General features: G+C 43.7%; 1 protein-coding gene and 1 pseudogene across 6 annotated transcripts; both read left to right on the plus strand.

The window, feature by feature from the left end:
* Nucleotides 1-15,341: 15,341 nt before the first annotated feature.
* Nucleotides 15,342-86,701, plus strand: LOC147436073 (uncharacterized). Of its 5 annotated transcripts, none has more exons than XM_086488965.1 (10): nt 15,342-15,516; nt 15,774-15,865; nt 16,146-16,232; nt 16,335-16,379; nt 66,591-66,825; nt 66,934-67,027; nt 67,236-67,304; nt 67,378-69,365; nt 83,804-83,971; nt 84,126-86,701. In XM_086488965.1, exons 2-10 carry the CDS (start codon nt 15,846-15,848, stop codon nt 86,058-86,060), a joined length of 4,641 nt encoding a protein of 1,546 aa, XP_086345091.1. In that variant the 5' UTR covers nt 15,342-15,516; nt 15,774-15,845; the 3' UTR covers nt 86,061-86,701. The 5 variants fall into 5 exon arrangements, with proteins under 5 accessions (XP_086345091.1, XP_086345092.1, XP_086345093.1 ...); XM_086488966.1 differs by having other exon boundaries at nt 67,396-69,365; XM_086488967.1 differs by lacking the exon at nt 15,342-15,516 and having other exon boundaries at nt 16,070-16,232.
* Nucleotides 40,662-42,086, plus strand: LOC147436074 (uncharacterized; annotated as a pseudogene). The gene is made up of 4 exons (XR_015185153.1): nt 40,662-40,746; nt 40,846-41,215; nt 41,302-41,463; nt 41,577-42,086. The product of XR_015185153.1 is annotated as an uncharacterized LOC147436074 (transcript).
* Nucleotides 86,702-144,179: the final 57,478 nt, after the last annotated feature.

The following is a 144,179-nucleotide window of genomic DNA, read 5'->3' on the forward strand; positions in this document are numbered from 1 at the left end:
TAGAACATAAATCAAAGCATTGTGTAACAAAACCGATTGCCAATGCCAAAATCTAGGAAGATGTTGGAAAGATGGCCGGGTGAGTGTCGTCGATGCCTCACCCGATAGTTGTTGTAGTGTGTGTCAAAAAATATTGGGCTGAAATGCCTCTTCTCTCAATATCCGAATAAGCCCCAAGCTCTCGTGCTATGTATATCCAAGTATTGTGGGCTGATATGTGTGTGTGGTTGGTCGAAACCTTCGCGGCCGGGATCTCTCCAACGGCCTCTCAACCTGCACGATGATGGGCTAATTTGCTATGGGCTGAATTTCTCGTTGCTATCAAGGGCTGCCCTTTTGCTTCTCCTGGCTTGCACCACTTATTTCTTAATGTGGCTATTGCCACCTTGTATTGCCAAGTTGAGCACCATTAATTTCTGCCTCAGCCCGCACTTTCTTCAAATGGTCTAATGCCACCATCTAAACTTTAGCCTGCCACCACCACTTGGTGGTTTAGCACCACCTTGAGTGTTGTTTGTTGCCCTTCAATAGAATGAGGCTCTCCTCTATCCGCTCGCTACCCTTCGATGGGCTAGTGTGGCTGTGGGCTGCCCAATCAGCCCCTTCAAGGGTTGAGGCCCCACCAATGTGTATGCTCCCCTTTGCCTTGGTGTGATGTTGTAGGTTGTCAATCGTGGGCTGCCCAAACTCACTATTTGCAGCCCCTTGGGTCGGGCTCTTTCCGCACTATTGTGTTGGGCACCACTTCCTCCCTGACTGCAGTATGTGTGCACGGTCAAGCCCTTCTGGGTTGTTCAGCTACAGCCGCTTGGTTGCTCTTTGGTGCCGTTGAGCTATGGGCTATTATACTGACGATTGAGGGTTGCTCACTATGTGTTCTGCCCAAAATTATCCTCTATCTTGGGCTGAATTACCTCTCCCAGCTAAGTTACTTACTCTACTCAGCTCGCTCTTGGAGCCTCTTACCGAGCTCAAACTTCCAACAACCCCAAGCTTCACCCTCCTTGAGGCTTTCTCAACCACCAAGAGCTCCTCTTTTGCTTAGCCTTCTTCTCCCGCTTCGAGCTTCAAATTGTGTTAAAGCTATATATGGCTCCCTCTGCTCAACTTGGTCTCACCTATATATATGTATCTTGTCCTCGAAATAGAGTGATGTGAGACGCAAGATTAATGGCCACAATATGAATAGTTAAACGCTAAAAATGATCAAAAAACTTGATGCTAAAAATAGCAAAATGATCACGGACTTCACAAAGACAAAACTTGTGTCAAGCTCAATTACAGTAAGAAAACAACTACTGCAAACTCTATTTGTTGCAAACCCAGACTCAAATCGAAGAGCACGAGTAGACAAACAAATTTTGGACATCAACTTGTGCATCCTTCCCTTAAGCATTGGTCTGCAACAAAGCATGTATTGAAATACTTAAAAGGCACTATAGATTTTGGTTTGGTCTATTGACGACAATTGACATCGGACTGTGCGCAATCTCTCTCTCTCTCTCTTTTGGGCTACACAGATGCAAATTGGGCAAGCTCACATTTATCTATGTGATCTACTAGTGGCAATTGCTTCTTCATAAATGGTTGTCTTGTTTCTTGGATTAGTAAGAAACAATGCTGTGTTGCAATTTCTACGACTAAATCTGAATATGTTGTTGCATCACTTGTAGCTCATGAGCTTATTTGGCTTTGACAAATGCTGGTTGATATTGGTCATTCTCCTCTTTCTAGCACACCCTTGTGGTGTGATAACCATAGTGCTATTAGTCTTGAAAAAGACTATGTTCAACATAACAATTCAAAGCATATTGTTGTGCATTATCACTATGTCCAGTATGAAGTACGCAAAGGCACTGTCATGATTGAACACTGTCCAAGTGACTAGATGATTGAAAACATTCTTACCAAAGGCCTCGACAAGCCACGCTTCATCCTCTTGTGCTTACAGCTTGAAGTTTCTTTGGCCTCACTCTTTCTAGATTAGCCTCTCTGCTATTATGGTAGCCTTGTACATATGACATTGTAATCATATAAGTACCATGCATTGTGCACACTCCACACTTGTACATTGTAGCCTCTTGGTCACTTGTATATTTGTACATAAATACACAATGCACTTTCACATCATTATTGTTGGTTCATATTTTCACATTTTTATAGGGGCTTGGGTTTTTCCCTTGAACTCCCTAAGGGTTTTTTCATCCAAATCTAGAGACCTTTGTTTGAGTGGGGGTGTTGGAGCTATATGTGACTCACTCTACTCAACTTGATCTCACCTATATATATGTATCTTGTCCTCAATATGAATCAGTATTTAGGAGCGTATACGGTGTGTCTCTTGTCTTGTCTCTCTCCCTCTCGCTCTCTCTTTCTCTCTACATCTCAACAAATCGGCCCTCTCGAATCCACTTCAAGCTTCCCATGAGCTCTTTCTTTGTCCAAGAGCTCCACTTGAGCTTAAGCGCATGCAACTCCACACACTATGCAGACTTTCAATCGAACAATGAATTTAACCTTAGCCAATGCAAATCTAAGGTTGCCAAGAAGCTCGTGCACATGTGGAGAAGTTGGAAGCCACCATAGTTTGGGCTTTGATACAAATTGTGAGTGTGCAAATGTGTGTGCGTGCAGAGGGAAGGAGAAAAGTAGGCACAAGATGTGGGTGAAGCAAAGTGGAAGGAAGAAGCCCTCACTCCTTATTTTCCTATGTATATAAATAACAAGGGTTAATGCAGTCAATGGGGGCAACCGGATATTAGACGTCCGGACCAAGGCAAAGGCCCATCTGCCTTTAAGCTCAACACACACTAACTATTTTGTGGTGACTCCTACTTTTTTAGCACACACAAAAACATACACTAATTATCTACCTAACATACACAATCTCACATGGATTTGGTGAGATGTATGATACTGCCTCTCCCCTACAATGGACCCTCTAGGCTCTGAATGGTTTTATGAGATCTTGGCATCCTCTCTCTTGCCTGGTTCATGGTATGTACAGAGGGCCTTTTATGCCATTTCATCTCATGATAGCAGTATGGCCCTCTTATACTTATCAATGGGTTTTGTTGTCTTTGCCTACCTACAAGTACATATTGAAGCTAGCGGGATTACTCCTAGTATTGAAGCTAGTGGATGATGACATGGCATGCTCTCCCATTTGTATTTAAAGGTGAGGATCTCTATCCCTCACTTAGCCTCATGATTTTTGAATGTCTGTCTGCCAAGAAAGAGAGTGTGAGAGTGAGAGAAAGTGGTTTGATAGTAGAAAGAAAGTAGCTTGATAGTAGTAAGAAAGTTGAATTGATGGAGTAGAAATGAACCTTGGGTCTGTTGACTTGCTCTATGCTGAGAACTATTGTCTTTACCCTTCTTTTGACATCATGGAAATTGTGTAAGGAGCTTCCTCACGGGTTTTTACTTATTACACCTATTTCTGGCTTCACTTGGATTAAATGGTTTCTCTGGTAGTTTTCTTTACTTATGATGTAGGTTGTGTTAACAAAAATAAGTGGGGACTTTACTTTTGTTCTCTTAAGAGCTTGCACTTTTTTGATGATCTTGACTTGTCGGCTCTCTCCAGTCATAATGTCTCTTGATTGGTCCAATTACCATTTACTACACTCTTATATGGAAAAAAATGACCTACTTGTGGTTTTGGATCTTTGATTTCTATGGTATAGTGAATCCATGCTTTGGCAATAATTTACAATTATCAGGGCTATGGTAATCAAGGCTCAATTGACTGTTCATGACACTTGTTTTTAATGTGATTCCTTAGAAAAAAATGCACAAAAATGGTTCATATGATGGAAAACATAATTTCCTCTAGGATATTTGGGTCATAATAAATGTTTCTCTAATGTGTTTTCTAATGTTGTTTGAATACTGTAAACAATAAGCTTTTTCATGGCACCAAGGTAATTTTTTAAATTAAAAATTCTCATATAAAATCACTTTTGCAGGTTGCTAGGAATGTTTTGGACTCTGTGATGCTAGCTATATTGGAGCCCTATTGACCTATTTGTGATGAGATACATGCTTGGTGGTCTGGTTACTTTTTTACCTAGGATGTGAGCTCACTATTTCTTATTGGTTTGATTGTTGCTTGTTGATCTTGTCCCATAAATGGGGTTCCGTAGGGATGGATTTTTTAATCTCTAAATCCATTTGGATCCTATTAGTTTCTAAACACATGATAATGGTTACAAAAGCACCTGACTTCATGGTAGTTCATGTCTTAAATATCATGTGGTCATGCCATGATGAAAGGGGATTGAATTTTAAATGGATTAGAATTTTTTCTATTTAAAGAACAATCTGGGAATGATCATCCTACCTTCTTCTTCTTGCGTTTGTTTGGTTGTTTTGAAGATGCCCTTTGCCTCAATGCTAGGTGAGTCCCAACATGGGCAGTCCGTTGTTTGATTAGCAACATTGACTTACATTAGACATCGACATAGTTTGATAATATCATCATAGTTTGATGATATTATACTATCTTTGCAATATTGGTTTGCATCAATCACTTTTGATATGAATCCGAACACACGACTGTCCCCTAGTCATCGACATTTTACTCATTATGTTTCTCTAGTTGTGTTTCCTATATGGATCGAAGTGCTTGAATCGTTTTAACTAATGGTACTTGAAAATCAGAGTACTGACTTCTCTTGAAATTTTGAACTAAAATATTTGGTTAAGATGAGTTGCATTCTCAAAATGGTTCCCATAAAATCGTGGTCTTGTCGCTTGATCTCATGCAAAGATCTTAAAAACTAACCTCGGGATCCCAGAAGTAGTTTTTATCCTGTGATTAGCATTTTTGGATCTATAACCTTGCAGCACCACATCTAAAACAAGATGACATACGCAAGTGTAATGGTTTAGGACATTGGGCTCTCACCCTCTTTGAGGGTTCAAATCTTGGGTGTTAGGGGGTGGGGCATCTTGAGATTAGGATGGGCATCCCGAGATCAGCTTCTACCACACAACGATGGGTATTCTCCATACCCCCCAAATTCAACCTCCCTTGTTGATCCCCATCAATGTTACACACACAGTATTGGGCACTGACGTCAAAACTATCCACACAATATCAACAGCAAGCTATGCGCATCAACAAAACCAAATTGTCTATGCAATATCAACACCAAGATATGGGCATAAAAAAAATGAGCTATCAATTGCGCCAATAAGACATGAATACCATTGATTTATGTGTCAATCCATACTTCTTTAAAATCTTCATACAACAAAACACCAAGCAACTTTCTCCTCCATCTTCTATTGTTTGTGCCTGTGAGGGATTACCGACAAGATCCTTCAGTTACAAGGAAATTCTTCAAGCTTGGATCCGCCCATGGTTGAAAGAAGAGCTCAATCAGGAAGAATGGTCGGAATCTCATAATGTTGTAATTTGGACCAGAGAGTTTTGGGCTGGGAGAATTCATCGGCCTAACTCTCATATACTTGATTTGCTGAAGAACTAGTAGATCAAAGACTATATCCCTCTTTTGCGAGATCAAAAAGGCTTCTAAGCCAACACTCATAAAGAGAATCTTGCTCTAGTGCACAAGCATTTATCTAAGGTTTTCTCAAATCCTCCTCAAAGAAGTGAGGAAATCACCAAAGCAGCCAGAGCTCCAATTGCCAAGATCATGCACAAAACTCTAGCCCCAAATTTGGCCCATCTTCTCAATCAACCCATTTTCTAGGGTCAGGTTAGAGATACCATAGGGAAGCTAAAGCTAGGCAAAACCCTTGGCTTGGACAGTCTTCTTAATGAGCTCTTCATCTACCATCAAGACTTTTTGATTCCTCATCTCATGAAGGTATGGAAGGAGGCTCTTAGAGTGTGTGCCCATGTGTTATCAAACTCATACACAATTAAGGGACGAAGGAAGATCTTAGTAATTGGAGGCCCACCTCTATCTATAAATTTTTTCTCTATCCTTAGGCTAGAAGGTTGAGCCATGCAATGCATGAGCTAATCTTGAAAGAGCAAAAGGGTTTTATCAAGGGAAGACTTATATTGTATGCCATCATTTCTCTTTGGGAAGGAATGGAATATGCTCAAGAATTTGGGCAGGAGTTCATCTTTTTTTAAATAGATTTTGACAAGGCTTATGATAGGATGGTATGGAATTTTATTTTTTAGTCTATATAGGATGTGGGACTTGGCACATAGTTTATCAAATTTGTGTGCATTCTCTTGGTAATGCTTCAATGAGAGTTTTAGTCAATGGACAAATCATAGATCCTATCCTCTTGCAAAGATCCATTGGAAAAGGATATCTGCTAGCCCCCTTGTTGTATGTTATTGCCTCCCGGGGGATTCACCATGGAAAACTTACCGCACCACGTAAGTGTAGGAGAGGGTTTTTTTTTTACAAGTTACATAAGCGTATAAGTTAGGGGTAGGTCCCCAATATTTTATCTCCCAAGCTTAAAAATAAGGGAATGGGTATCATATTTATGGGATTGGGGGGGGGGAGGGAGTGAGAAAAGGGAAAGATGAGAGGAATATTTTGTGTTTCAAAATCATGGCTTCCCAAAAGACTCTGCCCTCAAACTTGTGAGTCAATAGCTACAAAGATACATGCAAGAACTAACATTGCTTTGTATCAATTGCTTGTTTTGTGATTATAGTTTATTTGTTGAGGGATGAAAGCTATAAAGAATTTGTATAAATGCAAATTTACACGGAGAACCTATCACAAATTTGTAACCATGTTTTTTGAGTAATTTAGATGGGTCAGATTTGGATCAACAAAAGTGGTTTCTTAGTACATTGCCAGTCACTATGCTATATGCTCTTTGAATAGTTTTTACTCAGTTAGATCATGTGAGACCTAAATCTTATATGTAAGATAGGGGTATGATAGTTTTCAGCATTGCTTGTCGTATAAGTGTAGAAAGGGGGGTCATATACCCTAATATGAGTCGTATATAGGGGTTTTATCAAAGTTGTCTGCTCGCAGGTGGCGTCCTGTTTTGTATAGAGAGTGAATCCCCCGGGTATTGCCTCAAATGCTCTCGGATGGCTTATGTGGATTGCCTTCAAAAAGGCACTATAAAGAGCATCATCATTCCTAATGCAATTTCTAAGTTATGCCATGCAATAGTTTGCTGATGATAGAAAAATTTTAATCAAGAACAATGTTCAATATGTTAATGAGTTTTGGAACTGATTAAACCAGTTTCGATTGGCTAGTGGCTCGATGATTAACCATAGTAAAACTGGCTACAAGTCTTCTTCAAGGACAGCGACTTTGATTATTTTGCAAGTAGATTGTTACAAATTTAAGAGGTATAGGTTTTCAGGCTTCTTGGAATTCCAATGGGGTTCAATGTCACTTTGAACCAAAGATGCGGGACTATGTGGTGGACAAGTGTAAGACCTAGGGTAACTGAACCTGGGATCCTCCTCCCTACCACCCCTTATATAGGCTAGCTCCTAGCACTTGTCCTAAGCAGATCCCCAGTCCGCACTGGTCCAGTCCAGGCCCTTGGCCTAGGTCTCTGACCCCCTAGGTTGGGCCTTGCCCCATAGGACCCTTGTCCTGACATTACTCACCCCTTAAGGAAGATTTTTCGTCCTCGAAAACACAAGTAGTAATATCTTCTTAAGAATACTGATGTTTTCTTTATTGACGTCCCATAAGTGAGCCAGTTGTCTGTATGACCGGTAATTGGTGCAGTGAGGAGGTTCAATGAAACCAAGAGCAACATCTTGATTTTCAACATTGTTGTCCGTTTGCAACCACTTGGGTCTAAATGGTAATTCCATTTATGACTCACTTGAGTGCTGTAAAGGAGTAACCACAACTAAGAGTCACTTGGGTCTAAATGGTAACTCCATTTATAACTCACTTGAGTACTGTAAAGGAGTAACCACAACTAAGAGTTGTCCAAAGGCATAACCAGTTTTCAGATCTTCTGAAGGTACTGGAATAATGTAAGGAAACCTTGGCGTAACTTTCCATGCAGTTGTGAGCCAGATTTACTACTCGCCTGAGTATCTTGAAAAGTCCGTAGATAGGGAGTGTCCTCGTGTTAGAATTCTGAATAGTTTGGAACACAAAGAACTACAAGTTCATCCCTAATGAAGGTTACTTGCCAACATACTTTGTCAGCACCCCTGGTAAGTCCTTGACGTATGAAAGTATTGACACAATCTCCAACCCCACCACAAGAGGTGTTCAAAGTCGAAAATCGTACTTAAGCAAATTCTAGAATAGGGAGAAAATCATCTATTCAGAAATGCGTTATGCTAACGTATGCTCTTAGCAGATTCTTTAGCACAAGATTACTCTTTGTAATCTGTCTATCCCCTTGGATAACTGACAGTACTTAGGTGTGTTTTCCTCACGGTTGATAGACAGTCATCCTAGATGACTGGTAAACAGAGAATCACAGTATTGTATAACATTGGTGAGGAATCAACAATGTCCGAAATAACCATCGTGGTTAAGTTGAAAAAATCCACAAACACCCAAACCGAGCCATGACCTCTATTGGTGATTAGTAGACCCAAAAGTAATCTCATACAAAAAGTGCACGTAGAGTGCAAAATGCTTCATAAACAATAACCTGAGGAATATGCATGCCGTTCCAAATCAGCCTTTGCTAAAGACTAGGGCCCATAACACCTAGTGTGCATGCATTTAGCAAAAACTAACCCGAATCTGTATATCCATAATGATCCTTGCCAATACTTATGACAAATGTGATGCGCCTAGCGCACATTTAAAAGGAATGTAAATAGTTCTGAAAAGAAACTAAATACTTTTAGTTGCAATCTTTTGCAAGCCTTGCTGAAACGTCTGAATCACCATAGAAGGTGAAACATTGTTCACTTCTAGGTACAGACAATGAAACTTTTTCATTAACAACTTATAGCCTTGCTATATGTATAAAAAACCATCTGTAATGTTGCGTAGCAGTAATTGTACCTTAACAAGTCATTCTAAGTATCCGACAATTTCTGGCCACGAAATCGCTCCTGATACGTCATGCTAAAAATGGTCTATAAAACAGATGTGACCAGTACCTAGGGACTTTGTCGTGACACATAATTGGAATAATGGCGCCAGTGTCAGTCCAGAGACTCATATTCTCCACATGTGGAATATGTCTCATGTAAGGATGTGTAAAAAAGAACATCCTTCAAGTACAAGATGTACTTGCGTGTGGAGGTAACTGCAAACACTCTACGACGGGAGTGAGAGGGACCCTCATTAGCCTTGCTCCACACCACACTGGCTAAACCGAACTCCTTGAGTTCCTAGACCATGTTGTATCCCATGTGACAACATGTGCCAAATTGAACCCTACAAGTAAGTTCGTAACAGCATAAGACAGAAAGATAGATTGGACACTTTGCCCAAAATACTTTGTGCCGACATGCCCTTGGCATGGCTCTGTAGCATTCAAGCGTACTTAGACGTCTTGAAAAACCAAGCAAAGCATACTAAAAATGGAATAACACCGAATCAATAGATGCGTACCTGGAGATTTGAACGTAATGTACACTTACTTGTATTCAAATGGAGAGGAGCACTTCCCCTACCTGAAAGAAACAAACAGCATTGCACGGGGGACCCTAGGTGTTGCCTTTGCAATCCAAGCCCTTGGATTAGAATCTACGTAGTCGAACCCGTTGGTAAGACTCTTTGTAGAAACTGCTCAACTAGTAGATAACGGTAACCAACATAGCCAACCGTGTACAGATTGATTGGAATCAACTTGAAAAGTGTGTCCGTCCTCTACCGCGTTTGGTAGATTGCGGAATTATTTCCTTGAAAGTATAGCTGGGAGAGATCAACTATGCAGATCAAACTGTGATCCATAATGCCTATGGGGTGATGTAGCAAGCATCCGCCGGGTCTTACCCCCAAAACAGTATGTCCATAGACACTCCGTAGTGCTGTAGGGAGAGTAGGAGACTCACACAAGTGAACTGCCGATCTCTTAAGGACAGCCATGCTGTCACAAATGATTGTTGCATCTATACTCCGTGGTGGAGCTGGTGTGAGTTTAAGATTATCAAAAACTCACTTGAGCATCGCACTAAAAACATGTAGTGCAAAAATGACACCCTAAACATCCGTAATGACAAGACACTTGCTTGTCAATTAATGTCAATGGGTACTCTACTAGGTAGAGTTGTTCAATCTTGAGAACAATCATCCAAGGAATACCAACAAGTGGATCTTACCCTAGATTTAACAATGGCTCTTAGCCAGCGTGTGTGGCTAATAGCCCTCATGGCAATTAGTGTTCAATCGTTGAACCGATGAAGACTAATGTGGATGGCATCTTGCCCAATTACTAGCTGAGAGTTAGAGCTTCTTGGCTCAGGAGAACTCACTAGTGAAACATGTAGCAAAAGCTTCTTAGAAAGTATGCAGTATTCTGCGAGAGAAATAAGAAAGAGAGATAAGAAGAGCATGTTGGGCGAAGGAACTTTCCTTAAGTGACGAGCTTGTATAAGTTGTGCCCAATCTGTGTCCTCTGATGCATCGTATGTCGGACTTGCAGCTTACCCTATAAGCATGCTCTGCCTGTATAACACTCTCATCGAGAGAGGAAACAGCAAACACAAGCCACAGCTTGACCCACTTACCATGTATGGGGTCGTGACTTGGCAAAAATGACATAATATGGCACTTTGCCTGTAAAATAAGTCGTAGATTTAGGTTCCATTTAGTGGTATTGTGTAGTGACTGCAACCATAAATTTAAACAATCGAGAACTTAGGTTGTCAGTGAACAGAGTGTCTGGTGTGATAGAGAAAGCATAATCTCGGAAGCGGTGGAATTCATGCCACCTGCTTAGCATGCCTTGCATACAGATTTTTATGCTCTTGGCGAGAGTGATACCTCAAATGTTAGAGGCAAAACCATTAGTGCCTTGCACAATCTAAACTGGTAGGTATTCTATGAGGTGAGATGCCCTATTTTGCTAGTTTTCCAAACTTGTGTGCCAATGCCCTTGATGCCAAGTCATTGGGCAGAACCTTGGCACAAGGGAGAAGCCTTGCTTCCTATAAAATTGTCAAAGCACTTTGCTTTGCACAAAAGCAGTACTTTCCAATCAAAAGTATAAACATGAAAAAATAAACAAAATTGAACATGGTCTAACCTGGTCATCCTGCTGTAGCAAGTTGTCTTGAGATGTCAAGGAAAAACTCGCTCAAATGCAACTCATAGCCTTGTCTATTGTGCGAGAGAGAATTATCGTGTGTGTCATATACAAGGTCGTATATCATATACGCCTGTCTGGTATGTAATGAAATAACCTGCAGTCATATTGCCAATTTCTCCGCCAAGTTTGTATGCTCATAGCATAGTCCAAATGCGAGAATCTTCAATGCAAGATGCCCAAATTCTGGCCAACAGATGTTAATACCCACGTACAAAGATCATGGAAAACGAGAATTGACCTTGTCAAGCAATTTCAATTCAAATTGGTTAGTGCCGTGTGTCGAGCATCTTTGCCGGCTTCTGGAAGCAGTGACAAGAAGTCAGCCATGCCGAGCTATGTGCACCCTTCATGAAGTCGAGTCAGAGGGTGTGCTGATCTCCTTGAGATTCCATGGGCATCAAAATTGAACTGCTATTGATCCATGCAATAGATCAGGGTTGCAGGTACTCATGCCATGCTTGAGTCACGTTGGCACGTTCAACATTGGTTCGATGCCGACAAAAGTGTAATGCTTAAAATGACTGTCACAAGCCGTGCTTGTGTTTGGAGTGCCTAAATTGCACGCACACCTGGTGCATGGCAAGATTAGCATGCGATTCTCATACATTATTTTATGCAGAGATACAACAATTAATTGTAGATCAAGTTATGTGGGTAACAATGGAATTGCAATGCTTCGACAAAGCGTACTTGAAATTGGTTGTCGAAGCATGGAAAAGTTATTTGCAAATCCGGATTGACTCAAAAAATCCGGCTTAGACGTAGCACGATAATTTTTCAAGACATGCCGTGCATGTTTGATCGTACTGATGATATACTATTCAACCAGGTATTGAATAGATTGATAAATACAATTGCCTGTATAAACTTGTCATGTTGATGCTCGAGCTTCCATGAACCTTAAACCGAGCATCAACATTGTCTTTGCCTAGTAGCCTTGTTTGGAACCTTTACCCGAGGTCGGCAAGCACAAGTTCCCTTTTTCAAACAAACACGATGGTATGTTTACCTAAACTTCTTTGCTCGACCATCGAATCCCAAACCATTTTTAGGAAGTCGAGCTTTCCAAGATTTGCAGCTGTTTCGGGTCTGTTGTTTGCTACATGGTCGATGTATTTTAGTTAGTGATACATGCAAGGTAGCCCACTCATGTCACCTTCCGCTGCAGAAGCCCGTGGGCACTGATCTTTAGAGGACACAAAAATATGTCCTTTGCCCTAAGGCCAAAGGCCTTTGGGCGCTTAAGTGGGAAAAAAAACTCCAGGCATGGCGATGGCACAACAGAGTGCCGCGCGAGAGAGAGAGAAAGAGAATTCCCGTGTGTTGCAGTGCTGCTCGGAGGTCGCCGTTGTGACGTGAACTGTCCCCCAGCCCGTCGCGCTCAAGATGAGCCCACCCTCGCTGTGTTTGGCCGTGGTCTCTGTTCCCTCCTCTCTCGCCACAAGCGGCCCTGCACACGAGCCAAGCTCGACTACGGTGCCTGCTAAGCGGCCATGCCCGCATAGCCAAGCTTCGTAATTTTCCTTGCTTGCATGAACATGCAAAAAAGGAGAAGTGAAGAGGACCACGCCCTGCCTTCCAAACTTAGCTCTGATACCAATGTAAGACCTAGGGTAACTGAACCTGGGATCCTCCTCCCTACCGCCCCTTATATAGGCTAGCTCCTAGCACTTGCCCTAAGCGGATCCCCAGTCCGCACTGGTCCAGTCCAGGCCCTTGGCCTAGGTCCCTGACCCCCTAGGTTGGGCCTTGCCCCGTAGGACCCTTGTCCTGACAACAAGTTTCAAAAAAAGGTATTTGCATGGCAATCTATGCAGCCATCTCATTCCTCAAGAGTTTTTGTTTTGAGTTGTTATTTGCTCTCTTCGCTCATGTACTTTTTGTCATGTTGGGGAAACCTTCGAATCAACATATCAATAAAGCTCTCTCCATGGCAAGAAGGTTCTTACGGGGTGGCAATGAATTCGATTTCAAGATTCCTAAAGTCTTGTAGCAAACTTGTTGTCTGCCCAAGGAAGAGGGAGGATTGGATCTCCTTAATTTGCATAAGATGGCAATCAAGTTATCAAACAAGTGGATTCTGAGAGCTACTTCTTCTCTAGATTATTAGGCTCTTCTAATTCAGAGAATCTGTTATCACTTTTCTCTTGAAGGATATACCACTTGGAAGGATCTCTCCTTATGGAAGTTGTGTTGCTCACCCATGTCTTTCAAACCAAAAACCTCTCAAATTGTGTCTAGACTTTGGTCGAGCTGGAACCACATCAAAACATCTTGTACTCTGATAATGAATACTGAGTTTAACCTTCAATTTTCTTTGTAGGATTCCATATGGTTTGGTAAGTTGTTAGCTCAAGGAAGATGCTTCAAAGTTGGCATTAGATGTTGGAAAGGATGGTCAATTTTTGTCTAGAGAAGATTTGTTATCTCAATTTCCTATTCACCTTGATGTGTAGACTTAGTAATAAACAATATATAGGTGGCTAGAGGCTTTCCACCCAAGGTCTTCAATACCAAGTCCAAGGCCTATTCTATTTTTGATGTCTCATAATATATATTTTAGTGGTATAATAAACATACCAAATTTTCTTTTGTCCTAAAGATCAAGTTGAGTCCCAAGTGGAAACTCTCTTGGAGTGCTGTTCAATGGTCATACAGATTCAAAACAGTACAAGTTTTCCTTCATAATATCAAGCACTCTTTTCTTCTATGGTTGATGCTGCACTAAGGTGCGTGGATTGGTGTTGAAGCCAAAAAGATTGGAGTGAGCAATGGATTGTGTCCAAGATGCAATAAATCTAAAGAAACTTTGGTTCATTTGTTTCTTCCGTACCCACATAATCAACCATTTCTATCTACTCTTCACTTTGTGTGCACATCCTTTCATCCTCAATCTTTTGATCGGCAAGGAATCCTCCTTGCGGAATGCAAACAAATGGATATTCTTTTGTGGAATGTGCTTACCTTTGGAATGTGTGATTACATAGGAATGCTGTATTATTTGGTTCTTGAAACTCGGGACTTCTATATGCATTTAAGTTTCAAATTGCAAGAAGCTCATGGCAGATCAAAGCTATGGTCAAGGATGCTTCATACCTTTCTCTTTTCTCAATTGAAAAAGAATGAAGATGGCACAGTGGTTCTCTAAGCTGGCCAATATGTATTCAATAAAGATATTTCACATGATTGAGCACCTCACCACCCATGTCTAGTACCAACTCGATCTCTTTATGGTCTTTGTCCCCTGATGTAATACTTGCCTCTTTTCCTTGCCTTACCCACCTTCTGTACCTTCCTTTGAGATATTGTTATAACTTTTTATTCTTTTTTAAATTTAACTTCCATTTTTCTAAAAAACAAAAAAGTTTGAGAAGCGTCCCCAAAGAATTGGTCAAACGGCAAGGCTTTGGCCTCTCAACCTACAGGTTGTGAGGGACACCTTGTGTGACCCCCGTTGGATAACACTCTAGAGGGACACCTTGTGTGACCCCCGTTGGTAACACTCTAGAGGGACACCTTGTGCTCAATTGGTGTTCACGTTGCTAGGGCTCTTGCCTTTGGACACTCGAGTGCATCCTCCACCTGGAGCGGGTCACCCAAGAAGGAGGTTCCTAGCTGGTTGCTACGAGTTCTCTCCATCTTTCCCAGGATGTGGTGCATCGATTAGGTGGCCACGATGATGCCTAAGTGTGGCTCTTGCCCGATGGTGTGCAGCCCTTGCCCGACCGTGCAACATGGCTAATATTTGGAAGGGATAAGCACCTCCCCCTGTGGGCCCTCTGATGGGACTCGGGGGGCCTCATCTATAAATGTCAAGGGACTTTCTCGAGGGATCTACGGTGGATATTCAATCCACCGTTGATCCCATCTCTGCATGGCAAAAAATTATGGTCTCCAACCTCCCGCTTTAGACTCGACCTCACCGCCTCCTGCTTGAGACTCGTGCTCCCTATCCAACCCGCCTGTCATGCTTGCTTGAAACGACTGTGACTGCTGCACTATTAAATTCTGCCCCCCCCTACTGCGTTGATCCGACAGCCCAAAGCCCCGAAAACTCGCCCCTGCCGTAGATCCCATGAGTGACACCGTCACTTATAAACGAAAATGAGAGAGACAGACATTCAAAAGAGTGCCGTTTAATCTCTACACTAGAACTAGAATTAAATGGTGTTGCCTCGATAACTTCAACCTCCACACGTGGAGCTAGACGATCTCTGTGTCTGCGCGCCCCCGCAACAGGGCGATCTTTCCGTCTAACACTCCTACACTGTGCAGATCACAACATTTTCATGTCTACGGGTGAGCTATTTATGCTTATGTGGTTGCTGATCGGTTGCTTGTTACTGTTTTCTAGGGTAAGCGCAAAGCTTTTAGGGTATTGTGTGTAATGATTCTTGCATCTCGGTATCTATAATTCTGCGCATAGAATTAGGGTTTTTAGAATCGATCTTGGTCTTCATATACCACACACAAATATTCCAATGGCATACTCCCCCCACTCAAACAATAAATAAGTTGGGTGCCATTTTAGTTGATCAGCCACGAAGTACATGCAGGTTCCCATGTAGAAGAAAGTGCCTGCGGGTCTATTTGCTGTGATACTTGTGGGAATTCGTTCATTTTCAGCCATGGCATCAGGGGAGAGAAGGTATATAATCTCTCCTCTCTCTCTCTCTGTGTGTGTGTGTGTGCGCGTGTCTCTAGAAGTCAGAGAAATGGGCGTGCGCACGAGAGAGCGTGCGCACACACACACACACACACACACACACACACACACACACACACACACACACACACACACACACACACATTCAGTCTAGAAATGCTTTGAAGCTCATATTCATTTTGATAGACAGGGCGCGCGCGCGCACACACACACACACACATTCAGTCTAGAAATGCTTTGAAGCTCATATTCATTTTGATAGACTGGGCACATCCCGACGAGGAATGACAGTGCTGGGAAAGATCCCTGTGCCAAGTGTCCCAAAACCCATCAATCTACCAAGCCAAAGGTGAGAGAATTAACATTGCTTCTTGTGCATGAAAGTTTTAAATTGTATTATTGTGGGAAAAATGTTAACTGCCCCTCCTTGATGTTTTATGGCCTTTCACAGGTCTGAAAATCGAGGACTTGACTCAATTGTGGAGATTGTGCCTCGGTATGTTATTGTTCTTTAGGTGAACATCTTGTTTCGACATAACCTTTGCAAGACTCAAAAGCACACGTTTCGTTGATGTTTGAAGTGATTTATACTGAGCCACGTTAAACCGTGCAAAGGCACTTGTCACCTCCTATTAGCCAGTATAGGTAAATTTGGTGTCTGTGGTAACACAAATGTTAGTTGTTATTGTCGAAGATTAGGAATCAAGGCATTGCTCTGGCTCTTGTGGTTTTTCGGTGCATCATTTTGTTTGTATCCATTTCAAGTTTTTTTAAAGGAGTAGAGATATAACTTTAATGATAAAAAAAAAACTCAATTCAATATCTTCTTTCTTTTATACATATATGTTTGCCTCCAACTGTATTTAACGCTCAGAGTCCATATCCTTTGATAAGCTATGCACTTCTCTGCTTCACTTCAGCATGACTTATAAAGGAGTATGTAGAAGATGTCATCACGGCTTGGCATCATTCGCAGATAACAAAGGATGATACCTTGGGGACTTATTACGAGAGGTTTTGAGATACTTTTCTACTCGTGTCTTCTTTCAAGAAAATCACCTTCTAGCAACTAGTTGAGCGGTTTTGTTGCGGTCTACCCAAAGAAATTAGGCGATATTGCCCCAATCAGAAGTTTGATTCTATTCAACGACTTATGGGGCATGCCAAGGAGGGATTTGGAATGCACGTAGGCATATCCTTTGGATAGGCCTGTGTCCCATCGCAACAGGACAAGACTCTTCTAACATGCCCAGAGTTATTAGTAGAGCAACGTGCAAAATACTATAAAGAGGGCAAATGTTACGGTTGTTGGGAGCAAGGGCACATTCTTGCGAAATGCCCTAACAAAGCACCTAGGAGCAGACAAAGGACAAACCAGAGACTTCCAAAGTGGCAAATGAGCATGCAAAGGCAAGACTGGTTTCAGATTTTGTGGGGGTGAGCCTAGAATAGATAGATGAGAGTATGGAGCTTTGCAGAGTGTGGGACAAAGTACGTGATCAAGAAGTCCTTATCTTCTTTGATGGCAAAGCTAAGGCCAACTTCATATCACCAGAATTGGCTGCTCGACTTGAAATAACACTTAAAGAAACGGGGCCACCAATGGAAGTGGTTTTAGTGGTAGGAGGGAGGCACATTGCCATTACACTTGTCATAGGGAAACTTCTGTTGCATTGTGAGGGGTATCTAGGGCTCGAGGACTTCTACATCATGCTTGGAGATCCCTTATGGAATGAGCTGGTTACTTGACAACTATTTCAGAGTTAGAAAATCAAAGTCAGATGCTTGATGTCTAGTCAGATTGGATGAATAGAATCAGACTTCAGAAGACCAGATTGAGAATCTAGACAGACAATTGAACTGAAATGAAAGACTTCAGATAACACTAACTGAGATAACTGGAAATCTAGATTCAAATTTATAAAGTGGCTCATAAGGACAAAGTTTGGAAGTACAAGTGGCACAACACTTGTTAGGAGCTCTATAAAACGTCTAGTGACTAAAGTTACAAAAGATACTATCACGTGCAGCGGAAGGGTTTAAGGATTTTAGCTCGGATCTAGTACTCTGCACAAACACAAGGTTACTTTACTTCACTTGAAAGAACTAAACTAAACTAAACTGAACTGAGAGAGAGAGAGAGAGAGAGAGAGAGAGAGAGAGAGAGAGAGAGAGAGAGAGAGAGAGAGAGAGAGAGAGAGAGAGAGACGACACGGCATGTCGGCTTCCAACCACCCTCAAGCGTCCTTGCTCTGTTGCCAGAGCAAGTACTTGCTTTATTACTTGCACAAAATGTTGATACAATGATGCTAAATGATTAGATGCTGAGATGCTAATGGTTACTTGATGCTAATGATACTGGTATTGATGAGGTGTTGATGGGTACTTGTTGGAAGTTGGATACTGTGAGGCTAAGGATTGGATACTGCTGGCACTTGGTGCTTGGTACTACGAATACTGCTGGGTATTGAAGGTACTTGGGTGCTAAGGACACGGAGGTCTTGATGATCCCTATGCTGAGCTAGGTAGGAGCCAAGCCAAAACGCAAGGGGTGCTAAATGCTGGGGTATTGTGTCGACGACGACCACCACCATGACGAGGGGTACTTGTACAGCGGTGTTGCTAAGGTACTAATGGGTACTGTTGGAGATACTTGGTATTGCGATGACGACGAGGCTGTGGACTGATCTGCCATCGTCGGGGACGGCGATGGCTGAAAACTGGAAACGCTGGTGATATTGTCACCAGCGTGTGACTACTATCTATCCTTTTTGTTGATTTCTTTCTTATTATCTATTTACTTTCACTTTTTGGAAACACCCCTCGGGAAATCTAACCGCCCTGCATTGCATAGCTCGTGTGGAACTGTCCAGAGGGAGTCCAGGCCTGAGGGCAAGAGAGCACTAAGGTTGGACAAGGACTATGGTTAGCCAAGTGGGGTCATTGACTAGCCAAAGTGGAATCCTTTGCTATAGAGGCTACATTTCAGTTCTGGATGTGGCCGCAGTGTACAAAGAGGGTCGGATGACCTAGAAAGATACAATGGCAGCATCTCCTAAAATTTAGGGAACTGCTATTTTGGGATCTGAAAATGTGTTGGCGTCATTACCTCCGGAATGACAAAGGGAACATTTTCTTACTCTGTCGTGAAGTCAACTGGGCAACTGGTTGGGATATTTTTAGGCGGCAACCCCGAAACGGGAAAATGCTTGTAAATGTGCCAAGTGGCACATTCTGGTGCACTTGCCTCATGCAACAAGAAGTGGCGCTGAATTTGAAGAAGGGAGAGCCTCATTTTCAGATTTTGTCACAGGTTAAGAGCTATGGAGTGCTTGCTTTCCCTCTTATGCACAGTGCGGTGCCATGAGTGATGCCTTGCACGCTACGCACTGCCCTCTCTCTCCCCTTTGGCAGTATGTTATGCCCCTCTAGTGGGCTTTTCATTTGACCAATGTACAGTTGTGTGGGTTCATGCGCGATTGCCGAGGCAAGAGCCTCTTGCACAGGTACTGGATTAGCTAGCGGCTAATCCCCCCGCAGGTACAGGTGAATTCGGAGAGGTTTCACGCCAGAAATCTCGTCCGATTCAAAGGGCAAGCAGCCCTACAGGTGCGGGAGCTCGAGGACTTGCTACGGATGCGACCGGCACGCGAAATGGAGCCAGAAACAGCAAATTACACCCTGCTGTGTATTTTTGCAGGTTTAGGGTTTTGGCCCTAAACGGACCCTAATACCCTCAGGAGGTTCGGGGATGCAAGGGGACCGCTGTACAGGTGATCTGGCGCATTTTCAGGGCTGAAAACAGAGAATTCAGCGTGCTGCAGATTCTCGCCAGGTTTTGCAAAGTGCCCGTATGTGTCGGGAAAGTCGGCCAATGCGTGGGAATAATGACTGTGAAGGGTTCTAGTACAGTTATGTTGCCGAAATCAAGCCAGAACAGTCAAAATTCAGCCAAGGTTGTGCGGGGCAGCTTGTAAAGAACCACAGCGTATATTCCCTCTTTTGAACAATAAAGAAATACCGAAAGGGGCGCCTAAGTTAGGGGCCAATCTGGTGTCCGTCTACTCATACAGGTGCAATCTAGCAACCTGTATCCCTCTCCCCTTTGTTGTGTCTTGAAAGTACAGGTAAAATAGACGACTAATAATGGGTGAAAGCTAAATCAAGGTTTGAAGTAAAGTCTACCGCCCTTTTTGGATTGAACAGGCCGGTTTCATGGTTCCATCGACGGGATTAAATCACTTTTTCCCATAGAAGTGAGCCTTGGTCAGTTTTGGGCTTGAAGACACAGGGAATTGCAATTATGGCTGACAGACCAGATGATGTGACTGAAGAGGTTTCCTCTTCACAGGGTCAACAGACACATGAAGTGGGTGAGTCCTCAAGATCACCACAAACAGATGACGATATATTCAGGACCCAGTTGGCTACTGCTGTGGCTATGTTCACACAAGTAATGCAGAATCCAAGGTTTTTAGCTTTTTTGCAACCTCCTGTTCCGTCTCAGCAAGTTGGGTCACTGGATCATATTCAAAAGCCTGTTAAGGCTCGAGCACAGCTGATTCATACCGCACAGTCAATGGAAACACCTGTACACTTGACGGAGAACATGCAGTCTCCACAACCTATGCCTAAGGTGCAAGAACAGGTGGCTGAGATGCCAGTCTTTCAAGCTGTACCAGTTCAGCCCGCCACCTTTCAGCAGCCTATAGCTGGTTCTAATGGGCAGGGAAGCAACCTACAGGCTATGCAACAGGTCTTCCCACCACCTTCAGTACACCCTGGCTATTTTGGAGGTGGATCGGTATTCCAGAGCATGGCTGGTCGTGCACCTGGAAATCAGTTTTACACGCCAAGAACAGTGTTCGGGGGTGCTCAAACGATGATGCCTAACCCCATGTATGGTGTCACGGGCATGCTACCAGGGTTTCAGAGCACTCACGGCCAATTTGGGATGCCACAAGCAAATTTTGGTATGGCTGGAATTACAAATCAGCAGCCAAATATGGCGTTTCCAGGTCAAGTTAATAGCGGCCAAGGAACACAGATGAACCCTAATAGTGTTCCCATGTTTCAGTCACTTCCATATGACAATTTAACGCCGTTGGAGAGGCCAACTCCGTACAAAGAAGGTGGCAAAGGTGTGACATTCACGACCTTTACAGGGTTTGATGACAGGAAGAAGGCTCTCTCATTCCTCCAGCAGTTTGACAAGGCCTATGCAGGGGGAAATTTTACAGAGGCTTCAAAGGTCCGCAAGGCAGCCACTTTCATTACAGGGAATGCGGGACAATGGTGGACAACTTTATTGCTTCAAGGGCAAGCTCCGTCCACATGGATTTACTTCAAGCAGATTTTTGCAGCAGCATGGTTATCTGATGACTTTGAAGCAGATGTCATGACAGAATGGCACCAGCTAAATGCTGCCACTTGCAGAAATCTGGATGATTACAATCGGAAGTTTTGGAAAGCTCTACTTCCAGTAACTTCCTATAGGTTTGTGCCATTGACAGAACAGATTGAAAAATACTGTTGTGGCCTACCTAAAGGATTGAGAAAGTACTGTACGAAGACAAAAGTCACTACTTTGACGCAGCTCATCGAGGTAGCAAACACTGGCAATGGTTTGCTCAAGGGAGAAGATTGTGAATTTAACACCGGCGAAAAGGCAGGATCAGGCAAGAAAAATTCAGCCAAGAAGCACGTTCCCAATGAGGCTCCTAAAGGGACTCAGGAGTCAGCCAACGCAGGGAAAGATAAAGCTACGGCTGAATCAGAAAAAGGACCAGCAAAGAAATGGAAAAGACGTTTTCCTCGCAAGTCAGAAGAGCAAAAGAAGGTCCTGAGGACAGAGAACAAATGCTTTATATGTGAGCAGCCTGGCCACATTGCTTACAATTGTCCTACAAAGAAAAGGCCAGCTGATTCTGATGACAAGGAAGACAAGAAAGGAAAGAAGCCCATGGCTGGTCTAGTGCCAGATATGGTGGGCGACAAGCCAAATTCAGATGCAAGTGAGCTTTGCAGAGCATGGGGAAAGGTCAGGGATCAAACAGTGCTTATCTTCCTTGATCCATGTGCCAAAGCCAACTTCATTTCCCCAGAATTGGCTTCAAAGTTGGGAATCAGACCTGAAGAGATGGGGTATACAGCAGAGGCAGGTTTGGCATGTCCTGGCCATACAAAGGTTGTGACACCCATCATTGGAAAGTTGCGTCTACATATCCAGTCCTATGTAGATGCTGAAGAATTTTACATCATGCCACTGGACGGATGTGATGTGTTGCTAGGTATTCCTTGGTTGTTTCGTGCACAGGGAATCATGGATGCCTACAACAAAAAGATCACTGTACAGAGCAGGGGAAAGACTCACATTCTGGATGTAAAGCTTAAAGGGGAGTCTATTCCTACTGTATCAGCTTCTGCTATTACTTTTGTAATGAAAAAGCATCTTTCTGCGTACTTGGTTTTTGCACGTGAAGTGTCAAATTGTGATGAATCAAATTTATCTGTGCTAGATAAAGAAATGTCAATGTTTTTACAACAGTATAGTGACTGTTTTTTCGATTCATTACGGTCTCAATTACCGCCAGAGAGACCCGAGGACCATGCGATAGATTTGGTGCCAGGCAGTAGCCCACCAAATAAGCCTCCGTACAGGGTTAGTGCGGCTCAGCAGAAAGAGATAATGGGCCAAGTACAGGAGTTGTTAGAAAAGGGGCTGATTCAGCCCAGTTCATCTCCATTCTGTTCTCCAGTGTTGTTGGTGCAGAAAAAGGATGGCTCATGGCGTATGTGCATCGACTACCGTGCACTGAACAAGAATACCATCAAGAATAGGTTCCCTATACCTAGAATTGATGATATTATGGACAAATTAGAAGGAGCAGCTATGTTTAGCAGGATAGATCTAAAGAGTGGGTACCATCAGATCCGCATTAGATCAGAGGATGTGCACAAGACTGCTTTTAGAACGAAGTTTGGCCTTTACGAATTTTTAGTGATGCCCTTTGGTCTCACAAATGCTCCTGCTACGTTCAATAGGATGATGGACAGAATTTTCCGTCCACACCAGCAGTTTGTTGGTACATTCTTTGATGACATGATAGTCAACTCAAAGAATGAAGAGGAGCATAGGCATCACTTGGCCATTGTGTTCAAAGAGCTACGTAGTCATAGGTTGCTCATCGATGCAAAGAAAAGTGAGTTTTTTCTGGAAGAGATTCACCTTCTGGGACACATTGTCTCAAAGGATGGTGTCAGAATGGATCCCGCAAAAGTTGAAGCGATCAAGTCATGGCCAAATTTGAAGACGGTGCATGATGTCCGAAGCTTTTTGGGACTATGCTCCTATTACAGAAGGTTTATCCGAAATTTCGCTGAGATTGCTTCACCTTTACATGCTCTTCAAAAGAAGGCAGTCACCTTCAGATGGACACAGAAAGAGATTTCAGCTTTTAATCTCTTAAAGGAAAAGATGACTTCAGATCCAGTCATTGTGTTGCCAGATCTTAGGAAGTCATTTGTGGTCCAGTGTGATGCCTGCGGTAGTAGCATTGGTGCTGTGCTAATGCAAGACGGCAGGGTAGTAGCCTATGAGAGCAGAATTTTGCAAGGGCCAGAGATGACCATGCAGGTCTATGAGAAAGAGTTACTGGCTGTGATGCCTGCGGTAGTAGCATTGGTGCTGTGCTAATGCAAGATGGCAGGGTAGTAGCCTATGAGAGCAGAATTTTGCAAGGGCCAGAGATGACCATGCAGGTCTATGAGAAAGAGTTACTGGCTGTGATTCATGCGCTCTTAAGTTGGAAACACTTACCTACTAGGTGCAGATTTCGGTGTCCAAACGGACCATCAGACCTTGCGATACTTCTTGACACAAACAAAGTTATCTGAGAAGCATATGCGATGGGCAAATATCTTGTCCATGTTCCATTTTCAGATTGTGCATGTGGAAGGCAAGAAGAACGTTGTGGCTGATGCCTTGTCAAGGAAGCCACAAATTTTAGCTGTGTCGATTCCTTATCATCATGAACTTGATGATATGAGAGAACAGTATGAAAATGATGAAGATTTTGCAAGGGTCTTCGAGCAACTAATGCAAGGACAACGTCATGAACACTATCTTCTTAAAGACGGGTTCATGATGATGCATGGCAGATTGTGTGTCACAAAGCCATTGCGACGCAAAGTTATGGAAGAGAGTCATGTCCCACCGTATGCAGGGCATCGTGGTATCGATGCTACAGTTAAAGCGGTTGAGACATTCTTCTACTGGCCTACATTGAGAAGGGATGTGGATGCCTTTGTGCGAGAATGCCTAATATGCCAAAAGGTCAAGTTTGACAGGCCAAAGGCACCACGGTTATTGCAACCACTACCTATTCCAGATAAACCATGGGAAAGTATTGCTATGGATTTTATCTTTGATCTTCCGAGAACGCAGACAGGAAACGATGGTATTTGGACCATTATTTGCAGATTCAGCAAACAGGCTCATTTTATTCCTGTCAGGAAGAAGATAAAGCCAGATCAGATGGCACGCTTGTTTATGAGCAATATTTTCAAGTATCATGGCATGCCACAGTCGATTGTTAGCGACCGTGATCCACGCATGACAAGTTTGTTCTGGAGAGGCTTGTTTGAGAATATGGGCACCACGCTCAAATTCTCTTCGTCATTTCATCCTCAAACAGATGGGCAGTCAGAAGAGGCAAATTCTACTGTCCTAGATCTGTTGAAGTGCTATGTGTCAGAGCATAAAGGAAAGTGGGAGCAGTATTTGCCATTGGTGGAGTATGCATACAATAATACAGTGCATTCATCAACTGGCAAGGCACCCTTTGAGATAGTTGAAGGTGGCAAGAAAGTTCCTCCCATACTGCATACAAAGGACAAGATATTTGAAGCAGATAAGTATGTTCAGGACATGGATGAAATGTACAAGAAGGTCAAAGTGGCCTTAGAAAGGCCTCAGGCAAAGCAAAAGAAAGCAACTGATCGTCACCGTCGTGAAGTGGTATATTCACTTGGTGATTGGGTGCTTTTACGCTTTGAAAAGGCAAGGTTAAAGAAGATGAAGGGCAAGGAAAGACTGTTTCCAAAGCTCAGCATGCGTTACTATGGGCCTTTTCAAGTATGCGACATAATCAGTGATGTTGCATATAGGCTGAAATTGCCTGACAGTTGGAAGATCCACAATGCGTTTCATGTGAGTCTTCTCAGACCCTATGTGGGTGATGTGCTAGAAGATATGCCAGCTAAAGATCAGCCGGAAGTCGAGAAACTTGACGAGATCTTGGTCCCGGAACAGATTTTGGCACATAAAGAAAGAAAAGTGAAAGGCAAGGTTGCTAGGCGTTACTTGGTAAAGTTCAGAAACTATCCACCAATGGATGCTAAGTGGATGGAAGAAGGTGAACTTGCAGAGTCACCAACTGTGTTATCACTTTACCTGGAAGCCTTCGATTTGCAACCTACTTTGACCCCTTGAGTTTCAAAGCTACATGGGTTGTCAGTGTGACAATGGCTTCTGAAACAAATGATGTACAAGGTATTTAAAGTGAGCTCAAATCAAATACCTGTTACATGAATGTTAGAGCTGTACAGATTGTCAGTTTGGCAATTGCTCTTAAGGAATGTCCAAAAGCTTGGTTAGTGCTATAGAAGTGAGTATTTCTTGTCAGTTTGTCAAGGATACAGTGATTGCTTCTATTGAAGAGTACATGCGTAACTGCATTCTTAAACTGTCGGTTTGGGTATGCTCGAAAGTGTTACGGGATCCAACGTGTACTATAAGACAGTGGCAAAATGTGCAGCTACCATTTTGTCATTGGAAACTTAGTGACTCAAAGCAATGGCAGAGTGCGAAGCTACCACTATGTCATTGGGACAGGGTTCACACGCAGGCAATACATGAGTCGACGAGGTGTTGAACACACCAGGGTTGACAATGAGCATGTATGTGTCGTATATGTGTCGACAGGTGTTGAATACATCAGCGTTGACAGTAAGCATGTACGACATAGATGCAAACGAGGACGTTTGAGATTTCAAGAGGGGGGTATGTCACCAGCGTGTGACTACTATCTATCCTTTTTGTTGATTTCTTTCTTATTATCTATTTACTTTCACTTTTTGGAAACACCCCTCGGGAAATCTAACTGCCCTGCATTGCATAGCTAGTGTGGAACTGTCCAGAGGGAGTCCAGGCCTGAGGGCAAGAGAGCACTAAGGTTGGACAAGGACTATGGTTAGCCAAGTGGGGTCATTGACTAGCCAAAGTGGAATCCTTCGCTACAGAGGCTACATTTCAGTTCTGGATGTGGCCGCAGTGTACAAAGAGGGTCGGATGACCTAGCAAGATACAATGGCAGCATCTCCTAAAATTTAGGGAACTGCTATTTTGGGACCTGAAAATGTGTTGGCGTCATTACCTCCGGAATGACAAAGGGAACATTTTCTTACTCTGCCGTCAAGTCAACTGGGCAACCGGTTGGGATATTTTTAGGCGGCAACCCCGAAACGGGAAAATGCTTGTAAATGTGCCAAGTGGCACATTCTGGTGCACTTGCCTCATGCAACAAGAAGTGGCCCTGAATTTGAAGAAGGGAGAGCCTCATTTTCAGATTTTGTCACAGGTTAAGAGCTATGGAGTGCTTGCTTTCCCTCTTATGCACAGTGCGGTGCCATGAGTGATGCCTTGCACGCTACGCACTGCCCTCTCTCTCCCCTTTGGCAGTATGTTATGCCCCTCTAGTGGGCTTTTCATTTGACCAATGTACAGTTGTGTGGGTTCATGCGCGATTGTCGAGGCAAGAGCCTCTTGCACAGGTACTGGATTAGCTAGCGGCTAATCCCCCCGCAGGTACAGGTGAATTCGGAGAGGTTTCACGCCAGAAATCTCGTCCGATTCAAAGGGCAAGCAGCCCTACAGGTGCGGGAGCTCGAGGACTTGCTACGGATGCGATCGGCACGTGAAACGGAGCCCGAAACAGCAAATTACAGCCTGCTGTGTATTTTTGCAGGTTTAGGGTTTTGGCCCTAAACGGATCCTAATACCCCCAGGAGGTTCGGGGACGCAAGGGGACTGCTGTACAGGTGATCTGGCGCATTTTCAGGGCTGAAAACAGAGAATTCAGCGTGCTGCAGATTCTCCCCAGGTTTTGCAAACTGCTCGTATGCGTCGGGAAAGTTGGCCAATGCGTGGGAATACTGACTGTGAAGGGGTCTAGTACAGTTATGTTGCCGAAATCAAGCCAGAACAGTCAAAATTCAGCCAAGGTTGTGCGGGGCAGCTTGTAAAGAACCACAGCGTATATTCCCTCTTTTGAACAATAAAGAAATACCGAAAGGGGCGCCTAAGTTAGGGGCCAATCTGGTGTCCGTCTACTCATACAGGTGCAATCTAGCAGCCTGTATCCCTCTCCCCTTTGTTGTGTCTTGAAAGTACAGGTAAAATAGACGACTAATAATGGGTGAAAGCTAAATCAAGGTTTGAAGTAAAGTCTACCGCCCTTTTTGGATTGAACAGGCCGGTTTCATGGTTCCATCGACGGGATTAAATCACTTTTTCCCATAGAAGTGAGCCTTGGTCAGTTTTGGGCTTGAAGACACAGGGAATTGCAATTATGGCTGACAGACCAGATGATGTGACTGAAGAGGTTTCCTCTTCACAGGGTCAACAGACACATGAAATGGGTGAGTCCTCAAGACCACCACAAACAAATGACGATATATTCAGGACCCAGTTGGCTACTGTTGTGGCTATGTTCACACAAGTAATGCAGAATCCAAGGTTTTTAGCTTTTCTGCAACCTCTTGTTCCGTCTCAGCAAGTTGGGTCACTGGATCATATTCAAAAGCCTGTTAAGGCTCGAGCACAGCTGATTCATACCGCACAGTCAATGGAAACACCTGTACACTTGACGGAGAACATGCAGTCTCCACAACCTATGCCTAAGGTGCAAGAACAGGTGGCTGAGATGCCAATCTTTCAAGCTGTACCAGTTCAGCCCGCCACCTTTCAGCAGCCTATAGCTGGTTCTAATGGGCAGGGAAGCAACCTACAGGCTATGCAACAGGTCTTCCCACCACCTTCAGTACACCCTGGCTATTTTGGAGGTGGATCGGTATTCCAGAGCATGGCTGGTCGTGCACCTGGAAATCAGTTTTACACGCCAAGAACAGTGTTCGGGGGTGCTCAAACGATGATGCCTAACCCCATGTATGGTGTCACGGGCATGCTACCAGGGTTTCAGAGCACTCACGGCCAATTTGGGATGCCACAAGCAAATTTTGGTATGGCTGGAATTACAAATCAGCAGCCAAATATGGCGTTTCCAGGTCAAGTTAATAGCGGCCAAGGAACACAGACGAACCCTAATAGTGTTCCCATGTTTCAGTCACTTCCATATGACAATTTAACGCCGTTGGAGAGGCCAACTCCGTACAAAGAAGGTGGCAAAGGTGTGACATTCACGACCTTTACAGGGTTTGATGACAGGAAGAAGGCTCTCTCATTCCTCCAGCAGTTTGACAAGGCCTATGCAGGGGGAAATTTTACAGAGGCTTCAAAGGTCCGCAAGGCAGCCACTCTCTTGACAGGGAATGCGGGACAATGGTGGACAACTTTATTGCTTCAAGGGCAAGCTCCGTCCACATGGATTTACTTCAAGCAGATTTTTGCAGCAGCATGGTTATCTGATGACTTTGAAGCAGATGTCATGACAGAATGGCACCAGCTAAATGCTGCCACTTGCAGAAATCTGGATGATTACAATCGGAAGTTTTGGAAAGCTCTACTTCCAGTAACTTCCTATAGGTTTGTGCCATTGACAGAACAGATTGAAAAATACTGTTGTGGCCTACCTAAAGGATTGAGAAAGTACTGTACGAAGACAAAAGTCACTACTTTGACGCAGCTCATCGAGGTAGCAAACACTGGCAATGGTTTGCTCAAGGGAGAAGATTGTGAATTTAACACCGGCGAAAAGGCAGGATCAGGCAAGAAAAATTCAGCCAAGAAGCACGTTCCCAATGAGGCTCCTAAAGGGACTCAGGAGTCAGCCAACGCAGGGAAAGATAAAGCTACGGCTGAATCAGAAAAAGGACCAGCAAAGAAATGGAAAAGACGTTTTCCTCGCAAGTCAGAAGAGCAAAAGAAGGTCCTGAGGACAGAGAACAAATGCTTTATATGTGAGCAGCCTGGCCACATTGCTTACAATTGTCCTACAAAGAAAAGGCCAGCTGATTCTGATGACAAGGAAGACAAGAAAGGAAAGAAGCCCATGGCTGGTCTAGTGCCAGATATGGTGGGCGACAAGCCAAATTCAGATGCAAGTGAGCTTTGCAGAGCATGGGGAAAGGTCAGGGATCAAACAGTGCTTATCTTCTTTGATCCAGGTGCCAAAGCCAACTTCATTTCCCCAGAATTGGCTTCAAAGTTGGGAATCAGACTTGAAGAGATGGGGTATACAGCAGAGGCAGGTTTGGCATGTCCTGGCCATACAGAGGCTGTGACACCCATCATTGGAAAGTTGCGTCTACATATCCAGTCCTATGTAGATGCTGAAGAATTTTACATTATGCCACTGGACGGATGTGATGTGTTGCTAGGTATTCCTTGGTTGTTTCGTGTACAGGGAATCATGGATGCCTACAACAAAAGATCACTGTACAGAGCAGGGGAAAGACTCACATTCTGGATGTAAAGCTTAAAGGGGAGTCTATTCCTACTGTATCAGCTTCTGCTATTACTTCTGTAATGAAAAAGCATCTTTCTGCGTACTTGGTTTTTGCACGTGAAGTGTCAAATTGTGATGAATCAAATTTATCTGTGCTAGATAAAGAAAGGTCAATGTTTTTACAACAGTATAGTGACTGTTTTTCCGATTCATTACGGTCTCAATTACCGCCAGAGAGACCCGAGGACCATGCGATAGATTTGGTGCCAGGCAGTAGCCCACCAAATAAGCCTCCGTACAGGGTTAGTGCGGCTCAGCAGAAAGAGATAATGGGCCAAGTGCAGGAGTTGTTAGAAAAGGGGCTGATTCAGCCCAATTCATCTCCATTCTGTTCTCCAGTGTTGTTGGTGCAGAAAAAGGATGGCTCATGGCGTATGTGCATCGACTACCGTGCACTGAACAAGAATACCATCAAGAATAGGTTCCCTATACCTAGAATTGATGATATTATGGACAAATTAGAAGGAGCAGCTATGTTTAGCAGGATAGATCTAAAGAGTGGGTACCATCAGATCCGCATTAGATCAGAGGATGTGCACAAGACTGCTTTTAGAACGACGTTTGTCCTTTACGAATTTTTAGTGATGCCCTTTGGTCTCACAAATGCTCCTGCTACGTTCAATAGGATGATGGACAGAATTTTCCGTCCACACCAGCAGTTTGTTGGTACATTCTTTGATGACATGATAGTCAACTCAAAGAATGAAGAGGAGCATAGGCATCACTTGGCCATTGTGTTCAAAGAGCTACGCAGTCATAGGTTGCTCAGCAATGCAAAGAAAAGTGAGTTTTTTTTGGAAGAGATTCACTTTCTGGGACACATTGTCTCAAAGGATGGTGTCAGAATGGATCCTGCAAAAGTTGAAGCGATCAAGTCATGGCCAAATTTGAAGACGGTGCATGATGTCCGAAGCTTTTTGGGACTATGCTCCTATTACAGAAGGTTTATCCGAAATTTCGCTGAGATTGCTTCACCTTTACATGCTCTTCAAAAGAAGGCAGTCACCTTCAGATGGACACAGAAAGAGATTTCAGCTTTTAATCTCTTAAAGGAAAAGATGACTTCAGATCCAGTCATTGTGTTGCCAGATCTTAGGAAGTCATTTGTGGTCCAGTGTGATGCCTGCGGTAGTAGCATTGGTGCTGTGCTAATGCAAGATGGCAGGGTAGTAGCCTATGAGAGCAGAATTTTGCAAGGGCCAGAGATGACCATTGAGGGTCTTCTTGCCTTTGGTTAACCTTGTTTTGGCCAGCTTATGATAGATGGGCGCCGTGTGTATCCATCCAACTAGATCCGGCTGATTTGCTTTAATTCTGGCTTCGAAGAGGATGTCACAAACGGGAGGCCACACGAGCAATTAATAAGCTGAAGATAAATAGAACTTGACAGAGAGATAGAAGGGAGAAGATCGACACAGTGTTGTGGACTAGAAGATGGGCTGGTCTTCTGCTTAAAGCCAATCTTTATTACGAGGAGAATCTTTTTTACAAGCACAAGAACTGGAGTAAACTCGTCCGTTCTAGATCTCAGATCGAGGTCGTTTCCTTCCCGCTTGGGAACCTTAGAGGCCAGTTCTCAATTCAGATACCTTTTGGTCTGTTCTCAAAGCACAAAAGCTGTGCAAATTGTCCCGGACTTGGTTTCCAGAATCCCCGAGCTTAGACCCAAGCCTCCTTGCTCCTCTCTTCGACCTCTTCGAGATGGAGTACCTGCAAACCACAAACACAGTAGCAAAAAATTGTAGATCTCATGCACCTGGTACAGAAAACAACCTCCATACGCAAACTTGTTGTGAACACTTGCAGATTTGTCACGGCAAAGTCTCCTCTTTCTTAGCGTTGGTAATTCTCCTGAGAGTGGGGGTGCCCTTGTTGCTTTTATAGGTTATGGAAGCTGGTAAGAATAGCAGGCGAGATGGTGCTTTTTGTCCCAACAATATGAAGTGGGGAAGGCTGCAAAAATAGGGAGGGGTGAGAGAAAAGGGTTGGCGATAGCTTCCTAGAGAGAGGAGAGAGATCCTTGTTTTGCTGCGGTTTTTAGCGAGACAAGGGGCACCTTCTCTTTTTGTGCTTTTTTTATAAGTGGATTGTGGGCAGTCGGACATCTTTTAAATGGAGTGAACTTGTTCAAAATTCAGTTTAAAACTTATTATTAGAAAATCAATGCTTACACAACACCCCCCAGGCAACCCCATGCACAGATGGAGTGCAAACATAGACTCCCTCGCGGGAAAGCATCTGCTTTTGCAGAAAGCACTTAAAAACTTCTTGCTTTTCTTCATATCTTCTCAAAGCCCATCTTTAGTCATATGCTTGCATCTTTATTCTTACCCAGTTTGGATTTCGTGCTTAGACCAACGAAATATTCCCTATCCGATGCTCCCGTCATTCATCTTGGGTCGCATCGAGAATACCTGTCATTTATCTTGGCCGCATTGAGAATACTTGTCATTCATCTTGGGTCGCATACTCGTTACTGAGTCCTTCTCACCGCAACTTACGGAACGACTCCTTTGTGATGCTTAATGTCCATCTTATGACACATCAGAGATGTCCATTCTTGATCAGTCCTTGAAGATCTACAATTCTCAACTTAACTGTGCAAGTGCACACATTTAAATATCCTAATTTCATTAAATAGAAATTACTCAAAAAATAAGAAAATATTCAATTTAGCAACATCTCTCTAGCTTCTAAACAATTGTCCTCACTTGTGGTGCTTGTACATATCCTTCCATATCTCGGAACAAGGTGCTAATTCTTGCTCGGTCATCCATTGAGCATCCAAAGTAGAATAGTTCTTGAACTTTACCAAGTACGTCCGTATAATCTTTCTGGACTTTAGTGGCTGCTCTTGATGATGAATGATATGCTCTGGTTGTATCTCTTCTGTTGCCTCAATAGGTTGACTTGGAGGCGGTCTCACATATGGTCGAAGTAAACTAACATGGAAAGCATTATGGATCCTCCAATTAGGCGGTAGCTCTAATCGGAATGTAACATCGTTCACCTGGTCAATTATCTTAAACGGTCCATAGTAATGGTTGGAAAGTTTTACCACCTTTCCCTTATGAGTCGCTCGTTTCTTCAGTCTCGCCTTCTCAAACTTGAGTAAGACCAATTGACCAAGTGCCAAATTCAATTTCTTTTGTGCTTGTCTGTAACAAATTGCTGATGTGTCAAAGCCTAAAGAATGGAGCCAACTTACAGATGCCGGCCGAGGGGCCTAAACCCTAAGAAGAACAAGTAACAGAAGAAGTCTACCCAACTTATGGGGACTCCGTCCGATGGGGCCCCAAGTGACATAAAGGATTAATATAAAGCAGGACCCGCACACACGCAAAAATTGATGATGTGGCAAATTTCCGAAAATTGCGTTGGCATGATCACGTGGCATGTTGTACGGATTTCCGCGTTTTGCGTTGGCCGATGATGTGGCAGGTTGTACGGATTTCCGTGATTTACGCTGGCAGCTTTTGAGCATTGCTTTTGGACCATAAGTTTTTGAGTTTTAAAGGCTTTTTACTGTAAACTGCTTTTGGGGCCTAAGGCCTTTAAATATGAGGTTAGGGCTCATTCTCTGGCATGCTTCCTGGAGAAGGTGCAGAGTCTGGAGTACCGGCTTGTACTGTGTTGATGCAATATAAAGAAATACCGAAAGGGGCGCCAAAGTTTGGGGCCAATACTCTTTGGGGTGGAATTTTGCCACTCCGTGTCGTGTGTCGTCTCTCTCTCTTTCAGTTCAGTTGTTATTGAAGTGCTAAAAGTCTGTTCAGTCTGTTCTTTTCTATTGGCACGTGGTGCCCGTCTTGTGACAGTGGTATCAGAGCATCAAGCGTGTGCTTTTCTGAAAGCATTCCGGTCCTACAAAAGAGCAGATAGAGCTATTGGAATTTTTCTTCGAGGTATCTTCGTCCTCCAACCCGGACTTATTAGCCACTCCCACCCTTACTTCATCGCGCATCGGGCACGCCCGTCTTCACCGCTCATGTCTTACAGGGCATAAGCCATTAAGATCACTTGCAAGAGAAGGATCCAAATTTGTTTCAAGTCACCATTTTTCTTAGAAGGAGTTTTATGCAAATGTCTATGTCTACAGCTATCAAACAGCATACTCCAAGTACTTGGCAAGCTTTCAAGAAATTTTTTTTTCCCCCCGAAGTTATATGGTTTCTGACATGTTCCTTCGGAGTGCAACTTCTGGCAGAGTGGGGTATCTTGAAATGCTTGCCATGGAAACCCTAGCAGATTATGACTTGAAATTTCTTGACATCTCTCAGTAGATGTCTCTTCAAGAGCAGATGACCTTGGAGGTCCAGTGCGATTGCTATCTTGGGACTACCATCGCAGCCAAAGAAACACTGTTTGTCCAAGAGCTGATGGACCATGCTGTACTCGGCTACGACCTCATGGAAGGAACCTAACCCTAACTTTTGGTGCAGGCTTCAGAATGGAAAGTCAGTCGACTTTTCAAGCTCGATTGATGTCGAGATTGCTTTCTAAGTTTGAATTTTGTTTGAGTTCTGTTTGAGAACTTGTTTGGTGATCCTGTTTGGAATTTGTTTGAAATGGGTGCTGTCTGTTTTCAACTTGTTTTGGTGCCGATTTGAATTGTTTGACTTTGGTTTGATACTGGTTTCAATGATTGGTGATTTTACTTCCTGGTGGAGAAGTGAGAAATACTGTTTTGGTATTGTTTGAACCTCGGAATGACGTAGGCCGATGCCTAGGGAGCGTTCCGTTGTATGCTAGAAAACCTCTGAACGACGCAAGCCGATGCCTGGGGAGCGTTTGGTTGTACGGTTGAACCTCCAAGCGACGCAGACTGCGGTTTGGGGAGCGTTTGGTTGTATAGTCCTCTGAGCTCATGGCCCGGACCTTTTTAGGTTATTTGTGGGGGGAGTGACGAGATAGTCGTTGAGTAGCTTCATATCGTAGACTGTTTGCCTCGGAGGAGTGCTCAACGACCCTGTTTGTTGTGTCTTGTAACATGCATATGTAAGCATTTGTGTTGCATTGTGATGTGCCAATTATTGAATATTCCTAATTTGATGAGATTGCCTTGGTATGTAATTTTACTGCATCAAGACACCTGTGGAAGATCAGTATGGTCTGGGTGTGATGGCTAATTTTACTTCGCCGGTATATCAAGAGTTCCGATCTGGATGAAAGGAGAAGCTAACTCCTTTATCAAAAGAGCAAAAAGGAGAAGCTAACTCCTTGATCAAAACAGCCGAAAGGAGAAGCTAACTCCTTGATCAAAAGAGGAGAAAGGAGAAGCTAACTCCTTGATCAAAACAGCCGAAAGGAGAAGCTAACTCCTTGATCAAAATAGTCGAAAGGAGAAGCTAACTCCTTGATCAAAAGAGCAGAAAGGAGAAGCTAACTCCTTAATAATAAGAGCAAATTGATTGTTCGTCGGAATGTCCCTCGGATATTTATTTTGAGCTAACCTGAGTTGTTTTGCACATATGCTGTAATCGCGGACGATTACTCTCTTTCAAGAAGGAGAGATGTAACAAATTGCTGACGTGTCAAAGCCTAAAGAATGGAGCCAACTTACAGATGCCGGCCGAGGGGCCTAAACCCTAAGAAGAACAAGTAACAGAAGAAGTCCACTCAACTTATCGGGACTCCGTCTTGGGGCCCCAAGTGACATAAAGGATTAAAATAAAGCAAGACCCGCACACACACAAAAACTGATGACGTGGCAGATTTTCGAAAATTGCGTTGGTATGATGACGTGGTATGCTGTACGGATTTCCGCGTTTTGTGTTGGCTGATGACGTGGCAGGCTGTACGGATTTCCGTGATTTACGTTGGCAGCTCTTGAGCATTGCTTTTGGACCAGAAGCTTTTGAGTTTTAAAGGCTTTTTACTGTAAACTGGTTTTGGGGCCCAGGGCCTTTAAATATGAGGTTAGGGCTCATTCTCTGGCATGCTTCCTGGAGAAGGTGCAGAGTCTGGAGTACCGGCTTGTACTGTGTTGATGCAATATAAAGAAATACCGAAAGGGGCGCCAAGGTTTGGGGCCAATACTCTCTGGGGTGGAATTCTGTCACTCCGTGTTGCGTGTCGTCTCTCTCTCTCTCTCTCTCTCTCTCTCTCTCTCTCTCTCTTCAGTTCAGTTGTTATTGAAGTGCTAAAAGTTTGTTCAGTCTGTTCTTTTATATTGGCACGTGGTGCCCGTCTTGTGACATTGTCCGCAGCTGTCTTATGTTTTTCTTGAGAGCGTAATATTACTCTGTTCACTTGCCCATAGGCAGTGTCCATATCTTGGACAAACTCATCTGTTGCAAATATCTTATCCTTAGTTAAAAGGGTTGGTGGAAGCAAAGGCTTAGCATAAAGAATCTCAAAAGAAGCTTTCCTCGTAGAGGATTGTATGGTATTGTTATACGTTGTGAGAGTGCGCGTGTGCGGGAGAGAGAGAGAGAGAGAGAGAGAGAGAGAGAGAGAGAGAGAGAGAGAGAGAGAGAGAGAGAGAGAGAGTAGATGTCACGTGACACATCCCAACCCTATGTGTCCGTGGACAAGCTACACCACAGCAGGGTTCAGTCAGTCCAGTCAGTTTAGATTAGCAGTGATCTGGCACTTTTGTGAGTCTATTCGTAGACCGTGCATGCCTAGTCACTTAGCATAGATGCATATCCTCCGGTTGCACACAACATGATCATCGGAATTCCCATCAGAATCCATTCGCATCAGTTAGGGGAATTTTCCAATGCATTTAGTCTATTTTCCTATTTATTGGGATTTTCACTTATTATTTTTAAGCGACTTTCCTACAGAAGTAGGTAGGGCAATTTTGCTAAGCTTCTATATAAGCAAACCCAAGTTAGCACTAAATGGCAGAAGAGAGGATCACCTTGCTCAACAGGCAACTTCTCAGCAAGACCAACCCTCGTGACTACTCTTGCGTTTTCTCCACAGAAGACCTAGCGTTTTTGCATCAGATCAGCCCTGGCGATTTGTGCACAGCAGATCAGCCCCGGCGTCATCACGACACAGCAGATCAGCCTAGCGTTTTTGCATTTGCAGAACCCCGGCGACAGAAGGACCAATTTCAGCCCCTGGCGTTTTTTGATTTCAGCAGCAAATTAAGACCGGCATTATTCACCTAAAGTGTAGCAGATTCAGCCCGTAAAGACCATCAGTTTTCAGCCCTAAGAAACCTCATTTTTTCAGCCAAGAAAAACGCAGCCAAAACAGTCATTTTCAGCCACCGAAACAGTCCCAGAATTCAGCGATTAGAAGATCTCAGATTTCAGCCATCAAGTCGTCGTCGTCATCACCGTCGTCGTCATCGGCATAGTCCCATTGCATCAGTCCATTGCATACGCATTGTACACCTTCGTGCAATCAAAGAATAGACCACTCTCGCTGACGAGAGTGGGGCCTTCGGGAGGAGGGTTTTACAACCCCTCGGTGTCGTATCTCTTCTCTCTCCTTCTCTCAGTCTCATTCACTTGCACGCACAATATCCACTCACTTTGTTCGTGACCACAGCACTCTACAAGATGGAAAGCTCTCTCTTTCCCCAAAGAACTAAAAGGAACCTTGAGCAATAAAGATCACTAATCTTGAGAAAATACAACATTCTTTCCGCTGCACCGAACAGTAGACCACAAACGCAAGATATGGTGAAGAGGAGGCGATCAGCCCCCCATGACTGCTACCATGAGCAGAAGACCCAATACAATCAGATGTGTGATCTCTGTGAGATAAGAGATGTGGAAGTGGGTACCCCATTCGCCCTATAAATAGTAGGGCAAGGCCTGATAAAAATCCCCACGACCCAACAAAAAAATGATATATGGAAATATATGTGGGTGCTCGGACAAAAGTGGGCGGCCGGCCCCAAACTCGAGCGGCCGGACCAGGAGCAGCCTAGACTATGGGTGGCCAGCCCAGAGACATACTAGCCGTACGAGTATGCCCTAGACCTGTGAAGCAGCAGAGTGGTGTAAGTCTTAACACCCCCTCTTAGCACCGAATGTTGAATAAACTGCGTGAAGCCGAAGATGTGAGGCAAATGATGAAGATGTCTGCTGCGATGCCCACTGAAGGACAATACTCTGATGAACTCCGCGAGTGTAGCAGCAGTTTGGGGTGTCTTGATCGCCAAGAAATCTCCATGGTAAAGTGCCGTCACAAGGAGTGTAGCAAACTGTGGTACCCCGCCGATACAGTGTGAAGATATTGCATGAAGGTCCCGAATTGAGTGTGAAAACAATTCCAAACTCGGCCGACCCCAAACTCGGGCGTCCGGACCAGGTACAACCTAGACTATGGGTGGCCAGCCCGGAGACATACTAGCCGTACAAGTATGCCCTAGACCTATGAAGGAGCAGAGTGGTGTAAGTCTAACACCGCCTCTCAGCACCGGATGCTGAACAAACCGCGTGAAGCCGAAGATGTGAGGCAAATGATGAAGATGCCTGCTGCCATGTCTACTGAAGGACAATACTCCATGAGTGTAGCAACAATCTGGGGTGTCCCAACCGCTAGGAAATCTCCGTAGTAAAGTGTCGTCACGAGCAATTTAGCTAACTGCTGTACTCCGCCGATACAGTGTGAAGATATTGCGTGAAGGTCCCAAACTGAGTGTGAAAAGTTAAAACAACTCCTTGTCATGAGAGAAGTGCCAATAGACTTGTAAGTGTTCTGTGTCACAAACTGATGACGTGTCAAAGCCCTGAAGAAGGGAGCCAACTTGCAGATGTTGGTCGAGGGGCCTAAACCCTAAGAAGAACAAGTAACAGAAGAAGAAGTCCTCCCAACTGATGGGGACCCGGTCCGATGGGGCCCCAAGTGACATAAAGGATTAAAATAAAGCAAGACCCACACACACATAGAGAAAGAATTACGTAGCAATTGATGATGTGGCAGCTGTACAGAAATTCTAGAAATTGCGTTGACATGATGATGTGGCAAGCTGTACGAATTTCCGCGTTTTGCGTTGACTGCTGTATGGAATTTTGTGATTTATGTTGGCAGCTTTTTGGCATTACTTATGGACCAGAAGCTATTGAGTTTTGAAGGCTTTTCATTGTAACTGGTTTTTAGGCCAAGGATGAGGCTAGGGCTCATTCTTTGGCATGCTTCTTGGAGAAAGTGCAAGAGTCTGGAGTACCGGCTTGTATTGTGTTGACGCAATCTAAAGAAATACTGAAAGAGGCGCCAAGGTTTGGGGCCAATACTCTTTGGGGTGGAATTCCGCCACTCCGTGTCGCGTGTCGTCTCTCTCTCTCTCTCTCTCTGTCTCTCTCTCTCTCTCTCTCTCTCTCTCTCTCTGTTCAGTTGTTATTTGAAGTGCTTAAAGTTGTTCAGTCTGTTCTTTTCTATTGGCACGTGGTGACCGTCTTGTGACAATGGTATCAAAGCATTAGGCGTGTACTTTTCTGAAAGCATACCGGTCCTACCGGTCCTACAAAAGAGCAGACAAAGCTATTGGAATTTTATTTGAGGTATCTTCGGCCTCCGACCCCGGACTTATTAGCCACTCCCACCCTTACTTCATCGCGCATCGGGCGCGCTCCCGTCTTCAACGCTCTATCTTACAGGGCATAAGCCATAAAGAACCCAAGACTTGGAATTCATGGATTCAACAAAATATTTGCAGTTTGTGCTCAACGAACTCCACGACATTCTTTCGCGGCATCCTCAACAAAATCTTCTGATGCTGCAAAGTTTTCAACAATTTTTGAACTACATGTAACCCCCTTTGATGCCCCAGGTGGTACCTCCTCCTTCGACATCAGAAGGTACGAGAGCTTCCAACTGGCAAACTTCTCATCCAGGGAGTTTTCAGGAATATGGTGCAGCCATCTGATCCTGATCCAGTGCAACCGCCTTTGCCACCGCCATTGCCTCCACCTCTACCACCACCAACGCCACCAGGCTACAATGGTTGGAGCCCATATGGATACCCTTATTATCCATTTCCGGGATATGCGCCTAACCAACCCAAAGATTTCAAAGATAGGGGCATGACATTCAAATTTTTCACTTTTTCTGGGGCGAAGGATCGCAAGAAAGCATTGCAGTTCCTACAGCAATTCGACAACATCTATGCTTTGGGGAACTATACAAAAGAATCCAAGATTTCTTGAGCAGCGGGATTTCTTAGAGATAATGCTATGCAATGGTAGAGTTCAGTCGTGACACAATCGCATGCTCCAAGGACCTGGCAAGCTTTCAAGACAGTTTTTGCACGTAGTTACATGACTTCTATGTTTGAAGTCCGGATTTTGGCAGAGGGGGGCAACTTAAAAATGCTTGCCATCGAAACCATGGACGAATATAACCAAAGGTTTCTCAACGTGTACCTTCCGGTGTCCTTTAGATCTGTTCCCTTGGAGGCCCAATGCGAGCAATACACCATTGGACTACCATCACCATTGTAGGAATATTGTCTATCCAGGCAGGTCTCCACCATGCAAGAACTTATGGACCAGGGTAGTTTTCGTACATCGAGCGGAACGTGTCGTTCCGTCCGGCCGGACCCGTCCCGTCCCATTCGTTCCGTTTGTTCCGTCCGGTCATTTTTTTCGGCAGTTTATGACCGTTGGCAGTTTTTTGACCGTTTGCAGCGTCCACTTTGTAGGCCTTTTGGAGCCGTTTACGGGTAGTTTTGAAGCCAATTGCAATGCCCGTGGCATATTGCCCAATGCCCATTGCTCACATGCTCTTCCTCTAGGCTCTTCCTATTTAAGCAACCCTTCCCCTTTGTTATCCAACACAACCTACAACTACAAGCTACATTGTACAAGCTCTAGCCCTAAGCCTCTCAATGCTCTAGCCTCTCATCATCCATGTGCTTCCATTGAAGCTCTCAAGTGGGCTCAAGCTCTTGAGTCTCCATTGGGTCTACCGTCTCTCTCCTTCAAGCTCCCTTGGGTGACGGGTCTCTCCTTCAAGCTTCCTTGGGCCTCTCTCTCTCTCTCTCTCTCTCCGCATTAAGGGTTTTGTCGTTGCGATCTTGCCCTTGTACAAGGCTCTCCGCATGATTGACACGGAAGGGGCAACTATTGGGCTTCTATGGCACTTCATGGAGGAAGCTTACAAGGAGATTGAGAAGTCTACAATCCTAGATGGGGCTCCCGATGGAACACGGTATAACTACATATTTATTATTACATAATACATTCTCTATATATCTAAATTCTACATGCTTGTTTCTCTACTTAGTACATTTCCTCTCTCTTCTTGTAGTGATTACCTCGAGGACTCTCCCAAGAGAGACGACATTCTCCTCCTAATCACAAAGCGGTGGGATTGGATGAAGAGACCTATCCATTACTTTGCGGCTCTCTTGCATCCGGCTTACAAGAAGCCCGAACTCTTTGCACATCAAGAGCTTATTGAGGAGCGCAACAATTACCTCTTTAAGGTGCTAAAAGAAGAGGACATTGGAGCATTTCTCCAAGAGGTAATCAACTATAGCGACCAACGAGGCACCGCATTTACTTCCAACTTATGTTGGAAGCGGCAATCCTTGGTGAAGCCTTTATTTTGGTGGGAGATCTTTGGCTATCAATTACCTACTCTCAAACGACTTGCTTTGAGGTTCTTGGCCAAGTAAGCGACAAGCCTCAAACTTTTACATTTTGTGCTTAATCTCTTCAACTATAGTCTCTTATAGCTTATGCCTCTCTTGATGTGTTTTAGGATTGCTCATCGGGAGCATGTGAGCGTAATTGGTCCGCATACTCCCTCGTCCACACCAAAATCCGAAACAAGCTCTCAACGAACCAATTAGAGCGACTTATCTATTGTCGCTCCAATTTACGCATGTTGCGCTCTATGCATGAGATGCCTATGGCTCGACAGGTATAAATTATAAATTATAATCACGACTCACTCCATTTTCTATACTCTAGTCTTTAATTACTGTGAATACACTAATTATGTTTCCATTGTCCAATGTTGTAAATGTCAAATAGGTCAACGTGGATGAGCTCACACTTACGATTGACACTCTAAAGAGTGTCAATAAAGAGCAAGACCCTGAGGAGCAAATGATTTTTCGTGAGCTCTACTTGGAGCTTGAGGAGATTGATCGCTGGGTTTCTCGCACACGATTACGCAAGAAGGTCGTCATCCATGGAGTTACATCGGCTACAAGAGGCAGAGGTGCCAGGGCTACAAGAGGTAGAGGCAAAGCATCAACAACACCCACGGAGGCTCCTAGGACCTATGTGCGGCGAGGCTCCGGAAGCGGCTCTTGTGCGGCGACCATCACTATGGAGGATAGAGAGGCTCGAGAGCCAGAGTATGATGATGAAGGCAACCTCATTAGTGATGGAGATTATGAGCCGTCATCCTTCGACTCTTGTGAGGAAGAGGATGATGTTGATGAGCAAGGCTCAGAAGAGGAAGATGATGAGAGCACTAGTGACTAGTGACTTTACTATTTAGTCTCTCTATTATGGTGTGCCACTTTTTGAGTACTTTGTAGCCCTTGCCACTTGGTCCCCTCACTTTTTTGTATCCCTTGACACTTTTTGAGTACTTTGTAGACCTTGCCACTTGGTCTCTACTTATTAAATTTCAATGATCATTTTGGTTTATGTAATGCTCATTCTCTTTAGTCTTTGAGTCTTGACTCTTTACATTGTAGTATTGTAACTACTAACTTGTAATCTATACAAATGTCAAGTTTCTATAAGTAAGTATTAAGGCCTAAGCCTTAGGCCCTTAGACTTGAAAATTATTTGTTTTTTAAAATTTGAACGTACATAACGTCATCGTACATCATAATTTTTTTTAGTTCGTTTAGTACCGCACATCATCGTACGCGTACAAAACGTACGGGACCGTACGAGACTACTATGTTATGGACCATGCCACAATCGGCTACAAACTGATGAAGGGAAAGCTAGAGTTTACCACAGAAGAATCTCCGGCCACTAACCACAACTCTCGACAACAAAGAACAAATTCTCGAGTCTCGTGAAAATCAACCGCAAAGGCCTCGTTTGACGCCTCAACAACGAGACACCTTACTACAAGAAGGTCGATGCTTTGGATGCTTTCAAATAGGGCATAATCATTCAAATTGTCCCAAACGCACTGGTAGACCAGAGGAGCCGACGCTCGCACAAAGGGTTGACAGAACCCCAACGCCACCTCCTACTAAGAGAGCTAGACCCGTTATTGGACTAGTTCCTGATATTTATGGTATATGCCTTGAGAGTACAAATGAATTGTGTCGAGCATATGGCAAAGTCAATGGCTTCAAAGCCCTTATTTTCTTTGACCCCGGAGCTACAGAGAACTTCATCCATCCAGAATTTTTAAAGCAGATGCACTTTGATTATGATGCAGAGGGTGGAGACATTGAAGCTGAGCTAGCCACGGGGCAAACTCAGAAAGTGGTACCGTTCATTGGTGCTCTTCCAGTGACTATTCAAGATTATCATGGAAAAGCTGATTTCCACATCATGAAGTTGGGCAATTGCGACGTTCTCTTGGGCATGCATTGGCATGACAAGAATGATGCGACTCTCCTTGTTCGGGACCGAACCATCTCCGTGATGCAGAAGGACAAGCCAGTCGTCCTCAAAGATCGGTTGTCCCGAACAAAACCTTGAATGGACTCTCTACTTGTTTTTTCTTTATAGCTAGAAAGTAATGCTTGAAAATTTGTTTGAAATGGATGGTATCTGTTTTGAACCTGTCTTGGTGCCGATTTGAAATGTTTGACTCTGGTTTTACTATTGGTTTCAATGGTTGGTGATTTTACTCCCGGGTGGAGTAGTGAGAAATGTTGTTTTGCTATTGTTTGAACCTCCGAATGACACAGACGGGATGTCTGGGGAGCGTTTGGTCGTATGCTTATAAAATAATTGTTGTTGTGACTCCCGGTCCGGACCTGGATGGTTATACAGGAGGAATATTAAGAAGTCTGAGCAGTGGTTACTCTCAGCACCTCCAAACGACGCAGGCTGCGGTCTGGGGGGCGTTTGGTTGTAAAAGGCCTCTATATCTCTCGGCCCGGACCTTTTTAAGTTATGCGGGAGGAGTGATGAGGGAGTCGTTGAATATCTCCCGGCTCGGACCTTGTTAGGTTATGCGGGAGGAGTGTTCATCGGCGACTTTGTGTTTGTATGCCTTGTAACATGCATATGTGAGCATTTGTGTTGCATTGTGATGTGCCAACCACTGAATATTTCTAATTGGATGAGATTGCCTGGGTATGTAAGTTTAGTGCATCAAGACTCCCGTGGAAGATCAATGCGGTCTAGGTGTGATGGCTAATTTTACTACGTCGGAATATCAAGAGTTCCAATCTAGACGAAAGGAGAAGCCAACTCCCTGATCAAAAGACCCGAAAGGAGAAGCTAACTCCTTAACAAAAAGAGCAAATTGATTGTGTCCCTCAGAATGACCCTCGGAAATTTTTGAGCTAACTTGAGTTGTTTTGCAGATATGCTGTAATCGCGGACGATTACTCTCTTTCAAGAAGGGGAGATGTCACAAACTGCTGACATGTCAAAGCCTCGAAGAAGGGAGCCAACTTGCAGACGTCGACCAAGGGGCCTAAACCCTAGGAAGAACAAGTAACAGAAGAAGAAGTCCTCCCAACTTATGGGGACCCTGTCCGATGGGGCCCCAAGTGACATAAAGGATTAAAATAAAGCAGGACCCACACACACACATACAGAGAGAATTACGTAGGAGTTGATGATGTGGCAGTTGTATGGAAATTCCGGAAATTGCGTTGACATGATAATGTGGCAGGCTGTACGGATTTCCGCGTTTTGCGTTGACTGCTGTACGGAATTTCGTGATTTACGCTGGCAGCTTTTTGGCATTGCTTTTGGACCAGAAGCTTTTGAGTTTTGAAGGCTTTTCACTGTAACTGCTTTTTAGTCCAAGGGCCTTCAAATATGAGGCTAGGGCTCATTCTTTGGCATGCTTCCTGGTGAAGGTGCAGAGTCTGGAGTACCGGCTTGTATTGTGGTGATGCGATATAAAGAAATACCGAAAGGGGCGCCAAGGTTTGGGGCCAATACTCTCTGGGGTGGAATTCCGCCACTCCGTGTTGCGTGTAGTCTCTCTCTCTCTCTCTCTCTCTCTCTCTCTTAGTTCAGTTGTTATTTGAAGTGCTTAAAGTTGTTCAGTTTGTTCTTTTCTATTGGCACGTGGTGCCCGTCTTGTGACATCCTGCCCAATAGGATCTGTGGTGTCTCTAGTCAAATCGTCTGGAGAAAATGGAGAAGCCCAGGAATTGTCATGAGAATGACCGGAAGCCTGTCAATGCATGAACCTGTAGTAATCTGCGCCATAAACTCCTCCGAATCAAGGAAAGCCAGACTAAACAGTCTGCACTGTAGAAGCTACCGTAAGCTGCAGCAGTCACTGAGAGACCGCACGGACCACCATCGGATGCTGTCTTGTTAGTAGGTAGGGTAATCCAAGATGAGGGGAAAGCCAGACTCAATAGTCTGCGCTGTGAAAGGCCTCTGAGAAGAGGTGTGGTCAGACCAAGCTGTCTGCACCGTCTTGCTTGTATCTCCTGCCTCCAATCCGCCGGTGTCAACCAAAACAGAATCCGCGTCAACAACGCTACCAAACCGCTTGTCGGTGTGGCTCTCAATGTGAATGACCTGGGAGTGGCCTATTGCCCAGGTCGGGGGATAAGTATGCTGTAAGGTTATTGAGAGTGAGTGTAAGCAACACTGAAGGTAGCAATCCAAATGAACGAGTGTAGAAGAGCAACTGCACTACCATCCAAGCCAAGCTTCGGGTGACTCCGGATGTAGTTGCGGGATGCCTGATCTCCTGCATCTCGTGGGTAAACTCTCCAAGAGAGTCCAAAGCACTCAAGTCCCACTTCAATCTGTAAATCCAAGCAATGAACCTGTCCAAGAAGAGATCCAAGATCCTCTCCCTAAGTCCATGTAGATGCTCCTGTGTAAGCAAGTGATCTGACGAGTCGAGATCAAGTGGTAAGTGTCTGTCCACCCAAGATGGTGGTGTCCTCTGTGGGAATGTCTGAATGAGCATGGCCATATCTCGTGTCAACTCCTTTGATGAGTGCATAGGTGTGTCCATAGAAAACCACAACCTGCTCGAGTGCATAACCGTAGAATGATGGTTGGAATGAATGGATCTCCCAAGGATCGTATGCCCGTAGATGATCAAGCCAATGTCGAAGATACCGTGTACTGCAGCAGTCACTGAGAGACCGCACAGACCACCACCTGATGGTGTCCTAGTAGGAGCTAACTTCATCCTTTGTAAAAAAACACAAGCCATGTGGCTGCTGTCCACCCAAAAACGCAACTGCGAGGTGATGAAAACGCTGTTGTCCAGCGATTTTCAACATGCTTGTTGTAACAAACTGTTGACGTGTCGACCTACTGAAGAACGGAGCTACCGGCCGAGGGGCCTAAACCCTAAGAAGAACAAGCAACAGAAGAAGTGTCACAAAGTGATGACGTGGTTGCTCGAGTGCAAAAAACCCTAACCCTAATTTCTGCCAGAAACCCTAATTACTGAAACCCTAATTCTGGAAACCCTAATTTCTGAAACCCTAATTGCAGAAAACCCTAATTGCAGAAAACCCTAATTGCTGAAACCCTAATTCTGGAAACCCTAATTATGGAAACCCTAATTGCTGGAACCCTAACCCTAAAACCTGCAAACCCTAATTCTGGAAACCCTAACCCTAAAACTGCAAACAGCGTGGCTGATTTCCAAAAATTGCGCTGGCATGATGACGTGGCAGGCTATACAGATTTCCGCGATTTAGGCTTCCAGCTTTTGGCATTGCTTTTTGGACAAGAAGCTTTTGAGTTTGAAAGCTTTTCATGTAAATTGCTTTTTGGACCAGAAGCTTTTGATTTTGAAAGCTTTTCATGTAAACTGCTTTTTAGGCCAAGGGCCTTTAAATATGAGGCTAGGGCTCATTCTCTGGCATGCTTCCTTGAGAAGGTGCAGAGTCTGGAGTACCGGCTTGTACTTCGATGATGCAATATAAAGAAATACCGAAAGGGGGGCCAAGGTTTGGGGCCAATACTCTCTGGGGTGGAAATCCGCCACTCCGTGTCGCGTTTCGTCTCTCTCTCTCTCTCTTACAGTTCAGTTGTTATTGAAGTGCTAAAAGTCTGTTCAGTCTGTTCTTTTATATTGGCACTTGGTGCCCGTCTTGTGACAGTGGTATCAGAGCATCAGGCGTGTGCTTTTCGAAAAGCATACCGGTCCTACAAAAGAGCAGAGCTATTGGAATTTGATTCGAGGTATCTTCGCCCTCCAAGCCGGACTTATTACCCACTCCCACCCTTACTTCATCGCGCATTGAGCGCGCTCCCGTCTTCACCGCAGTGTCTTACAGGGCATAAGCCAATTAAGATCACTTATAAGAGAAGGATCCAGATTTGTTTCAAGACACTGTTTTTTTCTCAGAAGCAGTGCCATGCAGACGTTGATGTCTATAGCTACCAAGCAGCATACTCCAAGGTTTTGGCAAGCTTTCAAGAAATTTGTTTCCCGAAGTTATATGGTTTCTAACATCTTCCTTCGGAGTGCAACTTCTGGCAGAGTGGGGTATCTTGAAATGCTTGCCATGGAAACCCTAGCACATTATATCTTGAAATTTCTCGACATCTCTCAGTAGATGTCTCTTCACGAGCAGATGACCTTGAGGTTTAGTGCGATTGCTATCTTGGGACTACCATCGTTGCCAAAGCAACACTGTTTGTCCAAGAGCCGACGGACCATGCTGTGCTCGGCTACGACCTCATGGAAGGAACCTAACCCTAATTTTTGGTGCAGGTTTCAAGATGGAAAGTCAGTCGACTTTTCGAGCTCGACTGATGTCGAGATTGCTTTTTTAAGTTTGAGTTTTGTTTGAACTTGTTTGGTGATCATGTTTGGAATTTGTTTGAAATGGATGGTATCTGTTTTGAACCTGTTTTGGTGCCGATTTGAAATGTTTGACTCTGGTTTTAATACTAGTTTCATTGATTGGTGATTTTACTCCCGGGTGGAGAAGTGAGAAATATTGTTTTGGTATTGTTTGAACCTCCGTACGACGCAGGCCGATGCCTTGGGAGCGTTTCGTTGTATGTTTGAAAACCTCTGAACGACGCAAGCCGATGCGTGGGGAGCGTTTGGTTGTATGCTTGAACCTCCAAGCGACGCAGACTGCGGTTTGGGGAGCGTTTGGTTGTACAATCCTCTGAGCTCATAGCCCGGACCTTTTGAGGTTATTTGCAGGGGGAGTGACGAGGTAGTCGTTGAGTAGCTTCATACCGCAGACCCGTTTGTCTCGTGGGAGTGCTCAACCCTCGCTGTTTGTTGTGTCTTGTAACATGCATATGTGAGCATTTGTGTTGCATTGTGATGTGTCAATTAGTGAATATTCCTAATTGGATGAGATTGTCTGTGTCACAAAGTGATGACGTGGCTACGGATAGCAGAAACCCTAATTTTTGCCAGAAACCCTAAAATTCTTGCAAACCCTAATTTTTGCCAAAAACCCTAATTTTCGAATTCGCAAAGGATATATATATATATATATATTTTGGGGAAAATGATGAGCGACGCGAATTTTGCTTTTGCTTTTTTTTATAAAAAAAAGAGAAAAGACTCTCTAAGAGAGAGAGAGAACTGATGCTTTTTGATTTGAAGCTTTTGGGGCTCTGCTTTTAGGCATCCCTTGTAACCTTTAAATTAGTGGTGAGGGCTTCACTTCTCAGAGCATCTTGACGGAGAGTCTGAGAGTGAAACCCTAACCGCTCTCTTGTACTTTGATGGTTGATTAATACAAAAAGAAATACCGAAAGGGGCGTCAGTCTTTGGGGCCAATATCTCTAGGCACGGAACTCCGCCGGGCCAGTGCAAATCTATTGTGATCTGTGAATTGTTTGAAGTGGTTATTTAGTGCTGTCGTGATTGATTCTTTACTTGGAGTGTCCAAGTCTGTTACAGTGGTATCAGAGCACGGCCGATTTCTCTTCTACGGGAAATCCGATCCCCGAAGTTTTTTTCCGCGGCACCTATGGCTTCAGGCAACGATCAGTCGACTCCGTCTGCATCTGGAGATGCGAGCTAGGATCACAACGAAGATTCAGACAGAGAGTATGGCCCGCCTAGGCCTACTCAGGCAGAGCAGCAAGAGATGGAGCGTCGTCAATTGATAGGCGATGGAACAAAGATGATGCTCAATTTTGCCAAGGACTCGAAGATGGCAAAATATATGAACCAGACCTCTTTGGAAGAGGTACAGATGGAGTGGCAGAGAACCACAACACCACTCCCGAAACCCGCTCTCAAGAAACCTTCTGCCTCGAAGAAAATATACGGAGAAGGAATTGGAGAACGTGGTTGATGCATGGATTGCTCAGCTTTTCGACGTGCAAAAGAAAGGCAAAAAGCACGGCAAAAAAAGTAGAAGAAAGGCACTGACTTCCCGGGATATTTGGGTCGTCGGTCGACTTTTGACAAGGCAAAGAAACAAAAGAAGCGTGTTCGATTTGAAGGAGTATCTAGTTCTTCTTTTTCTTCTTCTTCTTCTTCTGAAAGTTCTTCTAGCTCTTCAGACTCCAGCGAAGAAGACAGGAAAAGCAAAAAGCGAAGCAAGAAACAAAGCTTCGGAAAGGGCAAGGAAAAGGTAAAGAAGGCTAAATCTCGCCCAGAGACTGACAGTTCTACTATGGCCTCGTCTACAGACAGCTCAGATTCGGATGACGGAAAGTTTTATGCGAACAAGAAGAATTTTTACAAAGCCAACCAGTATGACTTTCTCGAAGATAAAAGCAAGAAAGTCCGAGAGTTTAAGGAAGGTGGCCACTCGATCAGGTTTGATACTTTTCAGGATACTCAGATGTTCGAAGGCTTTGTCTTTTATACAGCAGTTTGACGTCGCTTTCGCAGGAGGACGCTCTTCATAGCCTCCAAGATTCGGATGTGCAAGGATAGAAGAATGTGGTGGCAGATGCTTTGTCTGGGAAACCGTTGGTTCTGGCTATTTCCGCGATACATCATAGGAGCTTCAAGGATATGGTCGATCAGTATGCCACAGATACAGGTTTTGCAGATATTTTCACACGGATACGGGATGGGGAGACAGTAGCGGGATACTCTCTTCGGGAAGGCTACTTGATGAGAAAAACTATGTTGTGCGTTACACAGTCGTTGAGGGATAAGGTTATGACTGAATGCCACTGTCCACCTTTTACGGTTCACCGCGGCATTGCTACCACCATGAAAGGGGTAGAGAGATACTTCTTTTGGTCGTGACTCAAGAAGGATGTGGAAGAGTTTGTGCACAGTTGCTTGGTATGCTAGAAGGTCAAGTTTGACAGGCATAAGGCACAGGATTGTTACAGCCTTTACCCATACCCACCCACGCCTGGGAAAGTATTGCAATGGATTTCATTTTTGATCTCCCAAGAAAATAGAATGATCACGATGATTTTCCGATTACATGGCACGTCTGAGACGATTGTCTCCGACAGAGACCCCACATTTATGAGTTTGTTTTGGAAGGCAATTTGGGAGAACATTGGCACGCGGTTGCAGTTCTCGTCATCGTTCCACTTGCAGACTGACGGGCAATTTGAGATTGCCAATTCAGTGATTTTAGATTTATTGAAGTCTTGTATCTCGGATCAGAAGACTCAATGGGAAAAGAACTTACCTTTGGTGGAATTTGCCTACAATAACACGATACACTCTTCGACGGGGAAGACGCCATGTGAGATTGTTGAAAGTGTTGCGAAGGTTCCATCCTTCCTGAGCACGAAAGATTAGATATTGGAAGCGGATGAATATTCGCGAGATTTGGATACGGCTTTTGCCAAGGTTCGCGAGACTTTGCAGGAGTTTCAAGACTGACAGGAAAAGGCAGCGGATCGCCATCGTCGCGACTTGAAACTGAAGGAGGATGACTGGGTGCTCTTACTTTTGAGAAGGCACGCCTAAGAAAGAAAAAGGGAAAGGAGAGGCTTTTTCCAAAGCTTAGTATGTGATCCTACGGACCTTTCCAGATTACTGAAAAGATAAATGATGTCTCCTTCCGATTGAACCTGCCAGATACATGGAGGATTCACAATGCATTGCATGTGAGTCTCTTGAAACCTGTTAAGGATGATGTGCCTGATGATGGGGAGCCTGATGAGCAACCCGAAGTGGAAGAAAACGAGGAGATCCTTGTTCCTGAACAGATTTTGGCACATAACGATACGAAGAAAGGTAAAGTCCGAAGGCTGTTCTTAGTTAAATTCAAGAACTTTCCTGCATTTGATGCGAAGTGGATGGAGGAGGAGGACCTAGCAGATACTCCTTGGATTGTGAAACTTTACCTCGATATTTTGGTTTAGCATAGTCTACTCCAAACGGAACTAGAAACTCAGCTTGGCCGAAGATCTGGTGCAGTGGGATGCACAAGAGGGGAGTTACTTCGCTCCTTTGTCAACAGATGCCTTGATTTTGATACTAAAGTCACTAATGTCTCTTTGAGCTTCAGGGATACTGAGAGCTGACAGTGTTCTGCTGGATGACTTTATGAAATGGAATTCCTGATAATGATACTGATTTGTTCTTGACTTCTTGTGAGTGCAGGAACTGACAGACGAAATGACTGCAGCATTTTGGTCAGATTGATCTCGAATTGACATGGTTGCAATAGGGGTTAGTCAATCGGACATCGATGAGATCTCGATTGGACCTAGATGTGATTGCTAGCTACATTGCCGATAAATCATGGTCTAAGATCCGCGAATGAATGTTGAATGTCATGTGATGTCCTATGATGTCTGGTGATGTCTTGTGATGTCGTGTGATGTGACTGTCGATTTTGTACATGTGCTAGATGTGTGTTCCTAGTACGTAGGTACTAACAGTCAGTGTCTGCTAAGACGGTTTATGGCTTTAGTCGGTTTTGCAGGCGTGATCGCGGTCGATTACAATGCTTTCAAGAGGGGGGTATGTCACAAAGTGATGATGTCGCTACGGACAACAGAAACCCTAATTTTTGCCAGAAACCCTAAAATTCCTGCAAATCCTAATTTTTGGCAAAAACCCTAATTTGCGAAAATCGCGGAGGCTTTTTTTTTTTTTTTGGAAAATGATGAGCGACGCGAATTTTGCTTTTGCTTTAAAAAAAAAAAAGAAGAGAAAAGACTCTCTAAGAGAGAGAGAACTGATGCTTTTTGATTTGAAGCTTTTGGGGCTCTACTTTTGGGCATCCCTTGTAACCTTTAAATTAGTGGTGAGGGCTTCACTTCTCAGAGCATCTGGACGCAGAGTCTGAGAGTGAAACCCTAACCGCTCTCTTGTACTTTGATGATTGATTAATACAAAAAGAAATACCGAAAGGGGCGCCAGTCTTTGGGGCCAATATCTCTAGGCACGGAACTCCGCCGGGCCAGTGCAAATCTATTGTGATCTGTGAATTGTTTGAAGTGGTTATTTGGTGCTGTCGTGATTGATTCTTGACTTGGAGTATCCAAGTCTGTTATTACAGTCTGGGTATGTAATTTTAGTGCATCAAGACACCCGTGGAAGATCAGTACGATCTGGGTCTGATGGCTAATTTTACTACGTTGGAATATCAAGAGTTCCGATATGGACGAAAGGAGAAGCTAACTCCTTGATCAAAAGTGCAGAAAGGAGAAGCTAACTCCTTAATAAAAAGAGCAAACTGATTGTCCCTCGGAATGTCCCTCGGAATGACCCTCGGAAATTTTTGAACTAACTTGAGTTGTTTTGCAGATATGCTGTAATCGCGGACGATTACTCTCTTTCAAGAAGGGGAGATGTAACAAATTGCTGACGTGTCGACCTACTGAAGAACGGAGCTACCGGCCGAGGGGCCTAAACCCTAAGAAGAACAAGCAACAGAAGAAGTGTCACAAAGTGATGACGTGGTTGCTTGAGTGCAGAAAACCCTAACCCTAATTTTTGCAGAGAAACCCTAATTTGTTGAAACCCTTATTCTGGAAACCCAAATTGTAGACACCCTAATTGTTGAAACCCTAATTGTTGAAACCTTAATTCCGGAAACCCTAATTGCAGAAAACCCTAATTGCTGAAACCCTAATTTTGGAAACCCTAATTGCTGAAACCCTAATTCTGGAAACCCTAATTGCTTAAACCCTAACCCTAAAACCTGCAAACCCTAATTCTGGAAATCCGAACCCTAAAACTGCAACAGCGTGGTTGATTTCCGAAAATTGCGCTTCGCATGATGACGTGGCAGGCTGTACGGATTCCGTGGTTTACGCTTGCAGCTTTTGGCATTGCTTTTTGGAGAAGAAGCTTTTGAGTTTGAAAGCTTTTCATGTAAACTGCTTTTTGAACCAGAAGCTTTTGATTTTGAAAGCTTTTCATGTAAACTGCTTTTTAGGCCAAGGGCCTTTAAATATGAGGCTAGGGCTCATTCTCTGGCATGCTTCCTCAAGAAGGTGTAGAGTCTGGAGTACCGGCTTGTTCTTTGATGATGCAATATAAAGAAATACCGAAAGGGGCGCCAAGGTTTGGGGCCAATACTCTCTCGGGTTGAATTCCGCCACTGCGTGTCGCGTGTCGTCTCTCTCTCTCTCTCTCTTACAATTCAGTTGTTATTGAAGTGCTTAAAGTCTGTTCAGTCTGTTCTTTTCTATTGGCACGTGGTCCTCGTCTTGTGACACTTGTACCCTCCCGGGATGGTTCGGAGCGATGCAGAGGAGCATCGGGAGGGTGCGGAATCAATGTAACAATCCCAAGAGGACTGAAAAGAGAGAAAACAACGCGGGTAATGGTTGAAATCCGAAGTTTTGAAGAGGAACTTCGCCGGTAAGGTCTGGTAGGTGGTGGCAAGATCCGCGGTCGAGAAGCCGAGCGCTGCTCTCCTGCTGCAGGAAAGCAGGTCAATTTGCAGCCCACTTTTGCTGCACTTATTGGCACCAAAAACCTTCTGTTTGCTGAAAAAACAAAGGCTTGATGGGTCCCCTAGGTGCCGAGCAACTTGTGGAAGGTGTCAACGATAGAAAGTGACCAATAAAACCGCCGAAAATGGGCTGAAAACCCCAAAACGTAGATGAAGGTCAAAAACGCAAATAGACCTGGAGGGGTTTTCTGTGACAAAGATGTCTAGAAATGGTAGCGCTAACAGGGAAATCAATAGATCTGATGTTTCTTGCAAAAAATGCAGGTGGTAAAGCATTCCTTCACGATGGAAGCTGTTCAAATGTTTGCGCCACCCCTGTTGCAGGCAGATTTGCAGAAAACGCTGATGCTTTCCGAAAAACGCTTGCTGTTGTGATCCCTTGGGAGGAGAACCTCTGCAAGTGCTGAAGTGGTGGTCCCATGGAGAGCCTGAAGCTGTTGATACCATGTGAGTGCGCGTGTGCGGAAGCGTGAGAGAGAGAGAGAGAGAGAGAGAGAGAGAGAGAGAGAGAGAGAGAGAGAGAGAGAGAGAGAGAGAGAGAGAGAGAGAGAGAGAGAGAGTAGACCACAAACGCAAGATATTGTGAAGAGGGGACGATCAACCCTCCATGACTACCATGAGCAGAAGATCCAATACAATCAGATGTGTGATCTCTGTGAGATAAGAGATGTGGAAGTGGGTACCCCACTGGCCCTATAAATAGGTGCCCAAGGGGAGGTAGGGCAAGGCTTGATAAAAATCCCCACGACCCAACAAAAAAATGATATATGGAAATATATATGTGGGTGCCCGGACAAAAGTGGGCGACCGGCTCCAAACTCGGGCGGCCAGACCAGGAGCAACTTAGACTATGGTGGCCAGCCCGGAGACATACTAGCCGTACAAGTATGCCCTAGACCTATGAAACATCATAGTGGTGTAAGTCTAACATACGTGTACTCCACAACAGGCAAATACTTTTCCGAGTCAGACTGTTGGTCTGACACATAGGATTTCAACGTATCCAACACTGTGGAATCGACAATCTCACTTCGCGCATCCGTTTGGGGATGATATGCAGAAGAAAAATTCAACTTTGTACCGAGGTTATCAAACAAGGTACGCCAAAATTTTCTTGTCATGCGAGGATCTTGATCACTCACAACAGACTTGGGCATCCTATGATGCTTGAAAATTTGTGCTAGAAAAACCCTAGCCATATGATCTGCTTTGATCGTTTTCTTGACTGGAATAAAAGGAGCTTGCTTACTATATTTGTCCATAATGGTCAAGATTGCAACATTTCTAGTTTGAGTCTTAGGGAGATCCATAATAAAATCCATGGCAATACTCTCCCAAGGGTGATCAAGCACGGACCAAGGTTGGAGTAACCTAGGTGTCTTATGCCGATCGTACTTTACTTTTTGCAAACTAAGCATTCTTTGACATATTGATTGATGTTTGCTTTTAGGCTTGGCCAAAAGGAATAGTGTTCCAATGCTAAGGTCGTAGGGAGAATACCACGGTGTATTAGGGTTGGTTGGGACCCCATACACATTCTCTCGAGTCTCAACCCCTCTCTTTAGGGGAAGGTAAAAGGAACCATCATCTAAGCTAAAAGGAACCACTAATACAAGGAAAGAGTTGAAGGATTTGTGGAAGTGTAAAACTAGATCTTCACCATTTCAATTTCGCTGCATCTGACAGGAAATTAGGATGGGAACGGGGATTTGAAAATGGCCATTCCCTGTAAGTATGGAAATGAAGAAGGGTAAGGAGAGGCTTTTTCTACAGCTTATTATAAAATATTATGGGCCCTTCGAGATTTTCAAAAAGGTCAACGATGTGTCCTTTAGACTAATTTTGTGAGATACTCGGAAGATTCACAATGCTTTTCATGCGAGTCTTTTAAGACTTTGCGAAGGGGAAGGGCTAGAGAATAGGGAGTCAGAGGAGCAACTATAGGTGGAAGAAATCGAGGATTCTTATACTTGAATAGGTGTTATCACACAAGAAAGGAAAGTGATGGGTAAGCTAGTCCGCAGATGTTTGCTCAAGTTTAGGAATCATACAGCTCTTGATGCAAAGTGGATGGAGGACGTGGAGTTAGCATATACTCCTTAGATATTAAAGCTTTACCTTGAGGCTTGTAGACCTTCTTGCACGAGTTCCAAGAGGTGCCTCGCCATAGGAGTTGGTTGGAACCATTGAGTAGAGCAATTGGAGACTTGCATAGAGTGGTTAGCCGTGCGAAGTCGTCATTGGCTTGGATCTACATCGAAGGTATTGCCATCAGTGCATGAGCATCAAGGCACAGTTCTTGAACACATTTGTGTGCAATTTAGAAGCAAAATCACTATGATGATGGAGTGTGTGCCTTGAGAGGTTTCGATGGAACTTGGACCCCATCACGGTACAATCTTCTTTTCTCTCTTTCTTTCTAAGATAATCTCTCTCTCTCTCTCTCTCTCTCTCTGTCTTATATATATATATATATATATATATATAGCTATCTATCTATCTATCAAGGAACAATCCCTAAGCATAGATCCAAAGAACTAACTAGTAGCACAACTCAGCAAGGAACGGTGTTTAGGTTATTGTGAGATCTGATCCTTGTGTCACATTTATCACCCGCTTGACGTGACGCTAGGAGGTTTCCACATGGTGCATCCTCTAATCGCGATAAGGAGACTTCTACATTTCAAAAAATTTGTACCGGACAAGCGTTTTACCAAGGGCAATATGCACCTGTTTGGTTGTACGTCAATTCCAGACATTGGAGTCACGTTGAAGTTGTTAAGACTTACACCACTCTGTTGCTTCACAGGTCTAGGGTATACATGTACGGCTAGTGTGCCTCTGGGCTGGCCACCCTTTGCAAATGTATTTCTTTGCACTGTCTGGCCGTCCACTTCTGGCCAGCCGCCCACCTTTGTCCAGGCGCTCTCATATATTTCCATATATCATTTTCTTGTTGGGTCGTGGGGGATTTTTCCAAGCTTGGGCACCTATTTATGGGGGCAGGGGGGTACCCACTTCCATCATCTGGTCATTGTGTATTGTGTCTTCTGCTCATGGTAGTCATGGGCGGCTGATTGCCCCCTCTTCACCATATCTTGCGTTTGTGGTGTCTCTCTCTCTCTCTCTCTCTCTCTCTCTCCTCCGTACACGCACACTCACATGGTATCAGAGCCAGAGTTTGGGGCGCATCACCTTCAGCAATAGGTTCTCCTCCCAAGGGATCACAACAGCCAGCGTTTTTTGGAAAGCATCAGCGTTTCTGCAAATCTGCCTGTAAGAGGGGGTGGCGCCAACATGTGGACAACTTCCATCGCGAAGGAATGATTTCCAGCTTGGAAAACCGCTCCAATCCATCAGCATTTTTTACTGCCTCTTGCATTTTTGGGGAGCACTTGCGCTTTTGGCGATCTGCTGCGCTTTCAGCATGGAGGGGCAGCGCTCAGATTCCAACCGAGTGGATCTTGCTTTCCCACACGGCTTCGCATCCGGTGTGTCGTCGTCGAAAAACCTCTCCGTTTCCACCAGATTTCAGCCATACATTGCTGCTGTTTTTTCATTGTTTTCAGCCCATTTGGGGTTGTGACATTGATCCCCACCCTCTCTAGACCCTCTGCACTGCTCCGTACCCTGCCGGGACGTACGAGCACGCTGAAAATCGCTGGACAGCAGCCACATGGCTTGTGTTTTTCACAGATGATGAAGTTTTTTCCTGCCTGGACACCCTGCGGTGGTGGTCCGTGCGGTCTCTCAGTGACTGCTACAGTTGTCACAAATTGTTGATGTGTCAAGCCCTGAGGAATGGAGCCAACTTGCAAATCACAGCCGAGGGCCTAAACCCTAAGAAGAACAAGCAACAACAGAAGAAGAAGTCCTACCAACTTATGGGACCCCGTCCGATGGGGCCCCAGTGACATAAAGGAATTAAAATAAAGTTGGACCCACGTACACACACACACACACACCAAGACTTGCGCAAGAACTGATGACGTGGCAATTGTACGGACGCTTCGGATTTTCTGTTGACAGTGCTGACGTGGCAGTTGTACGGAATTCCGTGATTTACGTTGGCAGCTTTTTGGCAATGCTTTTGGACCAGAAGCTTTTGAGTTTGAAGGGTTTTCATGTAAACTGCTTTTGGGGCCTAGGGTCTTCAAATATGAGGCCATGGGCTCATTGACCGAAAGGGATGCCAAGGTTTGGGGCCAATACTCTAATTCCACCACTCCGTGTCGCGTGTCGTCTCTCTCTCTCTCTCTCAGTTCAATTGTTATTGAAGTGCTAGAAGTTTGTGCAGTCTGCTCTTTTCTATTGGCACGTGGTGCGTGTCTTGTAACAGTGGTATTAGAGCATCAGGCGTGTACTTTTTTGAAAGTATACCGGTCCTACAAAAGAGCAGACAGAGCTACTGGAATTTTACTTGAAGTATCTTTTGGTCCCGACCCCCGACTTACTTGCCACTCATATCTTTGGGTCTCGACTCCGGACTTATTAGTACTCCCACCTGTACTTCATCGTGCATCGGGCGTGCTCTCGTCTTCACCGCTCATGTCTTACAGGGCATAAGCCATTAAGATCACTTGCAATAGAAGGATCAAGATTTGTTTCGAGCTGTTGTTTTTTCTCAGATGGAGTGGTGGATGTCTATAGCTACCAAGCCGCTCACTCCAAGGACTTGGCAAGCTTTCAAGAAAATTTTTGCCCGAAGTTATATGGTTTCTGACATCTTCCTTCGGAGTGCAACTTCTGGTAGAGTGGGGTATCCTGAAATGCTTGCCGTAGATTATAACTTGAAATTTCTCGACATCTCTCTGTAGGTGTCTCTTTTCGAGTTGATAACCTTGGAGGTCAGGTGTGACTACTATGTCTTGGGACTACCATCAACGCCACAGAAACACCGTTTGTCCAAGAGCTATGGACCATGCTATGGTCGGTTACGACCTTATGAAAGGAATCTAACCCTAATTTTTGGTGCAGGTTTCAAGATGGAAAGTCAGTCGACTTAACTAATGTCGAGACTGCTTTTTAAGTTTGAATTTTGTTTGAGAATCTGTTTGAGAACTTATTTGGTGATCTTGTTTGAAATGGATGATATCCGTTTTAAACCTGTTTTGGTGCCGATTTTGAAAGGTTTGACTCTGGTCTTAGTAATAGTTTCAATGATTGGTGATTTTACTCCCGGGTGGAGAGGTGAGAATACTGTTTTGGTATTGTTTGAACCTCGGAACGACGCGTGCCGATGCCTCGGGAGCGTTTCATTGTATGTTTGAAAACCTTGGAACGACGCAGGCTGATGCCTGGGGAGCGTTCCGTTGTATGCTAGAAAACCTCCGAGTGACGCAGGCAGATGCCTGGGGAGCGTTTGGTTGTATGCTTGAACCTCCAAGGGACGCAGACTGCAGTCTGGGGAGCGTTTGGTTGTACAGTCGTCTAAGCTCATGGCCCGGACCTTTTGAGGTTATGGGGGGAGTGACGAGGTAGTCGTTGAGTAGCTTCATATCGCAGACCGTTTGTCTTAGGGGGGTGCTCAACGGCGCTGTTTGTTGTGTCTTGTAACATGCATATGTAAGCATTTGTGTTGCATTGTGATGTGCCAACTAGTGAATATTCCTAATTGGATGAGATTGCTTGGGTATCTAATTTTAGTGCATCAAGACACCCGTGGAAGATCAGTGTGGTCTGGGTGTGATGGCTATTCTACTATGCTAGAATATCAAGAGTTCCGACCTGCACGAAAGGAGAAGCCAACTCCTTGATCAAAAGAGGCGAAAGAAGAAGCCAACTCCTTAAAAAAAAAAAAAAAAGAGCAAATTCATTCTCTCTCGGAAATTTTTGAGCTAACTTGAGTTGTTTTGCAGATATGCTGTAATCGTGGACGATTACTTTCTTTCAAGAAGGGGGATGTCACAAATTGCTGACATATCAAGCCCTGAAGAATGGAGCCAACTTGCAAATCACGGTCGAAGGGTCAACAGAAGAATAAGTCCTACCAACTTATGGGACCCCGTGCAATGGGGTCCTAGTGATATAAAAATTTAAAATAAAGCTACACACACACACACACACCAAGACCTTCGTAAGAACTGCAATTGTACGGACGCTCCGGATTTTTCGTTGACAGTGCTGACGTGGCAATTGTACGGAATTCCGTGATTTACGCTAGCAGCTTTTTGGCATTGCTTTTGGACCAGAAGCTTTTGGGTTTGAAGGCTTTTCATGTAAACTGCTTTTGGGGCCTAGGGCCTTTAAATCTGAGGCTATGGGCTCATTCTCTGGCATGCTTCCTGGAGAAGGTGCAGAGTCTGGAGTACCGGCTTGTACTGTGTTGATGCAATATAAAGAAATACCGAAAGGGGCGTCAAGGTTTGGGGCCAATACTCTCTGGGGTGGAATTTTTCCACTCCGTGTCGCGTGTCGTCTCTCTCTCTCTCTCTCTCTCTCTCTCTCTCTCTCTCTCTCAGTTCAGTTGTTATTGAAGTGCTAAAAGTCTGTTCAGTGTGCTCTTTTCTATTGGCACGTGGTGCCTGTCACAACCAAGACTTGCGCAAGAACTGATAACGTGGCAGCTGTACGGACCCTCCGGATTTTCCGTTGAGAGTGCTGGCGTTGCAGATTTTCACAAAACGCGATGACAGTGCTGACATGGCAATTATATGGAATTCCGTGATTTACGCTCGCAGCTTTTTGGCATTGCTTTTGGACCAGAAGTTTTTGAGTTTGAAGGCTTTTCATGTAAACTGCTTTTGGGGCCTAGGGCCTTTAAATACGAGGCTATGGGCTCATTCTCTGGCATGCTTCTTGGAGAAGGTGCAGAGTCTGGAGTACTGGCTTGTACTGTGTTGATGTAATATAAAACCGAAAGGGGCGCCAAGGTTTGGGGCCAATACTCTCTGGGGTGGAATTCCGCCTCTTCGTGTCGCATGTTCTCTCTCTCTCTCTCTCTCTCTCTCTCTCTCTCTCTCTCTCTCTCAATTCAGTTGTTATTGGAGTGCTAAAAGTCTGTTCAGTGTGTTCTTTTCTATTGGCACGTGGTGCCTGTCACAACCAAGACTTGCGCAAGAACTGATGACGTGGCAGTTGTATGAACGCTCCGGACTTTCTGTTGAAAGCGCCGACGTGGTAGATTTCCGCAAAACGCGTTGAAAGTGCTGACGTGGTAGTTGTACAGAACTTCGTGATTTACGCTTGCAGCTTTTTGGCATTGCTTTTGGACCAGAAGCTTTTGAGTTTGAAGGCTTTTCATGTAAACTGCTTTTGGGGCCCAGGGCCTTTAAGCCTTTAAATATGAGGCCATGGGCTCAGTCTTTGGCATGCTTCCTAGTATAAGGGGTATGAGCCTCCCGTAGACCGGCCACGGGAGGGGACCCCCCACCTAGACACTGTAGCCTCACTCCACGCACTCGCGCACCGTGGGGACTCCACGCAAGGTTCCCCGGGGCACGCTATGACCCGCCGGCGGTGCGACGGAGCCTGAGGCTACGTGGGGCTAGGGACCCGGAACGCAAGACCCGCGAAACGCAAACGGCCGTCGACCCATGGAACGCAACCACGCCCGAGCCGGTCCCGTCCGAGCCGGGCCCCCGTGAAGGCAACTTGACCCGAGCCGGTCCCGTCCGAGCCGGGCCCTCCTGAGCCGGTGCCGTCCGCGCCAGGACCCCTTGAAGACGAAAGTCCCCTCCGCCGCGCGCGGGTATAAATCCCCGCCGGGCTCTTGAAGACAGAAGTCCCCTTCGCTGCGCGCGGGTATAAATCCCCGCCGGGCCCCAAAGGTCCCCTCCCCGACGCGCCCAGATTTTGGGGCGTCACACTTGGTATCAGAGCTCCAGAAACGAGCTCCTGGAAACGAGCCGAAGACCGACGTGCCCGACGCGCACGATCCTCACGACGACTCCAGCCGCAATGGCCCGGGTCGTCAAAATCTTGGTGAAGAGAGCTCCAGAAAGCAACCACACGCCCTCCGTCCCGTGACGCGTTCCCGGAACACCGGGCCGTCACCCGTGACCCGCGCCGGCCCCGATCCGAGCCGGGCACCTCCAAACACAAAAAGCAAAGATGTGAGCCAGACAGGGCTCCCCACATGAAGAAAAGGCAGATGCGAGCCAGACAGGGCTCTTTATAACAAAAACAGAGAATCACCAAAAACGCGACGAACCAAGCCAACGGTGTTCGTCGCGCCCCGGCCACTTTTGTGGCCCATGCTGAGCTAAAGACCCATTCAAGTCTACAAAGAGATCACAGGGCCCCGAGCTATGCCCTCCAAACGACGTCCAAACAGGGACCAACTCGCAAGTGCTGCATTGCGACGGAACGCTCTTTCAGATTCGGCTTTCAAGAAGCCTCCACGCGGGCCAACGCAGCAGGTGGCTCCGCGCACACTGGGTTACCTATTCGGGGAACGCTCAAGTACGGGGAATTCTACTTGGGTGTTCAAAGCATACATTTTCAGCCTTCTGCCAAAACCCCAAAAATACTCACTCACTCACTTTCAAAAGTACAAAAACAAAGCATGCCGATTTACTTGCATTTTGGGAACAGTTTTGTCACTTGCACTTATATGCACCCCTTTGTCCCCACGGCCTCATGCATAGCCAAGCACTCTTTTTCCACGTTCGACGCGGTCGTCGAACTCTCTTCAAACGGGGGTGTATATAAGGGGTATGAGCCTCCCGAAGACCGGCCACGGGAGGGGACCCCCCACCTAGACACTGTAGCCTCACTCCACGCACTCGCGCACCGTGGGGACTCCACGCAAGGTTCCCCGGGGCACGCTATGACCCGCCGGCGGTGCGGCGGAGCCTGAGGCTACGTGGGGCTAGGGACCCGGAACGCAAGACCCGCGAAGACCCGCGAAACGCAAACGGCCGTCGACCCATGGAACGCAACCACGCCCGAGCCGGTCCCGTCCGAGCCGGGCCCCCGTGAAGGCAACTTGACCCGAGCCAGTCCCGTCCGAGCCGGGCCCTCCTGAGCCGGTGCCGTCCGCGCCAGGACCCCTTGAAGACGAAAGTCCCCTCCGCCGCGCGCGGGTATAAATCCCCGTCGGGCCCTTGAAGACAGAAGTCCCCTCCGCCGCGCGCGGGTATAAATCCCCGCCGGGCCCCAAAGGTCCCCTCCCCGACGCGCCCAGATTCTGGGGCGTCACACTAGAGAAGCTGCAGAGTCTGGAGTACCGGCTTGTACTGTGTTGATGCAATATAAAGAATATACCGAAAGGGGCACCAAGGTTTGGGGCCAATACTCTCTGGGGTGGAATTTCGCCACTCCGTGTCACTTGTCGTCTCTCTCTCTCTCTCTCCCTCATTGTTCAGTTGTTATTGAAGTGCTAAAAATCTGTTTAGTCTATTCTTTTCTATTGGCACGTGGTGCCCGTCTTGTGACAGCAGTACATGGTATCTTCGACATCGGCTTGATCATCTAGGGGCATAGGATCCTTGGGAGATCCATTCATTCTAGCCATCATTCGGCGGCTACTCACTCCATAGGGGGTGGTGACTTGTGGTTTGCTTTGGACACACCTATGCACTCATCAGAGGAGTTCACACGAGATATGGCCATGCTCATGGCATATGGGATTCCGGACATTCCCAGAGAAGAGACCACCATCTTGGGTGGACAGACACTTACCACTTGACCTTGACACATCAGATCACTTGCTTACACAGGAGCATCTACATGGACTTAGGGAGAGGATCTTGGATGTCTTCTTGGATAGGTTCATTGCTTGGATCTACAGACTGGAGTGGGACTTCAGTGCTTTGAACTCTCTTGGAGAGTTTACCCACGAGATGTGGGAGATCGGGCATCCCGTGACTACATCCGAAGTCACTCCCAGCTTGGCTTGGATGGTAGTGCAGTTGCTCTTCTAACACTCCTGATAGATTTCTACCTTCAGAGTTGCTTACACTCGCCCTCGATAACCGTACAATAGACTTATCCCTGACCTGGGTAGGCTACTCCCAACTCATTCACATTGAGAGCCACACCGAGTTGCGGTTTGGTGGCGTTGGCACAGGTTCTGTTTTGGTTGACATCTGAGGATTGGATGCAGGAGATACAGGCAAGACGACGCAGACATATTGGTATGGCCTTTCCTCTTCTCAAAGATTATTCACAGCACAGACTGCGCAATCTGGCTTCCCTTCTTCATACAGGACGATCACGGTGCAGACCACTTGGTCAGACCACACCTCTTCTCAGAGGCCCTTCACAACGCAGACTGTTGAGTCTGGCTTTCCCCTCATCTTGGATTACCCTACCTATTGACAGGACACCATCCGGTGGTGGTGCGTGCGGTCTATCGGTGACTGCTGCAGCTTACGGTAGCTTCTACAATGCAGACTGTTTAGTATGGCTTTCCTTGTTTCGGAGGACATTTACGGCGTAGATTGCTACATCTGGCCTTCTTGGAGTTTTTGCATAGCTTAGCCACTTGGCACACTGGGTGAGAGGTTCATGTACCGACAGGCTTCCGATCATTCTCATGACGATTCCTGGGCTTTCCCATTTTCTCCAGACGGTTTGACTACAGACACCACAGATCCTATTGGGCAGGACACTTGCAGGTCTATTGGCACTTCTTTCACAACAAGGAGTTGTTTTTTTTTAACACTCAGTTCGGGACCTTCACACAATATCTTCACCTTGTATCAGCGGAGTACAACAGTTTGCTACACTGCCCGTGACGGCACTTTACCATGGAGATTTCTTGGCGGTTGTGACACCCCAAATTGCTGCTACACTCGCGGAGTTCGTCGGAGTATTGTCCTTCAGTGGTGGACGTCGCAGCAGACATCTTCATCATGTGTCTCACATCTTCGGCTTCATGCGGTTTGTTCAGCATCGGGTGCTGAGAGGGGGTGTTAGACTTACACCACTCTGCTGCTTCACAGGGGTAAGGCATACATGTACGGCTAGTGTGCCTCCGGGCTGGCTACCCCTTGCACATGCTTTTCCTCTGCATTGTCCGGCCGCCCACTTCTGGGCCGGCCGCTCACCTTTGTCCAGGCGTCCTCATATATTTCCATATATCATTTTCTTGTTGGGTCGTGGGGGATTTGCCCTACCTCCCCTTGGGCACCTATTTATGGGGCCAAGGGGGTACCCACTTCCATCATCTGGTCATTGTGTATTGGGTCTTCTGCTCATGGTAGCCATGTGGGGTTGATCGCCCCCTCTTCACCATATCTTGCGTTTGTGGTCTCTCTCTCTCTCTCTCTCTCTCTCTCTCTCTCTCTCTCTCTCTCTCTCTCTCTCTCTCAGACTTCTTCAGAGCAGACACGGGACAACCGCAAGAGCCACTCCCACAACAGAGCTCCCCCCGGTCTCACACCAGAGGCACACTGATTGACCGAGCGATTGAACTGGGGAAATCCAGGCGCCCGCGATTGCGAAGAACTACACAGCATCGACGAAGGCTACGACAGAAAATTTGGAGCACGCTGGCCAGGCATACACGACGCCCGGTCAGACTACTTACCATGGAGGAAATTGATGAGATTCGACAACGACCGATGCTAGATCTCTTGTGATTCAGCTATCCCAACAAGCCGCCCATTATTCTGCTTAGTTTTTTGCTTGACTCACATAGACCAACTTAGGACCCCATAGTATATATCTTTGTTTTGTACTGCTGTTAGGTTATTTTGTTACTCTGACTTTGTATCAGCTCCACCACTTTGTAACTTTCGGGTCTCATAGGTCATTGTGGCCTTTTGAAGACGTTAATATAACATTTCATTTCATCTCTCTCTCTCTCTCTCTCTCTCTCTCTCTCTCTCTCTCTCTCTCTCTCTCTTTTCGTCGGATAGATCTTTGAGGTCTCTTGGGATAGTTTCCCACGACATTAAAAATTCTCTTCTTCTTCTTCTTCTTGTCTCTCTCTCTCACGCTTCCGCACACGTGCACTCTCACAGAAGTTCCAAGGTTGCATAAGTTGTGTGAATTTTTCGATCAAGAAATTAAATTCGATACGTACCACATTGGTCAATACTACTAACATACTTCTTGTTTTATTTCAATTGCTTGATTTCTAAATATTGCAAGAAATTGTGACTTTTAAATTCAAAGTTTGCACACTGTAAAAGTGTAACAATTGTATTATGTTTCTAAGAATCTCTGATTAGCAAACGTGCATTGCACACACATACAAAGTCACAAATATAGACACATACATGTTAGACATAAATTGTGTTCATTACTTAACTTATTTTATGGTTCAGAGTTGTTCTGTACGTACAAGCTCCGTACTTTATGTATCATATTTAACATATCTATCTACCTTGCCTTGAACCTATACAATATCTTGGATCAATACACCTGCCTACACTTATGGGATATTTATAGGTTGATAGAAGTTGTGTCTACCCTTGGCTCACGACCTTCTACATGGAGACATGGTTTTTGACTTCCTTCACATTGGGCAGAGTAGCATGCCCATTTCCCAGTCTGTCCATTTTTGTCATTTTTTCCACCTTTGCGGAACCCATCATGGGATGGGGGGACGGACATGTTATGGGAACTGCCTAAAAATGCCACTCATTGTGCGATACTCCTCTTGGTTGCCACTTCATGCAGGACATGTTAGGGGGACTGCCTAAAAATGCCACTCATTGTGCGATACTCCTCTTGCTTGCCACTTCATGCATTGTGTGTGTGATACACCTCTTGCCTAAGGGAGGGCCTTTTTTTGGTAAATCTCTTGAGGGATTTCTTCACCATCCTCATGCAGTGAGTCTCCTCAGTGGTCGCCCCATTTGAGTGAGGCATATCTTCTATGCCAGTCTACTAAGGAGGGAGATCATCTGTGCAGGTGTGCACTATCTGCCATGCCTTGCATTTTTCCTTATTTTCAGAAATGGGAGGGAGCATTCAAGCTCAGAGGATTGTTGTCACGGGCCTGCAAGACTGATACTTGCATTGTAATAGCCGGCAGAAGTGTTTTTGTTTTGTTTCCGATTCTTACTGGGCATAGGTTGGTGTTATGTTATTGGCATTGCACATGATTGCCTATGGCAATGGTGGCGGTTAAAGAGTGAAATATTGTGGTGGTCCTTATCATTTTTGTGTGCCTTTACAGAGGAACATTTAGTTGGGGAAACACTGGTGTCAATAAAGCAGGAGCTGGTGGCATCATATCTTCGCCTCCAACAAGTTCAGGGGCCTGGAATGGTGGCATCAAGAATTTGACTTCAGGCGTCGATGTGGGAAGCCCGTTGGAAAGCAGTCAATGGTTATCCTCTGGTAACGCAACAAGGCCACCTTTATCTGCTCCTACAATTGCCACAGCCACTGCTTGGGGTAGCAGTGCAAAGGTATAGTGTGAGCCTTGAGATGCCTGCAAGTCTACTTCATGTATATGAAAAGTCAAAGGTAAGCTTTTGTTGAAAAGCTACTTTTTTTCATGTCTTTTATGCTTGTAGACACAAGCACATGTGCAAGTGGAGTCAAGCGATTTCACAGTGGTACCAATAGAGTCTGTTGCACCAGGTTCGAAGGAGAATTTACATCAACATAGTGAGTCTGGGCTACTTTGATGTCTCTCACTGCTGCTTTTACTGGGGCCATTAAACACTAAAAGCTTAGTTTCTGAGAACAATTTATAAATGATGAGCAGAGTTGCTCCTAATGTTCTCTTCCCTTGCTATCAAAATCTGAGATTTTCCGTGGTGCTTATAATTAGAAATTAATTTATATGGAAATCTTTCCATGCTCCTTTGTGTAGATGAAATTTTATCCAACCCTGTCGCTGATGGAACTGTTAGGGAGGATTTGGAGTGGCGTCCTCATTCAGGTTTTCTTCTGTTCTGATCGACTTTGTTGATTATGATATTTCTTTTCCTGCTGAGAAAGGCTTGTAATTTCAGGTGTCGTTGCTGATACAGGTGCTGGTTTTGGCCTTGTTCCGTGTCATGAGGGATCGCAGAATCCTGGAGATGATCTTAGTACTTCTGTTAGCCAACAATTGCCTCAAGCAGGTGTCAAGCTACCTGTTGGGGTGGCACCACACTCAGGTTCCTTATTTCATGAAGTATGGTACCCCTCTGTTGGAATCCCTCATTACAATAGCCCACATAACAAGGCTATGGTGTTAGCGGGGATGGCTAATAAACCCATTCTTTACGAAAGCTGTCAATCTCACCTCACACCTGTGGCGTGTTTTGGTCAATCTGCTGTGTATGGAAGCCATCGACCCCAAACTAGGAATGCGGAGCAGTTCGCTACATCAGGTAATCTTGCTGCAGCAAACAGCTCTGGCACCACTGACATGAGGACTGGACTTTTTACCATGGGCAACAAGCTTGAAAGAGGAGGCTTTTGTGATTCAGGGCAAGATCTTCACACGCATAGAGATGGGCAGCTTGGTGCAGATCAGGGCTATCTTGGTTTGTATAGAGATCTTGATACCTATTGTGACATGGTATCCATGTCTACTCAAAAGAATGAATGGGATTGCACGAGGAGCCACAATCACGTAAACAAATCTGTAGATTTTGTGAAGCAAGACGTAGTATCTTTTGCGAAGCATGTGCCAGAAAAGAAAGTAATATTACTCACCAAACACCCTCGAGGCGAAGCACAAAAAACGGGAAATTTAATGAACAACTCTACACTACTCCCCTTTTGTGATCAAGGCAGTTATGGACAGGAGTTGGTGCTCTCCGAGCAGCTTGACATTAAAAGTGAGAGCAGGGTTAATGATATTTTATTGAAGGTCAAGGGAGTCAAAAATGGTGATGAGATAACAGGGAGTAAGAAAGTTGATGGGTGTGAGGTGAGAGGAAGCACCAAGGGTTCAAGATTTGATAATCAGGATATTGATTGTGCTAAAGATGAGATCTTGGAAACTGAAACTGGCACACATAAGCTGTGGTCAGCTGGCGTTCCATCGTCCACATTTACGTTGACAATTCCCAATGAAAATATGAAGAATGCAGAATTACACTTCCCATCAAAACATGATGGTGAAGTTGATCCTGAAGGTTATCGAGGAAAATCTGCCAGACAGAGTCGCAAAATTGCCATTCAGGGTGGTTTGGAGCCTGGAATTGACGGTCAACCTGTTTGCGATGTACCTATCAAACACATAATAACAGAGGACCTGGTGCACAGAGACAGTCAAAAGCTTCATACCAAGGCTCGTAACCGCAAGACTGAGAAGTCATGGAGGCCTAAGTCCCCTGTTCGTGACTCTGTGCTGGTTGCAGATGCTTCTAGTTCGCAAACTGCTGGGGAAGAGAGGACTAGTGGGAAAAACTGTGGCAAAGTCACTGACAGAGGTGAATCATCACAAGGATGCAACACAGGAGATGTCTTCATGTTAGATGCGTCAACATTGTTGCAGAAAAAGAAAACGTGCAAATGGCGAAATGTACAGTGCTTGTCCAATTCATTGTCAGGTTTGAGTTCAAAAGTAGAGACTCATTCTCTTTCTGTTGCGTTCAATCATCAACAGCCTGAAATAGTTGGATGTGATATTGATCAGCTTACTGAGTCCAAGAATGGGAGAGATACTTTGAAAGGCACTTCTTCTTGTCATGCTTGCAGCATGACTTTGTCCATCAGTCAAGGTTCAACTGCAGAGGCTTTTAATTTTACGGAAACTGACACTTTGTCTCAGAGAAAGGCAAAAGGTAGGCCATCTTACCATAAGGCCGAGAAAGAATGGCGTCCAATATCACCTGCAGTTGAGGTTATTACTTCAACTAGCAATGAATTTCAGAGTCAAGCTAATCAGGCCAACATCATGTTGTTACCCATCTTTGACAATAATCCAATGATTACTAATCATGAGTTGAAGCTTGGTGAACAAGAGGGTCCTCAGGTTCTTGATACGTATGATTACGAACGACAGGTATTTTGTGGTGTCTGTGTGCCACTTCGGCTTGTTTGAAGTGTAAAGGATTTATTGCCTAGTTTTGCTTCATTCTATATTAACATTACTATAACCGGCTTGTACAACGTAAAGGGCGGTACTATTTCAATTACTTGTTAACTTTACACAGAGCATTGTGAAGAAAAGAGAACATAGTTGCGTCCAATGACTAGAATGTCACTGCGCACACGAGACTGACACCCTGTAGGCCCCAAAACTGGCGCCCCTTTCGGTATTTCTTTATTCAATTAACAATTGACGATCCGAACACTTAGACCAAACTCTCACAAAGCTGTCCAAACCAGGCGAGGGCTGAAAATGCAGGTTTCCGACCTGATTTCGGCAGCATAACGGTGCCAGAACCCTTGTAGGTCTAAAGCACCTGTCTAGGACGGATTTCCTCACAATTTAGAAGCTTTCTGGTGAGCTGTAACAGAATTCCAGCGTGCTGTAACTCTCTGTTTTTCTGCTGTTGGGTGCCCAAAACCCTGTTCACGCATTCCAAGGCTCTCACAAAGCTTCCCTGGTGTTCCCTTGTAGATTAGGTGCGCAACCCTAAACCTGCAGAAAAACACAGCAGGCTGTAATTGACTGTTTTGGATTGTTTTTACCAGAGCGAACACGCCTACGCGTGTCTCCCACACGCAATGGGACAGTTCCCCTATGAATTGGACGAGTTTTGACGCGAGAAAACTCTCCGAACTTGCAATCTTTTGCGATGGAACTGTGCGTACCTATGGGGGATTAACAGTTAGCTAATCCGGTTCCTGTTTAGAAGGCTCTTGCCTTGGCAACGTGCATAAACCCTCAGAATTGTACATGATCATTTGAGTAGCCCAACTAGTGGGACATTACCATATGTGCAAAGGGGAGAGGGAGATGCACGAGAGCAAATCATCGTTCTACATGAGACAAAGGAGAAGGCAAGCTTTCCATTAAAGCTGTGAACTTACACCCACTACTCACAGACACTGTGTCGGTCACTTATGAAGTTCAAATCAGCCTCAAGAGTGAACCCTTATTTGGGCACCCCCCCTTGTAGAGGTGTCCTACAGGTTTCCCTCCTTCTGCCAAGTGTCCAGTTTGCCCCTTTTCAGTTAGTAGACTCCCGATGTGAGAAACTTGTTCGGCGGCAGCCGTTTCACATTGGCCATGCAATGTCCTCTTGCACCTTTTCAAGGGTTCCGGCAAAAACAACTAAAAATAAAATAAAGAAAAATATGTAGTACATTTTTTAAGAAGGCAACAAAAAAAATACACCTCTTGGTGACACACCCCACCCTTGAAATACTGCAAGCGACCTTGCTTGCATGCTAGTAATACATGCGGATATCTCCTGATATCACATATATTCTATGATGGGAATCCAAGATATACATGATTTCGGAATGTAGCGTTGGACGATTAAACAATCCCACCAACTTGGCTACCACACATATATCAAGCATAGAAGTCTTCTAGTGTACTCTCAAGCACAAACTTCTCTAGCTAAATTCTGTATGGAAAGAGTAGATACAATTGCTTAACTACTCTTTTGAGCATCATGAACTATGCGCTTACCTTGCTCCAAAAAGGCTACATCAAGTCACTGTGGGTTCACTGTGGGTTCCATCTGAAAGGCTTCAAGATACAGTTGCAGTAGTTGAGGTGAATTAACCGCTTCAGACTCTTCCATCCATTTGGCATCCAAAGATGGATAGTTCTTGAACTTCACCAAGTAGTGTTTTGCAACCTTTCCTCTAACCTTCCTTTCCTTATGTGCCAATATCTGTTCAGGAACAAGGATCTCATCCAATTCTTCCACTTCGGGCTGTTCCTCATTAAGTATATTCTTTGGCACATCACCAACAAAGGGCCTTAGAAGGCTGACATAAAAAGCATTATGTATTTTCCAACCTTCTGGTAGCTTTAACCTGTAAGCTACATCGCTGATCTTTTCTGAAATCGGAAAAGGATCATAATATGGCATGTTGAGCTTAGGAAACAAACGTTCCTTGCCTTTCGTTTTCCTTAATCTTGCCTTTTCAAAGCGCAAAAGTACCCAATCACTAGGTGACAATACAAGTTCACAACGGTGATGATTAACAACTTTCTTTTGCTTAGCTTGAGTCTTCTCAAGAGCAATCTTTATCTTTCTGTATGTTTCGTCCATATCTTGCATATACTTGTCTGTCTCAAATATCTTGTTCTTATTCTGCAAAATGGGCGGGACTTTCTTCCCCATTCCACTATCTCAAATGGTGCCTTATCTGTTGTGTTATTGTAAGCATATTCAACCAATGGGAGATGGTGTTCCTAAGTTGCCTTGTGCTGTGACACATAACATTTGAGCAGATCCATGACAATAGAATTTGCCTCTACTGTTTGTCCATTAGTTTGTGGATGAAATGAAGAAGAGAACTTTAGCGTAGTGCCCATGTTCTCAAACAATGCCTTCCAGAAAAGACTCGACATACGTGGATCCCTGTCACTGACAATTGACTAAGGCATCCCGTGATACTTAAAGATATTGCTCATGAATATCTTGACGCATGTTTTCTGGTTTTATCTTCTTTTTAACATGAATGAAATGGGCCTGCTTACTGAACCTACAAATGATAGTCCAAATCCCATCATTGCTTGTTTGCGTCCTTGGAAGATCAAAGAGAAGTCCATCGGTATGCTTTCCATTGCCTATCAGGGATCGACAATGACTGCAACAATCTCGGTTGCTTTTGCCTGTCAAATTTGACTTTTTGGCAAACTAAGCATGATCTCACAAATGTGTCAACATCTTGACGCAAAGCTGACCAATAGAAGAATGCCTCAACCCCTTTCACTGTCGCATCAATTCCACGATGCCCAGCATAAGGTGGAGCATGACTTTCCATCAAAACCTTTGGCCGTAACTGTTTAGTAACGCATAACTTTCCATGCATCATGTGAAAGTCATTCTTAAGCATATAGTGCTCATGATGTTGCCCATCAACAAGCTGATCATAGATCCTTGCAAAATCTGAATCTTTAGCATATTGTGTCTTCATTTCGTCTAGTTGACAATGGTACGGAATTGACACTGTTGAAATTTGGGGCTTTCGTGACAACGCATCAGCCACCACGTTCTTTTTCCCTTACACATGCACAATGTGAAAATGGAACATTGACAAGATGTTTGCCCATCGCATGTGTTTCTTAGACAACTTCGTTTGTGTGAGAAAATATCGCAAGGTTTGATGATCTGTTTGGACAACAAAATCAGTCCCTAGCAGATAGTGTTTCCAACTAGTGAAAGCATGAATTACTGCCAGCAATTCTTTTCCATAAAGTTGCAAGTTCCTTTCGGTCTTCAAAAGTATTTTTCTCATATGCGACTACTCGGCCATTCTGCATTAGAACTGCACCAAGGTTGTGGCCGCATGTATCACACTGAACCACAAAAGGTTTTGTAAGATCCGGCAAAATGATTACCGGATCTGAAGTCAACTTTTCTTTCAAGTGTTTGAAGGCTAAAATTTCCTTGGCTGTCCACTTGAAAGTGATTGCTTTCCCTTGCAGTGGATGGAGTGGAGAAGCAATCTCAACAAAATTCTGGATGAATCTCCTATAGTAGGAACATAAGCATAGAAAGCTTCGAATGTCATGTACGGACTTCAAGTCAGGCCATGACCTAAATGCTTCCACTTTGGCGGGATCCATGCGTACCCCATCCTTTGAAACAATGTGCCCAAGGAAGTGAATCTCCTCCAAACAGAATTCACTCTTTTTCGCATGAGCAGCCTATTTTTGTGTGGCTCATTGAAAACTGCGGTCAAGTGATCCCTCTTCGGATTTTGAGTAGACAATCATATCATCAAAGAAGGTACCCACAAAATTTCTATGTGGTCTAATGTTAGGTGCAGCGGAATGATTGTTTGCGCTTTGCTCAAGATGAGTGCTCCGAACTGTGCTCAAGGTTCCTTTTAGTTCTTATGGAAGGGAGAGTCTTCCGTTCTTAATGGAAAGTGCTATGATCACAAACAAAGTGAATGGACACTCTGCGTGCAAGTGTATGAGACTGAGAGATAGAGAGAAGAGAGATACGACACCAGAGACGTTGTAAAACCCTCCTCCGAAGGCCCCACTCTCGTCGGTGAGAGTGGTCTACTTATGATTGCACAAAGTGGTACAATGACGATGTAATGGACTGATGCAACCTGGGACTATGCCGATGACGACGACGGTGGTGACGACGACGACTTTAGGGTTGAAATCTGTGGTCTTCTATCTGCTGAATTTGTCACAGACTTGGACACTCCAAGTCAAGAATCAACCGCGACAGCACCAAATAACCACTTCAAAACAATCCACAGATCACAATAGATTTGCATTGGCCCAGCGGAGTGCCGTGCCTAGAGATATTGGCCCCAAAGACTGGCGCCCCTTTCGGTATTTCTTTTTATATTAATCAATCATCAAAGTACAAGAGAGCGGTTAGGGTTTCACTCTCAGACTCTACGTCCAGATGCTCTGAGAAGTGAGGCCCTCACCACTAATTTGGAGGTTACAAGGGATGCCCAAAAGCAGAGCCCCAAAAGCTTGAAAGCAAAAGGAGATTCTCTCTCTCTCAATGAGAGCCAATAAAAAAGCAAGTTCTCTTTTTCTCTCTCTTTCTCCCAAATCATAGGAAAAAGCAGAGATTTGCGTCGTTTAAAAAAAAAAAAAAAAACACACCTATGATCATGCTGTGTGCAACCAGAGGATATGCATCTACGCTAAGTGAGTGGGCATGCACGGTCTACGAATAGACTCACAAAAGTGCCAGATCACTTCTAATCTAGACTGACTCGACTGACTAAACCCTGATCATGCTGTAGCTTGTCCACGGACACATAGGGTTGGATGTGTCACGTGACATCTAAATATTCTGTCGATCATTCTATCGAACGTGGCAGGAGCATTTGTGACACTGAATTGCATAACAAGAAACTCATACAGACCAAATGTTGTCCTGAACGCAGTCTTATGGACATCTTCTGGCCTAATGCGTGTCTGATGGTATCCACTCTTTAGGTCTATCCTTGTAAACAATGACGCTTCCTCAAGTCGATCAAGAATGTCATCTATCCTCGGTATGGGGAACGTGTTCTTGATGGTATTTTTATTTAAGGTGCGATAGTCAATGCACATGCGCCATGAATCATCCTTCTTCTGCACTAGGGGTATAGGTGAACAAAAAGGGGATGAAGTGGGCTGAATCAGCCCCTTCTCTAAACGCTTGTTGACCTGACTCATAATCTCTGGCAAAGAGTCCGAAAAACAATCACTAAAACCACTCAAAAAGATTGACATGTCTTTATCTAAGGTAGACAAATCAGATACAACTTCAGGTACTTCTTTTGCAAAGATTAAGTACGCAGAGAGATGATTCTTTATTACAAATGAAATAGCAGAAGCAAAAACAACTGGAAGAGACTCGCCTTTAAGCTTTACATCAAGGACATGAGTCTTTCCTGTATGTACAAGGGTAATTTGTTTGTTGTACGTATCCACCATAGCATGCAACCTGTAACATCATGGAATACCCAATAACACGTCACAGCCCTCAAGTGGCATAATATGAAATTCTTTCACATCACATAACTTTGAATGTGCAGGCGAAGCTTCCCCAAAATGGGAGTAACAGGCTCTGAATGGCCTGGGCATGCCAAACCTACTCCACCCATCGTACCCATCTCTTCTGCGCGAATGCCCAACTTTGATGCCAATTATGGTGATATAAAATTTGCACAGGCTCTTGGATCAAAGAAAACCAGCCCTGTTTGGTCTCTAACTTTGCCCCAAGCTCTGCACAGTTCTGTGGCATCTATGTTTGGTTGGTCATCAACAAAATCTGGGACAAGTTTTGCACTTGGCTTTGGCTTCTTCCCTTTAGGATCTGACTTGTCATCCTTATCCTGTGACTTCTTTTGTGGGCATTCATTTGCAAAATGTCCTTCCTCTTCACAAATGTAGCATTTTTTGGCCTCTCTAAGAGCTTTCCTTTCTTTAAAAGTTTTGCCAGAAAAATGCCTTTTTTGTTGTTGTCCTTGTCTCGAAGAAGATTTAGACTGCTTCTTGAACGTGTCAGCTTCTTCAGTGGAGGGCTTCTTTGTGGGACGCAGAAAAGGCTTTGCTGCAACATTGCCCTTGGCTGAAAACTGTTTGCCCTAAGACCCTTTCTTGTGGCTATTAAATCCATCGGAATCGCCCTGCGACAGATTGCTGGCCACTCTCGCATTCTCAATCAATTGGAACATATTCGTGACAGTAGTCTTTGTGCAGTAGTTCTTGATTTGCTTGGGCAATCCGCAACAATACTTCTCAATCTGTTCTGACAATGGCACAAACTTGTAAGAGGTGACCGGCAACAGTGCGGCCCAAAACTGCTTATTGTACTCTTCCAGATTCGCACACTGTTTAGCATTCAACTTGTGCCATTCTGTCATCACATCCACTTCAAAAGTATGTGTCAGCCATGCAGGCGCAAAAAGCTGTTTGAACTGGACCCACGTTGTAGGGGCTTGACCCTGATTGAATAGTGCGGTCTACCATTGAAGCGTCAAGAAAGTGGTAGCCTTGCGTATCTTCGAAGACTTTGTGAAGTCAAAGTCTTCAGTTGATCTTCAGTTCCTCGGAAAGTTTCAAACTTCACTCCCTACCCACCTTCCTTCTAATCCTTAGGCTGACTCAAAGGAGCCACATTATCATAAACAGGTGCCTGCAAAAGTGGTGCTCCACGATTGTCCATTCCAACACTCACATCACCTGTTTTAACTGTCATATCTGCATTTTGGACGTATGGCTGCGAAAAATAAGCCATACCAAATTGTGTTCTAGACACTCTAAATTGACCATAGGTACCCTCAAAACCTGGTTGGACACCCATGTTCGCGTACATAGGGTTACCCATGCTTGTTTGCATTGTCACAAACTGCTGACGTGTCAAAGCCCTGAAGAATGGAGCCAACTTAAAGATGTCGATCGAGGGGCCTAAACCCTAAGAAGAACAAGTAACAGAAGAAGAAGTCCTACCAACTTATGGGGACTCGTGTGATGGGGCCCCAAGGACTAAAATAAAGCAGGACTCGGAACTAATGACGTGGCAGATTTTTGAAAATTACGCTGACAGTGCTGACATGGCAGGCTGTACGGATTGCCGCGCTTTGCGTTGACTGCTGACATGGCAGCTGTACGGAATTCCGTGATTTACCCTGGCAGCTTTTTGGAATTGCTTTTGGACAAGAAGCTTTTGAGTTTGAAGGCTTTTCATGTAAATTGCTTTTCATAGGCCAAGGGCTTTTAAATATGTGCTAAGGCCTATTCTCTGGCATGCTTCCTGGAGAAGGTGCAGAGTTTGGAGTACCGGCTTGTACTGAGTTGATGCAATACAAAGAAATATCGAAAGGGGTGCCAAGGTTTGGGGCCAATACTCTCTGGGTTGGAATTCCGCCACTATGTCGCGTGTCGTCTCTCTCTCTCTCTCTCTCTCTCTCTCTCTCTCTCTCTCTCTCTTTGTTCAATCGTTATTGAAGTGCTAAAAGTCTGTTCAGTCTGTTCTTTTCTATTGGCACGCGATGCCCGTCTTGTCACGTGACACATCCAACCCTATGTGTCCGTGGACAAGCTACAACACGACAAGGGTTTAGTCAGTCCAGTCAGTCTAGATTAGCAAGTGTTCTGGCACTTTTGTGAGTCTGTTCGCAGACCCTGCATGCCTAGGCACTTAGTGTAGATGCATATCCTCTGGTTGCACACAGCATGATCATAAGCATTCCCATCAGAATCCATCAGAATCCTTTAGGGGAATTTTCCAGTGCATTTAACCTATTTTCCCTATTTTTGACATTTTTCACTTATTATTTTTAAGTGACTTTTGTTGGAAAGTAGGTAGGGCAATTTTGCTAAGTTAATATATAAGCAAACCAGAGTTAGCACTTTCTGGCAAAAGAGGCAGCAGGAGCACCATTGCTCAACAGGCAACTTCTCAGCAGAACCCAAGCCCTAGCGTTTTTGCTCCACAACAACTACCTAGCGTTTTTGGGCCATATCAGCCAGCAATTTGCACTTGTAGATTCCGGCGACAACAGAACATCAGATCAGCCTAGCGTTTTGCATTTGCAAGACAACCGGCGACAGATTGCAGATTTTCAGCCCTAGCGTTTTTGCATCTGCATCACACCCTAGCGTTTTGCAGATTCTCCGCGATGGAACTTCAAGAAGCATCAGCGTTTCCTTAGACATCGGAGATCAAGTCCCGAACCTCGCAGATCTCATCTTCCCGCAGCAGTTCCTCGCCGCACGGTCAGTTTTATAAGGTTTACAGTTTCAGCCCGAAAAACGCAGATTTCAGCATCTGCGTTTTCAGCGCGTCGTCGTCGCATCGTTGTCATCGACATCGTCACCGACATAGAGTCAGAATTCAGCAGATAAGGAGTTGCAGATATCAGCCCTTAGCGATTTCAGTTTTCAGTCTGTCGGCAAGTCCAAGCATTGTAGAGATTTGTGCAATCATAAGTAGACCGCTCTTGCCATAGAGAGTGGGGCCTTCGGAGGAGGGTTTTACAACGTCTCTGGTGTCGTATTTCTCTTCTCTCTCTATCTCTCAGTCTCATACACTTTCACGCACAATGTCCATTCACTTTGTTATGATCATTGCACTCTCTCATTAAGAACGGAGGGCTCTACCTTCCATAAGAACAAAAGGAACCTTGAGCACAGTTCGGAGCACTCATCTTGAGCAAAGTTCAAACATTCATTCTGCTGCACCTAACACGTCTTGTGACAGTGGTATCAGAGCATAATGCGTGTGCTTTTCCGAAAGCACACCGGTCCTACAAAAGAGCAGACAGAGCTGTTGGAATTTTTACTTGAAGTATCTTCGGGTCCCGACCCCGGACTTATTAGCCACTCTCACCCTCACTTCATCGTGCAGGGCGCGCTCCCGTCTTCATCACTCTGTCTTACAGGGCATAAGCCATAAAGAACCCAAGACATAGAATTCATGGATTCAATAGAATATTTGCAGTTTCTACTCAACGAGCTTCACGACATTCTTTCGCGGCATCCTTAGCAGAATCTTCCGATGTTGCAAAGTTTTCAACAATTTCTGAACTACATGTTACCCCCTCTGATGCTCCAGGTGGTACCTCCTTCTCCGGCATTAGAAACTACGAGAGCTTCCAACCGGCAACCTTCTTAGCCGTCTGTTCCGATCGGGGGAGTCTTCAGGAATATGGTGCAGCCATCTGACCTTGATCCAGTCCAACCGCCTTTGCCACCGCCATTGCCCCTACCTCTACCACCGCCGCCACCAAGCTACAATGGTTGGAGCCCTTGCGGATACCCTTATTATCCATTCTCGGGATATGCGCCTAACCAACCCAAAGATTTCAAAGATGCGGCACGACAATCAAAATTTTTCACTTTTTCCCGGGTGAAAGATTGCAAGAAAGCATTGCAGTTCCTACAACAATTCGACAACATCTATGCTTTGGGGAACTATACAGAAGAATCCAAGATTTCTCGAACAACGGGATTTCTTAAAGATAATGCTATGCAATGGTGGAGTTCAATTGCGACACAACCGCATGCTCCAAGGACTTGGCAAGCTTTCAAGACAGTTTTTGCACGTAGTTACATGACTTTGATCTTTGAAGTCCGGATTTTGGCAGAGGGGCAACTTGAAAATGCTTGCCATCGAAACCATGGACGACTATAACCAAAGGTTTCTCGACGTGTACCTTCCGGTGTCCTTTAAGTTCATTTCCTTGGAGGACCAATGCAAGCGCTACACCATTGGACTACCATCACCATTGCAGGAATATTGTCTCTCCAAGCAAGTCTCTACCATGCAAGAGCTTATGGACCATGCCGCGGTGGGCTACAAGCTCATGAAAGGAAAGTTGGAGAAGAACTACCAGCCACTAACTAGAACTCCCGGCAACAAGGAACAATTTCTCGGGAATCTTGTGAAAACCAACCTCAACAGCCTTGTCTGATACAACGTCAACGAGATGCCTTGCTACAAGAAGGCCGATGCTTCGGATGTTTCCAAACAGGGCATATGTTCAATACATGTTCTGAGTGAGCCTCGACGTCCTCAGTGCAACCTTCTGCTCCCACGACAGACAGATCCTTGGGGCTCCCTCCAGCCAAGAGGGCTAGACCTGCTATTGGACTAGTACTCGATATTTATGGTATACACCTCGAGAGTTTTAATGAGTTATGCAGAGCTTATGGAAAAGTCAACGGCTTGAAAGCCCTTATTTTCTTTGACCTTAGAGCTATGGAGAACTTCATCCATCCATAATTCTTGAAGCAGATGCACTCTGATTATGATGCAGAGGGTAGAGAAATTGAAGCTGAGCTAGCCACAGGGCAAACTCAGAAAGTGGTACCGCTCATTGGTGCTCTTCCAGTAACTATACAAGATTATCATGGAAGAGCCGATTTCCACATTATGAAGCTGGGCAATTGCGACGTTCTCTTGGGCATGCCCTGGCACGACAAGAATGCTACAACTATCCAGGTTCGGAACCAAACCATCACCGTGACGCAGAAGGGCAAGCCAGTTCTTCTCAAAGTTCGGCTGTCCGAACAAAGCCCTGAATGACCTCTCTAGTTGTTTTCTAGTTAGATACTTTTGAACATTGTTTGAGAAAGTATTGTTTGAAGTTTGTTTGAAATGGATGCTATCTATTTTTAACCTGTCTTGGTGCCGATTTGAATTGTTTGACTCTGGTTTTAAATACTGGTTTCAATGATTGGTGATTTTACTCCTGGGTGGAGAAGTGAGAAATATTGTTTTGGTATTGTTTGAACCTCGGAACGACGCAAGCCGATGCTAGGGGAGCGTGTCGTTGTATGTTTGAAAACCTTGGAACTACGCAAGCCGATGTCTGGGGAGCCTTCCGTTGTATGCTAGAAAACCTCCGAACAACGCAGGCCGATGCTTGGGGAGCGTTTGGTTGTATGCTTCAACCTCCAAGCCACGCAGACTATGGTCTAGGGAGTGTTTGGTTGTACAGTCCTCTGAGCTCATGGCCCGTACCTTTTTAGGTTATTTGCGGGAGGAGTGACGAGGTAGTCGTTGAGTAGCTTCATACCGCAGACCGTTTGTCTTGGGGGAGTGCTCAACGCCACTGATTGTTGTGTCTTGTAACATGCATATGTAAGCATTTGTGTTGCATTGTGATGTGCTAACTAGTGAATATTCCTAATTGGATGAGATTGCTTCAATGCTTGGGTATGTAATTTTAGTGCATCAAGACACCAGTGGAAGATCAGTGCAGTCTGGGTGTGATGGCTAATTTTACTACGCCAGAATATCGAGAGTTTCGATCAAAAGAGCCGAAAGGAGAAGCCAACTCCTTGATCAAAAGAGTCGAAAGGAGAAGCTTACTCCTTAACAAAAAGAGCATATTGATTGTCCCTTGGAATGACCCTCGGAATTTGTTTTGAGCTAACTTGAGTTGTTTTGCAGATATGCTATAATTGCGGACGATTACTTTCTTTCAAGAAGGGGGGATGTCACAAACTACTGACGTGGCAAAGCCCTAAAGAATGGAGCCAACTTAAAGATGCTGGCCGAGGGGCCTAAACCCTAAGAAGAACAAGTGACAGAAGAAGTCCTACCAACTTATGGGGATCACGTCCGATGGGGCCCAAGTGACATAAAGGATTAAAATAAAGTAAGACTCGGAACCGATGACATGGTAGATTTTCGGAAATTACGTTGACAATGCTGACGTGGCAAGCTGTACGGATTTCCGCATATTGCATTGATTGTTGACGTGGCACTTGTACGGAATTCCGTGATTTATGCTGACAGCTTTTTGGAATTGCGTTTGGACTAGAAGTTTTTGAGTTTGAAGGCTTTTCATGTAAACTGCTTTTCATAGGCGAAGGGCCTTTAAAGATGTGCTAAGGGCTCATTCTTTGGTATGCTTCTTGGAGAAGGTGCAGTGTCTGGAGTACCGGCTTGTACTGAGTCGATGCAATACAAAGAAATACCGAAAGGGGCGCCAAGGTTTGGGGCCAATACTCTTCGGGGTGGAATTCCGCCACTCCGAGTCGCGTGTCATCTCTCTCTCTCTCTCTCAGATCAGTTGTTATTGAAGTGCTAAAAGTCTGTTTAGTCTGTTCTTTTCTATTGGCACGTGGTGCCCGTCTTGTGACATGCATTGTCCCGAACACATTCCTTGGCATATAACCTGTGGAAGGTCCAACCATAGCTTGAAACACTGAACCACCAGCAAATTATCCAAGATAAGTACTTAAGGTAATGGAAGGGTCTGATGCATAGCTTGTTCATTACTCCCTTGACCATTCACAAACGGTTTCTGTCCAGCTAAAGCAAGTTGACTTGGATCATTGGACACTGCTGCTTGCTCAACCACATGGGCTTTCCCTCGAGCATCACGAGTCCTTTGCGCATTGGAAATCTCTTTTTCTTGCAACTGCTCAGTCATGCCCTGTATAGGTGGCTGAAAACCTTGTGTCGGAGTCTGAAATTTTTGTGGAGGAGCGTGTAAGAACTCCTGCATCCTTGGGTTGCTAGTCAACTGCTGAAACATGTCCATGTAGCAACGCAGTTGAGCTCTAAACAACGTGCCCTCTTCGTGAAGAGTTGAAGGAACTTTCTCTGTGGCATGTGAGGAAGATCCCTCTTCAGGTACTTGGTCTCTCTTCTCTATCATAACGACAAGTTGTGTGTTGCTTTCACCCACAACAATCCGCGCTGCACTTTTTGAAGAATAAGTGACTATCCCGTCGATGGAACCATATAACGGGCGTGTACAACGTAGAGGGCGGTACTATTTCAATTTCCTGTTAACTTTACACAGAACACTGTGAAGAAAAGAGAACACGGTTGTGTCCAGTGACTAGAATGTCACTGCGCACACGAGACCGACACCCTGTAGGCCCCAAAACTGGCGCCCCTTTTGGTATTTCTTTATTCAATTAACAATTGATAATGCGAATACTTAGACCAAACTCTCACAAAGCTGTCCAAACTTGGTGAGGGCTGAAAACATAGGTTTCCAACCTGATTTCGGCAGCATAACGGCGCCAGAACTCTTGTAGGTCAAGAGCACCTGTTTAGGACGGATTCCCTCGCAATTTAGAATCTTTTTGGTGAGCTGTAACAGAATTTCAGCGTGCTGTAATTCTCTGTTTTTCTGCTGTTGGGTGCCCAAAACCTTGTACACTCATTCCAAGGCTCTCACACAGCTCCCTTGATGTTCCCTTGCAGTTTAGGTGGGAAACCCTAAACCTGCAGAAAAACACAACAGGTTGTAACTCTCTGTTTCGGATCGTTTTTAACACGCCTACGCGTGTCCCAAGGGCTCCTGCACGCAATGGGATAGTTCCCTTGTGAATTGGACGAGTTTTTACGTGAGAAAACTCTCCAAACTTGCAATCTTTCGCTATGGAACTGTTCGTACATGTGGGGGATTAGCATTTAGCTAATGTGGTTCCTGTTCAGAAGGCTCTTGCCTTGGCAAAAGTGGGGTATTACCATATGTGCAAAGGGGAGAGAGGGATGCACGAGAGCAAATCATTGCGCTACATAATACAAAGGAGAAGGCAAGCTTTTCATTAAAGTTGTGAATCTATACCCACTACTCACACACACACACACTGTAGGTTACTTATGAAGTTCAAATCAGCTTCAACCCTCATTTGGGCGCCCCCTCTTGCTGAGGTGTCCTACAAGTTGCTCTCCTTCTGCCAAGTGTCCAATTTGCCGCTTTTGAGTTAATTCCCTAGTTCCCACCAACTTATAAAGTTGTGAGTTGCCGAGTGGCCCAAATTCCTTCTGGTGCACAGAGGCTTCCATACTCATTAGAATTCAGTGCTAATTGGCCCGACCAGTCCCAGACTGACCAACCTAGACTCCTGATGTGAGAAACCTGTTCTGCCGCAGCCGTTTCACACTTGCGATGCAATGTCCACTTGCACACCTTTTCAAGGGAAAAACAAGTCAAAATAAAATAAAGAAAAATATGTAGTACATATTTAAAGAAGGCAACAGGAAAAATACACCTCTTGGTGACAATTACCCAATACAGACGTTTGTTTATTAAGGAGCCACATTTGTATGTGCAAATGTGTGCCCATTGCTTCCAATCTGGTGTAGTACACCTTCAGCACATTAAGGATGCATGTTGAGTGAGAGTCGAGACACCTTTGTAGCCCAAATGGTTCATAAAGCTTGGGAAGGGCATTAGTGCCAAAGCCAGCCAGAGTACTAGCAAGTATTGGTATTGTGCATTACATTCTTTGTGGTTCTATGTATTTATTTGTATTGTCGAGTTTATTCTAGCAGAGTAGATCATTCTAGCTGTGCATTTTTTGCTGGTTCTCCTATATGCTTGCTGGGACTTTGACTTGGCTGTTGTCATGTGTAACTACAGCGTGCAAGGTTGAAGGAGATTGCTGCTCAGCGTGCAAAGCAAAGGGGGAGGGAAGAGGAGGAGAGAACTAGAGAGCAAAAGGCTAAGGCTCGTGCCAAGCTTGAGGAGCTAGAGAAGCGAGCTAAGTCAAATTCCACAAGCATAGAAGTGAATGAGCATGCTATTGCGGTTGGTTTCTTTGTCCATTTAGCACTTTGATTTGGTGATGTTTTGGGGGTAACTGTGCAAACAAGGTGTTCTATTAGGGCTGCAAAGGTGTTGGTGCAAGTGCTTACGTGTCTTGCCTCATTAGTTAAAGATTGATTTTTGGTTTTAACCAAAGGTGCTCATGGATGAAGCTCCCAATAAAAAGGCAAAGAAGAGGCTCACTTTATCCAGAGGCCCTTCAACAGATGTTTCACTGCACAACTCAGAAAAGCAGCACCTAGATGAAACGTCAAGACAGCCCATGGTGGATAACAAGGAAGCGGCAAACATTGGCGAGGCGGCCTCTTACCATTCCAGGAACAAGATGGATGGATTTGACAAAAGTAGCTTAAATGTCATGGAGAACCATGAACCTGTAATAAGTGGTACAAGCAGCAGTCCAGGGGAGAGGAGAATCTCGAGAAGGCATTCTCAAGAAGGCTTACCATGTGCACAGGATACAGAGGCTGATTCAATCTCAAGTGAGTCATATGGAGTGAAGAAAGATGAGGCAGTGCATCATTTGAGACCTCAAAGGCACAAACGTGGAGGCCACAACCAGGTCAGAGGAGTAGCTTCAAATCGTGGAATTGAAAGGAAGAGCCTTGTACATGCGATAGAAGAACTTAAAGGACTAAAATTGGTGCCTCAAGTTCCTGAGTCTGTTGAGGTTCGAAGCAAAAGTGAAATCACTGGTAGAGGTTGGTCACCACAGAGTAATGCTGAAGAAATGAGGAAACCAAAGGCAGAAGAGCTGCTTGCATCAGAAGAAGAACCTCGTGTTTTTGACAGTTGTGAGAACAACAGTGGTCTGATTTTGAGAATCTGTGCTGGAGAGGGTCTGCAGACAAAAGGAGGTAAAGTGGAGACAAATTTTGTTGTCGAGCAGGCCCGAAGGTCTGAAACTAAGCAACTCGTGGAACCTATTACTGGATCCTGTGGGGATTTTTCGTCAGAGAAAATTGGTCAGTTGCATGGGTCATGGAGGCAGAAAAATCTACTTGAGCAGCAGCTCCAGCCAGACAACGGTAAAACAAATAGTATTGTTCAAAACGGTAGGCAAAGTGCATTGGGAGAGAGTTGGAGTGCTCCAACTTTGTCCAGGAAGCCTTGGAAAAAGAAGAATGGCGGAAAGCAGTCACCTTATGGTCAACAAGGGCTAATAGAAGTGGAACGCTTTGTGATAGGCGAGAGAAACACACATGCTGTTGGCCCTATGAACTTTGAGTTCAGAGAGCTCAATCATGAAGCAGAAGTGAACGCTATTGAGCATGTTAAAGAAGGAGACCCTAGTAATTCGCTGTGGGGAGGAAGAAATGTTAGAACTGGAGGTCGCACATTCAAGGCAGAAGCTAAAAATCCTGGACTTCTGGGAGTTACAAATGAAGGTTGTCAAGAGATTTCGGATCCTAGTGTCCCATACACACTCATCAGCTCCCAAACGAGCTATCCGCACAATACCAGGAACAACGCGAAACATTCTCCAAAATCTGCATTTGGAAAGTCACAATGGCACAGGAGTCAATCAATGAAGTCAACGTCTGATTCTAAAGCAGGATCTCAGACACTGTTGGAAGAGAATACAGTGGTTTCTGCATCCTGGCAAAGGGCCAGATCAAGTGCACAACGTGGAAACAATGAGCAGGAGGCAGAAATTGTGTCTGCAAATCACCCAAGAAAGCGTGGCTCACGATCACAGGCTGATGCCAAACTACCTGTGGTGACACCACATTATGAGCATCAATATATGCACTCAATGGGAGTGGCAGAACTTGTCTCTGATCTGTCCATTAGCGGGACGAACAGATTGAATCATTCAAACTCTGAGACTTGTAGGACAATCAAGTCGCATCGGGTTTCAATGCGCGCCTTTAGCCCTTACGATCACCATGAAGCAGAGTTCGAGCATCGTGGGGAGCAACACCTTTTCTATAGAGGCAACAGGGTGCGGCGTCCCTCAAGTAGAGCCAACAAGCCAGCCAGTCCGAGACAACTTAATGGATGCTCATCTGCTGCAGAGCTTGACAGGAAAGATGCCGAAACTGCCATTAAAACGGAAATGAGTTACTAAATAGAGTTTTGGTCAAGGTGGTGGTTTCTTATACCGTGCCTAGAATGGTGCAGAAACGACAATGAAGCAAGATCTCTTTTGCTTTGGCATCAACAAGCTGAGTTTCTGTATCGTTACTTTGATGTAGGCCCTTGATGTTGGGTGAAATTGTCCTTTTGGGCACAAAACCCTTCTAAACTTCACGTCTGGCATTTATTCTTGAGTGGTGCTAAGGATGGATTCTCAGCTTACTCAACTCTTGGTACAAAAGGTTGCAGGCAGGAGTGATGCAAAGGCCAGGTAAAGCAGAAAGGAAGTCTTGATGTTTCTGCTGGAAAATCTCCTTAGTGGTCCTTATATTTGATTCTGAGTAAATTGGGGCGTACTAAGCGATTTGGATGAAACGAACACAAAAGCGATTTTCTTGCTGAAATGGGCCATTTGATTGACCAGAGTCTTAGAGGACTGGGCTTGTAAACCCAGCAAGTCCACATACACAGGGCTTTGGGGGTAGTCTTGGGTGCAAATTTTACCCAGAGACTGAACCAAGAAAGTGTACATATACACGGTCCGCCGATGTTACTGCTGGTAGTCGCCTTCAAGAAATTGTAAATATCTAGTTCCAAGCTTCTAAAAGTCAATACACAAGTTTTTTTGAGGCATTGTTTTTGGGCTTGTTCCTTGCATGTTGATTGTGGATGTCCAAAGTGTTTTATGCTACTATAAATATACAAGCCCATTTGATACTAATGTACCGGTGTTGACACTAATTTTTATCTATTGTAACACTATTAAATTGATGGGTAAAATTCCCGATAAAAGCACAGGCCTTGTTAAGGGGACAATGTTCGCTCGGTTTTGGCTTAACAAAGTCTATCTATTTTGCATTGAGATGTGTACATTGTTGCTAGAAAATTTGTGTAATGCATCCTGTGACACGACGTGGAATGAGTTGGTCACTTTCGATGGCTATTCCAAGTTGGAGATTCAGAGTCAAAGACACTAGCAAGTCGAACATGAGACAAATGAATGTTGATGAAATCTGTGCAAGCTTGGTTGCCTTATCCTCCCTTGCACTATCTGCATGTACTACATTATCAAGACTACTCATTGTGTATGGATGTGTCAACTCCGACATTGGGATGGCTACGTCCCTAATACCCATAGGCAGAATTGTGTGTCTTGGCATCAACTCATCAACCTGTACCATGAGCATATCAAAGGACTTCATGTCTGTCATCTCTGTCTGTGTCTCTAGGGAGCATACCCGCTCTACCTTTGCATGCGTAGACTTTGCCAATACTTGTTGCGTCTCACTAGAACATTGTCGCTCTACCTCTATATAGTCTGCTAGCACCTATAGCACATCTAAATGCTCTGTCTCGTGAGCATGGTGAATATCAAAGGACTACATGTCTGTCATCTCTGTCTGTGTATTTAGGGAGCAGACTTGCTCTACCTTTGCATGCGTAGACTTTGACAATACTTGTTGTGTCTCACTAGAACATTGTCGCTCTACCTCTATAGAGTCTGCTAGCACCTATAGCACATCTACATGCTCTATCACGTGAGCATGGTGAAGCTCACTTGCGAAGGAGACACATTTCGTCTCTTGCACAAAACCGTACTAAAAACACTCTTTGAAATGACATACATAGTCACCATGCGTACAAAATCGTATTCAAATGTGTAAGATTCCGAAAGTCACATTCAAAAGAATGAATTGCAAATGCAATTGCAAGGTAAATTCCACAGTGTGACATACATAGCCAAAGACTCAAACCGCATAACTCTTCGCAATGTATGAATTGAAACTGCCAAGCTTCTATATGTTGAGATTGCTGCAGAAAATTCAACGCACGGAACTTGAGAATTTTGATATGATTAGTGTGTCCAAAACGTGCCAAAATCCTAGGATAAACTCCTAGATTATATAAGTCTGGGTCTGAGTGTGAGAGAGATGCCAAAAACTTCGGTTTTCGGTTAAAAAATGCAGCACAAACTTGTTGTTGTGGCACTCGTAATTCTGATCAAAATTTCAAAAAATGGATATCACCGTTGTGTCCGAAATGTGCCAAAACTCCAACCTAAAGTCCTGGATTATATCTATCCGACTCCATATGACGGAGATATGCAAAAAATACTGTTTCGAGAGCCAAAGAAAATCAAAACGACTAAAGCACTTCTTGATCCTACTTCTTCTCTACAAAATTTAGCAATGGCTTGATGCACAAGCTCTATACAATCTAAATACACATGCCTAAGCTCAGATATGCAATCTGGGCTTCTCTTACACTGCAATCTGTGCACATACAATGCCGACATAGAAGCTTTCGCAAAACCGCTCGCAAACCTGTGATGCAGACACGTTGCCAAGCTGCTCCCTTCTTGCCGGATTCGTGTCGTATTGCTTCGAACTGACACTGCCTTGTTTTATGCTTCCGTGCCTAGGTCGAAAAGTCGTCACAAACGCGTCGATCGCCAAGCTGTAGCTTTGATACCAGTTGAAGGGCACGTATGCAGTGCGGGGGGGAGAGAGAATACACAACGTGGAGTGGAGCAGAGTGGCTAGAAGCAACACTCACTCCTTATTCTTCTATGTATAAAGAATAAGTGAGTAAGTTGGTAGAGTCAATGGGCGGCCGGACAGGACATCCGCCAACCTCGCAACGCCTTTACCCCAACAACTAGGTCTTTTTGAGGAATCTTCAAGGCTTTCAGTAAAAGTTGGAACAACTCATTGGTATACTATATGAGCATGTTGACTGCTCCGCCACCGCATCATCATTTCTTTGAAGTTGATTAAAAGTTCATCTTCCAATTTAGATATTGTTTTCTTCTATTTGTTTCATTCAACACATTCTTCCATGCAACTCCTAGTGTTAATGGCTTTGGACACTCCAAGCGAGAAATCAGTAGCAACACACAAACAGAAACGGAAAAATCATTGAAACTGAGAGAGAGAGAGAGAGAGAGAGAGAGAGAGAGAAGAGTTGACACGGCATAATGGAGTTCCGCGCCCAGGTGCACTGGTCCCAAGGATTGGTGGCCCTTTTGGTATTTCTTTATTGTTGAGTCGCAACCGTACAACTCTCGAGGGTCCTATGCTCTCTGCATCTAAATGCTCTATAGAGTGAGGGCCCCAAGGGTCCTTATAAACAGTATAAGGGTTGCCTAAAAGCAGAGCCCCAAAAGCAGTTTATCCAAAAGCACTAAACCCCAAAAGCATGTGCTCTCCAAAAGCCACGCGTAAAAGTTGCAGAATTTGCTAGCACAATTTATGAAAATTCGTACAGTTTACCACCTCAGCACATTAGCATGAATCGAGGAATTTCGTACAGCTTGCCATGTCAACAATCAGTGCAATGGAATCCTCAGCAAGAGTTCAAGCTTTTGAGTTTTTAGGGTTAGTCCCCTCGATCGATGCTGTTGACGTCTTTAAGTCATTAGGGGTCAGGTTTTTAATTCCTAACCCCTTTTAGGCCTCTTGGCCGCACTTTCTGGATTTAGACTTCTTTTGTTCTTCAGTTTCTCTTGATCTCTTACCCATTTCTCTTCCAATTGGGCATGCCACATCATCACTTTGTGACATTCTTCCCTCTTGAAAGAATTGTTATCGCCCTCGATTACGCCTACGAAACAGCCATAGGACAAAAAATTTCTTTAGTAGACACTGACTTGTCTTGGTTTCAAGCATGTGGTCGGTTATGACCGGGCGGGCGACCATCCACTTATTCATTAAGTAATAATGAACAATAAGGAGAGCGAGATGCATTCTCTCACAAGCTCCACCAAAGGAAGTGTGTCTGCTCTTGCATTGTCACAAGAAGGGCTCCACGTGCCAATAGAAAAGAACAGGCTGAACAAACTTTTATTACTTCAATAACAACCGAACTAAAAAAGAGAGACGACACGTGACACAGAGTGGCGGAATTCCACCCCAGAGAGTATTGGCCCCAAACCTTGGTGTTCCTTTCGGTATTTATTTATATTGCATCAACACTCTGCACCTTCTCCCAGAAGAGTGCCAGAGAATGAGCCCTAGCCCTTGGTTTATTAAAAGCAATTACAATGAAAAGCTTCAAACTCAAAAGCAACTGGTCCAAAAGCCGGTGCTCAAAAGCTTCCAACGTAAATCACAGAAATCTGTACAACTTCCACATTAGCAGTTAGCACAAAACACGAAATCCGAACAATTTGCCATGTCATCAGCTCCACGCAACGCTCTGTGTGTGTGTGGGTCCTGCTTTATTTATATGCCTTTATGTCACTTGGGCCCCATCGGACGGGATCCCATAAGTTGGTAGGACTTCTTCTTCTGTTGTTGCTTGTTCTTCTTAGGGTTTAGGCCCCTCGTCCATGATCTGAAGGTTGGCTCTGTTCTTTAGTGACTTAACACGTCAGCAATTTGTGACATTAAACCCTAAGAAGAACAAGCAACATAAGAAGAAGAAGTCCTACCAACTTATGGGACCCCTTTCGATGGGACCGAAGTGACATAACTGCATATAAATAAAGTAGGACTCACACACACACAAAGCGTTGCGTGGAGCTGATGACATGGCAACAACTGTATGGATCTTCGTAATTTGCGCTGACATGATGACATGGCAGATTGTATGGATTTTTGTGTTTTGTGTTGACTGCTGACGTGGCAATTGTACGGAATTCCATGATTTAGGTTGACAGCTTTTGAGCACACACTTCTGGACCAGTTGCTTTTGAGTTTGAAGATTTTCATTGTAACTACTTTTAGTGGCCAAGGGCCTTTAAATATGAGGCTAGGGCTCATTCTCTGGCACTCTTCTGGGAGAAGGTGCAGACCGTGGAGCACCGGCTTGTACTGTGTTGATGCAATATAAAGAAATACTGAAAGGGGTGCAGTGATTTGGGGCCATTACTCTCTGGGGTGGAATTCCGCTACCCCGTGTCACGTGTCGTCTCTCTCTTTCAGTTCATTTGTTATTGAAGGATAAAAGTTTGTTCAGTCTGTTCTTTTCTATTGGCACATGGAGCCTGTCTTGTGACATGCATCCCCTTCTCCTTCCCTCTCTTGCACTCTCCATCCGTGCCCATCAATTGGTATCAGAGCTCAAGAGCAACTTCGAGCCCCGGCTACTCCTCACTGTGTGCAGTGACCCTTGTTGAGAATCTTGGAGAGTGCTTTGACAAGCTCTATAGTGAGAACACAGCAAGCCTGCCCGGAGCATAGAAGTCAAGCAAAATCGAGCAAAAGTTGGCAAGCCTTGCAATTGGAGGTAAATCGGGTAGCGAGATTGTATTTGCAGGGTAGGGTAAAACCCCCAGTTTTAGAACCTTTAAAGCGCACCTGGGCGGATTTTGTCATTGTTGCTCCATTTTGGGCATGGAGAGTCACAATGCATAGCTGTGACCTAGATCCAGCTGTAGTAGAAGTCTTGGCGCAAATGATTCTTTAGAGGTAGAGATCGATAACATTTTCAGTAATCGTGTGTATCAAAATAGCCAGTAGCAAAATTGCAACGGCCCACTTCTAATACAAAGCTGCCAACGTAAATCGAATCTTCATCCGACGGCTACGGTTACTGTCCGACTGCGCTAACCAAGGAGCCTCTCGCTGTTTCTTGTTCCAAAATCGGTCCCATGTCAATATATTTATTTGGGGTCCGCATATCCACTGGTTGAACCTCGTCCCATAACTCGCCCCTTTACCCTAGGTCGAGCATACCTTGAAGCTCATGAGGAGTAAATTTGAGCAATCAACATCTTGGGGTGAGAGAGAGAGAGAGACAGCAAGAGAGTGAGAGAGCTACAAGTGAGAGAGATAGCGAGCGAGTGCGAGAGAGACAACAAGAGAGGGAGAGAGCTGAAAGTGAGAGAGATAGCGAGCGAGTGAGAGAGAGAGAGAGAGAGAGAGAGAGAGAGAGAGAGAGACAGCAAGAGAGTGAGAGAGCTGCAAGTGAGAGAGACACCGAGCGAGTGCGAGAGAGAGAGAGAGCAGGGATTTTTCGGCCTCATCACCTCGGCACCGAAGGCTTCCGTCCGACGACGGAAGGCGACATCAACCTCTATTCTTCGACATCGACAACACTCTTAGGCAGAGAGAGAGAGAGAGAGAGAGAGAGAGAGAGAGAGAGAGAGAGAGAGAGAGAGAGAGAGAGAGAGAGAGAGAGAGAGAGAGAGAGCTCCGGCTCCGACACCGACACGTTGTGTGTGTACACCCGGCGATTAGCCACAGACATCGGCCAGAGCGTATCGGCTCTCTGATCTCGGCCACCGCGACATCGTTCTTGCACATTGGCCGGCGGTTTATTGACATCCGACCCCAACACCGAGCATTTCTACGGACGAGTGTTTTTCTACGCATGATCATGCTTGCCACACGCACAGGTGAGGTGTCTCTACCATAGATTAGTGACGCGCATCGATCGTGCTCTACGGCACGGTTTGCGACTACGAACACTTTGGCGGCTATTCGACTAGCATATTTTCGCATGACGGCGAAAATCGGCACATAGCGACACCGATACGCTGGTTACAGGTGACATGGGGCTTTTGAGCCCGTTTACATACATATTCTCCAGGTTTTGACACTTACAGACACAGCGCCTTCACAAGCGATTTAGCAGTCATTTGGACAACAATCTCTCTTCAGACAGATATGTTGACAGATGCATTTTTGTGTGAGCACACCTAGTGCTATTGAGCTCTTTTGAGAGCAGATATCTGTATAGGGATCACTTTTAATGCATGTAGCAGTTCTTGGCGCCTGTTTGATTGAGTTGCGGACAATGCTCATTGTACTATGTGTGGAGCCAGTTTTGGCTATTTTGGTAAATTTTTCGGGCCGTTTTTGAGACTCGGACTGGAAGAGCTCTCTTTGAGACTGTGGCTAGTCCTTTTGTGTCTGCATTAGCCTTTGGAGAGTCGATAGCGTGAGGTTTTCTTTGAGTTGGGGTATTCTCGAATGTTGAGATACCTTCGGTGATACAGGTAGCCGGAGTTCCCCTTTATGGTACCCTGGCCATAGGACATGTATTTGGATGGTTTTTTGTGCTTTTGACATCGAGTTGGCGGTCACACATCAATGGTTTTGCACAGTGTATGCCTAGTGATTGTTCTTTTGAGTAGTTTATGCGTTTTTGAGTTGAGTTCTAACTCCTCATACAAAGGACATTCTGTCGGATTTTTTTTCGCGAGTCCGTTTTATGCGCTCTTGGCACTTCTAGGTGTTCTTACACAGTGATTGTACTACATTTTGGTTTGAGTTTTGTCTCCTATTCTACGGGAAACTCTACCGAAATTATCCCACGCAATTCACCATAAAGTTTTTGGCTACATTATCTTAATCATGGCTGCGAGTAGTGTTTCTGAAAGAGAAGAATACTACATCAAAAAGTTTGATGGCTCAAACATTGTCATTTTGGCGGTAGCGTATGCAAGATGTTTTGATTAACAAAGGCTTGATCACACCCTTGCGTGGAAGAAGAGAGAATGTCTACACTAATGACGAGTGGGATGATTTGAATGAGCGTACTATGGCGACCATTTGCTTGCACCTTGGTGAATCCATTTACTTTACCATAATGGATAAGACTAACGCGAAAGATTTGTGGGATGCTCTATGTCAGGCTTCCTCACTTGAATGAGTTCAACAACGTGTATTCACAACTTACTTCAAAAGGTCCCAATTTCGATGAGGAAATGAAGGCCATCTTTTTGCTATGTTTGTTACCATCATCATGGGATACTTTCAACACAGCCATAAGAAATTATGCACCCAATGGCAAGCTAGATTTCGGTAGTGTTGCTGGTGCATTGCTTGTCGAGGAGATTCGACATCAATCTCTTGATGCAAGTGGACATGGTGATGCATATGTGGTTAGTGGCAATTGTGACAAGCAAAAGCAGCGTGGTCGTTTACAGGATCGAAGGCAAGGTCGTAGCAAGAGTCGCGGCAAAGACGTGAAAAATGTAGAGTGTTACTACTGCCATAAAAAGGGAGACTTGAAGAAAGATTGTCACATAATGCAGTGTGATAAAAGCAAAGAGAAAGCAAAGTCTGACAAACCTAAAAGCGACGTGAAAATTGAAGAGCTTAATGTGGTTGAGTCTCCAGTCATTGAAAAAGTCTTTGAAGTGCCAAATGATGTGTTGATCTTCACATCGCATTTGAGTCGTGATGCATTTTTAACTCATGATGAGTGTTATGCACAGAATTGGATTGTAGACTCAGGTGCTAGCTTTCACGTGACTCCTCACAAGGAGTGTTTTCTACCTACACTGCCACACATGGCCCGTGAAGCTAGGCAATTCTTATGAGCTTGATATATGCGGTATAGCAGCGTCAAGTTTTACTGAGTTTATGCTACATAATGTCAGACAGGTACCAAAATTGACAAAGAGTTTGATGTTAGTTGGACAGTTGGATGATTTGGGTTACACTACCATATTTGCTCATGGTTCTTAGATTATCAAGAAGGGAAACCTGGTCATGCTTAAAGGCTAGAAGTCTGGCTCATTGTACTCACTTTATGTCTCTTTTGTGAAGGAGAATTCCATTTGTGTAGCCGAGCTGCTGTCTACAGAGTTGTGGAATAGCCGGCTAGGGCATATGAGTCAAAAGGGAATGATAGTCTTGTTGCGTGCTGGTTATATTTCTGTGTTATATTACTCTAACTTCTCTTTATGCGAGCATTGCATCTATGGCAAACAGACTAGGCTGACATCAGCGCCTTTGGACAAGGAGTTAGGGAGTCCTCTAGATCACATTCATAGCGACTTGTGCGGACCTATGCTAGTCAAGTCTCTAGGGGAAGCGGTTATACTTCCTAACGTTCATAGATGACTCTACTAGAAAGGTGTGGGTTTGTCTCTTGAAGTAGAAGAGAGTCATCTTTAGTGTCTTTCATAAGTTCTTAGCATTGGTTGAGAACCAATCGGGCGCAGTGATAATGAAGGCAAGTACATTTTCTCTGAATTCAAGGACTTTCGCAACAAAAGAGGCATTAGAAGACATTTTGCCACTCCTTACACATGAAGGAGTACGAGCGGAAGTGCGACGCGAGAGAGAGTGCGAGAAGAAGAGCACGACGATATGGTGAACTCGCTCTACTGTAATGTGTAGAGCATAGTGAGTTCTTATTAGGTTTTTACAAAAGAATATTTGTACATACCTGGCGGCCCGCCCACTTACCTGGGCGACCACATTGGGATATATACCCCAACAACCTCCCACTTAAAGTTCAATGTGGTACTTTAAGTGTGAGAGAAGCTACTATACAAGCTAATATACAAGAGATGTAGAGAAGTGATGTACTACCCTACACCTAACTGCTTGCGAAAATGCGCAAAGCTCTCTGAGGGAAGTCCTTTTGTAAGTAGATAAGCAGGATTTTCTGTGGTGTGAACTTTGACAAGCTGAAGTTGCTTATCCTCGAGTATTTCCCTGATGAAATGATACTTCACATCCACATGCTTTGTCTTTGAGTGATAAACTAGATTGCGAGCCAATTGTATAGCACTTTGACTATCACAATATAACACAGGCATCTCTTCTTTGATTCCCAAATGTGTTACTAGTCGATTAAGCCAAATTGATTCTTTGCATGCCTTTGATGCTGCAACATATTCAGCCTCTGTAGTAGATTGAGTAACACAATCTTGTAATCTAGAACGCCATGATACTGCTCCACCGGCCAATGTAATGACATACCCTGACGTAGACCTTCGGTTGTCTAAGTCACCTGCATAATCTGAGTCTGTAAAACCCTTTACACTTAGCTCCTGACTCCCATAGCATATACGCATACTCTTTGTAGCTTTCAAGTATCTCAATATTCCTTTCACTGCCTCCCAATGTTTCTTGCCTGGGTTTGACATGTATCGACTTACTACTCCCACTGCAAATGCAATGTCTGGGCGAGTAGCAATCATTGCATACATCAAACTACCCACTGCAGACGCATATGGAATCTTATCCATTTCAGCTTGTTCTTCCTCAGACACAGGACAATCTTGTTTGCTAAGTTTCACATATGGTGGCAATGGAACACTCAATGCCTTTCCCTTCTCCATATTGAAACGTTGCAAAACCTTGTCAATATACTCTGTTTGAGATAACCAAATCAACTTCCTTGATCTGTCTCTCTCAATGCGCATACCAAGTATATGACTTGCCTCACCCATGTCTTTCATGTCAAACGATTTTGTCATCTTTGACTTCAAAGCTGAAATTTCTTCCAAGTGCTTGCCAGCAATCAACATGTCATCCACATACAAAATAAGGATCAGCCAACTGCCATCCTTAGCCTTCTTTGTATATAGACAGTGATCGAACTCACTACGTTTGTAGCCTTGAGAAAGCATAAACTTCTGGAATTTATGGTACCATGCCCTCGGTGATTGTTTTAAGCCATAAAGACTATTTAACAACTGGCATACCCAATCTTCCTTGCCTTTCTCAACAAACCCTTCTGGCTGCTGCATGTAAATTTCCACATCTAAATCACCATGCAAGAACGATGTCTTGACATCCATTTGGTGCAACACCAAATCTAATATGGCAACCAATGCAAGAAAGCATCTCAATGTAGTCATCTTGACCACTGGAGAGAAGACTTCATCAAAGTCAATGCCTTGTTCTTGCTTAAAGCCCTTGGCAACAAGCCTTGCTTTGTACTTTGGCTGACTATCATGAGCGGTGATCTTATACCTGTAAACCCATTTACAGGGTAGAGCCTTTTTGCCCTGTGGTAATTTAACTAGCTTCCATGTCTGTTTTTTATGCAGAGCTGTCATCTCTGACTGCATGGCCAATTGCCAATTCCCGGAGTCCTTCATTTGCACTGCTTCCTTGTAACATGAAGGCTCATTGCAATCAGTCAATATGACATAGTTCATAGATGGAACAAACCTATCAGGAGGTCGCGTGACACGTCGAGATCTACGCACAATAGGTGGCTCAGGCTCAGCCACAACCTGTGGTTCCAATCTATCCTGTCCTTGCTCCTCTTGAGCCCTGACATTTTGTCTTGCACGTGCAGGTCCATCTTCTTGGAAGACAACTCTTCTAATCTCCTCAACCCTCTCTGGTTTAGAATGATATTTGGATTCATTAAAGTGAAAATCATTGCTGCGGACAACCTTTCTGGATTCGGGATCCCAAAGTCTGTACCCCATCTCACCAGAATTACCATAGCCTAGAAAGATGCACTTTCTACTCTTTGGCTCAAGTTTGTTCCTAAATTCCTTTGGAACGTGAGTATATGCCTCACAGCCAAAGACTCTGAGATGCTTGTATGAGGGCACCTTGCCTGACCATACCATCTCTGGCACTGAATCCTTCTGCAAAACCTTGCTAGGAGATCTATTTACAAGATGAACAGCTGTTGATACAGCTTCAGCCCAAAACCCATTTGGCAGCTGTGCATTAGACAACATACTTCTGACCTTCTCTTGTATGGTCCTATTCATCCTCTCAGCAACACCATTTTGAGGAGGATTGTAAGGAGCAGTAAGTTCACGTTTTATACCTTTTGACTCACAAAAGTCCTGAAAGGCCTTTGAAACATACTCTCCACCATTGTCAGTGCGTAAGCATTTAAGCTTCTTGCCACTCTGATTCTCCACAAGTGTCACAAACGTTTTGAAAACACTAAACGCTTCATCCTTGTGCTTGAGAAAGTAAACCCATACTTTCCTCGAGTAATCATCTATAAATGTCATAAAGTAAGAAGCTCCCCCTAGAGATAGGTTAGGCATAGGTCCACACAAATCACTATGAACAAGTGCCAACTGTGTATCTCTTCTACTGCTTCTATGCTTATGTGGCTGCTGTGTTTGCTTACCATACAGACAATGTTCACAGAATTCAAAATCATTAAATGAAAAGCCAGGCAAATAACCAGAACGAGACAAGATTTCCATTCCCTTCTTGGACATATGTCCTAACCGGCTATGCCACAAAGAAACGTTCGGCTGCTCGGTTACATTGATTACATTTTTAGAGACATTTGATACATAAATCATGTAAAGTCCTCCAGACTTTACTCCATGTGCTACTGTCATAGAACCCTTGGATATCTTCCACATGTTCTGTCCAAAAGTGGTGACGTAGCCAGCATCATCAAGTAAACCTGTGCTGATCAAGCTCTTTGTAATTGCGGGAACATGTCTCACATTCTTCAGCGTGAAAGAAGAGCCATTCTGAAACTTCAATTGAACATCTCCAACACCTAAGATCTCACATGTCTGCCCATTGCCTAGCCGAACATGATCTTTAGTGGTCACATAAGAAGTAAACCACTCCTTGTTTGGAGACACATGAAGTGATGCCCCTGAGTCTATAATCCAGTCACTCAGTGCATTTCCATCAGATGCTGTAAGAAGAGCTGAGTCCATTGTATTCTTCAAGAAGTAGATATCTCCTGACACTAGACTGTCATCCTCTGAAACAGTGTTTGTCACATTTATTTCTTGAATCTTCACTGAGGACTTGTTCTTCTCACCATGGTCTTCAGCTTTCTCTTTGCCTTTTTCTGCTTTCCATTCTCTGCAGTCTCTTTTCATGTGACCCTTCTTGCCACAATGGTAGCATTCTATGTCACTCTTGCCTTTAGCACTGCGGGACTTGCTACGAGACTGATTCCTCTTTCCACCTTTGTACTTTTCTTTGGTCCTTCCCCTGACAACTAAGGCTATTCCTTTGCCTTTGTCCATTGTCTTTCTATTGGTTTCTTCAGTAAGCAGACTTCCTTCTATACCTGCTATGTTCAAACCATCTGGAGGTGCAGAATTACTCAAAGCTGTGCGAAAAGTGTCTCAACTTTCTGGCAATGTGATCAACAGGAACATAGCTCTAACAGGTTCATCAAACTTGACACCTTGAGCTGACAACTGACTATAGATTGTGTTGAATTCATTCAAATGATTGGACATAGGTGTCCCTTCTTTCATCTTCAAGTCAACAAGCTTCTTAAGCCAGTATACCTGTGAAGCTGCACTCTGCTTCTCATAAAGATCACTGAGCTTTAACCATGCTTGATAAGCCGACATCTCGTCTGCTACATTGAAGTAAACGATTTCTGCCAAAGTCAGCATAATGGTAGAAAGTGCCAATTCGTCCATTTCGCTCCATTCATCTTCGTCCATATCTTCTGGTTTTATCCCCTTGAGCTTTATAGGTTTTATCTGCTTCTTTTGTACCAACACGTGCCAAATCTGCTTCTTCCACAATGGGAAATTGGTTCCATCCAGCTTCTTGATATTGTAAAGAGCAGTGTCCTGTGATCCAGCCATAGCTACGCTTCACAGTGGTTTACTTTCCTGGGAAAAATTCGGCAGAGTTTCCCCTGTAAAATGACCTCTGAACCAATATCAACTTGTCAAATGAACCAAGAAAGCTTCAGATTCTGCATAAATTTCGGCAGAGTCTCCTTTGTAAAATGGCTCTGGTGTACTAAAAAAAACAGACCAAAAAACAGCTCAAAAAACACTGTCTCTCTTACACTGGAAGCTGCGGGTAAACCTGTCCTGTACCTATACTGTCTCTCACTGTCCTGTCACTGTCCTATAAGCATAGACTGCGACAATGCCTCAACGACAGTAAAGCAAAGATGCAATCCCAACTGTCTAACTCACAGTCAATACATCCTAGCTGCCTATCTAAGGGTGCTCGAGGGATCGCTCCAAGACCTGTATCACCGAAAGGATCTCAACATTCGAGAATCCCCCAGCTCAATAAAACCTCACTCGACCCTCAACAAAGGGTGCAGTAAATCTGACAGTACATAGACTTCCCACAAAGTCATACATCCACAAATTTCCCACTGTATGCTGTAACCGCTACGGCGGTTGTTTGCTGCGTGACTCACAGCCAGCAAACCCTCAACAAACATACATCATCTCTGACAATACATCCCATGTGGAAGTACCTGCAATGTCAGGATGAAATCTGGAATATCAAGCAGCAAACACAAGCTACCTGATGAACTAGTGGATGTCGCCTACAGTCTGTGTGTAGATGCGCCCATGTCGTATGTGACACGCCTCCAAGAACTGTGAGCCGTCCTTCGATGTGTAGACAACCACAAATCAACACTCTGGGAGTGTCGATATCCTCAGCACCTGCAGTCGTAGGCCGAAAACCCCAAATTTGCAGAGTCGGATCTGCACCCGTCGAGACCACGTAGTCGAAAATGGCTTGCGCAGACCTTTGTCGAAGCCGAACGGTGGTCGAGATGACCTCAGAATGAAATTCTGAGAACACCAAGCCCTTCGGGCTACCCCACAGGATTTGGGGCCGTGTCTTCGCCTGTCGAATTTCGCTCCAATCTGAGCTGGTGACTCTAGCCTCCTGCAGTGCTTCCCCGAACCTCGATCTGAGCTCTGATACCAGTTGAAGGAGTACGAGCGGAAGTGCGACGCGAGAGAGAGTGCGAGAAGAAGAGCACGACGATATGGTGAACTCACTCTACTGTAATGTGTAGAGCATAGTGAGTTCTTATTAGGTTTTTACAAAAGAATATGTGTACATACCTGGCGGCCCGCCCACTTACCTGGGCGACCACATTGGGCTTTATACCCCAACAACACACACTGCTCAAAATGGTGTGGCTGAGGGGATGAATAGAACCATTCAGGAACGGGTCACTTCTATGTTGTTTATGGCCAACTTACCTCAAGAATTTTGGGGAGAAGCTGTTACTACGGCTGCTTACTTGATCAATCGGTCACCTAGTACACCACTAAAGTACAAGGTTCGGCAAGATATGTTGACAAGCATTAGAAGATATTTTACTACTCCTTTACACACTTGCCCAAAATGGTGTGGTTGAGAGGATGAATAGAACCATTTAGTAACGGGTCACTTCTATGTTATCTATGGCCAACTTACCTCTAGAATTTTGGGGAGAAGCTATTACTATGGCTGCTTACTTGATCAATCAGTCACCTAGTACACAACTAAAGTACAAGGTTCCACAGGAGATGTGGACGGGCAAAGAGCCCAATTATGAAAGATTACGTGTATTTGGGTGTGAGGCATTCTCACGTGTTCCAAAAGCGCCCCTTTCAATATTTCTTTATCCTTGAGTCAATTAAGACAACTCTCGAGGGTCCTCTCCTCTCAGATTTTGCATTCAGATGCTCTATAGAGTGAGGACCCAAGGGTCCTTATAACACTACAATGGTTCCTTAAAAGCAAAGCCCCAAAAGCACTATACCCCATAAGCATCTACTCCCCAAAACCCCGTAAAAGCAATAGAATCTACCAGTGTAATTTATAGAAATTCATACAACGTACCACGTCAGTACAGTCTGTAATGCAAGTTGAGGAATTTCGTACAGTCTGCCACGTCAATTGTTTGTACAACTTGCCAGGTCAACAATTAGCACAAATTGCGGAATTCTTAGCCAAAGTTCAAGCTTTTGAGTTTTTAGGGCTAGGCCCCTTGAGATGCTCTTTAAGTCTTTAAGTCACTACGGGTTAGGTTTTTGATTCCTAACACCTTTTAGGCCTCTCGACCACACTTTCTGGGTTCAAAATTTGTTTGCTTATTAGTTTCTCTTGTCCTCTTGGCCATTTCATTTCCAATTGGGCACACCATGTCATGACTTTGTGACAAATAGAGCCTTGCTCATCTCATATCATTCTGGTTTTTGGGCCTCTGTTGTTGGACGCATTATTCTCTAGGAGAATCATTGGTTTTTGGTCCTAGCAATCTACATCTTGGGGAGGAGAGCGTGAATTTCCAATCTCATATCCTTCATACACTTGTAAGATGGGCGGTTTCCTAGAAACATCTTTGATTGGATTCTCAAGCTTTGAGCATTTATTGTAGTCAATTGTTGAGCTTCAGGGTTCACGAGTATATCATCTTCAATCAATACAAATTCTAAAACCATGGGATTGCATTGGGGTGTGGAGGTAGTTTGCAGGATGCTTCTGCATCATGATAATTGATAATCTTCCATCGTTTGATCGTTCTCTTTGCCCCCACAAAAAGCATATGAAACCTCTCTAGATCCAAATACACATCATTATCGTGTAAGAAATTTTGGATATGGAAGGCCTTCTCCTGATGTAGGCTTTTTTTCAAAACTCACACTTATTAGAATACTCTAGGTTGGCCTCTGGATCTAGCTCGACCAGCACAGTCTTCCCTTTATCTAACTCGATTAGTGCCCTACTTTGTTGTTGGCATGCTAATGGATGATATGAGGTAGTCTCTATTTGGCCCTATTGGGTCTGGTTACCTTTGGTTATTGGATTGGTCCATAAGACCCTTAGCTCCTCCTTGTGTGGAGCCAATGTATTGGTGGCCCCCTGTTGCCAAAGCTAGAGCTGGAGTGGGTGGGTCTTCGTCATCATCCTTCTTATCTGAAGTCCCCACCCCAATCTGCTTGTCTTTATCCTGCTCCCTATTTTCATCTTCTTCATCCTCATCCACATCGTGTGTGAGAGGCTCAATGAGAGCTTCATTGGCTACGGTGCCAATGTACAATGAGGTATTCTCTTCCATATCTTCCTTTATAGTACTCTACAAGTCTTCAAAATTCAAAGTGAGGTTCCCATCCGTATCCAAGATGTCCACCAGTGATTGATAAATGTACTTGTTTAGGATGGATTGTTTCATAACAGTATGTACTTCTTTCAGACTATTGAGGGCAGCAATCTTCTTGTCTAACTACACCCATTGTGCATTCATATCCTTAGTTAATCTCCATTTATTTGCACTCAAGAGTGTAGTTTTTGGTTTTTAGATGTTTTACTTGTTTCTGCAGACTGGAGTGCATTGATAGTATTTTGATCTTGTTCCTATTTACATTGTGCATTAATTAAGTATTCTTTTATTGTAATGATTTCTTTTATTTGTTCTTCAAACTTGAGGATATCTCTTTCCAATATCAGCTTCTAGACGGGTTATGTCAGATTGTTTTACCGGATTATATGCTTCCATCATTTGGCTGATGGCATTGATTATAGTGTTCCAACCCGTCTAGATCGCGGAGACAACCATCCATGATGGTTTCTGGATTTGTCTTGTCAGTTTTGTATGTGAGTACAAGAATTTTATATGGAGATGGCAGCTTTTGAGACGTGTCTATGATTATCGTGCTTAGTGGTTTGTTCTTTTGGAGTGTCCGCAACCTGTCCAGTGATGTTTCCATGATAGTAGAAGCAATGATAGCAGGGTGTTCAGAGTTTGTTTCTACCAGTTCAAGAGTCTTTTGCAATTTGATTGCAACTTTTGGGGTGGTTCCTAGTAGTTCAAGAGTTTTTTGCAATTTGATTGTGAGGTGGTGTGTGCGTGTCTGTCACATGTGTCAATGCAAGGGACTTGATGTACACTGCGTGCAAGCCACAAATGGATACAAGCACACAACCAGACTAATCTAGCAAGCTCAAGAGAGCAAGGGTGTGTCACTCACCGCCCTACTCTCGCCTTTCATGGAGGATTCCTCGCCACGAAGAAGAGGGAGCTACCGTCATGCCACGCTCAACCGCCGTGCCGTTTCAATGCTCTCTCTCTCTCTCTCTCTCTCTCTCTCTCTCTCTCTCTCTCTCTCTCTCTCTCTCTCTCTCTCTCACGCACACGCACACACACACACACACACACACACACAAGGAGATGAAGAAGAAGATGGAGATGGAGCAAGAGCACTCTTCAATTTCACAAATGAGAATGAGTGATTTTTAGGTTTATGTGACTTTTATATGAGCTCACCCATTCACACTTGGGCATCCATGCTTAGCCAACTAACCCTTCAATGATCTAGGTAGAGTGCACCTCTCATCGGCAATCACTTTTACCCTTTTCCTATTGGACCGACAAGCCCAGTCCCTGACTCAAAACAATGTAATGTCCATGGATGTTTACTGGGCCGATGCCTATTTACCAAGGTCAGCACCAAGTGATAGGTGGCATTGGGCAGTCCCCAAGCCTCATATTCACCCGGTATTGACTTCACTTTTGCATGTCATGTCTTCGATACCAAGGCCAACACCAAGCGATAGGTGGCGTTGGGCAGTCCCCAAGCCTCATATTCACCCAATATTGACTCAACTGCCTCTTGTAATGACTTTAAACCAAGGTCAACACCAAGTCGGACTACTTTATTTTTAAACCTAGACAAGTGATTATGACAAAAAATTACATTGAATTTAATGTTTGATACTATGCAAATGCGCGGAATATTATGCTACCAATCACAATTAAAGCAGGCAAACATGGATGCAAAAAAGATAAGGGGCAATGCTAATGGACAAGAAACACCTGTTTGTGTTGATGATCGCGCTTGATTTGAAGATTAAACAAGAGAAAGATTCCATGAAGGTCCAAATCCTAACAACAGCAACACGTTCCTGTACACACTAGTAAACACAAAGAATACCTCTAGGAGGTACATCAGTGGGAAGAGGTACCAACCCTTATTGAACACAATTAAACAATATAAGGAACCCTAACCTAATTATTTGCACTCGTCCTAGAGAGTCAAGGGAATAGGATATTGTAGAGATTTGGGGGGAACCCTATGGCTAAACCCCTATCCTCGTCAAGAAAAACAAAGTCATCATCCGTGAGACCATATGTGCTATCCGTGTAATCATGTAAATTATCTTCATCATTAGAGGCACCAATCTTTACTGAAAAGGTCACTAGACATCTATAGTCATCTTGTCAAAAGGGTAGGCTTGTGCAATGGGAGAAATGCTCTCTACTAAGTATGGATCAGTCATGGTCAAGAGACGTATCAGCCATTCTAACTCGTCAAAATTCCTCTCACATGCTAGCGTACCTATCAAATCCCATTCATAGGCAAGCATCGGAAGACAATGTGAAACACTTGTGAAAAGTAACAAGGGTACCTCTCACCCAAGCCAGGAGTGGATGACTCTAGCATATTAGCCATATCTGTACACACAGATATATGATGGTTAGAGTGCAAATATTACAATGGTCGTGTGAAAAGGTCGTGTCCTTGTGCATAATGTGTTTTTATGATTTTGTGTTACATGTAGAGCTTGCAGATTTCTAGATTTTTGTTTGGTGCATCTTGCTCTTTTATATATACATTCCCTAAAATTGGGAGATTAAGAGGTCAGGGAGGAAGGTTGAGAGGGAAGTAAGTGAATGATGGATGCCAGTAAACACTCCCCCCTTCCTTGGGTAGATCATACCTTTTGGAATGATGTGTCACCTTTTGAAACCAATTGTTTCAAGTTGTTAAGGGTGAAGGCTTTAACCAATAGTTTTTGACCGCCCTATGCATTTCATCTAGTTGCAAGGGTGGTAAGGTACTCTCCCATGATTTTATTTGCAATGTTGTTGTAGGTGGTGAACTTACAACGGAGGTGCAAACTCTTCCTTGTTTGTATGGATATGTACAATGGTAGGTGGAGGTTGTGTCCAAGCTTCTATTTCCGTATAGGAAAACTACATGAAGATCAAGAAGCTTCATTTAACTTTCCTTTTCCTGAGCTAGGTGGAACAAATCGTTCTTTCTTCGGTACCCAAACTACCTCTGGAGCGGGTGTGTAGCATTCTGTGATTTTTTTAATCCGCGATCGTCAATTTGTTTTAGAGCTACAAGATTGGGCTCACATGAATTAGGTGATAGATAACAACATAATTTACGTTTTGACACCCAAATTTGATCATTTCCTTCATAGTAGCCTTGGGCTTCCAAAAGTTTTTAGGAATCCAACACAAAGTTTCTTTACATTTTGTGGGGCGAGTGGGACGTCTCTTACTAGGCTCCTGTCTTTTAGCACTAGCTATGGTCGCTAAAGAAGCTTTAGGGACCCACTTGTATGTTTTCTTTGTTATATTAGGATGGGTCTTGTTTGTCTTAAGCTTTATTTCAACTACAAGAGTTGAAGCTCTAGAGAGTTGGGCTATGGGGACATATGGTTCAACCTCTTGGACATGCAATGTTTTGGGTTCTATTTCCTTAAAAGGCAATATCTCAGGGACTATGGCTTGAGTGGCAGGGCTAAGAGTTGGTTTCTGCATTGTGACACCCCCAGTCCCACAATCAATAGTGCATTCGGTGGCTATCATCCACATGCATCCTAGGTTTATATTACCCTCCATAGTTCCAGCAGGCATGACCAAAAAGTCTTGAGCTACAATCCCATTGTCATAACTGACAAAAGTGTGCTAGATTTCAAAAACCGCAGTTTTTTTCTTGTTGACACCCTTGACTTGGATAATACTCTCAGATAGAGGTGGCTTTCCCAACTGACACCACACCCCATATGATAGCAAATTATACTTAGCACCCGTGTCCAATAAGGCGTTATATAACACTTTTCCATAGGCGCTATTTAGATCAATAGGGTATCCTCGAGGTGTGTTAGAGTCCAACCAATCATCTTCTATTTTAACGTGGAATGCATGTGTAACTCCAAGGTTGGCCTCTCATTGGCGTCTTATGTGTCGTTGTCGCTCTTTAGCCTCAGCTTGAGCTTGTATCTTCTTCAATTCTATTTGTGCCTTGACTGTCTTTTTTTAATGGATGGCACGCAGCTCTTCTTGGCTTAAAGGATCATAGTATCTTTTAAATTTGCTCCCATTGAGGAATCCAATGGTTTCAAATCCATCAAGAGTCTCCACACGAATAGTATCTTGCGGGGTGATTTCACATACTCTATATGGTCTTTTTCCCGCATATTTCAACTTTTTCTTTTTGTTACGCACTCCATACATAAGGACTTTATCACCAACATTGTTATCCTTGTTCTTTAGATGACGATCAAACCATTTCCTCCTCCTATCTTTCTACACAAGTGTGTTTTGCACAGCTAATTGCCCTTCTTTATCTAACCTCTGAAGGATGTATAAGCGCTCAACTAAAGGGTTACCATCCCAACCTTCTTGTGAAGCTACGCGCAAACTAGGAATTACAAACTCCCATGGCATAACTGCTTCTTGGCCATGTACCCATTTTGAATGGTGTACAATTAATAGGCACTTTGTAAGAAGTACGATAAGCCCATACAGCTGATGTAAGCTTTAAATCCCAATCTGTCGATGAGCCTCAATTGTCTTTGTCAAAATGGAGATGAGAGTTTTTTTGGTACTCTCAGCTTGTCGTGAGTTCCTTTATTACACCATTTATAAAATGAGTGCCATTGTCACTCACAATCTCAAAGGGACAACCAAATCTTGTAATAATGTTCTCAAAGAGAAACTTGGTAGTTGACCTTGCATCAGCCTTACATGTTGCCCTGGCTTCCGCCCACTTTTTTACATAGTCAGTAGCAACGATAATATATATCAAGATTGAGTGCTACAAGCTGCCGGACTAATTGGGCCTACAAAGTCCAAAGCCCAATTTTCAAATGGTTGAGTCACTTTAACAAGATGTAAGGGCAGCTTATCCTTTTGTTGTGTGATCTTATAGCGTTGGCATTCATCACATCCTTTTGCAAAAAGTGATGCATCTTTGAATAAGGTAGGCCACCAATAGCATGATTGCAACACCTTTCTAGCTATTAGTTCCTCTGAGAAATTTCCTCCGGCTATACCCATGTGGGCTTCTTGCAGTATGTATAAATACTCATCCTCAGGGGCACAACGTCTAAGAATATCATCCTTCCCTAGCCTGTAGAGAGTTCCTGCACTGAGAGAATAAGGTTCACATTATTTTGTTTTTGAGCTAGGTCCTTACGAAGCTCTTTGGGTGGAAAACCATTAACTAAAAAGTTCACAATCTTTTCATTCCATTCAGGCATGGTCTCGACTAGAAATAAGGAAGTATGGGTAATTCATCATCGACTCCAGTAGGGGCTTCTCCATTGGGTATTCAAGACAAATGATCCGCCATGACGTGTCTTTTACCAGGTCTCACCACAATGGTAAAATCAAACTCAAGGAGAATTAACAACCATTGTGTAATTCTTCCCATGGAACAAGGTTTATTTACTAGATACAACAAGGCTTGATGATCCACATAGAAAACAAACTTGTTGGAAAGAAGATAGTAGCGGAATTTCTTTACTGCATAAATCATAGCTAAACCTTCTCGCTCTGTAGTGGTGTAGTTTCGCTCGGTATCATTCAATTGACGACTTGCAACGCTAATGGGGTAGTCCAGTTTATGTTCTCCTGGTTGAGCTAGAACTCACCCAATATCAAAGTTCGATGCATCAATATGCACATGGAAAATTACATTTCAATCGGCTACTCGTAGAATGGGAGTGCTTGTCAAGGTCTTTTTCAATGACTCATAGGCATGGTCACACTCTGCGGTCCAGTGGAACTCAATAAGAAGCTTGTACAAAGGATGAGCTATCTCGATAAAGTTTAAAATAAACCGTCGGTAATAACCAACATGGCCCATGAACCTTTGAACTCCTTTATAGTTTGTAGGTGGTGGCAATTCAACAATGGCTTTATTTTGCTCTCATCTGTGGAAATTTCATTTTTGGACCTAAAATGACTCCATGTTTAACCCAAAATTGGCATTTGAAAGGGTTTAAGGAGATGCGATACAATCTGTACTTCTCAAACACTTTTTGTAAGCATGATAGATGTTCTTTCCAAGAGGAATAAACACAAAGGTCATCTAAAAAAGCTTCACAAAACTCCCTCAAATATTCTCTAAAAGCAGTGTTTATTAATCTTTGAAAGGTAGAAGGGACATCGGTTAAGCCAAAAGCCATAACACAAAATTCGAACACTCCAAATTCGGTTATAAAGGCTATTTTAGCTTGGTCCTCTAGCGCAATTGTGATTTGATTGTAGCCAGAGTACCCATCTAAAAAGCTATAAGCTTCCTTCCCTGCAACTCTTTCAAGCACATGTTTTGAATATGGCAAGGGGTAATGTTCCTCTTCGTGGTGGCATTGAACTTCTTGAGATCCACGCACACACTGAGTTTCCCATTATTTTTTGGCACAATCACTATTGGAGACACCCATTCTGAGTGTTCAATAGGGTATATGAATCCCTATTTCATAAGCTTTTCAATCTCTTCTTGAACGATCTTTGCTATTTAGTATTCATTGGGTAGGGTCGTTGTTGAACTAGTTTAGCCATGCTATTCATGGGGATTGTGTATTGCACCATGGAAGGTGGAACACCTTTAATATCATGATATGTCCAAGCAAATATATCCCTGAATTCCTTGAGAAGTCCTTTAAGTACACACTCCTCAGTCTCTGTCAGATCTTGGGCAATGAAAACAGGTTTAGACTCTTCTCCTAGGTCTGCTAATTCTATTTCCTTAACTATCGTTGGACCGTCATAAACTCCATTGCTTCCATCGATAGGTTTTCTTTAAGCCTTTGTATACACAACCTTACGTTCCTCTGTGGTGTAGCATTTGAAATGTTCAAGTGCAGGGTGTAAGTTTGTGGGGTCATGTTATTCTGTGGACTGTGATTTCACTTCCGATTCCTTTTGTTGTAACTTGTTAACGGGTATTTCTACAACAAGGTTCTCATCTAGGTTGGGTTGTGGATCTAAGTGTTCCTCCTCTATTGGCATCTCCCTAGCCATCCATCTGTGCAAATTGTGGTAGCCCGACCTTGAGTTCTCCATTGAGGAAACCTCGAAAAGCTAAGAATAGCTCAGGGTCTCCATATAGTTTGGACATGATGGTGGTTCTAACTTTTGAAGCCATGAAATCCATCAATTTGGCAATATTTAATGGCATTTTTTGGGCTTCAGTCCCTTGATGTGGGGAAGATGGGATCTCCATTTCTTTGATAGGGTTAGGTAGTCCCTTTGTAAACATTCTTTCCAACAAGAAGTGAGTACACCCACTTTACCATGACTTTAAGTCACTTTCTTCTTGGATGACACTAGGTATGGCTAGGAGTCTATGGACTTTGTGAGGTTGTTGCATAGGGAACAATGTGTCTGTAATTTGGATCTGCCTAGGTGCTGGTTCTAGATTCCTTTGGGTATCTTCTACCAAACTTCTTAATTGCTTGACTCGCTCGATCTCCTCTGTAGGGTTTGGATAAGTTCCTATCTTCTTCTTGGATCCTGGCCATTGTGGCTCATGACGATCTTCCTTGTTGGTTTCTTTCTTAGTGGTCGTTTTGGTCTCCATGATTTCACCTGAATCAGAATCCTCTTCAGCGTCTTTCATATATACGGGGTCATCACTAGTCCCTTTGTTGGTCTTTCAACTAGGGTCAGACTTCGCTGCTTTTTGCGATCTCTTCCTTCATGTTTTCTTCTTCTTCTGAGATTGGAAAATTGATGCCGTGTCTCTTTCTTCAAGAATATAGTTTTATTTTTGCAGCATCGATCGTGTGAGTACGTTTACTGGTAACACAGGTGTACTTTGTGATGGCTCCTTGGAAACCTCAATCAAGTTTAATGGCATGATCTTTGGTCATTTGGATTATTCAAACATTGGGCAATCAAATGATCTATGCCACATAGATTACACACGAGTATCGGCATTGTAGACATGATCGCTTGATTGGTTTGCCTTAGCGTGGCGTTATTCTGTAGCCTAATAGGATACTCAGCTACACGATGTGGACCTCCACACTCATAGCATTGAAGAGATGGTCTCTTGGCAATGTAATTGATATTTTGGCCTCTTGCAACAAGAGCAGCTACTTGATAGATAGGTTTGACTTGTCCCCAATAGTCCTCCATGTAGTATTTGTGGAATTTCTTCAAGCACATCAATCCCATAGGCAATATTAGGGTCTATACCTTCCTCACAGCCTTCCAAACAAGCAATAGATAATTCACAATCCATTTGATTCACAAGAAGTGATTCTCAGATGTGGTGGCTGCGATCCTAGCACTGGAGGTTATAAGGGTGTTGTTTGAACAACATTTTGGGCCCTAGGGACCATGTGTTGTGACGTTTGTTCAAGAGGTGGGGCCGGTATCAATGCAGGCACTCGAGGTGTTTCTATCCATGCTAAGGTTGGTCTATTGGCCATCACGCGCTTAAATACTATGCAATCCTTAGCTTGATGACCACACCTTCCACAGGCATTGCAATTCCCATTGAATTTTACTCTAAAAGTAGGGCATTCACTGGTACTATGTGTACCATAGCATACTGAGCACCATTGTTGCTCTGTTCTTGGATACATATGATTGTTTTGCAGAGCACAATTGTCTCTAAGACTCTCTTGAATGGCCTTGGTGAGATCTGCTAAAGTCATCTCAGATATCTTTGGCTCCTTAGCAATAGGCTTGAGGGTCATTGGTTGATGCCCCGATGCTTGCGAGCTAGTAGATTTAGGCTCAACAGACACTCTTTCTCCTTAAATCATAATATTAATCTCCAATTGGATCGCATTGGTGGTGATTGCTTCCCAAGTGGTGATACCTCTAATGACTAGGCCATTGTAGATATCCTCATGTCGTAATCCCCTAATGAATCTATCAAGCAATTGATTATTATTGAAGCGCTCATTTGGATTACAACGAAAATTCAAATGCTTCAAGCGACTAATAAAAGTCTCTCACCGACTCTCCTTCCTCTCGTTGGGCTTTCTAGAGCTGAGAGGCTACACCCCAAAGCACTCCCTCTCGTATGTATTCTTTTAAGAACAGACTCCTAAGAGTAGGGTAAAATGTTTTTTCTTCCACCCTTAGGGTTCTATACCAATCCCCAGCCTTCCCACTTAAGGTTAGGCTCAAAGCACTACTCTTATGCAGGTCATTGTGTTCTCCTAGAGAATCACATATTTGTTCAAACACTTCGATATGCTTTTTCACATCCCCTTCTCCACTAAATTTTTGTGTGAGCTTGGCTATTTGTGCTGTCTTACTTCTAGGCTCTCTATCAGGCGTGTTACGCATATTCTCAACAATAGAGCGACCGATAGCTTGAGCAAATGTTGCCAAGTCACCTAAGTGAGCAGGCACCATGGGTGAAGGTGCTCCAGAGTACATGTGGAATAGGTATTAGCATTGGGCTTGGCACATAAGAAGCCCTTGGGTTCCAAGTTTGGTACGGTGTTGTGCCATATGGTGGCCCAAAGTTCATATGTGTGGCCCTAGGCATAGCAGACGTCGGATGTGACATGCTAATGGTAGCCGATATGGTCCCATGGAAATAAGAGCTTGGGTGTTGTGGTTGTGGAGCATAGTTTGTTGAAACAATGGGAGGGGTAGGGACTACATGAGTACGAGGACCTATAGGTGTATACGATTTGTACACACTTGTAGGTACTATTGCAGGCATTGAGGCACCATGTAGCGGTGCTTTACTAACAAATGAGGTCCATGACATGTTTCTTGGCATGCCCATCATTGGGGTAGGCATGGTAGTTGTGGTGTCATAAAGGGAAAGATGAGCTAGATTTGGAAAGGTAAAGCTATCACTTGTGGACTCAGATTGCATTGAGACCCTTCGCAAAACAACATATGGAGGATCCATCAAACTTATCGAGGGAGTCTCCATTTGTGATAAGGTTTGTTGCCTAGCCTTCCTGTATCCAAGAATCCCATGAGAACCGTTGAAGGCATGTGGATCCCCTTGTTCTGTCTCTCTAGCTCAATAACCCTATGGATGGCCTCACAAACTCTTTGTTCTTGATCCTCTACACTAGTAGTACCTGTTGTGGATTGTAGGACATCTCACCAACCCACGTGATAAGTGTGACCTGTGTATAGGCCAGTTAAAGTTTCTGTTTGTAGTTCATACTCCTAGTTCTCATTTAGAAACGCTCCATCTAGGATTAAGGTTCTAGGGGTGTCTTTTGAACTAGATGCAATGTGTCTCTCTATGGGTTGACCCTTAGTGGTCACTAATTCAGGAGCACTCGATTGCTCTCCTAGCAAGGATATTGACATAGGAGCTTTCGCTTTTAACTCTCTTCGTTGCTCCGCCTTGCGTAAGCTCTCGATTTCCTTTTCCCTAGCCACAATGATATATCACTCAACCTCTTGCACTTTGGCAAGAGGTTAAAGTTTCTGTTTGTAGTTCATACTCCTAGTTCTCATTTAGAAACGCTCCATCTAGGATTAAGGTTCTAGGGGTGTCTTTTGAACTAGATGCAATGTGTCTCTCTATGGGTTGACCCTTAGTGGTCACTAATTCAGGAGCACTCGATTGCTCTCCTAGCAAGGATATTGACATAGGAGCTTTCGCTTTTAACTCTCTTCGTTGCTCCGCCTTGCGTAAGCTCTCGATTTCCTTTTCCCTAGCCACAATGATATATCACTCAACCTCTTGCACTTTGGCAAGGCTTGTACCATCAGGTAATATAACCTCGGAGGGAAATAGATCTAAAGAGTCAAGGGGTGCAGTGAATGGAGTATTCGTGTGCACAATCTCCAAGAGCATGGGGTCTACGTTGGTCATGAATGGTGAATTTACTTCCCTTCCCCCCTCATTTACATCGTTAGCTCCATGCTCGGAGCGAGTGGCTCTACTAAAGGTTTCCTTCAAGCGGCTAAGCACGCTCGGCCCGGACCATGGGCCCATGGCATGCATGTCTTGGCTTGAGCTATCAGGATTAGGCATTGGGTAAACCTCCATGATGTTGTAGTCAAAGGAGAGTCACTAGACGCAATATGCGGGTCCTGAGTGGTACTACCGTGGGTCCCCGCTGAGGGCCCGGAACCTAAGGTAGGTGGGTATTGAGAACCCGCGTAAGTCGAAGTGCTTGCTAGTTGCTCGGTCTCTAGCACATGACCAGAGAGCAAATGCATGTGCCTTTGGCACCCTACAAGCATTGACGAATACCCTCGAAGGTTAACCACTTGATTTTTTAGGCGTTTTGCATTTCGTTTTCACTCGTTTTTTGATGTTTTTTAAAGTCTTTTTATGCCTCTTATCATGTTCAAGGAGTTGGAAAGATTGTGCTTACTGCTGAAAATGGCAGTTCTTTCACACTTGTTGATTCATTGTATGCACCTGTGATAAAAAAGAACCTTTTGTCTGTATGTGCACTTGCTAGACTTGGTCGCGTAGTCAAATTTGTGGATGAAAAATGTACAATTCATGATCTCAGTTTTGGTGATGAAATTGTTGCATCTGGCTTTTTGTGTCGTGGGTTGTATAAGTTCACTTTGTATGACAAGTGTGGACAAAATTTTGCAAACGTAATTGTAGATTCAAGGACTGTTTCAGATGCAAAACTGTGCATGCACGTTTTGGGCATCTAAGTTTTGCCAGTTTGCTGCGTTTGCAGAAATCTGATATGGTTTCTTCTTTTCCGCTCTTGAAGCACCTATCAAACATGTTTGTGAAGGCTGTATTTTGGGTAAAATGCAGCGTGCTAATTTTTCAAAGGATGGGTCGGTTCTTGCTACATGCAGATTGCAACTTTTGCATAGTGATGTTTGTGGGCCTATGCAAACTCCGTCCTTGGGAAATTACTTGTACTTCATGACTTTCATTGATGACTACTCCATGCATGCATTGGTATATCCGTTGAAATTTAAGTCCAAAGCGTTTATGTGCTTCAAGCAATTTCTTGCTATGGCTGAAAATGTCTTGAAATGTACTATGGGCACCCTCCGTTCCGATCGAGGGGGGGAGTATATGTTGGGATTAAATCCCAAGTGGCCTCTTATACGGATATGGCCGGCCGCCTACCTAACTCGCTTATCACTAACTCTTTGTATATACTCACTTATACTTGTGTGAATAATAAGATTTAGGAGATAACCCTTCAAAGAATTCTCTGCGTACTGTGTAAGGTCTCTGTCTGTGTATCTCTATGTGTGTGTGAGTCGATCTAATCTCCGCTTTGCGACTTCAATTGGTATCAGAGCAAGGGTTAGTGAGTTTTCGCATAATCGCGCGTGCACTTTTCAGGCAGATTCTAGATCCGGAGCTTGGAAATTCACACTCGGTGTTTCGGGAGTATTTCGAGTAGGTGACCTGCGGTTTTACCTCCCTTTCGAAGTTGTTTATGCCCTCAGAATTTTGTTATGAGCACTACATCAAAAGATAGGTTTCAGTCGCAAAGAAACCCGTCTTTTGTAGATTGGCAAGCAGGAGGTGGTCGGCATCAATATCGGCATTGACATACATCACTCATTAGTCTTCAAAGCATCATCTATAGACCTGGTACACATATATATCATCAGATATATATATTGCAGTCTGCATTGCTACTTCTTGTGCTTGCCAGGTTCCAAGGGAGCTGTGACCATACGACGGCTTGACACCACTAGCATGTATTGCAGATTGATGTACTGTGATTGTGGGTCTGCTAGTTGTGAGTCACGCTAGTAGACAGACCACCGCAGTGGTCATAGGACAATGATTGGTCTATTGTAGGATGTATGCTAGTTCTGGGCAGTTTGTTGAGCCATCTGAGAGGGTCATGTGTGAGGTTTTTTGAAGCCAAGCATCGGGGGCTGGGTTACCCAGTGTGAGGTGGATTAAATTGCTAGAGTTTCCCTCTACACACATCCTCTTTGGTGACTTTTATCCCATAGGATGTATGACTTTGTGTAAACACTGGATTGCATCTTATGCGCCAAGCCGTTGAGGCATTGTTCAGGGTTCTGTCTTGAGACAGATACAGGTTTTGTGATCACCCAGACAGGAGACAGTGTATGCTTACAGGATAGCATATTACAGAGATCTTTAGATAGTCATCACTGGTCAGCTATTTATGGTTGTTTTTGAGTTATCTTTTGGTTTCCAGAGCTCAGTTTACAGGGGAGACTGTCAAAAATTTTCAAAATACTGACAGTTCTTGAGGAGAGGTGTTCAGCTTGTTGTTTACAGCTTGTTTATTGTGTACAGAGGCCAGTTTGCAGGGGAAACTGTGCCGGATTTTTCCCAGGAGTAAACAGTTTGGCAGACATGGCATCTTCTCAAAGTGAGACTCTTTACAACATAAAGAAGCTGGATGGCACAAACTTTTCATTCTGGAAGAAGCAGATTTGGCAGGTTTTGGTGCAGAAAAAACAAGTGAAGCCACTGAAGCTCAAAGGGGAGAGACCAGAAGGTATGGCTAAAGATGAGTGGGATGAGCTTGATGAGTTAGCTTGTTCCACAATCATGTTGACACTGGCAGAAAATGTTTACTTCAACGTAGTAGAAGAGACTACATCGTATGGCGTATGGCAAAAGATGTGTGGTATGTACGAGAAACAAAGTGCTGCTTCTCAGATTTACTGGCTCAAGAAATTGGTCGATTTGAAGATGAAGGAAGGGACAGCCATGTCAAATCATCTCAATGAATTTCACACAATTTTCAGCCAGTTAACAACACAGGAGATAGTCTTTCTAGATTTAGTGAAGGCTTTGTTTCTCTTAATCATTTTGCCAGACAGTTGGGATACTTTTTGCACGGTATTAAGTAATTCTGTCGCACCAGAGGGTCTTACAAGTGCCAATGTAGAAGGCCGCTTGCTTAGAGAGGAAGTGAACAGGAAGAACATTGACAAAAGCAAAGGCAATAGTGCTTTGCTTGTTCGAGGGAGACAACAGTCTAAAGAGAAGATGGGTAAGAAGGCACAAAACCGAAGTAAGTCTCGTGACTCGAAGTCAAAGGATGACATAGAATGCTACCATTGTGGCAAGAAGGGTCACATGAAGAGAGACTGTACGAAGTGGAAACAAGAAAAAGGCAAATCAAAGAGTTCTGAGCAAGATGAAAAGAAGAGTCAGTGAAGATTGAAGAGGTGAATGCCACAGGATCTGGTTCAGACAGTGATTCTAGTATAGCAGTTGGTGACATCTTCTTCACAAGAAATTTTGATTCTGTTTTCTTGACTGCAAAGGATGGACATGCTATGAGTGATTGGATTATCGACTCAGGGGCATCTTTACATGTTTCTCTGCACAAAGAGTGGTTTACATTTTGTGAAGCACAAAGATGAGGTGCTCAAGGTCTTTAAGACATTCTTGCAACTTGTGGAAAATCAGAGTGGTCAGACGCTGAGATGCTTAAGAACAGACAATGGTGGAGAGTACGTTTCCAAGGCTTTCCAAGACTTTTGTGAAGCAAAAGGGATAAAGAGGGAACTTAATGCACCATACAATCCTTCACAAAATGGAGTTACAGAACGTATGAATAGGACCATACAAGAGAAGGTCAGAAGCATGTTATCAAATGCTAAGTTGCCTGATGGATTTTGGGCGGAAGCAGTGGCTACAACAGTCCATTTGATCAACAGGTCTCCTAGTAGGGTTCTGGATAAGAGTGAAGTGGCCAAGATGCTATAGACAGGCAAGGAACCTTCGTATAAGCATCTCAGAGTCTTTGGTTGTGAAGCTTATAGCCATATTTCTAAGGATTTGAGGAATAAGCTAGAACCAAAGAGTAGGAAGTATATATTTCTTGGCTACGGAGAATCGGGCAAGATGGGTTACCAGCTTTGGGATCCTGGGTCCAGAAAAGTTATTCGTAGCAATGATGTGCATTTCAATGAATCCAAGTTTCACGCTAAGCCAGAGAAGACAGAGGAGATAAGAAGTGTTGTCTTCAAGGAAAATGGACCTAGTGCTAGCACATCAAGACAACATGGTCAGGCTCAGGAACAGCCTATAGTGGCTAGAGAGGAAAAATCAGTTGTGGTGAGATGTTCTGAGCGTGTCTCCAAACCACCTGATCGTTATGTGCCACCTCTAAATTATGTCATGCTAACGGATTGCGGAGAACCATCTTGTTACAAGGAGGCATTACAAGTGGTCGACTCGAAAAAATGGCAGTTGGCCATGCAATCAGAGATGACGGATCTGCATAAGAATCAAACGTGGGATTTGGTTCAAGTGCCAGAGGGTAAGAAAGCTCTACCTTGTAAGTGGGTTTACAGGTATAAGCTTACTCCTCATGATGGACAACCAAAATACAAAGCACGGTTGGTTGCTAAGGGTTTTAAGCAAGAACATGGAATAGATTTTGATGAAGTCTTTTCACCAGTTGTCAAGATGACAACATTGTGAAGTGTACTTGCTTTGGTTGCCAAACATGATCTGCATTTACATCATATGGATGTGAAAACGGCATTTCTTCATGGAGATTTGCATGAGGAGGTTTATATGCAACAGCCAGAAGGGTATGTTGAGAAAGGCAAAGAGAAATTGGTATGTCGTTTGAGAAAGAGTCTATGGATTGAAACAGGCACCAAGAGAATGGTACAATAACCCAATTTATGCTTTCTCAATGATACAAGAGAAGTGAGACAGATCATTGCCTGTATACTCGACAAGCTAAGGATGGTAGCTTGATAATCCTCATCTTGTATGTGGATGACATGCTACTTGTTGGTAGAAAAATGGTAGAAATTTTAGTTCTTAAGTCAAAAATGGCAAAGGTTTTTGACATGAAATACATGGGTGAGGCAAGTCATATACTGGGTATGCGTATCCAGCGAGATAGGTCAAAGAAGATGCTTTACTTATCTCAGGAAGAGTATATTGACAAGGTGTTGCAACGTTTCCATATGGACAAGGGAAAGTCATTGATGACACCATTGCCGTCATATGTGAAACTAAGCAACCAAGATTGCCCACAGTCTGAGGTGGAAAAGGTTGAAATGGATACGGTGCCATATGCGTCTGCATGTGGGAGTTTGATGTATGCAATGATTGCTACATGTCCGGATATTGCATTTGCAGTGGGAGTGGTTAGCAGATATATGTCAAATCCTAGCAAGAAACATTGGGAGACAGTGAAAGGTATCATGAGATGCTTAAAACATACAAAGAGTATGCGCATATGCTATGGTAGTCAGGATTTGAGTGTCGAAGGATACACTGACTCAGATTATGTAGGAGACTTGGATAAGAGGAGATCTCCATCAAGCTATGTCTTTACATTGGCTGGAGGTGCCATAGCATGGCGATCACGATTACAAGATTGTATTACGCAGTCTACTGCAGAAGCTGAGTATGCTGTAGCAAATGAGGCATGCAAAGAAGCTATTTGTCTTGGTAGATTGGTAGCAGACTTGGGAATCAAAGTAGATATGCCATAGTTATATTGTGATAGTCAAAGTGCTGTACAATTGGCAAAGAATCCAATGCTCCATTCGAAGCATATTGATGTGAAATATCACTTCATTAGGGAAGTACTTGAAGACAAGCAGATAAACTGATGAAGATCCACACCAAGAACAATCCTGCTGATCTACTCACAAAGGGACTTCCAAGAGAGGGCTTTGTGCATTGTTGTGAGTTATTGGGAATTGGATAGATGGCAGCCATGTAAATCTTTGTACATTTATGTTCATAGATTTACAGTTACTTAAAGTGCCACATTGGACTTTAAGTGGGAGGTTGTTGGGATTAAAGCCCAAGTGGCCTCTTATACGAATATGGCCGCCCTCCCGCCTGTAACTTATTACTAACTCTTTGTATATACTCACTTATACTTGTGTGAATAATAAGATTTGGGAGATAACCCTTCAAAGAATTATCTGCGTACTGTGTAAGCTCTCTGTCTGTGTATCTTTGTGTGTGTGTGTGTGTGTGTGTGTGTGTGTGTGTGTGTGTGTGTGTGTGTGTGTGTGTGTGTGTGTGTGTGTGTGTGTGTGTGTGTGTGTGTGAGTGAGTCGATCTAAGCTCCGCTCCGCGACTTCAGTATATGTCTCTTGAATTTAATGCATTTCTGGCTAGTCATGGGATAAAACACCAATGTATAGTGTCGTATACGCCTCAACAAAATGGTGTTGCTCAGAGGAAAAACATGTCTCTTACTAAAATGGCACGATGTATGGTCAAGAGTCAAGCTTTACCACATTTGTTTCTGCTCGAGGTTGTCATGTGTGCCACTTATGTACTCAACACGTGTCCTACGAAAGCGTTGCAGTCTATGACTCCATATGAAGATAGCATAATAGAAAGCTGTCTATTGAGCACATGCGTGTTTTTGGTTGTTTGGCACTCAAATCGGAGAAAGTGAGTAGGCGTGTCCTACTTACTGCTGACAACTATGCTCGAGAGGATGCAACCTACTCTGATACCAATTGTTGGAAATAGGGTGGCAGGAAAACACACACAGCTTAAAGAAGATAAAGAAGCTCAAGGCACACAACAAAGAGTGTGTATTGCTTAGTGCACAATAGAAAGATAAGTTAGCCCTGGAATGATGGGCGTATATACAATGCACGAGGGGAAAAACCTCCTTGTGAGGGAAAAAATGCCCCGACGATTCTAAGTGTGTTCACACACATCACTACCACATATGTATGGTGATAGTGCCAAGTTTCTTTGTCACTCTCCAAACTACACTACGTTTTTGAATGCTTTCTAATTTGGATTTGTCAAGCTAAAGACAACTCACAAGAAATTTCCATCTTAAAATTCATCTTCCCACCAATTGTTAAACACTTTCAAGGAAAATCAATTTATTTAACGCACTTTGCACGCTCTTCATGAATACTTTTTTCCTAGATTTTGATTTTTTTTTTTGCATTTGATTGCCTTGAAACCAAACCGGCATTCTCAATATACAACTTATGAAGTTCGTTTGCCATAAGTAGTCTCTATTGCTCTTCAATGAGGCAAAGGCCTCTTTTCTCTTAAATGAAGTGCGTTTTCTCATCTTCACTCTTTTAAGTAGTAGCGATCAAACAGAACAAGTGTCTAGCTTGTATGTGCCATGGATATATAGGATATACGGGATCCAAGTTTGGTTGGCGAGAAAACTTTGTTTGGACATTGTTGCAAGTTTCTTCATCACTCTCCAAATTACTTTGCATTTTTAACTTTTTGGTCTGAGTTTGAAATCCAAATGCTTTAAGAATATAATAGCATGTTTTCTGTACTATACATATTGAAGATATCCAATTGACTTGGAAGAATTCTCGATCTATCAAGCTAAAGGCAACTCACAAGAAACACTTAAACATTGAGATCTTGGTATTATTTTGGACCTTGGAGCTCATTATTCATCAACATTAAATATAGTTCTTGTTTTCTTAATTTTAAGACGCTTTCATGGTTGAGCAAGGAAAACTGATGTATATTACATTCTTTGCACGCTCTCTATGGACACTTTTTCCTTAGATTTTGATTTTTTTTTGTGTCCGCCGACTGCCTTGAAACCAAACATGAACTCTCAAGACACCATAGGTATAAAACTTATGAAGTTTGTTCTCCATAAGTACTCTTTGTTCCTCTTCAATGAGGAAAGGCCTTTTTCTCTAAAATGAACTCGGTTTTCTCATCTTCGTTCGTTTTTTGAGTTGTAGTGATCCAAAGGGAGTGATATCATGTGTCGGACTTGTATGTGGGATCCCATGTTGGTTGGCAAAAAAACCTTATATTAGACATTGTTGCAAGTTTTCCAGTCACTCTCCAAAGTGCATTGCATTCAATTCCACAGGAATTGACTATCACCTTTTCAAGCAGTCCTAATGGTCTCTCAATGTGTCCGTCAGCCAACTGCAATTTCATTCGAGTTTCTCTAATGGTTGGTTGTCCCCAAGATTCCCATACTGCTTTCGTGGCTATGGCTATGCCTCCTCCACTATCCAGTATTGCCATCGTTTCAATGTCATTATATTTCACAATGAGGGTGGCGTTTCCTTCTTCCCCTTCATAATATTGTCCGACTTTGTTCATGGGAATAGATCGAATCTCTTTGTTGTCCATTTCGTTTTTTAATTTTTCCAAATTTTTTGAGATTAACCCCGTTATCCCCACCTTCTCTAGGTTTTTTGTAGATCATTCCATAAGTATGGTCTGAGTTTTAATAGTTCTCTCAAGGTAAGAGTGCATTGGATGGGTGTAGATATGATTGAATGAATGTTGTCTACTTCCTAGGGTCTGTTCAGCTCTTTTTACTTGAGTGGTCTTCCACACTATGGATTCATCTTCCTTATCTCCCAAGTAAGAAGGTAATGTTTTCAAGGTCAATGGTTTTGACATTCCTGAAGCTTCAGATCCACAATCCCCATACAAGGATTGTACATCCATATTCAGATCAGAAGGTAGGTTATCTAACCAAACTTCCTCTATAGGAGCTGACTTTAGAGTTAGGCTCCCATCGTTGATCTTTCTAACTTTTTCCCATAACTGTCCTGGCTAGTCTTCCTCTACAATGGAATTCCGTCTAAGGCATCTTCGTTGTCCGGCACTATAAGTTTTGGTTCTTTTGTTTCAAGGTGGGGTTTTGCCACCATATCAAGTTTTTCTTTAGTGTCTCTTACCACAAGTTTTGCGATACTTTCAAGCTTGGGTTTTTGTGTTTCCAGCATTTCTTGCGTGATTCTTATCAAATTTTGATAAGCTTTCAGCTTAGCTACTTCCATGTCTGGAGAAGGATAGGTTTTCCATTTGTTTTTCATGTTTTGGCCTGCTTTAAGTCCTGCTTGGTAGGCTTCCAAGGTGGCATTAATTGGCTCAAAAATTTTATCAACCAGAATGGATCCTCCAGATTTCACCGTTGTTTCCTTGATTTCACTTCCACTTTCTTTCAACTTTTCCTGGAATAGATTTTTTGCTTTTACCTTGATTTCAACCGTTGTTTTTGTTTTCTCATCTCATATCTTTTGCTTCTGCTTCTTTTGATCCTTTGAGAGGAAACTTTTGTATTTTCCGAAACATCAAAGGAGTTGATTACCTTGATTGGAACAATTGGTTCACTCTCTGATGAGCTAGTAGGTATCACTTGGACTACGTTCATTACTATTCACCCTTGTTTAAAGGAGTTTTAGGATAATCTTCCGGAAAGTGTCCTCCCTTTTTGCAGCATTGTATGCGATAGGCTTCAATTGGCTTGATGTTTTTGTCAGGCTCTGGACATTCATTTCTCTAGTGATCATCAGCACCACAGTTGTGACAATTTCCTGTTCTTGGCTTAATCATGGGTCTTACCATGGGAGGTGTGACACCTTGATTAGCTACATAATACATTGGTGCGAGCTCTGGTGGAGCATAAGTCACGGTTTCTTCCATTGGTGGTGGATGTGGATTATACCAATCTCCTTCTACCATTGATGTAGATGGACTAGGCTCCACATAGGATGTAACACGCACTAATGCTTGTTCATCTATGACTCCTTCAGAGTGCATGTACACGGGTATTGCATAATGTCCTGGGTACGAAGGTTGTTGTCCCAACACAGGTTGAGGTCTTTCCATGCCCATTGGTGGTCTTTGAGCTTGGGCCATATTAGGCTGAAAATCTGTACATGGGTTGTCCTTGCAGCCTCATAGGCACGTACTAAACATTCACATCATACTTTGGTCTAAAGTAGCACTCGTGGGTCTCATGGTTAGTCCATTTACCCTCAATTGCACACCATTTTTGTGGTCTAATTGGTTTTTCCTATTGAGATATCCCTTGTCCTGGTCCCCTTGCAAAAAAGTTGAATAATGGGGCAGATGTAAATAATCGCGATTATTCACTTCTGATAATTTTTTACATCTTTTTGGTCAACTAAGCATGTACACATGTTTATCACATCAATATAAGCCTATGAATCAAATTTCAACAAGTTTGGACAATTTTTTTTCCAATTTACACTCAAGATTCAAAAAGTCATTACAGACTTTAGTTTTTACCCAGTTTTTTACCAGTTTGGTGATCCAAATCGTTTGGGCCTTTACAAAAGTTGTTTGTACACATGCAATGAGTCAATGGTATGAACCTTGGTCAATTTAGAGAGAAAGTTAATAATCACGATTATTAACTTCGGGCTTGAAATGAACACTTTTTTGCAAATTTTTCAAAGACAGTCTTTACATGAGCTATTTTAAACCTATGAATCAAGTCAAAACTTCATTTGGCCTAAAATGTCAAGAAAAAGTAAATAATCTAAGTTTTGGCCAACTCTTGAAATCTTTACCTCGAAGTGTCTTTGAGCTTACCAACTGGTGTCCAAACAACTTTTAAGCTTACTCTCCAGTCGGATTGAGTGGTTTCGAGTCTTTTCGTGCTATTTCTACCATAGACTTGAAATTTTACAACTTCCAATAACAACTCACACTTGATTCTTTCAGAGAGATCAATGTTTTGAAATCCACCTCGGATCCTACTTACCCTACTCCTAGATTCTCATGCAATGGGGTTGTGGAAAGTGTCCACAAACACTTGTTTTCTTGTCTTTTATGGTTTTTTGAGCATTGATCTTAAGACTTGTCTCGTCTGTCAATCATTCTCAAAATCCTAATCTATTTCTACAATCCTACAATCCTAAAGGCACTCAGCAAGTACGATTACTTCCAAGCTACCTCTCCACAGCAAAAGACGACAATCTTAAGCTATGCGGTTTCTAAAAGAAAGTTTTGAACTCTATGCGATCCTAGAGGAAGTTAAAGGATAATTTCACAAGACGCTCGTGTTTTTTTCTATTTTAGGTCTCTTCGTTCCCCGGCAGCGGCGACAAATGTGGGACGCATGTCTAACCTCACTATCCTATCTTATAGCAGTATTAGCGAGAACCACGATTAAATTGTCAATCCATGGGACGAAGCTTACTCGACTAGTGAATAGAGGCTACAAGAGGTTGTCAATCTCATAGAAAACAACTAACACTCGCATCTAACTCAAGCTACACTCAAGTGACTGAAATCACCAAAAGCCAATCGCTCATCGGCAAATAAATCACATCCGTTACAGCATCAAATGACATCCAAACGTAACGAAACTTTTAGAACATGTTTATAAGACCTAAGCAGGCATGCTTATTGTCTTAAGTCCCACTTAGGTCAAGTTCCAAAATCGCGATTATTAACAGCAGTGGATTTTTGACCTAGTCGTTTTCGACCCAGAATGCATCTAAATGCTTAGCAATGATGCCCCAATACCCCACCTATGCTTAGTTTTTTATTTAAAAGTGTAAATTCCTAGTTATGATGAAATTAGGCCGCGGGTCGGGGACGCCAAAAGCTACGAATTACTGTGAACTGCTTATGTCAATGCATAGAGCTCTTACCTGCGGTTGCAATGCAACAAACACAACTACAATGTGACAACCGGGGAGGGATTAGGAAGCGCGAGAAGGAGAGGAGTGAGCGTCGTTAGCTCATGTTGTGTATTTCATTATCCAAAAACTTGAAAATAACTTACAAAAAAATTGGCTTTTATACCTTAGCCAAGGTTTTTGGTGGTCAAAACTAATAATCTGGGAGTTCTACCAAAGATGGGTAATGACAGGTTGATACAATTTGGAAGCTTGTACCCCCGGCTCATTACGTACAGAGTTTATCCGAGAAAATAGGAGTTACAATATTCTCGATTTATCAAAAATAATAAGTATTTATAATGAGAACTTCGAAAAATGGTATTTGTGGTATTCGTGTTAGCTTGCTGCTAATTGTTCCCTTCTCTGGAGTTGGCAATCTCGGGTAATTTAGCCATGTAGGCCGCTTCTTTGTCATTGCCTCGTGTGCTTTGCCACGCCCTTACTCTTAGTTTAGGACAAAAAGTTGGGTCTTTCTGAAGTGCCGCAGGTGCTCTTGTGAATAGAATTAAGTATCTAGGATTCTTGTTCAGCCAACTCTTTCTCCACTTAGGGTGGACTTCATCTGCGTCCTCTGCTTGCATGTCTTTATATAGTCGTTCCTCAACCTGTAGCAGCTCTACCTTGATCAAGGGATATGACAATGATTTGAGTAACATTGACAGGATGAAGAACTCTCAACTCCCAATCCATCGCTGCTTTCCACTGCTCATCTGTCTCCTGAGCAACCTTCTCCTTAAGTGCATCTTCTTCATCTTTTGATAGCTGGACCATCAGCACTTGATCGGTATCTGTTAATGGTACTTGAAATTATTCTTCTCCCTCGAGTCCTTCTACCGGCTGTGTTTTCATCTCAGTGAAAGAGATTGAGGGAATATCAATGTGGGGTTGTTCTGATGTACCTGCTTCTTCCTGTGTCTCTTGCTGTCCATCTCGCAGTAGCTGATTAACTCTCTTGAGCTCCGCTATCTCCTTGAGTAGCTCTTCTTCTTTTTGTACCCGCACTAATGCAAGGTCTCTGCGTTGTGACTACTCCAGCTTTAGCTCTAGCTCAAGATCTTCATTCTTTTTCTCCAGTGCTTTATACACTTCGTCTGTATCTTTGATCGAGGCAACTGCGGCATTTTCTCTTATCTGTCACAAGAAGGTTGCCTAATGGTTGATCCTTTGCTCTGATTATTGTAATGAAGCATTTACGTCTAACTGTACTTGGATCTTTTGAACTGACAGAGTTGTAGTTAAGAGTTCATTGGTAACTTCTATCAGTTGTTCGTCTTTGGTCTTGCAGGTATATGTTAACTTCATGAGAAGTTCGCCTAGCTCTTCCATTTCCTTTTGTTGCTTTTCTCTGGCTAGCTGGTGTTGTTCAGCTACAGCTTTCAACTCTTGGACTTGTTTCTGTAGATCGGTGATGGCATTTAATATGTCCTCTACCTCTTCTTGTAGGGCATCTATCACCATCTCCAACTCTCTAGCCTTAGCACTGTGGCTAAGTGTTGTTGATCACATTTTCTCCGTCATCTCCTGCATCTGCTTTGCCTATTCATTTACTTTTAGAATTACTTTACCATTGGCCTGCCAATCTTTAGAGTCTGTGAGTTGCCTAGACGTTTTGGCAGTCTCTTGTGAATTCTTTGGTGGGGCTATGGCGGTTGTTTGTTCCTCCCCTTGAGACTGTGCTTTTGCCTCTAATGCTTTGTCTTCTTGAGGCTTCGTGGAAGCCTCGATCGTTTCCTGCTGGGTGGTGGTAGAAGATATGGTCTCTATTTCTTGTGTTTTTGGTTGCTCAAAACTTGTTGCCTCCTTTGGTTCAGGACTTGCTGCTCTTTCTGATGCTGGCTCTTTTGCTTTGCCTTGCTTGGAAGTAGTTGCTGCATGTTGTTCATATTCTGCTTCCTCTTGTGGTTCAAGCTCCTTTCCCTTGGTTTGCTCGCTCTCTGTGGGTCTATCTGCCGGTGATGGTGGAGGGCTTGGCATGGGGTGGTCATGTTGTTCCATAGCAAGTGAGATGGTCTAGGAGACATCTCACTTTGTTCGTGCTGGGTCTCACCTTGTTGTGTCACTTCAGCTTGTTTTTCTTGCTCGGATGCATCTTCTCTAGCTTTTCTCTCAACTTCTTGGGCTTCTTTTTGTTAGGGTTAAGGTGGATAGGTTGGTGTACCATTCATGGCATAAGCATGCTTGGAGAGATTGGTGTATAGCTTGAGAGAGAAACTATTGCACAATAGAATATAGACTACACTTGCAAATGATAAAGCTTAATATTATTCAGCAGAACCTGCCTCCATATAGGCTTTTACAAGTACGCAGTCTTTTGACACATGAGCACAAAAGGTGGCTGCCAATGCACAATACAAGGTTGCAAGAGACTTTTCACATGGATTGACACATAAGGCTTTTCTAGGCGGAAGAGACTGTTCACATAAGAGTTCACATAAGAGATGCAACAAAACTCGCATCCCAACAATCCTCCCCTATGTGGGTTTTGGTTGCATATCAACTCACACAATCCTCCCCTCAAAACACACTATGGTGAGGTACACAGTTCACAAGCCTCCCCTGGAACACAAAGTTGCCTCCCCTAGACACAAAGGGTGTAGGCACATACAACATCAGGGTGTAGATACACACAAGCCTCCCCTGGCAGAAATAGAGGGTAAGGTACACAAAAGAGATAATTCTCACAGCACATCATCATAAACCAAGCCAATATTGTTGTCGTTATCTTCGTCAGAATCTTTAGTGGTGGCAAGGTTGATTTTTGCTTTTGGTTTATCCTTGAAATGCTCTTTGTAATTGATACCTGTGAAGATTTATTTTTGAGTCTACAATATCTTGTAGCATGGTTGTTTTTGCCACAAATGCGACAAGGGTTGATTTCATAGCAATCCTTGGAAAGGTGATTTGTTGTGCCACAGTGTGTGCACTTTGAGTTGCTTTTGTGATTACGGTTGGATGAGATTACATAAGCACCACTTGATTGTTTTTGACTGCCTTTGAGTTTCTTTTCTTGCTCTTGAAGAGAGTTTATTACATCTTCAATTTTAGGGATCGGGTTAAGGTGGATAGGTTAGTGTACCATTCATGGCATAAGCATGCTTGGAGAGATTAGTGTAGAGCTTGAGAGAGAAACTATTGCACAATAGAATATAGACTATACTTGCAAATGATAAAGCTTAATATTATTCAGCAGAACCTGTCTCCATATATGCTTTTACAAGTAGGCATCCTTTTGACACATGAGCACAAAAGGTGGCTGCCAATGCACAATACAAGTGGCTTTCTCTTTACAAAGGTTGCAAGAGACTTTTCACGTGGATTGACACATAAGGCTTTTCTAGGTGGAAGAGACGGTTCACATAAGAGTTCACATAAGAGATGCAACAAAACTCGCATCCCAATACTTTTAGCTTTAATGCTTCCACTTCCACATACATTCTTTCCAAAAAATCCTTTGGGTCTTCTGCTTCCTTCCGTGCAGGGTTCTTTGTTCTCAGCCGCTTTAGCTCTTTTGGTACCCACTTTCTAGGATCCTCTCCTGCAACTTGGCGGCTTCTTTCATAGGTCTCTTTTTCCCGTTCAAACCTTGCCTTGTTTTGTTGAGGCTCGTCTTGATGTGCAGCCAATGCCTTCTTCTTCATCTCATCTCTTTTGGCTCTCTTCTCTTCATTGTCTGAGCTTTCGCTGCTATGTGCTTTGTGAGAGCTTTCTTCATACTCCTCATTAGATTTGTAAACTCTTTTTGTTGACCTTGTGGTTCTTGGAGATGGATGTGCTGACACTTTCCATGTGTTTTAATCTAGGGCAGGTGGCAAATTGTCTATCATGCCGATAGCATGGTATGCTATTCTTGTAAGTACCTCAGGTGCTCCCAGATAGGTTATCTTGCCCTCTTTATTTGTACCCTTCAGTGTGGATAGCACATACTGTGCGTGATCGATATGTTGCTTGGTTGTTGAATTTAACACTTTTGTAAATGTAGTCGCAACTGCATGATTGTGTGTTGTGTACCTTGGTGGTCTCTTTGCTAGAAAGTGGAAGTGTTGGTGATATAACTGTGCTGGTTCTTCCACTTGCTTCTGGATGAGATCAGCAAAGGTTGCCACAGCGGTTTCCTTGATGAAGGTATCTGCTGTCTTTCTGTCTCTAGCTCTCATGGTCATCCCTTCTGTCGGAAATTTGAGAGCTTCGGCCACTATTTCTTTCGTAAAAACCACTTCTACCTTGTGCCCTTGCTGGTCAGTAATCTGAGCTGTTCCATCTTCTTTTATTGTTGACAAAAGCTCATAGTCTTTCTAAAATCTACACCACATGGCTCTTGGTCATAGAATTCTCTAAATCCAAGCCTTCTATTATCTTCTTTCATTTCGGGCTTTGCCGCGACATCATAGACCTCTTTTGGCAGAACCTGTAGTTTACCTGATGTCCTTCTTCACTTTCAAATCTACCTGTGAAAACCGTTGTGTTGTTCTCCTCAAGCTATTCTTTGGATAGGTACATTGCCTTGGCTGTCTTTATTGAACTGGATTCCAGTTGGTATGGTGGCAGCTCTTGCAGCTTCTCCTCTCTTCTTGGCCTTTTTCGCAGCTTGCATGGCTCCTGTTAAGTGAATAGAGTGCCCAAATTAGAACATTTGGCAGATTCCGCATGACAAATTAAGTCCAATTTGCTTCAAATCAATTTTGAACATGGATAGATGCATAAAAACATGTAAAGATCAAAATCATGAAGTCCAAGCAAAAATTTGCAACAAAAGTAAATAATCGTGATTATTTACAGTTGATTATTTTTTTCAACTTTTTGCAATTTTGGCATCATAGGCTTGAAGTATATATCAAATAGATACTCTGAGTAAAGCGTGGGCTCATTTGATTGCACAGGGTGAAAATGGTGCTAGATTTAGGCTTTCCCGTCTCTGAAACAGTAGATATAGAAGAATTTTGAGATTTTGAGCTCCAAATTTGTTCAACTGGTTAGTGGGATTAGGACATCATGTGCTTTGGTCCCATGAAGGCAAAGTTTCAATTTTCCCCCATCTTGGCCAAAAAAAGTAAATAATCGCGATTATTAACTTTTTCGTCAAAATGGAGATTTTTTAAAGCAACTTGGTTCTAAGCATGATGTAGACTGTGTGTACGAGATTTGAGGTGATTTGGATCAAAAAATGTGACTGATAACTCAGAAAATGGTTTGAAGGCTTTGCGTTTTTTGGCAATTTTCCAAGTTATCATTGATCAATTTGTCTCATACTTGAAATGTGGCATGTAATAGGTGTGCACAAGTGATAGATGAAGTGATGCTATCATTTTCAAGCCAAAATATCGCAAAAGTAAATAATCGCGATTATTTACAGCAGTAAACTTTTTCTTGCAAAACTTCAAAATTTTGACCTAAACATACTCTATACACGTAAAACAAGTCCTAAATTGAATTTGGTAAAGTTTTGCGTGCTTTGTCGACTCTGAAATCACCAATTTTTGTGACTACATGGCATGTGGAGTTGGTTAGTCACTTTTGAGGCTATGGACTTGTCCGCTACATAGTCCTGAAGCAACTCATCCATTTTGGCCTATTTGGAGTCAGTTTGACTTCGTATGTCATATTTGACGTTTTGTAGCCTTCGAACTATTTTCTGCTTTGCGAGGGCTTGGCTTGATTGATTTTATGAAACCAACCATATGCAGTGTGTATAGACCCAGTCTCTAAGCTGTCTGTGAAGTCAAAATGCAATTCTGGCATATGTCAAAAACCTAGCTTTTCTACTTGGGACCCCCCTCGACCCTTGTTGAATGGTCAACTGGTGATATAGAAGTGTTCTATTATGTTGGGGCATGCTACAATTCAAGTCTCGTCTGATTTGGTTGAGCTGACAGGCCGCTATGGTCAATTTTTGGTTGTAGGTCTTCGTGCACTGCTCGGATTCTAGGGTTTTTTCCTGGGGTTTAGACTAGCTACCGGCCGTACAAAATGGATCATTGATAAGTACAGAACTTACCCCTCATGTCTCGTGTGAGATGGCGCTGTAAACAGGCAACTGTGGACTGCAGAAAATGCACGAGAAGAAGGTCGAAAAGCTCTTTCTCCAAAGGCGACAAGTGGAAATGAGGTGATTTTAGCCTACCATGGGTATCTATACTCGGACTTCCCAAACCATTTTTCTCCAAATTTCCCTGTTAGTCCTACTAAGCAATAAAATCTATATTAGACTAACAAATTTCCCCAATCCGATTCATGTAGCTCATTCTGCAAGAATTCTGCAAAAGTAGGTATGACCGCTTAATTTAGGCTTCCCGCTTCCATCTGCCGATTTGATTGAAATTTTTTGTGTATGTCCGTCTTGTCATCAACGTGTCTTCAGTTTTTCCATCTGGGCTCATTTGCTATTTATTATTAATTTTTGACATGTTTATTGAAAAATCAAAGAAAATAGCAAAGTGCGCTAAAAAAGCAAAGTGAAAATCCAATAATTAAGAAAATCCATTGAAAAACACAACTTTATTGGTTTTCTTGTTGGATTTCTCCTTTTTTAAGTTCCCATGTCAAGAAAAATGATTAAAAGATAACCAAAAAAGACTATTTTTTTATGATTTTCTGATAGTATATATACTATTTACACTCATCGGGAAGATATTATCAATTAAATTCCCCTGTGGATGATTTATAAGGGCATTATTAGGTAATTTTGCAAAAAATCACACGTTAACATCAAACTATTTTCCTCCCTCTTCAAACATTGCCCTTAATGACTTAGTTTCCTTCCACCCCTCCTAGATGGCATACTCCGGGACGACTGTGTACATGGGTTGAACAATCGTGTCTATGCATAGCTTTGGTTGGCTCTACCATGCTTTGAAGATAAATGCAATTAAAACCATTATGATGTGCAAGAGTTGGGTCTTGAGTAATTAACTCAAGGGTTTCTGATGTCGAGGTTTTCTGATGCTTTCGAAGAGCAAATCTTGTAGCTTTTGTGCTCTTTGCTTGATTGTACCATCAGGATGCTTTGACATGCTGATTTCTTGAGCTGTTGGTATCAATAATGATTGTTGTCAAGCTTTTACTCGCTATTGATACCTTGCTTTGTCTTGGTTAGAATTGTGTGGTGGAGTCTTTTGAGACTTAACTCTCCATTGTTTGATTGGTTTTATGGTTTACGGAGAAGATAAGTGCTCCTTTTTCTTCCAAATCCATTTTGTGTTAGGTTCCTTGCTCGAAGATGCTCCTCTTTGTGTTTTGAACCTTGGAACCATCTCCGGTACAGTAGATGATGTTTTAGTCACCCAAATTTGAATCGGCTTGTCCTTAAGCTGTGCTTTTGGTACCCAAATATGCCGAACTCCTTGCATGCTACTTGTAGCATTTTCTTGTCGATAGGATGGAGAAGATTGATTGCTTCGTGGTTTTCTCTGCGGGTAACCTCTTTTCCATTCCTCTTTGCTTGGTGCAATTGGAACAATGAATTTTCCACCTTTAGGTGATAGCTTGAGCTGATTTGTATCCCAATCTGGTATTTCTTTGTAAGTCCGCATCCGTGGGATTCCAAGAATCATTGTCTCATTCATGTGTTCATCTAGTAAACATACAAATTGATGAGAACATGAACATATATGCACTATCACATTCAAGTTGACTACCCCCAATGTTGGTGTTGGATTCTTGTTGCATCCTTTGATAGTCGTTATACCTGCTGTCAAAGACTGATTTGTTGCTTTCTTGTACGTGGAATAACAGACTGCATTTACTCAAGCTCGTATGTCGACCAATGCATTTGTGCTATGATTGTTTAGATGTACTTTGATGCAAAGGTCCATTCCATCTAACCATTCATCATCTGTTGACACGGCATCTTTCTGCAATTCCCATTGTCAGTCATCTATTTCCAGAGTGTTGATGGGAATAGGTATTTTGAGAGCAGCTTTTCTTTTGAGTACTCAAAGCCGAGCTTTCTCTTGGGCTTCATCAATAGCATGCTGTCATTTTATATTTCTTTGCTTAGCTGCATGCATCCTTTCTAGCAATTCATTGGTTAGTGGAAAATTGTACATCTTTAAACGACATCCACTAATCCAATTGGCCATTGGTTCACCATCTAGAGTGGACAACTTAACAGCTCCACTGGAGATACATCTTTAATGACAAACGGTCCGTTTTCCTTTTTCTTAAACTTGGGAATGTGTTGCTTAAGGGAATATACTAAAACTAAGTCTCCTTTTTTGAAGATTATTGTAATTAGATGGGAAACAAAAAACTGTTTTTGTTTTCGCATTTGTGCATAGATGTGAGCTACAGCAGTTAGCCTTTACTCATCTAGCTTTTCTAAATCTTCAAGTCTCTCTGACAATTCATGTCCAGTCCACTCAAGATTCTTAGATACCCTTAGTGTCGACAAATAGAAATTCTATTGGCAGTATGGCATCAAGACCATAAACCGGGTTCAAGGGTGTAGCATTTTAAGCTGTTTTGAATGAAACTCTATAAGCCCATAGAGCGGCATGGAGATTCATTTCCCAATCTGTCCTTCCTGAACTAACCACTTTAGTCGATAGCGAGCTAAGAATTTTATTCGTATGCTCAGCTTGTTCGTTTGCTTGTGGGTGATAGGGAGCCGATTTGTTAGGATGAGCATAAATTCATTAAGCAGATACTCGATTACCTCATTGAGGAAATGAGTTCCTCTATCACTGACAATTTCTATTGGCAGTCCATATCTTGTGAACACATACTCATATAAAAATGAGGTAGTGGTTCTGGCATCATTCTTTTGAGTTTCTTTAGCCTCAGCCCACTTGGTCAAATAGTCCGTAGCTACAATGATATATTGAGCTTGGGTTCTATAAGCAAGTGGCTTTATTGGCCCAACAAAATCTATACCCCATTTTGCGAAAGCTCTAGCCCCCATCATTGATCTCAAGGGCATGCTATCTATACGGGTTGGCATTTATTCTCGTTGACAAGCATCACACCTCCGAACATATTCCTTGGCATCTGAAAAGAGTTTTGGCCACCATATGCCTACCATTAAGATTTCTCTTGTGGTGGTCTCACTAGAAAATTGACCTACAGCTAATCCAGCATGTGCTTGTTCTATAATGGGAATATATTCGTCTTCATTTGCACAAAGATGCAAATGTTGGTCCTTACCTCTCCGATACAATTGTTTTCCAATAAGAGCATAGTCTCTTGCTTGAGTTTCAATTGCCCTTTGACGGCGTTTACTCATATTCTCAGGAAATGTTCGGCTCGATAAGTAAGTAACTAGATAGTTACTCCACTTAGGAAAAAGTGACATTTGGAACAATGTTACATGAGGTATGGGTGTTTTTTTTTACATTGAGGACAATCTTTCTCAAAAGAATGAACATCACTCCTCATAGTTGGTCAATATACTCCAAGTCTCAAGACCTGTCGCATAATTTGATCTTCCGCAAAGTGAAGTCCTACTATGGTAATATGTGTGTGACTTAGGTATTGGGTTTTCTCCTCACAATTAATGCACAACAATAATATTCCATCTCGATTTCTTTTTGTATGACCTTCTAGCTAGTAGCTGATACATAGCCGATTGCTCAATTAATCCGATTGTAATAGGAAGTGGTATTTGTGAATCCACTTGAGCTATGGTCATTAATGATACCATGTTTTTCGACCATCGAGGTATCATTTCAATGGAGAACAAATATGCATCTGATAGATCATCGTCCACTCCCTTCGGTGGTTCTCTTGAAATAATCCTTGACAAATGATCTGCTCTTTGATAAGTGGTACCCTTTTTATAACTACACTAAAATCAAATTCTAGAAGAATGATGAACCATCTCACTATTCTTCTTGTGTTGCATGGCTTGATGACCAAGTACAATAAGTCTTGGTGGTCCACAAAGAACACAAGTTTGTTGGCTAATAGGTAATGTCTATACTTTTTCAAGGCATAGATCATTCCTAATCCTTCCTTTTGATGGTGGTATAATTCTTTTTTTCCATGTTCAACTGTCGGCTAGCATAAGAAATAGGAAAATCAATTTTCTCGTCTCCTGGTTGAGCTAGTATACATCCGATGGCAAATTGAAAGCATCTACATGTATGTGGAATATCTCATTCCAATCTAGTGCTTTCAATATTCGAGCTAAAGTGAGAGCTTGCTTAAGCTTCATGAAGGATTCTTCACACTCATCAATCCATTCAAAGTGTGTAATCAAGCTATACATGGGTTTTGCAATTATAATGTACATGTAAATGAAACCTTTGCAATATCCACAGTGTCCCATGAAGGATTGAACCCCCTTGACTGTTGTCATCTAGGCAAATCAACAATAACATGAATTTATCCATATCAGTAGCTGTTGAGCCAGCAGAGGATCACACCCACATTTTTGCTCACACTCATCATTTTGTAACCATTGATTGTAATAAATGTCTTTCCGACATTAATTTTGATTTGAGCCATTCATTAAGTAACGGGACTCAATTGAGTTTCCAGCTTATAATCCCGAAGTAATTTCACTTGCTGATGTAATTAGTTAGAGATGCTCTCACCTCCAAGGCTGAGGTATATAAGCCAAAGTTTTTGTAACCTAAGGAGATTCAAATTATTAATCAAAGTGAGTTTTTGAGCGCCGTGACTGTGTCTGAGAGAGAGAGAGAGAGAGTGAGAGTCTTATCTACTTGCTACGCGAGCTACGGAGCCGCCATTGGAGAAGCGACACCGCCATTGTGTTAGCAACGGCGAGAGCTACGCACAGATACCAAGAGTGCGCGCTATCGGCTTCTATGTGTGGTAAGTTCCTACGAGCTTCGGTGTGAATTTTCTTCCAACTCGTGTGTCAGAATGGAGCGTGCAACATATCTATAGAACCACAACGAGTAGAGCTACACATTAGTACCATCGGGGTCAAGTTTCGGTCACCTGTATATTTCGGCCTGTCTTTGTTAACCCTCGTGGCTCACAGACACCCTATCGCCTACGACGGACATTGTAACCGTATTATTTATTTAAGTAGAGTCAGGCACCGGGCTTGTCGGTCCAATAGGGAAAGGTAGAGTGATCGCCGATGAGAGGCGCACTCTAACACGAACATGCTAGGGTTAGTTGGCTAAGCATGGGCGCCCAAGTGTGAATGGGGTGAGCTCACATAAAAGCCAATTAAACCTAAAATTGAGTCATTCTCTCATTGTGCAATAGAAGCTGCTCTTGCTCCATCTCCACCTTCTCCTTCACCATCTCCTTGTGTGTGTGCGTGTGAGAGAGAGAGAGAGAGAGTGTGTGTGAGAGTGTGTGTGCGATTGAGCGTTGCGGCGGCACGACGGCGGCGAGGCGGTTGAGCGCGGCGTAGCGGCGTCTCCCTCTTCTTCGCGGCGAGGAATCCTCTACGGCAGGAGCATAAGGCGGTGAGTGACACACCATTGCCCTCTTTGAGCTTACTAGTTAAACTAGTTGTGTGCTTGGAGCCGTCCGCGGCTCATACACGGTGTATCGGCAAGTCCCTTGCTTCGACAGTGCGGCAAGGAGCGCACATTTTTGGCGCCGTTGCCGGGGAATAGCCCTGCACTAAGCCCAAGAGGCACTTTGTGCTTCTTGTATGAGTGGTTTGCAGTAGGAAAGAAGAGGGAGAGGAAGGCGTATTTTTTCTGCAAGTTGTTAATTCTCTTTTTCTGTTGCGCACAGTTTGCATTTTCTGTGTTTTTTGCTGCGTACATTTAGTATTAGTTAGATAGTTAGCAAAATTTTGTTTTTCTGTTTACACACAGTTAGCATTTCTTGCCTTTTTTGCATTTTCTGTGTTTTCACTGCACAGTTCTGTCAAGTTTTAATTTCTACATTTTCTGTGTTTTCTGTGTTTTCTGTGTTTTCTGGTTTGTGCACAGTTAGGCGCACAGTTAGTTAATTAAGTAGGTTAGTAATTAGGTGAACCACTGATTAGCAGGTCAGTAGGTAGGTGGGACAGTAAATAGTTAGGTGAGGTCAACGCGCACCAAAACGCGTACCAAATAATATCTCAAAAAAAAATTAAAAATTAAATAAAAAATAAAAACGAAAAATAAAAACGTGAGCAAGGGGGAGGTTAGATTTTCGAAAATAAAAAACGTGAGTTATAAAAACGGACGGGTTGGGTTGTATAAAAGTTAGATCGGGATCGGGATCATTTCCCCAAGCCCAAGCCCAAGCCCTCAGTCTTATGATATATACTAGACTCACTCTTATATATATACCCTACCTCCTCAAGAGGGAATGAGAGCATGTGGGACAAGTCCTCCACTCTCCTCCCTTCTCTTCCCACTTGCACCTTTAGACTTGCTTTTTGGAGCCTAGTTCCCCAGCTAGGAAAACACTGTTTCGGGCTTTTCTGGAGCAAAATAGAACCAAACGGTGGGCTGTAAAGCGCAGCGCGTCCCTCCTAGCGATACGCTCGTTTCGAGCTATCACACGGCCCATTCCACGACACGCTCTAAAAAATCTAGCAAAAAAAAAACAAAACAAAACAAAAAACACGCTAAAAACTAGTCAAAAGGCCTCCTAGAGCAGCTTTTTGACACCTTAGGGTATCAAAAGCACATGCACTTACGCTCTGGGCGGGTGCTAGAACACGAGCATATTGAGGGTGCCTCTGTTCATACGGACACCCATTACCCATCCACGATAGGCTCTAGACCCTCAGCGGGGACACAAGGTAGCACCACCCAAGACCCTAAAATAGCCGCTAGTGATTCCTCCTCGGACTCAGAAATCATGGAAGCATACCCTACCCAAAACACTGAGAGAGAAGGCCATGCACCTCCCGAAGCTCCACAGCCTAGTACTAGTATGTTTAGCCGTTTCATGGAAACATTAGGTAGAGCTACTCGCTCGGAACCTGATGCAAATGAAGCGCACGAAGGGGGTGGGGAAGTGGACTCTCCTTTCACATCGCACGTCGACCCCACACCCCCAAAGAGTGTCCATGTGGATATTCTGCCAACTTCTTACCAAGAAGGCCCTGTTGAGCTGCCTCCTTCAGAAGTTCCCTCTAGAGTACCGTTGGTGACAAGTAAAACCACGGGGAGCAACATTGCTTCTACCTCACAAGAAACCGTTAACACGTTGACTCTAGAAGGATTGTTCATTAACGATCATTGGACATACGACCTCCACACTGAGGTGTTGACGGATCTACACTCTGGCCACGCCTACCATGTAGGATGGATAGAGATTGTACAATCCACCTCTAGTGCCACGAGCATCGAAGATCAACAGAAAATGATCTGTAATGTTATCCATGGCATTATTCAATCAGAAAGGCAAAACCGAGGGGTAAATATACTCTCAACTGGCCCCATGAGATTTCTGGATACGAGCAAGGCTCAACAGCCTACTCTATCACAAATGGAGACTCCTCTAATGAGCCCCATGGACCCATCTTACGTCATTTCACCTGGGGTCTCTATGCAATCTGAGCCTCCGAGCGACAACTTTAGCTTCCCTAACTTGGCTCAACCCTCTATTAAGGAAAACACAGTGCTCACTCCAGGGATAAGCCTGACAGAGAATGTACTGATGACATCTACGGTTAGCGCAGTGCCACTACCTAGTGTCGTAATACCTAATATGGGGCCTCGACCATATGTGCCTCTAGCCCCTTATGCACACATGGCCCCCACACCTCCAATTGTACCACTTGCTTATGCTCCTCGAGTGCCGCTCCCTAGCCCTTATCCGAGTGGACCTATGCCCGGTTATGTTCCATATCCTGCATCATCCACACATATGCCAAGACCGGTACCCGTCCCTCTCCCACATATGATTCCAAGAGTACCTCCACCGGCCCTGCCTCCTCACATAGGTGACTTGGCAGCGTTTGCTCAAACCATAGGTCGATCTATCGCGGAAAATATGCGTCATGCATCTGATACAGAGCCTAGAAGTAAGGCAATACAAATTGCCAAACTCACGCAAAAATTCAATGGGGACGAAGATGCTAGGAAACACATTGAAGTGTTTGAACAAGTATGTGATTCCTTAGGGGAACGCAACGAACTACATAAGTGCAATGCCTTAAGCTTGACATTAAGTGGGAAGGCTGGAGATTGGTATAGGACCCTAAGGGTGGACGAGAAAACAATCTACCCTACCCTTCGAAGGTTGTTTCTAAAGGAGTACATACGAGAAGGTGTGCTTTGGGGTGTAGCATCTCAGCTACAGAAGGCCGAACGTAAGGAAGGAGAGTCAGTAAGGGACTTCATTAGTCGTCTAAAGCACTTAAACTCTCGCTGCCCTGTAAATGAGCGCTTCAACAATAACCAACTGCTTGATCGATTCATTCGAGGGTTGAGGAATGAAGGAATCTATAATAGACTAGTGATTAGAGGTATCACAACCTGGGAAGATGTCACTGCCAATGCAATCCAATTAGAGGACAACTTGATGATAGCAGGCATGAGGGTGTCTACTGACACGAGATCCACTAGCTCACAAGCCATTGAGTATGAACCCATGACTGCAAAGCCCATTGCCAATGAGCCAAAGGTATTTGAGACATTCTTGACAGACCTCACCAAGGCAATCCAAGAGTCTCTTAAGGATAATCGACCCCCTCAAAATAGTCACATGTATCCAAGAAGGGAGCAACAATGGTGTTCCATTTGCTTAGGTCCACATAGCACTAGTGAGTGCCCTACGTTTAGAGTAAAGTTTAATGGAACTTGCAATGCATGTGGTAGGTATAGTCACCAAGCTAAGGATTGTTTAATGATCAAACGTATGATGGCAAATAGACCACCTGTAGCCTGGACGGATGCGCCTCGAGCTCCTGTATTGATGCCTGCTCCACCTATTGAGAAACTACCGCAACACATGGTCCCTAGATCTCAAACTGTTGTACAAGCTACACCGCTACCACCTCTTGTGCTAGGACCGCAACCCCCGCATCCAAGAGTCGCCCCTATGAACCAAGTGGGTTGCGAGCCATCAAATGCTTATGCAGATGGCTGTGAGGAGGAAATAGACACTAGTATTGCCTACGAACTTGATACATTGGAAGAGTGTCCTATATACTACATGGAAGATTGTTGGGGGCAAGTCAAGCCGGTTTATCAAGCTGCTGCTCTCGCATCCAGAGGTCAAAATATCAACACCCAGGCTAGGAGGCCACCTCTTCAATGCTACGAGTGTGGTGGACCACATCGGGCAGCGGAGTGCCCTATTAGGCTGCAAAAGAATGCTGCACAGATGCAAATGAATCAAGGGAGCACGTCTGCAATGCCAATACTCACATGTAATCATTGTGGCATAGATCACTTGATTGCCCAATGCCCCTATAACCCAAATGCGCCTAAAATCACACCCCTAAATTTGGTCGAAATTGCTAGTGTGACATCGCCAATACCACCCGTCGCACCCGCTTATGCGATTACACGGTCCATGCTTCAAGGGCCAAGCCATATCCTCGAAGAGAGAGATACCGCGTCAGTTATCCAAGCAAAGAAAAAGAAGACACGAAGGAAGAGGTCGCAGAATACGGGAAATTCAAAGCCAAGTTCCAAAACAAACATAGGAACAGGAGATGACCCCATGTATATGAATGACCTCAAGGATGATTTAGATTCAATCGAGACAATGGAAACTAGAACCAATACCACAAAGGGAAAGACCGACAAAGAAAACCGTAACATGGAACCAAATGAAAACCGAATAAGAGAAAACCATAAAGAGCCTCTGAAAACACCACAAGTGTTTCCAAATCCAATCCAAGACCCCCAAGATAAACCGCAGAGGCAAAAAGGGAAGAATCGTAAAAAGAAGATTGGGACGTACCCAAACCCAGTAGACGAGATTGAGCAAGTGAAACATCTAAGAGGTTTAGTGGAGGAGACTCAAAGGAAACTAGAACCAGAACCCATGCATGTCAAAATTCATGACACAGTGTTTCCCACGCAAGTTCATCCACCCCACATGAACCATAGACCGTTAGCCATATCTAGTATCATCCAAGAAGGGAGTGAGGACGGGACATCAGAAAGTGAGCATACACCTTTCTTGTTGGAAAGGATGTTTAACGAAGGAATACCTGATCCCATTGAGGAATATGAGATTCCATCCTCACCAGTTCCTAGTCAAGGACCTACACCCTGCAAAACGCCAATGAATGTTGCCAAACTAGTGGACTTCATGCCTTCTGAGGTCCGAACCACGATCATAGCAAAGCTGTATGGAGATCCTGAGTTATTCCTTGCACTTCGAGCATTCCTTAACGGAGAGCTACGAACGGGATTACCGCAGTTTGCGCAACCAAATAGGCCTGACTCGATTATGATTGATGAGGAAAATCATGTGCAATCACTTGACTTAGATGGACACGAGTCCGTGATCGAGGTACCCATTAACGAATTAGGGCAGTATTTTGAAGGCGACGAGTCTAATGCGACCCTACCCATCACTACCAAGGGATTAACTATAAAGGGAATTCTTGATGGTGGTGCGGGAGTTAGCATCGTTACAAAAGATTGTTGGGAATCCATGGGAAAACCCCGCTTCACTGGTACTAACATTGTGGTAAAGATGGCAAATGGTACCATAGCCAAACCTATGGGGATGCTCAAGGATCTTAAGATCAAAGTTCTAGGACACAAAGTACGACATACGTTCATTGTAATGGATTTCTCTAAACACCTTATGTCATATGAAATGATTTTAGGACGACCATTCATGAGGGAAGCACAAATGGTTCATGATTGGTCTAAAAATCATGTATATTTGCAATTCCAAGATTCTGTCCTTAGAGTGGATTTGGTGACTGGTAAGGTACACCCCTTAGGGAGTAAAACCATTATTGATCATCGCTCTGACACCACAGTTCACTCGGCCCCACTACAATATTGTTACACTTGTAAGAAGGATACAGACATTGGCCAAGATTCTCCTTACATGGATGTGTTACCGGGTATGACGGAATCAGACAACGTAGACTGGGTACACCTAGCTGCAACCATAGATACCTGGGGAAATAGAGGAACCACTTGGGTCACACCAGAGGGGGAAGAGGTACCACAAATTGCACCTTTGAACATGATAAGTGCCATACATGCATCTTCTAAGGGCAAGGCAATTGTGGACCAATCTGACAGTGACACCGATAGCTCAATAGAAGACTTTGACCAACACGACTTGGACACTGACTCCCAGAGTGAAACGGATTCTGAATCTCATGAATTAGAGAGTGGAGCAAGTTCAGAGTCAAAACATTCGAAAGGACCGAGCACATCAACCGATGATAGCTCCCCCGAGAGTGAAGAGGACACCAACGAGGACTCCTTTAGTGAGCCAGATCTAAATGCAAATCAAAAGCAGGTCTCAAATAAGAAAAAGAAAAACCTTAAGAGGCGTCGATATCGAGCCAATGTACGTGCTAGGATAAAAAAGAAGAGATCCTCAGCAGAATGGCTCAGTTATATAGGAGCATGTGATGCTCATCGAAATTTGGTAGACAATTGGGGTGAATATCTCCAAAATGTTATGTGGTGTAGACCACGACCCCATGACATAGCCCAATTAGAGATCTTAGACAAGCCAAAGTTGAGCCGCACTGCAAGGAGGCGTCAAAACCAAGAGTTAGCTCGACAACACAAGAAAGCAGAAATAGAAGCACAAACCAAAGCACAACCAGAATCCACAGACTTGCATCCTGCACCAGAACATTTCAAATCTTACACCACAGGGGAAGCAAAGGTTGTGTACACAAAAGCCCAAAGAATACCTATCGATGGGAATAATGGAATCTATGATGGTCCGGCAATAGTTAAAGAAATAGAATTAGCCGACCCCATTGAAGAATCAAAACCTGTTTTTATTGCCCAAGACCTCACAGAAGTTGAAGAGGCGGTCCTCAAAGAGCTTCTCAAGGAATTCAAGGACGTATTCGCTTGGACATACCATGATATGAAAGGTGTTCCACCTTCTGTGGTCCAACATACAATCCCTATGATTAGCACTGCGAAGCCCGTACAACAAAGACCCTACCCGATGAATCCTAAGTACGCAAAGATCATTCAAGAAGAACTAGAAAAGTTTATCAAATGTGGGTTCATATATCCTATTGAACACTCTGAATGGGTGTCTCCAATAGTTATCGTGCCAAAAAAGAATGGGAAACTCAGGGTGTGCGTGGACCTCAAAAAAGTTAATGCAGCTACTAGAAGAGACCATTACCCCCTACCATATTCCGAACATGTACTCGAAAGAGTTGCAGGCAAGGAAGCTTATAGCTTTCTAGATGGGTACTCAGGCTACAACCAAATCACGATAGCGCTAGAGGACCAAGCTAAAACTGCCTTCATCACAGAATTTGGCGTGTTTGCATTTCGTGTGATGGCTTTTGGCTTAACAAATGCCCCTGCTACATTCCAACGATTAATAAACACTGCTTTTAAAGAATATTTGAGAGAGTTTTGTGAAGCTTTCTTAGACGACCTTTGTGTTTACTCTTCTTGGAAAGAACATCTATCATGTTTACGGAAGGTGTTTGAAAAGTGTAGGTTATATCGTATCTCATTGAACCCGTTCAAATGCCAATTTTGGGTCAAGCATGGAGTTATTTTAGGGCATATAGTATCCAAGAATGGTATCTCAACCGATGAGAGAAAAATTAAAGTAATTCTAAAGTTACCACCACCAACCAATTACAAGGGAGTTCAAAGGTTCATGGGACACGTGGGTTATTATCGACGGTTTATTTTATTTTTCGCTGAGATAGCACGTCCTTTGTACAAGCTTCTCATTGAATTTAAATGGACTGAAGAGTGTGACCAGGCCTATGAACAATTGAAGAAAACACTAGCAAGTGCTCCGATTTTAAGGACACCTAACTGGGATGTCATTTTCCATGTGCATATTGATGCATCAAACTTTGCTATTGGGTGTGTTCTCACTCAACCAGGAGAACATAAATTGGACTATCCCATTAGCTTTGCAAGCCGTCAATGGAACGATGCTGAAAGGAACTATACCACTACAGAACGAGAAGGTTTGGCAATGGTTTATGCAGTAAAGAAATTTCGCTACTACCTTCTGGCAAACAAGTTTGTATTTTATGTGGACCATCAAGCGTTGTTGTATCTGGTAAACAAGCCATGCTCCACAGGAAGAATCACACGATGGTTGTTAATTCTTCTGGAGTTTGAGTTCACGATTGTAGTGAGACCCGGTAAAAGGCACGTCATGGCTGATCATTTGTCTCGCATACCCAATGGTGAAGCCCCTACAGGAGTTGATGATGAATTACCCGATACTTCCCTATTCATAGTTGAGACTATGCCTGAATGGAGTGAGAACATTGTTAACTTTTTAGTTAATGGTTTTCCACCCAAGGAACTTC

The sequence above is a fragment of the Adiantum capillus-veneris genome, chromosome 18 (genome assembly GCF_014529385.1).
Source record: "Adiantum capillus-veneris isolate H3 chromosome 18, ASM1452938v2, whole genome shotgun sequence".
NCBI classification, from domain to species: Eukaryota; Viridiplantae; Streptophyta; class Polypodiopsida; order Polypodiales; family Pteridaceae; genus Adiantum; species Adiantum capillus-veneris.

Coding starts and splice junctions, on each gene's coding strand:
- LOC147436073 (XM_086488965.1), top strand. CDS start 15,846: ATGGCATCAGGGGAGAGAAG. Junction 16,233..16,334: donor ATCAATCTACCAAGCCAAAG/GTGAGAGAATTA, acceptor GGCCTTTCACAG/GTCTGAAAATCGAGGACTTG. Junction 67,305..67,377: donor GGAGTGGCGTCCTCATTCAG/GTTTTCTTCTGT, acceptor TTGTAATTTCAG/GTGTCGTTGCTGATACAGGT.